The following is a 144,179-nucleotide window of genomic DNA, read 5'->3' as shown; positions in this document are numbered from 1 at the left end:
GCCTGCAAGTCGGAGAGACGCAGGCGAGTCTTCATGATCCGCGCCACTGCCCACTGTGGACGCTAGCCAGGAGAGTTTGGGTTGCCCTACCAACCTCTTGTAAGCAGTATTCACCCACTTGACACGAAACTTTAAATCTGTGACAACATAAGGCATATCCCCTTTGTCTAGACGTTCTTGAACATCCTGGAATGTCTCCGTCAGAGGAACAGAATGCCGGTCGAACGAGACGATAGTTTGCACGGTGATGGTTGACCCGACAGCTCTCACAGGCTGTGGAGCAATTACTTTGGCTTGAACCTCCGAGATACTGGATGACCCGTGAGTACCTCCTTCCGGTAGAATGAATTTCTTTAAAAAGCCCCATAGAATTGCTTTGCACTTGGGAGCTGGAAATGGCGGCTGAAATGTCAGGACAGATAGCTTTGTGGGAATTCCCAATGGGTCTATGTGTGGTCCAATTGCCTGACGCAACAAGAGAAAAATTAGAGAAGCCCTGATGCAAGATCATAGAAAAGAAAATACCATTCACTGAAAGCCTCATTTAATTACCAATGGGTGGAAACACTTTCAACAATAGACTAAACCTCTAAGTTAGGTCAAGAATATGTTCAGACACCAGGAAGTGACATCCAAAGGGACATGGACTCGAGTGGATGAGCACACCTGCGTTCGGCTGCTGCTATTCCTTTCATTGGACAATCTCTTGAACGCCGAGTTCACCCACAAGACCCTCTCCCCTTCGTCAGTGAGCATTACTGCCTCGGAGGATCCGCCGTGCCGCTGCTCCAAGTAATGTGTGTCCACCACTCGCATTCCACCATCTCCTTGAGATGATTCTACCGCCCGGTCCAGAAGCATCCGAGCTACTGGGGAGGCAAATCTCTTGGGAGGGCTCACTCTTAGGCTCGTGTTCGTGTCTTCCTCCGACCACCGTCCTTTGCTCGACATGGTCAGACTAGTGTTCAAATCACTGCTCGTGGTTGCTTCCTTCCCGGAAGACCATCGAATGTCCGAGCGTAGAAGAGAGAGGGTCGAACTCGAAGATGTTGAGCGTGTGTTCACACATGAGGGGGTATCTGGAAGAAGGGATAGGGTTACGATGTTCGATTTCTGGTTTTCCGCAACATGCTCAGCCGAGCATACTTCGCTGTCTGCACCGAAGCTGGTGGAATGGGAAGGACAACGAAAGAAGGGCTCCCTTCCCCCACAAGTGTTGGGAAAATCTGCAGAAAACAGCGATGCTAAGTTGCCCTCGGCATATCCTTCGCGAGCATCCGCCGCCCGCCCCATAAATCTCAAATCCTTCTCAAATGTCACAGGGCGAGAGGTACCGATGTTGAAGCTCAAACCCTCTCTACCATACCTCGAGGTGGTGCAATTTAGGTTGTTGAAGTTCGTAGTCTGTTCGTAATAAGAATCTCGGGGTGGAGATTTCGCAGACAAAGACAACGACACCGAGACTCCGCCCTGAGGATGATCGAAGCTTTCCTTGAAACGTTGCATTCCTCCAGGACCGAACACGGGCGCAACCCGATCACTAAAAATGGGGGTGAGATTGAAGCTCGGAGTCTGGAATTCCACGTTTCCATCTGCACCTCCAAACTTCCTTGTCATTGATCCCGAACTCGTTCCGTGGCTTCGGGCTTTTTTTGCCGTGCGAGGAGACTTCGAGGTGTCCGGTGGGCGCTTGCCTCTCCGCTTGCCAGTCGATTTGCTTTTGTCGGCCGATAGCGAGGATAGCGAATGAGAATCAGCTTGATCAGTACCTTCGGACTTGGGCGTAGGTTTTGGCGCTATGGGTCGATACCTCGACATTATGTGGTTAGTCTTAGAGGGAAACATGGGGATGCCCGGTTGTATTACCAGCGTGCACCCTCCTTGATCTGCCGGTACCAGTCCTCGTGTTTCATCGAAAAACAAACAAACAACTGTCTCCCTTCATGATAACATATGATACAGGAATGATCTTCGCTCGCTAACAAGCGAGCAACGCACAATGTTGAAGTATCGACAGATTTCAAACGCAGAGATCTTGCAGAAAGCTACCACAGCGGCCACTACCCAATTGCTCAGCCTCCTATGCCTACACTTGCGCAATTACTACAGTCCGCATTTGACCCACATCTCAAGAACGCTCATAAGCACATCCCGATGACACTAAACACCAGGAGCACCCGAACTCATCCGCCCACCCCTTAGAGTCCGTGTCGCAACCTCCAACCTTTCCACCACGGCACATCGTGCACGCCCGAAACAGTCATAAAAACACAACCCCGCCCACTGCGTCGCCCGAAGCTTCCACCTCCCGCCTCCCGCACCAGCACCACCTCCCCCCAGGATACTAACCACACCCGTCTACACCATTTGTCCATAAAAAGCCACAAATGTCCACCCCTCTCACCTCTCTAAATATTCACACACAGCTCCCACAGACACTATCCGCAGGCTCACAGAGTGCCTCCACAACAAGCCCACTCGACGAGAGCGCACAGACGAGCAGGTGGCGCAATATGAATACCCTTAGAACTAGGCACTCCTTTCCCTACCACCCCACGAAACCCTTACAAATCCGAAGATTCCATTTCTGTCGATGAGCTCTCTCTACCAGGACGCGCAAAAGCACGGGACATGACGAGACGAGAGGAAATGGGTTAGAGAAAGGACAGCAGCAGCAGGCAAGGAATTAAAACCTAGCCTACTAAACCCAAACCATTCACCATCATCACCATCGTCATGGAAACCCCTACATACGCTCGTCATTCGCGCTCGCAAGTTGAAATTTTCTGGTGTATATCATAGGCGTATTAGGACCGTATGTGGGAGGTACAATGGCGGAGCAAGAGGAGATCTCGTGGGTTACGTGGGCCAATTGCGGCTGCGACGCACAGTTGGAGCCTGGCAGAATGCCGGAAATTAATTCGGTAAATGAACTGGATGGCTGCCGTGGTACACCCACGTTGCCTGCGCCTATCGTTGCCCCTGATGCTACCGAGACTTGTTGCTAATCTAGCGTTGTTTCGAAGCTTTTAATCCTTTCTGCCCGCCCTTTCTGCGTCTCTCTTCCTGTCCTGTCTAGTTCCTACTTACTGTGTTTCCCATCCCCCGCTCACACACACACTCACTCTCTCTCTCTCTCATACAGGAGCGTCTCATGACAATCATATAGAACTCATAGGGTAATGGACTCTGTGTGACCGAGTGAGGAAGCGAGGATTATGGTTTTTGAACTCTGGATTGGCATCTGAGATCGTTTGTGGCGATGCCAGTGGGGCGAGAGAGGCGTGGGATGGATCGAAGCGTTCGATTCATCCACGTAATCTTGGCCCTTGAAGGTGAACTGCGTTGAGGTGGCGTTTATCTAGGGCACTATTTAATCTAAACGCCACTGAGATTTCAAGCGGGTTAGTTTTGGCTTTAATTAGGAATCTGGATGAAGCGGAAGGAGGTCTCAGCGGAAGCTACTTTGCGTTGCGTCATGATTGGAAAATTATACAAGTGTGAGTAACTGTCTGATGAACAGTGCTTCGAAGTCGTGTTGTCCAGTTCGTGGGTTCCAGAGCCGAGGATGCGAGGTTGTCTTTGATTAAGAGGATTAGACAATTAGGTCTTTCACGCGAATTGAACTTAACCTCAGTGAAGACTTTGGTGGAAGTTTTTTTGGAGTTGTGGGCTTCACAGAGGCAGGGTCTTTAGGAAAGTGATTTGAATTTGAAACTAGGGGAGTACATTGAGTTTTGATTGTTTCGTGGGCCCTGGACTTGTCGCTGTTGAATCGTTCAGATTTTTCGTCAATGTAGGAGTGGATTGCGTCATTGATCAGCCTGTTCTTGATAAGCCTAATTTCTGAGGAATGTTTCTTGCAGAGGGGTTTGACGCATTGTTTATCGTGGGTCTCTCATGTTTCAAGCATTCGCAAGCATTTTGGGTCTGGTTGCAAAACTTGGAGGAGTATGGATGGAATGTCTTTGTACATTCAAGGTGAAAGCCACCTCTCTTTTAGCTGGCTTCGTCACATACTGGTTTTAGCTAATCGGGCCTCTGTAGTTTGTCAATTTCCCAAGTTGTCTCAACAATGCCGGTTGTTTAACAGTTTTCATCTCTTCTCGATGATAAGTTTCCGTACTTGGCTGCAGAAAATGTCGCATCACTGAGTCTTTTGGGGAAATATTAAGTGTAAACTAGCCATGTGTGGGCATTGAATGTCAACCGTTTGTTGACTTACCTGTGGACCCCGTATCATGAATGAATAGAGACTTCCGAGCTGTTTCAATTGAAATCATAGGGCTTATAGTGTTGAGCTCAACGTATTTTCTGTCAGGTTAGGATTTTCGTCACAACTGACCTTGCTATTTGAGATCAGTAAGTGTAACCTGAGCACCCATGGAGACTGCAACCAGCGGTGAGGAGATAATGTGCCGAATCTTGCAGCTGGGGAAAGGTACATTATAATATGAAATACATCCAGAAGAATATTATGAGCGAGTTGCAACTGGAATAATTGCATGGCTTGTGTAGCATGTATGTGGGCTTCATTTTCCAGTCCGATTTCAATCTGCGTGTCCAGTACATGTCAAGCTTTGGTGATTGTACCAGTACCCTGTTGAGAAACTCATGCTCATAAGCATTTTTGGTAAATAGGGGGGGAGGGGGAAGCTGATATTTTTTGCTTCTCAATAGGTGGGTCGTTTCCTAAGTTTACAGTCAACATTACCATTATTTTGATACCTTTAGATTCAACACACACTTATATATATATAATTAAATAATAAATCAATTTTTATGTAACATCATTGAATATGGTCTTGCTCTGGTACATGTGATGGAGAGTTGTAGTGATGATATTGGATTAGAAGTGGAGTGTTTTGGTGAGTCTTACCTCACTATTTAGTCTTGTTTATTGAGGGAAACAATTTTATGACAATTACCTACACTTTGCACATATATTGGCACCACAATATTTCTTTTAGAATAGTTAAGATTTGGTTGCTTACTTGTACATTGAGATTTGTCACAATTACAACAATATGCCAAGGTATCTTAATGGCAAAGACATGAATTTCGAAGAAAAAAAATCCTCAATACACTCTTTTATCATTGAAGAGAATTAAAAAGTCACTCAAAAAGTGATGCAATATTAACTAGAATGGCTATTGCCAAAAATAAGAAGACTGGAAAGTCTTGAAACAAGACTAAGACTAGAAAGGCGTTCACAAGAGTGAAGAAGGCTTCACTCTTGCCTCCATATATACTATCTAACTAAAAATTACGTTGCGATGTCTTATAGGACCTCCAACATGTGTTGACTTTGTTAGCCACATGTCTTATCTTGCAAAGCAAGTTATCTATGTATGCGCCATGTAATTGACTTGTTCTACAAGCTACTACACGGAGATAACTTGTTTTCCAAGCTATTAATACATAGTTAGCTTTTTGGCCAAGTTTCTATCCTTTTAATACATCTAAAATCAAAACCGAGTCTATGAAGCTTCTACGAAGCTATTCTAAAAGACTTTATGAAATTATTCTATATTTACTTACTTCTACTTGATCATATAAGTTACTATTGATATAAATGTATATATCTGTGACATTACCCCTTCTTCTATGAACGAGTTCCACGAAGAGCGCTCTTCATATGTTGAGGAAGTCCAAGATGCGGCAAATTGTATTTGCTACATACTCCGATCTTTACTCTCTTCGAAGATGGTTGATAGGTCCTCTCAACCATCTATAGTGTCCCATACCAAGGCGAGAAGACCACCTTGTTATTTGGTAATTGTTGAAGCCTTCATAACTTCCTTCAAATAAAATATTTAGAATACTGTCAATAATTGTTCCTACCTCTAATAAAATCACTAAATATTGGGAGTACCAAACATGTTTTATCTCGCCATCTATTCGAGGAAGGACATGTCATTCTTCAAGATCTTCATCTTGATTCCATCATCTTGAAGGTTGTGACAATCGCAATGTCTCATCTGATAAGTCTGCAAATGAAAGCTCTTGAGTTGAATCTGTTGGTTGTTGGTGTTCCATCTTATCACAAATACACAGAAGCTTTAATGAAAGATAGAAGGTAGAATATTATTTTTCTTTGATCTTGTTTCTTTTATAAGAAAAATTTGCTATTCTTCATCTTAGTTTTAATGGATGTCGTTGATGAAAGACTTCAACTTTCTTTGCTACATTTGCAAGATTCTTTGATGGCTTCCATGTACGTTCACTAATATCATATCTGCACCAATGAAAAAGATATTCCAATCTATTTTGGCTCTACCTTGAGTCTAAGACTTCTTCCACCTCAAACTTTTGGTTATTATCCACTTCTATAGCATGAGGTGGCATTTTTCTTCTTTCCAAGATATTCATTGTCTTATACGACTCCAGAAGAGACATATGAAATATAGGGTGGATCTACATAGACTCCAGTAGATGTAATTGATAAGCAACATGATTGATTTGTTCACAAATAAAAAAAGGTCTCAGCTTATAATAATCTAATTTATCACAAGGACGAGTAGTCTTGATATTATAAGAAAATAACCATACCTTGTCATCTATATTATATTATGGTTGCTCCTTGCAATAGGCATCCGAGTTGGTCTTTTGTCATTCTTGAACTTCCTTTAACTGTATTTTTATTATTGTATGTAGCTATGACAAGCGATTTGTTAAATCTTCCGTTGCATGATGATCAACTTTTGAAGAGTCAAAAGTATCAAGACGTGGATGATAATTATAATTGGCAAAGAAAGGTGTTTATTGAGCGGAAGAATGTACCAAATTATTATATACAAACTCTGCCAATGGTAAAAGAGTTGTCTAATCATCTTGATGATAATTGATGGTAAATCTCAAATATTGCTCCAAAACTTCATTTATCCATTCTATTTGTCCATCAATTTGAAGATAAAAATCTAAAGAAAGCTTTATATCTACCTTTAAAATCTTAAAGAGGATTCTCCAAAATCTTCATACAAATTCAGTCCCTCTATCCGATATAATATCCTTTGGCTATCCATGATAGTGATAAATATTGTCAATGAAAAGCTTAGCTGTTTCTTCACCTATGATAGATTTTGTACATGGTACAAAATATGCCATCTTAGTAAAAAGATCTACTATCACGAATATAGAGTCATAAGAATTTGAGATTAGAAGATCCATGATGGAATCCATAGAAACAGAAGATCATAGTTTTTCTAGAATGGATAACGGTTGAAGAAGTCCGTAAGGTCGATGACAAGGAGTTTTTGATCTTGAGCAAACATCACAAGATTGTACAAAATCTTTGACTGCCTTCCACATTTGCGACCACCCAAAATCCCTGGATATTAATTCCAAAGTTTTATTGTACCCAAAATGTCTTGCTACTGGAAAGTCATGACGAGCTTGAAGAACATATATTTGAGCTTCATCTTTTGGAACATATAGGCATCCTTTGAAATATAATAGATTATTCTTGAATTCAAACTTGGAAGTATTATAGGACTTAGAGGAAGTATCCTTGATATCTTGAACAAGAGAATTAGAGAACATGCTTGATTGAATTTTCTTCACAAATGTTGAATCAATAGTTAATGTTGATTTTATAGCTCGAAGATGAAAATACTTGGGCTTCAAGAGAATTGATCTTTGTTAATCAAAAGATGCATCTCCTTTTTTTGGTACAAAATAAGAACATCTAGAAAGAGCATCTGATAGACCTTGTTGTTTTTAGGATCGATAAGTGATCTTAAAATTGAATCTAGATAAAGACATGCTCCAATGGGCTTGGGGTTGATTCAAGACATATGTTGACATGAAGTACTCGAGGTTTTTATGGTCTATATATATAATAACTGGACTTGAGGTGCTTTCTAGCTAATGATCCCATTCTTGAAATGAATCCACGATTGCAAGGAGCTCTTTGTCATGGATTTCATGATTAATCTCGACTGCTAAAAATTTCCTCAAATGGAAAGCTATTGGATGGAGTTTGTCATTTGTTCCCATTTGTAACAACACGACACCTATAGTAAAATTTGATGCATCTGTTTCTATAAAAAATGCCTTGGAGAAGTCAATGCAATATAAGATTGGTACAAAAATAAATTCCTTCTTTAAAGCATCAAATGATACTTCTGCTTCTTTATTCTACTTAAGTTTGTCTTTATAAGTCAAATGTGTAAGTGGAGCTGCAACTTGAAAAAAACTCTTAATGAAGATTTGATATTAATTAGCAAAGCCTAAAAAGCATTATACATCTCATATTGTTCTTCGAAACTTCTAATCTATGATAGTTTGAACCTTCTTGGGATCCATCATAAGGCCTTCGTTAGAAATGATGTACCCTAAAAAATCAACTTGAATAGTGTCAAATACACACTTCTCTAACTTGGCATATAATCTTGCATCTTTAAGTTTTTGTAATATGCGATAAACATAAAGCTCATGTTTTTCTGTGTTCTTGGAGTAGATTAGAATGTCATCTAAATAGCAAACAATAAAATCATCAAAAAACTCACAAAAAACATTATTCATAAGATATTGAAAAGTGGCCAATGCATTTGTGAGTCCAAAAGGCATGACATTATATTCAAAATGTCCATATCTAGTTTGAAAAACAATCTTCTATTCATCTACTTCTTTGATACAAATTAAGTTGTATGCTCCTCGTAGATCTATTTTGGTATAGATCTTTGTTTGATTGAGTTGATTAAGAAGTCCTGAAATCAAAGGCAAAGGATACCTATTTTTGATGGTGATCTTGTTGAATCCTCGATAATCCACATATATTTGTAGATATTCATCTTTCTTCTTTACAAATAAGATAAGAGTTCCGACTGGAGATTTAGAATGGCATATGAAGTTCTTTGCCAAATTCTCATCAATGTACTCCTTTAATGCAGCTAATATATTCTGTGATAAGCTATAGATTGGTCTGAATGGTGGTTGAGCTCCTTCTTACAAATCAATTGAAATATCATAAGGTCAATGCTCGAGGAGAATATCTACATTCTTCTTTTCAAAAACATCTTGGAATTCTTGATATTGATTAGGAATACCACTTGATGTTGTTTCACCATTAGAAATGGATGTAGTATAAAAAGCAAAAGATGATCCTTCTTTTGTAGCATGCATGAAAGCTTTTGCACCTACAAGTAAAAGTTTGGATGCACTGGACTTACGTAATTCTACTTTAGTAACACGATCTTGGATTATACTATCAATAAAGTTAATATTACGAGAAATCCAATCTATTTGAAGGTTATATTTTTCTAGCCATGATAATCCTAAAATAACTAGATTAGAGAGAGATTTTATTACATTAAATACTACTACACTGTTATAATCTTTAATTGCTACATCTAAAGGAATAGTTTCATGAGTAACATTTTCAGAATACAACAAACAACCATCTATGACTTCTACATGTACGGATTTAATTTTCTTCACTAAAGGTATTTTTTGATTTTTGACAAAATCTTTATCTATAAAACATGCTCAGGCTTCTGAATCTAACAAGGCAAAGACTTTGTGATTATTAGGTCCTAAATATACTTCTATTATAAAACAAGGTGAGGGGTCTGAAGAGAGGACAAGATCTTTACTAGGTATTGCACATGATTCCAGCCGCATGGTCCCTATTGTAGCTGGAGAAACTTGTTTTTCGACACATTATCTTCTTTGGTAATTGTGCTCCTCATTGTGTAATTGTCTTGCTTTTTTGAACAATATTGAGTAGTGTGCTTAGCTTTTGCACAATATAAACACAACCCCTCTTGGCAACGTTGAGTCTTTTTCTGCTTTGTGAGAGGTTAAAAATGTATAATATCAATTTGTATTGGTTCCGACTTTGACAAATACGTTTCAAAAAACTTGGAAGTTGCCGCCATTACTTGACTTGTTCATCTCCAACCAAATCTCTGTTCTTGATGTCTTTCAAATAAATGATTGTCGCATGCAATGGCTTGAGTAATAAATTATTTCAAAGATTCTATTTTTAATATTTTTAAGAAGAAATCTTTGATGCTATCCTTCAACCCATATCAAAATTGGTTGATAAGTGCTTTGTTGTTTAAGTCCACATCGCAAGCGAGGTTTTGGAATATGACAACATATATAGTGGCTGATTGTGATCCTTGCCATAAAGATAAAAGCTTGGTCTTTGCTACTCGTTCTTGATAACTTTGTCCAAATGTGGTCGTAAACACTTGTAGAAATGAATTCAAATCATAAAGGAGTCATGAATCTTTTTCCATTAAAGGTACAAACCAAAAGAGAGCACTTCTTGATAGTAGTGCACCTATGAATACGACTTGGGTAAATCCATCAGGATATTAGAAATGGTGCAATCTTAGATAGAGCTTGACTTGTTACAAAAATCCTCAAAATTTTGATCTTTTTCTATCAAACTTCTTAGGCATACTAATCCTTATCCCTGTCATACTTGTAGAAACAAAACTCTATGGATTTAGTTGTGATGTTGATCTACTTGCTTCTTTCAACTACACAACCTCTTGCCGCACACTCTGAACTTCTTTCATACGCGTAGGCATAGTACTTCCATGATTCATATTAGAAATATATGAGATTTTTACTTTTAGAGTATTGACAAGCTCATGAAGATCTGCCATAGTTGCAAATCTATTCTCACTTCCATTGTGAGTACAATCCATAATCTTTTCTTTCATAGACAACTCAAATAAATTCAAAAGTTAAATTAGAGGAGGATAATCCGCAACATCTAAAAACATATCCCACAAAGAGGGATAATCCACTCTCTTTAAGAAAAAGATCAGTATTAGAAAACAAGATTTTTTGTTTAAAGGTGAATAGTTCGTAAGTTTCAAACACAACAATAGAAGTGGAATAATCCACTCACTTCTAAAACAAGATAGAAACAATATGTTAGCACTCTTGTCAAACTGTCAAGGACATGAATCTCAAAGAAAGAGAATCCTCAATACATTCTTTTATAAATGAAGGGAATTAGAAAGCCACTCAAAAAATGATGTGATATTAAGTAGAATGGCTATTGCCAAAAACAAGAAGGCTCGAAAGTCTTAAAACAAGACTAAGCCTAGAAAGGCATTGACAAGAGTGAAGAAGGCTTCACTCTTGCCTCTATATATACTATCTAACTAAGGGTTACGTGGCAATGTCCTATAGGACCTCCAACATGTGTTGACTTTGCTAGCTACATGTCTTATCTTCTAAGGCAAGTTATCTATGTATGCGCCATGTAATTGGCTTGTTCTACAAGCTATTACATGGAGATAACTTGTTCCATAAGCTACCAATACATGATTATCTTTTTGGCCAAGTTTCTATCCTACAAACACATCTAAAGTCAAAACCACATCTATGCAGTTTCTAAGAAGCTTCTCTAGAAGACTTTATGAAATTATTTTATATTTATCTACTTCTACTTAATCATATAAGTAACTACTGAAGTAAATATATATATCTGTGATACCTAGTTGAGTGTTGGTTACTTGTATTTTGCATCTAAGATTCTGCAAAATGTAATATTATGTATATATATATATATATATATATATATATACATATACACATTTTATACATATATACACATATACACATTTTACATAAAACTATTTTTGGTGAATGATTTGGATTGAAAATTATTTATATATTTGTTGCACAAAAATAAATTTATTACATGTTATCATTAGAATAGATAGAGAAGCAAAGAATTTTAGATAATATACCTTGATTTTTTTTTGTTGACTTTTCTTCATAGTTTGATAATGTAAAATAGAAATTTAATTGAATCAATTAATTTGTGCATTCTTTATATATATATATATATATATATATATATGTTTATATTTACATCAAAAGATTCAAATAGGAATTATTTAATTATTATTATTATTTTTATGTTATAGTATTTATATTAAATATAATGTAGTTAATAAATTTTATTAATTTTAATCAAATAAATTCTATATATATAAATGGTTAAATTTTTATATTAGAATCAATAGTCTTAATAACATATTTGATAATATCTTTATACTTTTTTGTAAAAATAAATTTTAATTACAAATTTAGTTTTTATATTTTATATTAATTAAATATTACATATGTTGTATATATTTATAAATTAACTATAACTTACATATAACAATTCTAACTTAATACTATAGGATGTTATGAGTCCTACAAATTTATCATAATTGGTGGATTAATTAAAAACATAGTTTCAAGTCATTTAATTATATAAATGTTAAGATTAGAAAGTCTTTTTAACTTTCCAAGTATTTATTATAATTTAGAAGTTTTTATAAGTTGAAAAAGTCTTATTAGAAGAAAAGTTATAAAAATGGAGTCTTAGTAAGTCTTGGAGGTAATTATCTTAGTTAATTTAGTATTTTTTTTATTGTTAAGTATTAAGAGTTAATTATTGAGACCAATATCTCCATTGGCTTCCTATCTACATGTATTACTTATAATATCCTATCAATGATTAGTTAATAGTTAGAAGAAGCATAAGAAAGAACTTCATGTCTTTTTAGTTAATTATATAGAAAATAGGATTTTCAGTAGATTTAAATTGATTTTATTACTATAAAAAATCATCAAGATAGACAAATACAGCTTTATATGGATATTAGCATTATAAAAATATTATATGATTTTTTTAGAATTTATTTAGAATTTATTTAGGAATTTTTATGAATTTTTAGAGAAAATTTCAAGATCTTGGTAAAATTGAGTTTTACCACCTTGAGAGCCATTATGAAGAAATGAAGTAAGATTTGAAGACTATATAAGATTTCTAGGCTACTTGGGTATTTTTGAGCCACATAGCAAAGTCAAAAATACAAAAAAATAGTTTTATTAGTAGAAAATAAGAGGACCAGCAGTTAGTATAGTCTTTTTAGGAAGAGAGTGCACAATTCCCATGTGGGTTGTAGTACCTTGGGTATAGGTAGGAAGATAAGACTAAGGCCTCAAGGCCTCTTCAAACAACCAATATACACTACTTGTTAGCCTTGGTGAGGCTTGAACTTTTGATTTCTTAAGCAAGTTATCCTTAAGGTAAAAATTATTCACCTAACTTTTTTATTATTTACATTCTATCTTTAATCTATTATAAGTTATTCATAGTAACTTGAAATTACATGATTTTTATGTCATTGAAAAAATAAAAAAGTTATCTATTTAAAAATATAATTTTTACCTTTTATTTTTATTTTTTTATGGATGAAAATCTAGTGAACAGATTGTGACTTAGTTTTGGGTGTTGTGATTACTTGATTTCATTTCTTTCACTTGTATTGTGATTTTTCTTCTTGGTTTTTATCAATTTCTTACTTCACTTCATACCACCAATTACAAGCAACTCTTAATTGACGCCATCTTGTAATTGGGATTGAGGAGTGAAATTTACACTAATAGATGTACATTCTATAGATAAAGGCCAAACTAAAATTATATATATATATATATATATATATACATAAATTTTATTTTATAAAAAATATGAATAATAAGAAAATAATATTTAATTTTAAAAAATATTTATATAAATTTAATAATATATTCTAAAGATTTATTGTAACTAATTTTAAATATATTACTCATTTAAGATTTCTTTTCATAAAATAAAATATATATGTATAATATAAATATTTATAAAAAAATATTGATTTGTAATCAAATAAATTTATAATTCTTTTTATTTTAAAAAAAGCATATATTAACAAAAAAAAGTTAACAAGTTTATTTGGTTTTTGAATTTATTTTTAAATTTAATAAATATTTTTAAAAATTAATTATCAATATTTGTAGATTAATATACACTTATTAACTATAAAAGAATTATGTCCTTTATTATTAATGTATGAGTTTCTTAATGAATAAAATAAAGGTGAGATTTATACTAAGATAGATCAATAATGAGTATATGATTTAGGATGCATCACAGAAAAAAAAAAAAAAAAAAAAAAAAAAAGGATGTTAAGGACACAATAATGAGAAATAATAAAGTATAAGGACAAAAATAATAATATAAATAAGATAAGATTTGATTTTAAGAATAAGAAGATATTCTTATTACTTCAAAACTTGTTTTTGCTAGATTTGGTTATTGTTTATGTTCCATTTAAATGTTCAATGAAGCAACTAGATTTTCAAAAGTACAATTAGAACAAATTTTTAAAATTACAAAAGTTATAATAAATTTCTATAAAAATTCATAAAGAGTTATTAAAGCTTTTACATAATTATAGAATTTTATGAACGGTTCTTATAAAATCATAAAATAAAAAAAATCCTAAATAAAACCTCAAATTTATCATTTATCTATTTTTAAAAATACAAAAAAATAATAAAAAAACTTAGAAGTTTCTAAATGGATTTACAAAGTTTTTAAATATATTTGAGTTTTTTATTTGCTATATATGAGTAAAAAAAGGAGATTTTATATATGATGTGTATATATATTTAAATATAATTTGATCAATTATTGTACTAATAGCTTTTATATTTTTTTTTAATTATTTTTGGTTATAGAAAAATATTAACATATTCCAAGAGAATAAAAAATTAGTTTTGTGCATTAAAAAAATATGTACATAATATTATGCCAAGTTTAAATTTTTATTCTTTACAAACTTAAGTAGACTTTTTAACATATGGTATTTTAAATACTATTCTTAACAAAAGTTCTGAAAAAATACAAGTTTGAATAAGCATATAAGATATTTGAGTTTTTAAAAACATGTATTAAAAGTGTATTATAAAAGTGTATTAAATTTCTATCCTTCTAAAATATTCATAATAATTTTCAAAAAGATAAAATCAATCACAAAACATTATTTGAAATTTTGAAGGTCAAATAAAGGTTTGTAAAAGAATTTTTTTAATAATTTTTTATAAAAGAAAAAACTTATTTTGTAACAAGTTATAAATCAGGCAAAATTGTTGCTTTCCTACTTGAATATCAATTTTGAAATTATATGGTTGGTGTTTTCACAATATGTCAATATTATTTTTTCCAGATATATCTAAATATTCCTTATATTATTCAAAGATTTTACAATATTTTCTATTGAAATACAAAATTATTTTTTCAAAATAAAATATATATTATTTTATTATATTTTAAATTTATAAATATATTAGTACCAAAAAATAAAGATTAAGATGGTTTTTTGGTTTTTAAACTATTTATAGGAGTGAAATTATACAATTTCCAATAAATATCATGATTATATAATTTAAACTAAAGAGGGCCAAGTAACTCTAAGTTTAAATGATATTAAATAATGTTAAAAATATTGTCTAATATTCAGTTTTCTAATGCAACTTTTAAAGGCTTGGTCTCTTTAACAACATCTTAATATGCATGTAGTTTTTTATGAATAATTTCTAATAGAGAAGTTCAAATTATTTTTGAAAATATTAACTTTTTATAGTTTAAATTGCTAAGTATAAAATTTATTGAGATTTCAATGTCTAAAATAGTTTCAAGTAAGAATTTACAACCAAAAGATTTAATATTCATATCAAGTCTAAAATAAGGTATACAATATGATGATAGCACAAGACTTGTATTTATTAGTTGCAATTTAGAATTGTTCCATTGCAATGTTTTTATAGTAATTTAACAACTTTATTTTTTCAATCATTCATATTTAAATTTTTTATTAAGTCTTAAATATATTTTATTCAATGCAACAATTTTATATCATGTGATAATTTTTTCATAATATTAATATAATTGTTTTATTTATATTTCTATAATTAGATACTTGAACTAAATTTAATTAGATTGTATGAGTTCTAATGTTGATAAAAAGATTCTTGAACTCTTAAAAGTTCTTGATGTTATCTAATTTTTTCCTTATCAAACAAATCTCTATTTTTTAACACTTTTCAAAGAGTTAGTTATTGCATGCAAGTATTTGAATAAATCTATAATATGAAATTCAAAATTTATTAAATTAATTTTAATAAATTTATTTGAGTAATTTTAATAAATATAAATTTAGATTAAATAATAAAATAATTAATATTATCTTTTGGACTATATAAAGATTAATTTATAGAATATTAATTTTTCTGAATCATATTACCAATAATTTATTAGAATTTTTTTTGAAATTGATCTATTTGAACTTGCTTTACTTAATTACATAACTTTTTAACATAGACATTGAATTTAAATGATGATGTTCTTTTATATACATAATAATAAATATTTTACAATTGAGATTTTTAATACGAGATTTTTGCATAAAGAGCACTAAAAAGATCTTTAAGGATTGCAATAATATAAAATTTATTATCAATTTATCCAAATATAGTATTTAAATTTTTATTATTTCATTATTTTTTTTTATTTAAGATGATCTAGACTTAAAACAAATAACACCTCTAAGAAAATAAGTTAGATTAAACAATGATACTATATAACTTTTAATATCAAATAATTATCAAAAATCATACTTTATTATTTTTAAGAAAAGAAATCTAGCTTTAAAAATAATATGTTGATTTTTAGGTGGATAGTAAAAAAATTCTACAATGCAATAATACCTTTTAAGAGATAGGATAATTTTCTAACTTCTTAAATAAAATAAAATATACAAAAAATTAATTATATCAAATTTTTAAAGATATAAATTTTTACAAACAATTTATAAGATAATATAGTCTTGTATTACTAAAATATATAAATTAAATAATACTATATATATCTAATTTTTTAAAAAAATACTTGAATCAAGGTTAGAATATAAGAAAGTTGTTGATAAGACTAAAATTGGCCTCAATTTTACTTTTATTTATATTAGCTTCCACAAAGGTCTTCTAGAATCTTTTTAAAGACCAAGAGACTTTTTGCCTAAGCATGAAGTTATATGTATCTTCTAACATGATTTTCTAAAAGTATAAAATTTATAGGATATGTTTTAATATTCATGTAGCATATCTATAGGAATGTAAAGATCTTAGCTAAGTCTAGAAAACTTTTGTAAAGTTTTATTAGTAAAATTTTATCTACTTAGTATATTTCTACCTACATCTACTAATTTATATATATACTCATAATAAGAAGATTTATTATAGTCTTTTAGATGCAAAAAATTTCTACAAGATATTTGTATTGTGACAATAAACATCTTATGATACCTAACAATCTATTTTATATAAAAAAATATATATATTTTATAAAAATAATATTAAATAATTAATTTTTATCTAATTTTATTAGTATTATTTTATATTTATATAAATATTTAAGTAATCATAATAATATTCTTTTATCTCTTTAAAACAATATAAATTATTTTACAAAATTTGTTTTTAGTTATTTTGCAACTTAATAGAATCTAAGATTTTTCAAATGGTTTTTTTTATAAATTTCGATTTTTTCTTAATACAAAATTAAATACAGATATTACATGAATAATTAAAGTTTCATAATATTTTAATGTAAAAACCACCAGATTGTTTGATTATTTTTTACGTCTTCAACTATCCTTTCAAATAATGTATTTAAAGTACCATCTATTTTATGCTATATAATTTTGAATTAGAAATAATCATATTATATAATATTTTTTTTATTGATAAATATTTGAAAATCAGTTGAAGTAAATAATAAATAAACATACAATTTTTAAATAAAAAAGAATGCATAAAAAATACTACCTTAGAAAAAAATAGATTTTAAATTTTAAATAATTATATTACTTCAAATGAAGTATTTATATCAATAATTATCAGGATATAATATTATAAATAATATAATTAAGAAAAAAATTAATTATGATAATAAAAGATTTAGTAATAGCTATTTTTAAATAGAAAAGATCAAAGAATCATATACCAAGATGGACATATAAAAAAAGTATTTACAACAATAAAGATAGCTTTAGTCTTAGCACTACCCATACTACCTAAAAAAAACAACCACCAATGAATTTTTTAAAATCAAATCTTACAAATAAAGAGCCAAAATTACAGAATGTTTATTTGATAGTTTTTATTTTTAGATATAATTTCTTTTTAAAAAATAGATTTATGTAACAATAAGATACATCTAAAGATGCATTAAGATTTTATCTAATATTAGAGGCTTTTTAGGTAATTTTCAAATATATCATCTATCAAATATATTTTTATTAAGATAAATTATTAAAGATTAAATCATTGAATTTTTCTTAAATGCATGTTGAATCTATAGGTGTATTTTGTACTAATATTTATTTTTTAAAAAACAAATTTTACTTCTAAAATATCTTTATAAAAAGATCTTAGTAGATAAATAGTTATCTTAGAAGTTTGGTGATTCTCTATACTTGGATAATTTATCACCTTTTTAATCATGTTAATTTTAAAAATAAATTTTAGTAACTTTAAATTCTATTGAGTTCTTATGTATTACTAATTTGGTTAAAATAATAATTATGTAATTCTTAAAGAAAAATATCTATGTTAGTCCAAACAAATAGTTCAATATCAAATATTACTATTATTTTTTTAGTTTTTGAATCATACTGATTTATATGTATCAAGCTATTATTTTTTAATGTGTTATTGTTTACTTACAAGCTTCTTCAACCATTCTTCTTATGTTATGTTAAATTTAAAATTAATATGTTATTAAGCTAAAACTATTAAAATGTTATTTAATTTTTTATTTTTGAAATCTTCAAAATTTAATATTAAGAGAACAAATTTTCAATAAGTTCTTATTTTTTATATTATAATTTTAACAAATTTATTCAAAGATGTGATAATTTAAATATATATATATATATATATATATATATACATTTTTGGTATGATCAAGTTATATTCAATACATTGATTAGTAGGGCATTGAATACATGGTATTCAAGTATCAAGGATCCATATGACTTAGCAATAAATGAATCTTTAACACTAGAAAACAACTTCATATAAAAAAATATAGATTGAAACTAATATACACGATAATACTATAGTAGGGATACAATAGATTCTACACAACAAGTTTTTTATGTCTAAATCTTGATAATGTTTTAGCCATTCATGCTCTATCCTAACTATGAAATAAGGCATTACCATTGTTGCCTTATTTATATAGTTTGTCTAATGTAAGTTTCTATAGTCTTTGATTGCACTCTTAAAGATTTAATTATATTTTAGATTGTACTCTCTTGTCACAACAGACTTCATTGTTGAAGAATAAGTTGTTGTATTATTGTATTATGTAAAATCTACCTTAAGAATACATTAGAAATTTGGTTGTCAAGAATTTTTATTTGATACTTGATTTGATTCTTTTATAATTCAAAATTAATATAAAGTATTTAAAAAAACTTGTATTGAAATTATTTATTTTCTTTGAATCTAAAATTCAATCAAAATTAATTATTATTAATTCTAATTAATAAATCAATTTGATAATTACATGATTAAATAAAATCTTAAAAGAATTTTTAAACATCCTAATTATATTCTGTGAAATCTTTGAAAAATCTCAGCTTATTTTATTAATTACTAATTAAATTTTATATAATTCTTAGACAAATCTCAAAAAATCTTTAAAAACTTTAAAAAATTATAAAATTATAAAAAAAATAAAAAAATCCCATTTAATTATGCACATATCTTAATCAAATTCTTACAAATTTTAGTAAAATTGTAACCATATCCTAGTGAATAAATTTTAAATATTATTATTTTTAACATGATTTTAAATTTGTATCTGATTTTTTATTATTTTTAATATTTTAAAAATAAAAAGTTACAAAATTAGAAAAATAAATTATTTAGATTTTGAGAGCAAAGACAAAAAAAGTGCTTGGATGTAGTATATCTTTTTTCAACCTTAATGTTGAACTTTTAGCACTAATATTTTCTTCTATGATGAATTTTATTTTGAAATTTGTGAAATTTTTAATCTTTACATCAACTACTAGTTTACAAAGTTTTATCATAATTTAATTATTGGATCTTGCCAAAAGTATGATATCCATATTGACCTTCAAACTACCAACTATTGATACTTTTATACACTTGAATTTTAATAACTTTACATCTCACCAATCATCTAATCTCAAATACAATTCATATACTCAACACAAGTATATATACAAAATTTAAAATATATAACTTATAAATTTTTTACAAAAATTCACAATATTTTTTATAATACATAATTTATTTTTTAATTTAAAAATAGATCCGTGGAATAAAATCTTAATTTTTTTAATTCTTAAATTTTTTTTAAAAAATCTTCTTTACATGATATTTTTATAAAATTATTGAAGTATCTTCTCTATTATTACTATTTAATCAATAAAAAATTCTAAATTTATAATAAGCACTTACTTTTATATCTTAACATTTGATTTCGACCTTAATTCATAAATAGTCCTCTCTAGTTTTATATATATATATATATATATATATATATATATATATATATATATATATATATTAAAAAACTACTATTTGATTTCACCTAAAGATTTCTATAATTATTTTATATCTAATATATTTTTAACTTATTTATTTATAGCTCCAAAAATTAGAAGAAATCTATTAAAAAAATAAATATTAAAACTTCTATTTTTTTTATTTAATTAAGTAATTCTAAAATAATAATATTTATTTAATATTTTACTCAACACTTGCATTATAATACAATAGTTTCATTTCTATATTATCCAAAGATAAGTTTTAAGCAAGAATGATTAAATATTTTAAAATATTCTATATTTTAGAAACATATCTTTTGCAAAAATATCTTATTCTTTTTAAATAGTTATATACGAGCTAATTCTTTTGGAGCTAATAATCATTTTTTACATAATTGAAGTAACCAAATCTTAGGTCTTTTTGGCTTGAGGATTGTCTAGTATTTCTATAGCATTGTTTTAAAGAGACCAAGGTTGTAAAATCAACAAAGAAGTATGATTTTTTTGCATGCTTGTATTTTTCATATATTATTAGTTAATATTTTTGGTAAATGAGCAAAATTGGTATTGTTGCTTTGTAGGTTTTTAATTCAATTCAGATATTTATTTAATTAAAATGGTATTCTTTAAAAGTTTGTTAGTCTATTTAGATATAATTAAAAACCAAAGTGTCTCCTTCCAAACATGCTTAATTAAAAAGATGAGTATCTTCATTAAACTTATTAGCAACATTTGCTTTGATAATCACTCTTATTACTTCAATATAATCTCTTATTCTATCCAATATTGAAACTTATAAGATATTACATGTAATATTTTACATAAATAAGATAATTTTATATAGATTGATGAATATTAATTACATTATAATCTTAAATATTTCTATTTTATATAATTTATGTATAATAAATCAATTTTTAGAAATTATATTAAAATAAAAGATATAATTAAGTAATAAAGTTTTATTTAAGCTATTTAAATCAATATAGTTTTTAAATTGAAGCATTTGTAAACAAGATCTAAGAATTTATTATTAAAAATCTAAATATTGGTTTGATAAGTATTGCAATAAGTTTATTTTGTTATGTATTAGGTCAAATCTTTAACTAATCTTGCTAAATAATATAAAATAGTTTATTCTGTGGTTGTTGATATCTTTGATTCTTTGCATTCTTTTTGTGTGTAGTTTTATTGCTCTTTTTGAAGATATGTACAAGTATTAAGGACATGAATTTTGAAGAATTAAAAGATTAATAAATTCTTGTATCACTCAAAAAAAAAAAAAAAAAAACATTCAAAGATGGTATAATATTAAATTAAAATGGCTATTGCTAAAGATAAGAAGATTAAAAAGACTTGAAACAAGACTAAGAACTAAAAAGGCATTGATAAGAGTGAAGAGGGATCTATTCTTGCCTCCATATATACTATCTATAACTAGGAGCTATGTAGTGATGTTCTATAGGACCTCCAACATATGTCCAATTTCTAAGACATGTATCTTAATTTGTAAAGTAAGTTTTCTATATAGACGCAACATTATTAGCTTATACCACAAGCCACTTACATGTGCGATACATGACTAACTTGTTGGCAAAGTTTTTAATCTATCAATCCACTATAAACATGTATAAAGTCAAATATGTGTCTATGAAGCTTCTAAGAAGCTTTATCATAAGATAATATTAAATCTACCTATATTTATCTTCTATTTAGTACTTCTTATCTAAATAAATATGTATATCTGTGATAATATGAAATAAGATTAATCTATTTCAAGTGTCCAAGATCCTTTTAATCCACAGCAACATAAAACCTCATCACAAGATAGAATAAATTAGACCATGTCAAAATTCAATAGAACTAAACAAAAAAGGATAAAAAAGACAAAACTAAGTAATTGGAATCAGAAGAAATAAAAACAAAATAGGAAGATACAAAATCCAATTGTATTAAGAAAAAGAGTCTAAAGCCATATTTAATGAGATGCCTCAAAAGGCCTTGGCCAATCTTATTTATACTTTGTTCTATTACCCTGGACTTTCTAGAATGTTTCTAGATGATGGATTCCACTTAGATAACCACCTTAAAATCCTTCTAGAAGATTCTATGATAGGTTCTACCTAGATAATCGTCCCAAGCCTTTTCTAGAAGATTCCATGGTGGACCTTCTTTAAAGAACCGCCCTAAATTCTTTTTAGAATGTTTTACTTTAGATCCTATCCAATCTATTAATTTAACTCCAATTCTAGAAACTTCCATAGCTTCTCAAACATGGTTTTAACTATTTATTCATATGTATCAATAATACAACTATCTTATTTATAACTTATTACAATTAATTCTCTTCCATTAATGCAAAATGTCCTCGTTTGGCTTTTGATGGTATCTCCAAATTATCTCTTGGCAATAGATAAAATTTTGTGCACGTTTCTATATTGCATTGTGGATGGAATAACCTTTCAAAAAAACTTTGTAGTATAATTGTGGATGTCCATTGCCATGACAAAGGTAGCGAAGCTCCAAAATGCTATCCACTTCATACTCTTGTTGATCATCAACTACAATTGGTAGTCGTGGTGATTGGTGTCGATCTGAAAAGTGCTTTGGCTCGATATGAAATTCCTTCAATTACAAAATATAAAAAATTGGATGGACTCAAATATGTAGCAGAAGTTCAAGGAGGTATGCAATATTAGAAATCACTACAAAAATGTGGAAAGGTTGAAGCCAATGAGGTTTTAATTTACAGATTTGGATTGATGTAGCAAGTGGTAAGTTAGAGTTAGAGAATAATATCTGATGATCCTCTTAAAAGATCTTGTATTATCGGAGGTTATATGTATACTACTTTTATTAATTTTGTGCAATAAAGAGGCAATATTATATTTCTTATAAGGCCAATCTAAGCTATTGTATAAATTCTTCTATTATCAGATTGTTGATATTGATGGGATGATAGAAGGTTACTGGCGTAATCGGATGCTGATCAATGTTAAAGAAAAGTAGTGAATGATCAGTATTTTCTTGAATATTATCATTGCAAGCAAACTCTAAGGACGTCAAGTATTCATTTCAATCATTATAATAAACCACCTTAAATGCTTGCATATCTTTTAAGGTCTGATTTGCATGCTCTATTTATTCATCTGTTTGAGGATCGAAGGCTATAAACATTCCAAATCATATATCTAATAGTTTAAACAAGGCTTACCAAAAACTTTTTGTGAAGCATGGATTCCAATTTAAAACTATGACATGAGGTAAGCTATAATGATAAAAGACAGTATCAAAGAAGACTTGTATAAGTGCTATGGCATCAATATCCAAACACACCACATCTAAATAAAGTTGCTTTGAGGGTTGATCCACAAAGACGATAATTGGGATATGATTATAAAGCATCTATGGCAAACATGTAATGAGATCTATAGTCACTTCTTTCCAACTTATCATAAATAGTAAAATTGGTTGTAATAGTCCAAAAAATGTTGTGTTGTATGCTTTAGCACATTGACATGACTTGTAGGAGTATACAAAAGTTTGAATATCACAATCCAAATCTGTCCAAAATCATGTCCTTGAAATCCGTTCTAAAAACTTTTCTCAATCTAGATGTCCATATATTGGAATTTCATGTCTCTCTTGAAGTATGTGTGTCTGTAATATAATATTGTTGGGTATATAATTTGCTTCTTGAAATAAAGTAAGCCATCACTAAGACTATAATTTTGATATTATATATTGTCCATCTTCAGCCGATTGCTAATCATCTTAAAATAAGCATCCCAATGTATAGCTTTGTTCCATTCTACCTCTTAGGTTAGATTTGAAATGACACTACTAATGATAGTGACTTCTACCTTCTTCCATAATTTGTCTTTGAAATTTGGTCTCCGCAATAAGCTGTCTGGCACAATATATGGTTGTTCTAGTTTGTACTTAAGCTTCATATCAAAAACTTACATTTATTCTTTTTAGCAATGATGTTATAATTTCATATTTTTTAGATGCAAATTATATAACAAGGATTGATGGTCAATCCAAACAACCATTGGCTTTTCCAAAAAATAATATTGTCATACTTTTGTGGCATGTATAATCGCTAATTACTCTTGATCACATATAGAATAATTGCGCTTTGCCATTTTGAGCTTGCGTAATTCATATGCCATATGTTGAAGGCTCCCACCAAAGTCTTGTTGAAGAACCACTCCAATAGCAAAGTTGAAAGCATACAAGGAAAGTTGAGATCATATGGTTGCAATATTAGAGCAATAATGAGTGCCTTGTTCAACCTATCAAAGGCACTTTGCTACTCCAATTTTCATTCAAATAGAGTACCCTTTCTAATAGGTTTGTTAATGAGGTAATAATGTATGTAAATTATCAAATAAAATGGTGATAATATCCAATAAGGCCTAAAAATGAGCAGACTTCAGAAGCATCCTTGAAAGTTGGCCAATCTTTCACTACTTTTATCTTATCTTGATCCATACACATGCCTTCAGAGGACACCACATGTCCGAAAAAGATAACTTTTGACTTCCAAAGTTCACATTTTGATTGCTTGCATTAGAAGCAACTATCTTATAGTTGGCACAACACTTCTTGTAGGTGTTGCTTATGTTCTTTAGGGATTTTATTATACATGAGGATATAATTAATGAAAACAACTACATACTTGTTCAAAAAGTTCCAAAAGAATCTATTCATGTGACCTATGAAAGAAGTTGGAGCATTGATGAAACCAAAAGGTAAAATCAACCATTCAAACTATCTATAGCACATACAAAATGTCATCTTTTCTACATCTTTTTTTGCAATAGGTATTTGCCAATAGCTACTCCAAAGATCCAATTTACTAAAGATGGTTGAACCTTGAAGTTGGATAAGAAGATTATCCATGTATAAAAGTGGATATGCATACTTAATAGTCTGCTTATTGAAGCCTCAATAATCAATGCAAAGGCAAAGTCCATCATCCATCTTGGATGCAAATAGTATAAGTACTTTCGATGGTGATGTATTTTTTCAAATGAAGCCTTTTTCCAAGAGTTTGTCCAATGTTTTCCACAGTTTTTTAAGTTCTTTTGGTACTAGGTAGAAAATTGGTCGACTTGCTGGTTTAATTCTAAGCAATAGTTCTATTTGAAAGGAGGCACCTTGATCAGGAGGCATGCTATTAGATACGTTGGTTGTGAAGACATCTCAATATTTTTATATGAATTGATTTATCCATTCTGCTCCTTTGGCTATCTTACCCACCACTAATATAAGATTTGGAATCACCATATATACTAGTTGCTTATGTTATATTTGCTTCTTCATAAAGATCATGTAAATGACTAAGTCTTTGGTTGCAGATTGTCTTTCTTCTTCACTCGATGCAAAGGAGCAAGGAGTCACCTTATGTCTACCATCTTTAAAGGAGATTGTCCTTACTATCCAAAAAACTTGTTTATTTTCCATCTCTAGCCATTGCATACCAAGTATAATATCATATCTTAGCTTTATCACCTTAAACCTCTAACTTAAGATATTAGTGTTAATTAATTAGAAGATTTCTTTTCACATGTCTCACTTAATATGTTCTCTCGGTCATCTATAAGGCATATACTTCTTCTCTTAATTGCTTTAGTTTTAATTCCAAGTTGATCGGCAATTTTAGTTGAGATGAAATTTTTTCTAGAACTACAATCTACAAGCACTCAATATGTTGTTCTCTTAGTAGTCCCATTAGATGCACTAGTCGACTCTTTTATAATTGTCTAAGGCCATGCCATTTATCTGTGAGAGACAATAGCTATTTCTAGTACTTACCCTTAGTACTTTTATTAGAAAGTCTTATTTACTTGCTTTGTCTCATTATCAGCTTGGTGAATTTCAAGACTATGAATCCATCTTGTTTTTCTAGTGCTTGAATTGTGATATTTTGGACAACCTTTGATCTCATAGCCTTGCTCTCGATAATGAAAATATGATCCTTTTTGCACTAATATTTGTCATCTTTGTGGTATCAATGATCTTTGTAGAGCATGAGTCTCCATTGGCATTGGTTGTTGTGCCATAATATTAGATAGCACTATAGAACTTTGTGCTATAGGTCGTGCTCCATGATTTTTGAAATCTATAGCATTGATCTTCTCTGCAATCTGAATTATCTCTTTGAATGTTTGTCAATTCTTTAGTTCTACTTCTTATTAGACCGCAGGTTTTAAACCTCATAGGAATCAATCCAATATCTCTAACTCTAATACATTATCAATTTAGAGACATAAGAACTTGAATCTGGAGACATAATCTTGTACTGACCTAGATTGTATAAGACTTACCAATTCATTGTGTACTTTCTTCTTTACATTGATGGACCAAAATTGATTTCTAAACTCGGTTTCAAATTCCTCTCAATCACAAAATCGACCATCAGCTCCGTAGCTTTGAACTCAATGTCTCCACTAAATGGCTTCTGCATCTTTCACATAACTAATTGCATATATAATTTTTTTAGTGATATTTGCTCTAAATAGTTGGAGGTATTGTTGCATATTGAAGAGCGATTGACATAAATCTTGTCTTGAAGTCCTAGAGTATGTATTAGGTTTATTCAATTTCAGCCTAGTAGATATCAACTATCTTATCCTTGAGGCTTCTATTTGCCCTTGTAAAGTAGCTATCTAACCTAAAAGATATTATATTTGAGCTTCTATTTGGATTTGCTCTGCCATATTTCTTATGTTGTAGTTTCTCTGGTAGACTCTATTATTGTAATATCTTCTTACCTCTCGGTAGATTTTTTAAGAACAGCTCATAGAAGCCTGAACACGATATCCAATGTGACCACAATAACTGATCTTGAAATAGATAATGACTATTGACACACTACTAAAGAATAGTCTAACACTTGCTCTAATACCAATAAAATATGACTAGTCTATTTCAAGTATCTAAGCTCCTTCTAATCTATAATAATATAAAACCTCATTACAACATAGGATAAATTAGATAAGATCAAAATTAAACAAAACTAAACAAAAAGAGATACAAAAGATAAAATTAAGCAACCGAAATTAAAAATAAAAAAATAAAAAAAATAGGAAGATACAAAATCCAATTGTATTAAGAGAAAGGGTTCCAAGACATATCTAATCAGATGCTCCAAAAGGCTTTGGTTAGTCCTATTTATACTTTGTTCTACTACCTTGGACTTTCTAGAATATTCTTAGATGATGGATCCTATGTGGATAATTGCCTCAAATATTTTTTAGAAGGTTCTATGGTAGGCCTCACCTTGATAACCACCTTAAGCCTTTTTTAGAATGATCCACAATGGATTCTATTTGATCCATTAACCTAATTCCAATTCTAAGAACATCTATAACTTCTCAAACATGGTTCTAACTATCTATCTCTATATATCAATAATACAACTATCTTATCTATATTGTATTATATGATAAGTCAAGTAAAAGAAATTTCTTGTCTTATCTTAAAAACTATTTTTTTTCTTTCTATAGAGGATTTTAAAGAATTGATTTGAAAAAGGGCAATTATTAAAGATCAAGCATTACTTTTATATAACCATGCTTAAAAATCTTTGTTTTATTATTAATTTGGAAGGTCAATTGAAGCTTAATTAGAGCTAGTTTAATAAAGGTGTAAGGATTAGCAATGGAATCTTTTATAATTTTTTCCAAATCTCACATAGACATGAATATGCTACACAAAAAATATTTTCTCTATTATAATCAAATTTATGTATTTATTCTCTAATAAATGTAGCTTTAGTTTTTAAAATAAACCAATTCAATTATATGCATCTTTTCTATAGTATTATATATATTTTTTGTATATATATTTGTATAATATTCTAAAAATTTTAAAGGCTCTTTTAAGGTCTATATTTCTTAGACCATCTACCTTAAAGGATTCACAATATAAATTCTATGTGACATTTATGAGATAAAATCATCAATATTATTTTATAGAATTTTTTTAATAATGGGTCTAATTTTTTCCATTATTTATTATGAATCACATTAAATTAAAATGAAGTGTATAAGAGAGAATAATATTTTTTAAAATAATAACTTTTTAATAATAATAAATTTTGCTAAGTACAAATACATAAGTATTTTTTATATTTCAATTATTAAAAATTGACCATTATCTTTTGTAGTTATAGTAAGTCCAAACAAAGAATAAAGAAATATTAAATTTGAATTCTTATTTGCCTACATCTAATCAATTTTTTAATTTAATAAGATTTTATTATAAATTAGTAGTATTAAGATGTGAAGGACTTGGATCAATTGATATCAAGGTCAAAAGAATAGTTGAATTAATAATAAATGTTCACTACATGAGATATTGAATCTTCACTACTTTTTAACAAAAAGGTAGAATCATCAATATTTTGGTTGAAATTTTGTTATGCTTTAGCACTAAAAAAAAAAAACACAATAAATCGTTTTTTTTAAAGTTTTTTTTGAATGATTGATTTTGAATTAAATAAAAAGTTCAAAATATTATTTATAAAGAAAATATCATCTTTTCCTTATTCTTCTTACATATAAAAAGAAATTGATAAGATTTTAATTTATACAAACTATTTTTTTATTTTTTAAATAATAAATAAATAATTTTAATAAATTTAAATTTAAAATTTTCTATTTATAGGAACAAAAAGAACTAAGAAATCTTATTAAATGCCTTTAAAAGATCAATTATAAGAAATAAAAGAAGTTAGTTTCATTTCTTAGCTCAATAGATTATAAAGATGTTGTCTAGAATTCATCTTAGGAAAAAGAAGGTTATTTTATCTAAATATATAATTCCTCTGAAAAAATCTGGAGTTTTTTTATGAAGATCTTTATATAAATATTATAAAATTTATTTGATTGAATTATGGATCTTTACTTGTTAAAGTGCTTTTATTCAATCTTTTTGAAGAGCAAAACAATCATTTTTTTAGCTAGGTTTTAGAAGAAGTGTCTTTAATAATATAATATATTTTTAATTCTATTATAGTCATTTTTAATTTTCTCCCAATATTATTTGAATTTTTTCTATTCATATGCCATCAAAATCTGGTGTTATTTTTCAATGCAATATCTTTCACACCTAGTTTAAGCTAATTTTTGTTATTAGAAGGAAGAGACTTGGATTAATTTGAGGAAATACCATGGATTTGATGTTGGCTAGGATCTTAGTTAAAATATTAGAAGAAGGAAAGAGAGAGGGATTAGAATAAAAATTAGGATAAAAGATATTATAAGTTTTTAAAATTAGCTTTATTTTTGCACTTTGGAATCCTGGTCATTGTTAATTTCAAAAACTTATATCTTAGAAGTTTCTTCTAAACCGTCTTAAAAAAATCTCTACTATATTTTTGTTAATTATTTTTCATCTAGGTCAAGCTTTTATCTTAATGTTTTCTTATTTTTAATTAGTAAATTTATCTAATTTTTTTATTTCTTCTTTCAACAATTATTAGTCTACAGGGTTTTAAAAATAGAATTGTAGCTTGAAATAAGCTTATATTAGATGTTCTTGAAGTTCTTTTGTTAATCTTCTTCTTTGATAGGTCTAGTCTTTGCAACATGGTTTGTAAACTCTTATAAATTGTAAGAGTTTATTTTTGAAAGGAGCCACTATTTTCTAAAAATATTAAAATTTTATTTCTTTAATCTTTCATTCTTCATTATTTAAGATTAAAAACTTTTATTTTATAACAAGAACTTTGAATGTGGATGTAAGAAGTTAATTCTACAAAAAAAATGATTTTATAAGGCCATATCTCTTTTTATTTTATATAGAAGGTTATTGATTTGAAAAAAAGAATTCTTATTTGTATGAAATCTATTATGAGAAGCCAATATTCTACTTCTTTCTTTTTTATTATTCTAATTTATATAAATTCTAATTAAAATCTTATTTTAAATAACTTCAATGCAAAACTAATCATTGCTAATATTCTTTTATAATTTGAAGACTTAGCTTTGATTTACTTTGTTATAATCCAATATTTGCTAAAAAAAACTAAAGAATATTTGTAGAGATTAAGTCAATCATATCAATCTAAAGTTCTTTTTTCTTGTTATTTATTAAAAGCATATATATTTCTAATTCTAAATTTTCTTATTAAAATATCTTTCAAAGTAATCTATATACTATTATTCATAAAAGATACAACATCTTCAATTAGGTATTTAATAGAAGAAAAGATAAGAATACACATACCTCTAGTACTTATAGCATTAAATATATAGAAGTCATTATGTCACCATAGTTGGTGTCTTAAATTTTAAGCTCTTAAGTAATAAAATTTGTATTCTTGAATTAATAGTGTATTTTATTTATATTTAATGTATTAAATATATGCTTTTAATATAAAAATTTTGAATAGATTAATTAAACTACAAAAATTCTAAAAAATAATATTCAAATTTATTTTAAAAAATTAATCAAGAAAGATTAAAAAATCATCTTTTATAAAAGTTAAATTTAATTAGATTAGTTATCATTTGGTTTTACAATACATAAGACTCAACAAATTAATTCATTGTAGAAATTGTAGAAATTTCTATTAAAAAAAAAAAGAAATATACTCAATATTAGAAGATGTTTTTAAATTAAGATAGATCACAGATATACTTGTTAGAAGCTTGAAAAGATATTGGAAAATTTTTGCATCTTTTAAAAAGTTGAGAATTTCACCACATATCTAGAGAGAATTAGCATAACCAATATGATTGGCTTCCACCAAGAAAATCAGAATTAGAAGGCACTAGAATTTTATCAGCTCATTTATATTTTTCTTGGCACACACAAACTAGTTTGATCAGTTTTTTATTGCCAATGGGACTTAGTCAAATAGAATTTAAAATTATGAAATAGATTATTAAATAAAAATCTAAATTAAGAATAATTTAAAAAATTGGTAATAAATTAATAATTTTTTTTATTAATTCAAAACTTATGACTTACAAGAATTGGTATAAATTACTTATGACTTATAAGAATTGGTATAAATTACTTTTGAGGAATTTAGTCTTTTGGTTACAAGCAATCTTTTTTCATAGACTAATTTTTGCCAAATTCTATTCAACTAGTATTATGAATTAGCAACAAAGAATCAAAGACATGAATTATAAAACAACCAAAGAATAAATATACTCTTAAATTAATAAAAAAGAATAAATATTTTTTCAAAAATAAATATACTCTTAAATTAATAAAAAAGAATAAATATTTTTTCAAAAATAAATATATTATTAAAACTAGAATGACTATTGTTAAAGATAAGAAGATAAAAGATCCATAAAATAAGTCTAAAATAAGAAAGGTATTGACAAAAGTGAAGAAGGCTTCTCTCTTGCCTCCATATATACTATCTAACTTAAGAGCTACATTGCAATGTTCTACAAGTCATCTAACACATATCCAACTTGCAAGACAAATTTCCAACATATTCACCACATAGCCAACTTGTACAAAAAGTGATTACAAAGCCAACATATGCAACATGTAGCCATCTTGTAAAGTAAGTGGATCAATATGTATGACATGTGGTAAACTTGTTGTCCAAGTTTTCAACCTATCAATCATTCATCAATACTTAAAAAGTCAAATTTGCATCTATCAAACTTTTGAGAAGCTTTTCTATAAGAAATTATTAAATTTATTTACTTCTAATAAATTCTATTTAATTCTTTTAATCTAAATAATTTTTAATATAAATATATATTTTTGTAGTATTAAGCTAATTGTAAGCCATCACAATTAAATCTAATATCTTGTTCTTAATTTTACATAGTTTTTTCAAGTAATTACTTAAGGCCACTATAATAATATTAATACTTCTTTTGAAGATGGAATTATTTTTATTTTTAGATATTATTCTTTTAATTTATGATAATCAATTACTAAGTTTATATCCAATAAAAATACATATTACATAGCAATCATTCTAGTTTAATTGTAGAATCTGAACTTTTTTGTATGTGGTAAATTTGAGTTGCAACAATACACCAATTAGATCTACATTAATTGTCATCCTAAAGTAGGACTTTATTACTCTTAGAAAAATCAATCCACCAAAAATATGTATCAACTCCAATTGGTAACTTATCCTTAATATAATAATAATATAAAGACAATTCATTCTTGATTAGATGATATTATCTTTTCAAAAATTAATGCAACTATTATCTATCTTAAAGACATAAATAAATTGGTAATAAAGTGCCTTTTAGGACAATAACATGAATTCAAGTTGAAAGACTTAATATTTAAGAAGATATGTTTTATTTTACAACTTTTCAATCATTTTTTATTTACTGCATCTTTTCACTTAGAGTGTATTTTTTTTATTAGAATTTTTTTTATTATATAAGATATTTAACTATAAAACTAAGTAATCCTTAATAATTTATTTGGTCATAGCTAATTTTCTAAAAAATTATTGATAAGATAATTAAAAAATAATTATTTAAATTAAATAATAAAACTTTAATTTTTTTTTAAATTAGCAAAGTTATAGGATGTTTATAGGTCCTTACAACATTTTTTCATAGTATCCATCCTAGTAAAATTTGCCAACTTCTAATGCTACCAAATTACTACAAAGAGGTAGGCTACTATGAGATAATTATTGTACTAACCTAGTAGAGTCTTGCACATTATTGAGGTGTAGACATATTTTACTTGATACTAATCTTTTTAAAGAAACATTTAAAAACATATTATAGTTTGATCCTAAAGATAAATGGTGTAAGGTTAGTTAGGATCCAACCATTTTATGAGCTTTGTTTATATTTATGTTGTTTATAGTCAAGAATGTTGTATTGGCACTAGAAAATTTTACCTTCTATTTAAATTTGTAGAGTTCATGCAAAAAGGTTGTGTAAGAGGAGGCACTCATTAATACTTTCAAACTTACAATGTATTATAGGCAAGCAAACTATCTTTAAGTTGATATTCTCTTGAGGGTAGGAGTTAATTTAAAAAGTTGGTATTAATTTAATAAGTTGGACTGAATTGTGATGGCCTATCATTCAAGAGTATTGTCTTCTATATTAAAAATAAATATTAACTTGTGGTATTAAATTTTTCAAATCATTAGAGGCTCTAAATACAATTAAAACTTACATAGTTATATTGCACAAAAGAAAGAGTTGACTGAATAGAAGCAACTTGCAAAATTGATTAGAGTTGCCAAAAAGGTTGGCAAATACATCATATGTTTGTTGGATTCTTGCCTTAATTACTATAAATATTGATGTGGTCATTTCAATTTTATTTTTAGATTTTTAATTAGATAAACAGTCATATAAGTGAATATAATCAATGATCCTTAATTTTATTTTCTAAAAATTCTTTGATTACAAAAGCTTGACTTTTCAAACTATCTTGTTGTATATTTCTACTAATAATATAGTTGTTGATAGGAAAAAAAAGAAGTTGAAGATTATACCTTTGCATTAGATTAGAGGAGAGAACATATTTCTTATATTGGCAAATCTATGAGGTTACAAGTCATGCGATTTATCTATAAAATATGCTTAATTAAAGATGAATTTATTGAAATAGTAACTTTGCTTATCTAAGAAAATATTTTTGTATTGTAACATAATTTTTAGATAAAATAGTAAATAAGAACATATATTTTAGAAGGAAAAAATTAAAGATTTAGTAAAAAAATTCTTTAGAAATTATAAACAATAGATATAAAAAAGTAAAAAATTTAATGCTTATATTTTTTTTATTGAAGAGACTTAAATCTACTTTATAAGATCATAAATAAGACAAGAGACAATAGATTGGACATAAAAACCACTTTAAATATTCTAAAATAAAATTTAAAGATATTTTATATCAAAAAATACCAAAGAAAAACTTAGATTGATATTAAAGAGAGGATTGTTTGTGAATGAAATTCAAATTATGACTTCAATGCCTTAAAAATAATTTACCATGAAGTCATAATTTGCTTCAAAATATGCAAATTTTGATGCAAATTCAACAATTCATCAAACAATTATAAGATTTTAAATGTCCTACAAAGTCTACTTAGAATTGATTAAGATTTGACATGATTAATTAAAATTTGATTGAAATTTGATTAAAATTTGATTGAGGTTTAATTAAGATTTAATTAAGATTGATTGCAATTTTTTTGATAATTACATAAAAATTTAATTGGTCTTTTAAAACTTTATGCCAAATTTATTTCAGATTTATTAGAACTTATTTAGAATTTGTTAGAATTTTCTTAGATTTTACTTGAGAATTATTCAGATTTTGGAGTTTGATTGGAATTTAATAGAATGTATCTAGGGTTTTTTGAAGTTGATCGGATGTATTTATGATATCTTCAGAATTGCTTAGGATTTCATTTTAAATTATTTTTGATTGCATGGTTGTAATTTAGAATTGGTTGAATTGAAGATTCTAAGATTGCACCTTCTTGGCCTTTTGTAGTGTGGAAGGGTGATCCAAATAATTGTTAATTAGCCAACATTTGACTATTTTCTCCACTAATCTTAACTCTATATATATTTTTTGTTTATTTCTTCTTGCATTATTCTAGTATGATACACTGATTGATTTTATTTTTTTATTTTTTATTTTTTATATCCATGCAAAATCTAGATTATATAGATAAACTGTTGTAGTTAATTAGAATACACTTCTTCTCAATAATTGGATTCAGTACTTGCACCTCTAAATCCTATTCCTATCCAAAGTTTAGAGTCACAAAAACTCTTAATTTATGAGATTTGTTGTTGTTGAGGCTAGCTCCATGTACAATATTGATTGTGAGGTCACTTTTTGTAATTCATTTGGTTACTTCTAAGAATAATCTAAGTAAGAACCTTGACAGCCTCAATGCCATCTAGTATGCTGAGATTCCAAATAGCTTTGGAATCAAAGTTGAGATCTCAGCCTTTAAAGTTCACAGTTCAAATGCAATTTTATATAGATAGTGTAGTAATTCATTTCTAATCGTCATTGTTGAGTCTAATTGCAAGTAAAAATAACCTTTGTCTAAGTTTTTTCCACTTAGCATACCAATCTTGCATATTTTAATCAAACATTCTTACTGACATGGCACTATTCTTCTTCCCTCCCCCCCTCAACAGAAAACAAAACAAAGAACAAAAACAAACCAATGAGTCTAAATTACAAAAGTATACCTCTGTGCTAGTTCAACAATTGACAGTCTTTCCTCTCTATTATTCAATAATACTAGTTTAAGAATCAAATCACAATAAGTTTCAGTACTATATACATACATACGTATCACAGTACTAGATAAAAAGAATTCCTTCACAAAGAAAATCACACTCCACTCTCAAACAAAACAGGTGAAGAGTGAGCACGATGAAAACAAACTAAAAAATTTCTAATAGATATTGAATGCATATGAAAAGCATGCAGAGGCACATTGGGGCGGACTTAGAGAACACAGCACTGAAATACTAGATCTTGGACAAGACCTCAGCAGTTGGACGTTGCTATTCTGAGTCCCCACACTGGCTACTTCACCGACCTGGAGCGCCGAATCACGCTAATCCTATTCCAGGTGCTTCACAATCCTCACTAAAGCCCAGCACCACCGATCAGTTGCAGCAACAGTGGCAGGCTTTGTTGCTGCGTAGCACAACATTTCTGGGACCACCTGCACTGATTCAACCTAAAAACCTCACTACACCAAAGCATGACAGTACCACTGCACTGCATGCTCCCTAGATGTCTAATAATTCTTACTAATAAATGTGCTGCAGTTTCCCTGTTCGATGCATGTGATGGGTAGTCGAGAGGATCGAGAGACGATGAAGCCCAGTTCCATAAAATGGTAGCTGGGTCCCGGGAGATAGTTCGCTAGATTGAACTGTACTCTAGAATCTCGTGTTCGTCTCCCTTCAGTTTGTGTGACCCATCCGTGCAATGCCCAGCTTAAAAGCCTCTGCATCCTGTGTGCTGTCTGGTTTCCCAGGCCGACACTCCGGGATAAGCAGGCGGCACCAACAGTTGCTCCTCCTTTCCAGGCATACGCCTTACTGCAGCACTAGATCCAGCGATTGTGGGAAACTAGCACCGACCACGACTTGCCAAGTCATTGAAACTTGCCTTCACTGGGGCGAGCCCGTGATCAGGCCCACGCCTGGTGGCCTGCAAGACTGTGTCTCGATTTGAGCCGTTGGCACAACTTGCATCTCTCCTCTGCATGAGCCGACACCCTCCCCTACACCAACTCCCTCACCTTCCTAGAGGGTAAAACAAAGCTGTTGAAGGGGAGCTGAGACACATCGCACAATCGAGCTTAATGTTGTTCACGTGATGATTGGACTTCTCACATAATTCATTAATCTACATCATTACATGGCGATTACAAGTTTTAGCGAAAGTTTGAAGATGCTAAGCGAAACAATTTAAAGCATTCATGCGATCAATTCAGGACAGATGGATCAAATCAGGACAGATCGAAGATACATAGATAATCAGTTGTTCAATGAACTTAAAAGATCTGCTCCACGGTAACCAGACACATGAAAAATAAATGGTTGAAAGATATCTATAATTAAGCTAGTTTTCAATTTCTACACACGTTGAAATCAATTTGCGACAATTGCAGTGATACAACACCTTCTAATGGAACAGTTATCATCTGAAAGAAAATATTATTAACAGATTTTGTTCCTCACTGCCCAAACATCTGCACATGCAAAAAGCTTGGCCACAAGTGCTTGGACTGCACAAAACAGAACCTCAATTCGCATGATGATCGAATATCAGCAAACTCCTGAAAATTGTAGCGACGGTTATCGATATTTGGGGCTGTGTCGCCAAAGTTGAGTGCAGATCAGGGTTGCCTCCAAACACACCGCCGTATCAAAACGATGATGTCATGCAAGGTTCCTTCGAGCACGATTGTGATCTCACCTTCCAGACTTGAATATGTCAGACATGGACGTCTGGAAACTGCCTTGAGCGAAGGAACTGGATTGCGACGAGCCCATGCCAGTGAAAGTATTGGATTGCGTCGTGGGGGTGGCTTCACCTGAAGACATGTATTTGCTCCACGAGACCTGATATGGTTCAGGCTTGGTGGATGATAACTTCGGTAGGTTTATTGATCCCTCCTCACTGTCCTGAAACCACTGGTTAACCTGTCGCATTGGGGGACGCTCACTCGGATCCGGAAGACAACACAGGAGTCCTATCTTCAAAATGCTGGCTATCAGGCTCTGCTTATCTTCCGGGTTAAGGTAATTCCTTGCACCATAGTCCTCATACTCGTCAGAGTATTCTATACTCTGCTCGCGCACGTAATCAGGTTTCGACTTAAGAATCCAGGGATCCGCCACACTGAGGATATTCCCCGCTTCGTGTGCTCGCCATACGCTATCCAGGAGGACATAATCTCCCAGATTACAGTCTGGGTTTGTATTTAGCGGCTTCCTCCCGCATACTACTTCCAGCACTAAGATCCCGAACGCAAATAAATCCGTCTCCTTGGTTGCACGCCCCGTGTGCTGCATTTCCGGGGCCATGTACCCCAGCGTTCCAGCCAGCAAGGTCGTCTTCTCCACTTTCTGGTGATCTACCAAGCGAGCCAGCCCAAAGTCGCCCAAGCGGGCCTCGAAATTCTCGTCCAGCATGATATTGCTGGCCTTGATGTCACGATGTAAAACGCATTGCACCCATCCCTCGTGCAAGTACTGAAGTCCCGCTGCAACTCCTGCCAAAATGGAACGTCGAATGGGCCACGATAAGGGCTCAAAGTCGGTCCACTTCGGGCTAGGGTACAACCACATGTCCAAGCTGCCGTTGGACATGTAATCGTACACAAGCACCAGGCCTTCTTTTGATTCGCTCCATGCTCGCAATTGGAGAAGGTTTCGATGGCGAATCTGGCGGAGGCTAGTGGCTTCAGCGAGAAAGCTCTCCTCACCCTGCTCATTGCCCTCCTTGATGCGTTTCACAGCTAAAATTTTTCCTGACGGTAGGGTACCCTTGTACACATCTCCAAAGGCGCCACTCGAAATCCGCTCGCTGGGGCTAAAATTTTTCGTTAACATGCGCACCTCACTGTAAGTCATAGCGCCCGGATTCCCTTCAAACTCCGGGGTTGTCATCTGCGCTAGCCTTCGATGACAAAGGTACCTCTTCCTGCGTTTCATTCCGACGCACACACACAGACAGAACAACCCTATTCCAGCACCTACTGCGCTGACGATACCGGCGATTAGTCCAGCCTGAGATTTGGGTTCAGACGTGTCAAAACCACCCGTAAACTCCCATGCTTTAATGTAATGTTGCTCATAGAATTTACCCTGCCAATCATTTGGACCATTTAGACCCATGCCGAATGTGCTTCCACTGAAGCCAACAAACATATCGTTTTTTAGAAAAGCGTTAGCTAAGTTAACATGAGAGGCTGTCAAATCCGTCAACATTGTCGACGAGCTCTTGTCCTGGATCGATCCCTTCCAGAATTGAACTCGAAGTTTGAGATCTGTGCTATTGTAGTCAATCGAAGCCGAGAAATCCCCCTTGTTTCCGCAGAAAAAATTACAATTCGTTATATTGGCACTGCCTAAACACAGATTCGAAGCATTCAACTTGTTTTTGTTGAGGATGACTGCGATGTTGCCGTCACTTACGTCGAAGTCAGGATTGTACTTGTCATTGCGGTATGAGTCAAACGTCACAGCGAATACGCGGAAGTCCGTCTGATTTTCCTTGGTGTCAAAAGCACACATCCGTCCCCCTGCGAGGTTCCAGTAGGATGCTCTTTCGGTTCCGCTCGTGTCGGCGTTGCTTGGCGTAAAAAAGAAGACCATCCCATCTCCACAATACGTCAAATTACTGCTCTGAAATGCAATCGTAAAATTCGTGCTAAAGCTAGAAGCGGCCCCTTTCGCGTCTTTCATTCGCACTGGATGTTTGTACAACAGTCTACCGCATGAATTGCAAGTTTCTTCTCCACTGCGTCTAACGCACTTTGCCCAATCAGCAAGTCCTTGCAAAGAGTAAGCCTTATTGGTTCTGTTGTACGTCGTGTCTCCGAGAGTATTGACCGTCTCGTGGTTAGCGTCACCATCGAACATAGAATAGGAAAACGATGTGCCCAAAGCGTGGGCCTGATCATGTAAAACAGCCAGCGCTAGGATCACCACCCGAAGACACAGAGATGGAGTCCACATCGAGCCCGCCCTTGTCATCGGAGCTTACGCAGAGATACACAACTACACCCTATCTTCTAATAACCTGATCCACGGCCAGCAGACATCGCAAGTCTGATCAGCCGCTATGCCCTCGCCACCCATACATCAACACCAACCACACTTCATCACACTCCACACTCAGAAAGGTAACACGACGGCCTTAAGCCGCAGCCGCGATACAAAACTTGCAGTCGCAAATGCTCTTCTGTACCCACATACCGAGCGGTACTCTCTGCTGTGTAGCCCCGCGAACCAAGTCCGGCACATGCTAGAGAATAACTGTTGACACAACCCTCAGCCCCAACAGTTGCGGTTGACAATCCGCAGACCTCAGTGGGCGGTGCGCGACGAGTCACCATGGTGTGTAGGATACTATAGAATAATTAGTGTCTCCTATTATCAACCATGTGCGGGAGATTACCAGCACCACTGCCGACAACTCCACAGGCTACAGATCTTAAGCTTCGGAAGCAGATGATTGTGTGTGATACAACGAAGCATATTTGCGGGTTTAGGAAATCTAATCATACTCATTTGCACTCGTTCCCACTACACATGGCACACAGTCATGCAGTCTATGGTTAGGTGTAAAATTGGAGTGTTGACGAAAATTGCTTGATCCGAAGTTACTTGCCACTAGGGGCAGTTTTCAACTTGTTTGACACTGTGGCTTTGAGATTCAACCCACGAGTTTTAGAACAGAAGCTGTGTCGAAAAACCAAACTCTCATGTGGGTGGGGTCCTGAACTGGGTCAACATGCCGTCAACCAGCTTTTTGTTGACATTTTTCATTCAGTGAATTGGTACAGAAATGTAGCTTAGCGGACAAAGGGGGTATATTTCCTACTCCATGTTCACTGGGCCTTTCTGTGGTCTACAGATGTTTGTGTGCTATTGGTCGCAATGTTCCATGTGTTTGGACCATGAGCTACAGTAACATATTAAGTCACGGGCCTGTTGGAGTTGTTGTCTTCAGGGTTGTGGTTTTTGGGGGGTCAAAAAGTTGGGCCATCTTGCTTTGATCAAAGTGTTAGTGCTGTGATAATGTGTTCAGCACAGGTGAGATACGGTGGAATGTCTAATATGACAGTGAAAAGCAGACATTGTTGTGCACATGATTTTGTATCCACCAATTTTCCAGACTGTGTTTATTAGAGAATTGAATGGTGATTATACCCATACACATAAAATAAGAAGAGAATTACCGCTATTTACATGTAATCACTTGTCACATGGAAACTTAAAACACTCATCTGCACTGAAATATCAATTGTGACCTTTAAATAATATGCAATTTTCATCATTTATATATCCAAGATGTCAAAGTTAAATCAAAGTAACTAATAATGACAATGATGATAATTTGTAACAAACTTGAATTCAATTACTCATGAAAGTTTGTATCGAAATTACAAACAACAACTGTAAATTGTGGGCATAATCTTAACTGGCAGCCCTAGGAATGTCTTGTTGACTTAAGTTGTTGTACACTTTGCCATTTTATTAGATTCAAATTTTAATTATTTTTTAAATGCAGAATCAGTGTTTACAATGTATGTAAATATATATATGTATATATATATATATATATATATAAACGTTGTACAAAACCATGACAGCTGGCGAGTATTTCAAACAACATTTGCTCTACCGTTCTGGTTCCTTCTTCTTCTTCTTCTTCTTCTCCATGTCTTCCTCTTGTTATAAATTAATGCCTTCCCATCCCCACATTAGACCTTCGAATAAATCAGCACATCTGCTACTTGTATAGTAGTGCAACTTTTATTTGAAGAATAAAGAAGCCTTGAAAACAGTCAATGCTTACCTCCACTACGTCGGATGGCAGCTACCAAAGCGGACAAAAGTATTGATCTGGTCCACCTCGATTCTCAAATTCCACCCAATATTATTCGAAGAACAAAGAAGCCTTGATAGTTGTATATGCTTTTCTCCACTTGGTGCCATAGCACCCACCAAAGCGGTCAAAAACTATTGATCTAGTCCACCATGATTCTCAAACACCACCACTTCACACACACACACACACACACATATATATATATATATATATATACAGACACAAATCCACTGTTAGATACAAAACGTATAAGTATGGACGGGAATAATACAAGGAAGAACACGAGGAAACAATATCATAAACAACTGTCCGGCCGGAATGGAAAATATCATAATACTATTCATATTAATAGTATTCAATAATGCAGAATCTGAGGCTGATAGAGCAAGTGGCTGCACGCGGAATCGAGCCAATGATCTCTCACTCAGTTGACTCCAGCAATTCTCTTGCACTGCTGAAGCATAGACATCATCCATTTAAATTTCTCACCTTCCTTTGTGCCAAATTTGGTGAAAAAAGGTGGATGTGTTTGTTTTCAATCATGCATCTGATGTCCTTAATTATCTGTTGTTTTGGGGGATTCGAAGTTTACTTGACGAAAAGGAAAGGAAGCAATACTTCATTCGTTTACTAAACATAGAAAGTAGTCCATTTCGTGGATTTTAATTATGAGATTAGGGTGTGAGCATCTGCTGTTTTGGAAAAGAAACGACTAAAACAAAAAAAAAAAAAAAAAAAAAAAAGAAATGGGATTAATATTCGCAAAAATTGAAGAAGGGGGAAAAACAAAAAACTGAAAACAAAAAATCTCTACTGTTTGTGGGTTCAAACAATGTTTTAAAGTGTTAATGTATTCTTTATAGATATAATTTCTGGGCACATGAAATTCGTGACCCAAAAAGTCAATAGCAAGAAAAGTTCTACTTGAGTGTATAGCTTTTGACTTTTTTACAACTACGAATCTCATTGAATATTCCTTAAATAAAAAACAGGAAAAAAAGAAAAAAAAAAAAAAAACAAGAAAATAAAGTAAAAGAAAGCAACGCCTGATCTGCATTGGGATTGTAATGAAAACGTTGAAAACTGTGTGTTTTATTTTACAGAATTATTATACTTTTTCTTTTATTCTAAGGTTTGATATTATTTTGGATTGATGGTGTTGCATTGTAGAATAATACTTCTTTATTCTTAAAACAACCTTTTGATGATCTATGAATGCATCAAACATCTCATGCAATCAACTACTCCTAAAATTTGGTGATTTTAACATTTGCTTATGATCAATAATTTGTAAGAAAATTTCTGTCATGATTGTTTTAGAACAAACATTCTTTCACATCAAACTCTTTTAATAAATGTAATTTTAATTATTATAACAACAAAAGGAAAGGATATTCTTTCTGGCTGTAGTGGAAGCTGTAGAGTTTGTGAGTACAAATAGATCAAATTTTTATGCTTACCCATATATTCTTCCTTCTGAAAAAACAATAATATTGTAATTAGGCATACTTATTGTTTCTTGATGTTATAGGTGTACAATTGTTCAAACCACATTTGTAACTAAGAAAATGTGTTGTTTTCAACATCTGAGATTGCATGATGTGAACTATCTACTTGATTTTTTAAAATTTTAAAATCACATTTACATTACTTCTTATATAAGTATTTTAAAATTATCTTTACTCGTTGGTATTAATAAGTGAATAAATAAACACTTATTGGCTTTATTAAAAATGGATAGAGTAAGTACATAGCGAATGTGTCCATGTTTTAAAATACTTTGGAGTTTATCCAATTTGATTAGAATAAAATAAAACAATTACAAACCAATTCTTTTGTACGATGATATCAGATATAATTAATTTCTTCAATTCCACCTTGTTGTTGGTGAATTAAGAGTAAGACGTTCATGGTTGTACACTTCAAAACGTTAGAGACATTACATGATTTTGATGGGATTGATGTAACAATACTTCTTATTTTTCTTTAAAGAAACATATATAATTCCGGGTTTTTTTGAGACTCAAATATTCAGGTGCCCTCTAATTACAATGAATCATAAACAATCTTCTCTCTTTACATTTATTAGCACTTCCTCTGAAACCCTACTCGATACTTTTTACAATAAATGAGCGTATTATTAGCTACAAAACATGTTTACTAATTTATCATATCATATACATATATATATATATATATATATATGTATTGAAGTTGAACAATTTCATGTGACAATGATCTGAAATAGTAATACTGGATTAAAGGTTTGGATGGTGAACATATTTAGGATACCACCACCACCAAAGCATATTAAAATAACGACAAAAAATGGCTTTTAACGAGATTTCCGTATCTTTTGCATAACAGAAGCTAACATTTTAATGGTATTTGCTAAACAATAAAATATTCTTTTGCAAATTATTCTTGCAATGATGACTGGATTAACGTAGGAGATGTTGGTGTTTTCCGTCCACGTGAAATTGCACTTAGCGCTACCATGAAAATGATTCTTTTCTTCATGTATAGCGGCTACAAGTTGCTAATTAACAAAGTCAACCAATTATATTCGTAAATCAAAATAACACTATCAATGTCAATCATTTGCATGCATAAACAAAAACGTTTTTTTAACAAGGTTCACAGATATTTGTTAACTCTCTTGAATCAAATCCAAGATAGTATTTGAATCAAATCCAAGCAAGTAGCCACTAACTACTCTTTTCATTTACTCGAAAATAAACTTTTCAATGATGAAAAAACATCCATGTCATTCTTGACTGATCAAAATTTTATTTAAACAAAATATCCAACTTATATATGTTTTTGTGAATTTACTTCAAATAAATTTTGTTAAGTTTTTGCTGCCGTAGATCAATCCGATCAATCATGTGATCCATCACTTTTCTTGGTTCCTTGTTGTTGTCAAAGGGCCGAGTTATTCTTATTGTATGTACACCAGTCTTGACCTCAAGGTTGAGGATAGATTGCGGACGCGCACTAATTTAGGCTCATGCTCGGCATGAGCTTCTGACATGGATGATGATTTGCTCCATCAGCTGCTGCTCTCAGTTGTGTGTCGTGTATGAACTGGAGTATTATTGCAGATGGATTGATGGGGAAGAAATGTGCGGCATTTTTTGCTTGAGAACTCGATTCCAAATCAGTCGGCCAATTGTGGAGCCGTTGATTTCCACGTGTTCTCTGAGTTCTGTCGTACTTTGTGCCGGTCAGATGTGTACAGTTGTTTCATGTGGAGGATACAGCACGAAAAATTCAAAATTTAGGAACGCGATTTTTTTTCGCGTAATCTAGATCTGACGTTTGCATGCAACCAATAACTATTTGGAAGTGGGTTTTGTTTTTGTGTCTGCTTTCGTCAATTGAGATGGCTCTTCAGCAGTGGCTGGCGCGTTAACATCTAAAGCGACTGTGGAGGGAAGTTCGAAGCATTTTGTATGATAACAAATAAAGTTCTGGATATAAAAATCTTTACGATGGTGGTGATGCGTTGAATGATATTGTGGGGTGTCAATTACTCAATCTAACCCGTGGTCCAGATTGAAACAGTGTAACCCGAGTTGATTGGCATTTAATCTACTTATCAAACCTTATTAATTCTCGAACAAGAATTCATAACTTCAGGCTGGTGGTGGTTTGGGTAATCTCAGGTGCTCTGCTATGGTCGCTTTCCTGAAACTTCTTCCCAATTTCAAGATTCTAGGTGCCTACTGTTCCTAGAAATCAGCAGGCAATGAATTTTTGTTTATCTCATATCCCAAGAATTCAGCGTGAGCTATTCCTGCACTACACGATCCTTGGGCAACACCATATTCACTGATTGGTCGAATCCTCCTTGAGGATGGCCAAAAGAAATCTGACCTAATCAAATTATTCCTGAAACCATTACCTCTTCGGAGAAGAATTATAATTCAACAGCTACACATAGAGAAATCAAGGCAAGTGTACATGTATGAACGCTATATTACAACAGTTCCATCATTCCGATGTCAGCAGCCGCGCTTCTGAAGAGTTCTTGGTGCCAGTCGTCTCCCCATCCACAGCAAAGAAAAACATCCCTGCAACCCCAACGATTAGATCATTTAGAATTTCACTGTAGAAGGTATAAAATATGTTTAAGGGATGAGTTGACATCACAAATCTAGAAGGGATAAAAAGTGACAGCATGAAATCAAACATATACACCAGGCAATACAAACGTATTGATGTTGTAGTCTGCACAGAAAGCGCAAGAAAATAAGGCATGTATACGTACCAACTGCCCAAATGGCAGCAGCTAGGTAAAATATGGATGTTAAAATGAGGCACGTCAAGCGCCAATTTTGAACCCAATCCTGTGATAGATAATAGAGCACACAACAAGTGAATTACGTGCTTATACTCACCTTTAAACAAGACCCATTTCACAACTTTCGATACAAGTAAGAATATATCCCATTTAAAACGCAAGAGTCGAAAAAAATAAACCCTCGTAACGGTGTCATTTGTAAAAGCAGATACCTGAAAGAAGCCTACAAGAGGAGCTGACGGCACATCTCCAAAAACATGTATGCAAACCGTAGACATGGCCATGGCTAATGCCTGAAGACTAGGATTAACGCTCATGAGGGAGAGGCTATTTACAGGTCCCTGTCAGCACATACACATACAGATGAGTAGTAATCAGTATACCAAATCCAGACATGAGATGGTCTGTATACCATCTGTGAACAGAATTGCTCAATGAAAAGTAATGTGGCCAACCTGAGTTGAAAAGAGGAAAAATTCGCCAACTGCAAAGAGAAGAATGAATGCAGTTAAGCTGTGTGACAGGAAGGCCAAAAAGCAACCAGTGGCTCCCACGGCTGTCGCCACTGCAAGCAACTGCACCAAGAAACAAAAGAAACCCAATTAAAATCCACTCAATTTGTCTTAAAACAACATCAATATTAACCAAATGGTACTCCTTCGTGTGTGTAAAAAACTAGAGAAGAGCATTTCTTTATGTGAAGTAATCTGATATACTTCACTGCTATCATAAACAAGGACTAGACAACATTTTTTTTAATAATTACTGTGATTGCAATAAAAAGAAACCAGTCCCTAGCAGACAACAAGACACCACAAATAAATTCAGCACCTTGAATGAATTCCGAAGAGAGGCTCCTATATAGTCCAAGAAAAGACCGCCACAAATAGTCCCCACAATACCAGATAGTATGGTCACCCCTCCAAATATCTCATCTGCATTTCCCTGCTCATTCACAAATTTTCACAAAATGTTAGAAGAAGTAAAAAGATTTGCTCAAGTCACTCTATTTCCTAAATGAGCAAGAAATAACAAGAAGCACAGAGTACATTCACTGCAGCGGTCCCCATCGTCAATTGCATCCTTAAATTTGAACTGGTTAGGACCATTTACCATTTGGAATATTGCTAGACCTGCTTTGGGACCCCAATATGCATATGCACCGAGAACGAAGTTATACACAATGTAACCTGCAATGCACAATCCATGAACTTAGAACGAATGATCATGCTGTGTGAGAAAGCCCTAAAAACCGCTTTCCGGTTTTTAGGACAGAACTTCATCGTGCTACTAGTACAACTAATTGATCATGAATCTAGTCACACACAAAATCATTCAAACTATAGATTAGCTAAATCAAGAACAGTTATCGAACGCTTGAATTGTCAGTTGACTTCACTCACCTACGACGTTCGTGACGTAGGGCTGACAATACGCCAGCTCCTTGATATCAGTCAGGATACTACCTGACACGAGGGATTCATGCGGATCCGAAGGCACCACGTCTGCACATTTCAGATGTTAGTCAAGCGGAAGATAAATAATCGAAACAAAGAAACATGTTTAAGATACAATTGTAGAAGTGTTTGGTGTCAGAGAGTATCAGATCCCCTACACATACTTTTCTGCATAACTTGTTTCTGTCTATCTTGGTAAGGTTATAGAAAAACGATTGATGAGTGAAAGTTATGTCGCTACTATATCACTAATCCTGTAACACTGATGCACCAACTATCATGCAAAATCACTAAATATTTGCACCAAAGATAAAGTCTCATGCTCTTTGAAGTAGTATTAAAAGTCATAGCTCAAAACGTCATTATTAAACTTCTAATCAGCTTTAAGATGCACTGAAAGAGATCTTTGGACCCAGTGATAGTGTGAAGCAAGATCGTGAAGCCAATATCAACCCATATATAGCTGTGGAAACACACAAAAAAGCGGAAGAGCTTACAAGGTAATTTCCATATACATCAAACAGCATCAAGGCTGGAATACAAACCTTCTGTGTGAGAATGCTGATCTTCTGCGTCAGACTGAGGAATTGCTTGAAGCTTTTCCAGATTTCCTGCTCCCATCGAAAAGGAAATGTTAAATTCTACAACCAAACCTACTTAACAATTCAAATTTGGAGGTTACGATGTAGACACCACAAAGACAACATCCCCAAGAGGGACTACAATTCCATGAAGTAAAGAGAACGACATCTCAGTGTGCACAACACGAACAGAATTTGATCAAAGACACATGTTTGCACTGTCAGGAACCAACATCTTCGTGAAGACAACCAGTAATTAATCGAGTAGTTTGAACTATGAGAGAAGCGTGTAAGACCAACCTTTCAGGTAGACACGGTCGGAAACAAAACCAAAGATTGCAAGGGGGAGCATAAGTAAACTCTCAATCCAAAATGCAGCTCGCCACCCCAATGTTCCTCCTACCTACAAGCATTAAGAAGCTTCAACACTTGAGTCTCCAACAAAAAGAAAAAACAAAAAACAAAAAAAACAAAAAAAACAAAACAAAAAAAAACAAAACAAAACAAAACAAAAAACAAACAAACAAAACAAACAAACAAAAACAACAAAGAAACACGATCGACAAAAAAGGCTAGACCGATTCCACAAACTGAAAAGCCAAAGATCACAGGCAGAAAATGTACTAGGATTTGGCAACCATGAAAAAAATTACTTCAGAATTTCGTGTAATTAGATCATCAAAGAGAATCGCCGAAAAAGAATGATATTCCACGCTACAAACAACTATGTATCAAAACCAGCTAATATCTCCACACAAGTTCGAAGAATTAAGGGCAGGTAACTGGATACATACCACTCCTCCGTAGACGTACCCCAAGGCAACACCCACCGGTATGAACATATAGAAAATTGAGATCCAGGAAGAACTCTGCAAATAGAATTTAACCTTATTTTGTGACCATCAAAAAAGTATAAAGCACATTAATGCAGTCTCATCGACGTTGACCTTGCGGCTAATCGGAAGAACCATGAGATACGAGGAAAACATACGAAACAATGTATAAAGGGTACTTTCGTACACAAATAACATGATTAGGCACTATATTATTCACCCCCTAAAACGAGTTATCCGCAAGTTGCAGCATTAATATACAAACTACAGCTGATAATCCTGTTAGCACCATTTCACCTGTGAAGGTGGAGCAACATCAAGTATGTAGGGAGCAGCCAAGCTGACAAAGGACGCCTCTCCCACTCCTACCAACCTGCCAACAGAAACGTCAGTATTAACTTATAGACGTTTTATTAAATTATAGATTGTATTAACTTATATAATTTAATAGACGTCTTCCGTATGACGCTCCACAAATTGTTTCAAGTTTCATGGAGTATACCGACGTCTATTAAATTATAGATTGTATGCAACTGACCCTGTGATCACGGCAGTCAACCCATGTACGGTGTTCATCAAGTAAAGCTGCGACCAACTGAAGGAACAACTCAAATTAATTATAGAACTACTGAAATTGGAAGTATTTAACATGTTAAAGTTGCATACTCACATGCGGGAAAACGTGATAGACCAAAACCCTACGGAAAAGCCACACCCTGCTGTCGCAAGCACCCATACTGAAAGACCAACTCCAATCAGACGAAAAGGATTTAGCCTGTGAAGGGAAAAGAACATCTGTATTAGACCAATAAAGAAAAGTTACAACAATGAGAACTTCACATAATCTCACTCTTGCGCAATAATTCTACACACTATTGGTTTTAGTACAAAGAGAAGGATTGCATGATCAATCTGCAAAAGCCGATCACATCTTCAGATGGGACATATCATACGATTTGAGATAGTGTACCCTGGCAGACCAAGTTACGGCAGAGAATAATAATCAGTGATAAGCAGAATAATATACTTACTTCTTCGACAGGTGAGCGAAAAAGGGGGACGCTACTAGAAGCCCAACCATAAATGCAGACGATAGAATCCCATCTTGAAAGTAAGTCAACCCAAAATCGCCCCTACCATCCAAAAGGTAAACTGTTAAACCCTATATTAGAAGAAACTGCGTACAAATATTTGGGTTGTGGATGTGAACACATGCATTCAATGTTGGAGCTTCGCCATGTAGACTCCCGAAACAAATTTCACCGATACAAAGCACCTGCAAGTCCAACTTCCAGAACTGTACCAAAAACATCGTCCCTGACTTGAGTTCACAGCCACGAATCCACAATAATCCAAAACATCCAACTTTTAACCCGATCAAGAATCACTTACTGGATCCCAGAGCCATGATAGCAAGTCTCATCTTTCCGACACCCTGCATCTCCGGGCACTCCATTGACTCCATTGCTCGCAATCGTCCCACGGTCCAAATAATTCAGCAGATTAATCCAGCAAAACAGAACCAGGAGTCTACACAACCGTCAACAATAATCGTCATGAGCACCGGCATCATCACCACCCAGCTCAGAATTCCCAACAATCAAAACTATATCTCGAACCTCCAAAAGCACCCAACTAACCACAGCAACCACAAAAACCTTGCAACTCACTCTCCATTCCAGAGAATATCCGATCGGCGACAGGAACAGTAGTCTTCATGAAAATTCCAGATCAGACATCTCAACACAAACAAGTGAAAAGAAGATCTAATACGTATTAACACCCCACAAACGAGACTGCTTCCACACGCTCGGAATTAGACCCAAAAGACTAAGATCACCAACATAAAAAAGCGGTCGATTGAATTGGGAAAAAGGCAGGGGGAAGAATTGGGTACAGGGAGATGGAGACAGGGAGGGGGAGTGTGTGTACCTGCGAGGCGTAAACCAAGAGGGTTGATGGTGGCCCCGGAGGCCACCATCATCGAGCTGAGTCCCTGCCATCCCCCCACTTTCCCCTTGTGCTTTGCTTTGCTTTGCTTGCTTGCTTGCCCTTCGCTCTGCAAAATTCGAGCTCTCGTCTTCACTGGAGCACACTTCGGCACCACGCCCTATTCTTCGCGGCTATGGGCGCGCCTTTTCCCCCCACCATGTCATTGCTTCTGGCCTCAGTGATGTGCCTGTAACCGTGCAGGCGGGCGGGTGGGCGTGGGGCGTAGTCATTTATTTTTTCTTCTTCAAGATGGTTAGGATGGATGGATAAATTTAGTAAATGCCTAGGTCTATTTAACATCCCTCTACATATATTATGTGTTGATGTTTCTAAGAGGTATGATTTACATTGATGTAGTTCTTGAACATAAAATAAATTATAAATTATTGAAGAATAAAAATAAGAAATTTACAGAAAGATTTTACTTCCACAGCCATCTTAACAACAATCTAATTGTAATTTGTGGTGTCATTTAGGTATTAACTTTGTAACTTTTTGATAATCTGTTTAAAAACAATATTTTTAACTTTGAAAAAAATTAATGTATAATTTAATAATAATAAAAAAAAAAAAAAAAAAAAAAAAAAAACCATGTCAAGGTAACAAAAAACATATTGAAAAGTTTGATTGTAATGTATATTAGATTTTGAAAAAAAATCCATTTGATATATGATTTTTAAAACTTCAGTAATGTAAAAACTAACACATAATCTTTTGTAAATGAGACTTAAATTAATACTAACATGTAATATTTGTAGCAGATTTAGAAATAATAATATAGATATATATATATATATATATATATATATATATATAAGTCAATAAATTAATTTATACTTTTCATCAAATAATAGTGATAATTATAGCAATTTCATTATTTTATTTTATATTAATATATTTATTTCATTTTATTATGATGCTAACTTTTATACGTATAAGCATGTCAAATTTTACAAGTACATTTTCAATACTTCTAAAACTTTATATAGTGACAGATTATGAAAATTATACTAAATTTCAAAATCTGTTTCATCTTTACATTTATCGCAAACTCTTGAATCAAGATTAGAATATAAAAAGGATATTAACAAGATTGTAATTAGTCTCAGTATTGGCTCTATTTATACCATCTAACAAGAAGTTCATGTAATTTTTTTGTAAAGACTAAAAGACTTACAAAAAAAGTATTCAAATATTTAGATACTATTGAAGTAATTTCTCAGATTTACAAAACCTAAGAATCTAAATCTAAATAGTACATAAAAAAAACACTTGTAAATCCCACTTCATATTAAGTAACATCTAAATTATTTTACAAAAAGAATATTTTCTATCCAATCCAATTTAACTAACTTTTATTTGTTTTAATTTACTATTAGTGTCTTAAATGTTACAAATGTTTCCAAAATTTGTGATTGTATGTTAATGATTAAGGTTTTACAAAATAACCAATTTTAATAGAATCTGGCTTTGTGCACACATCTGAATATTTTCTTATAATAGAAAGGTAGATTTTTTTGCTTATTTTAACGAGAATAAATTAGATATAAATCTAGAAAGCATTTAATTAATTTTAATTAATATCTCATGAGTTTAATTAACACACATTCACAGGATGGAAAAATTTGACATCAAAAGCCTCCAAATTGACAGCCAACATGATCTTGTGTGCCACCAGGTTAAAAATCCACAAGAAAGATAAGCAGTAATGACAATTTTGCAACGACCATCAAGTTGAAAGAGAGACGTACAAAATTGTGAAACAACCGCACAAAGCAACAAAAAAGATTCTGATCCATTACAAGCCATCCTTGTCTATCGTGTCACATTGTTCGCTTACAATGTTCCTATCTTTTATGTATGTAGTACATATGTTAAGTAGTTACAAGTACAACAGTAATTTACGGATTCAAACAGAAGTCTTGAAACATTCTCGTTAATTTATGTAGTTCCCGACATGTTAAAGTTAATTTCAACAGTCACAAATATTTCAAGTGCTGAAATAGATAAAATTTGGTGCACTCATATGCATTGTGGTTACACTGATGTAGGACAACAAAGACGATTCACAGTTCAAGGCAACCTTTAACACATTCCGAGGATGAAGAGATAACTCTTCCAGGGGGGCTACTTCACAAACATTTCGCACCATTGTCGTTGAGATCATGTCTCCGAAGTACTGCTCACGAAAGCAGGGTGTAGGGAATCAGTCACAGAACGACGGCCAGGGAAGTAGAGCTTCCTCACAGTTTCATAACCTCGTATGCAACACACAGGCAGATGTTACCGCACCGGTTTGTAACAGAAAGCTCCAGTTCTTCAGTCTTGTAGGAGCCTGGATAGATCGTCACCCCAACTTGGAGCCGCTTAGTGTCAGGTCAAGTCATTTCGTAAGTCGCCTGCACTGAATCGCATCTACGTGAATGAGTGTGAGGTAAATTGACGTACTCTCTGAATTGAGTGGGTCGTTCTGGAGTGCGCCTTCCTGGACTACATGTCCTCTCGTAGGAACCGACTTAATAAGGAAGAAGAGTTCACGCTGCCCATGTCAAGCTCCGAACATCCAGAACTAGAAATATGATTCACATCTCACAGATCTCAAACTTCACCAGTTACGGGCTTTTTTTTAATCAAATAATGTAAGAAAAGGTGGGGGTTGAACAGTCATCTGGTTGTGGTACAAGTTAAATATTACACAAGGCATCCTAATGGTTATAGTGATATGATCACAAAGGTATGAAATAGCGTAAGAGGCAAATTTCGTGCCTGAACACCGAGTTAAGCAAAATCTCAAGGTGTCCGTATTCTCTATCAAACTAACAGCCCGAATCATTGGGTCACTAACGTCTATTGTACAAGGACCACGCGAGCATGACGGGCAAGAAGACTCAGACATGAACATCCAGTCTTGACGCGCACGTCATCGCGGCGGAAAACTCAGAAAAGCTGATCCTTCCATCGCCATCTGAGTCGGCCTCCCGAATCATAGTCCTTAGTTCCGTCACAGACAAGGTCTGCCCGAGCTTTGCCATTGAGTGCGCAAGCTCCGCTGCTGTGATAAACCCATTCCCATCTCGATCGAAAGCTCGAAAAACGGTAAGCAACTCCTTATCACTATACACCACCGCCTTCACCAACTCCGGGCCCATCAACGAGACGAACTCTGCGAATTCAATCATTCCGTTTGAGTTCGTGTCAGCCCGTTGCAGTAGTGCCTCCAGTTGGTGCCCCTCAGGCTTCAACCCCAGGCTCCGCAACATCAATCCAAGCTCCAGTTCGGTAATGCTGCCATCCTGGTCTCTATCGAACCGCGCGAAGATTTCCTTCAGCTCCGCCAACTGCTCCTTGCAGAGCGTCACCCCTCCCACCACGTACTCCGCCTCCGGCCTCTCCACAGTCCCCGTCGTCATCACCACCATCACGCCCTCGGCTGCCTCAAACACACAGGAAGCAGCCCTTCCCGATCTGTAATCTCATACAGAAAACAAAACAAAACACGACATTGCACCCCACAGCTCCAATTTATGCCCCTCTGTGCAAACGAATCCAATGCAACTCCTGCGACTGAACACGCCGCCCCGATCTCGCCACAAGCGCAAGCCGTGCATGAGAAGAATGCTTCACGCCGTCGTTGGCGCGCTAATTAGTTCCAAAAGCTAACCTAAGTAAGGAATCCACCCCCTCTTTCGGGCATATACCAATCACCCCATATCCTAATTTAAGCGCTAGTGATAGAATCTACAGGTAGCGACAACCGTCGACACGCAATGGACCGCGAAACAGCGACTCCAGCTATTTACGAGGCGGTACCAGAAGGGGTGCAAAAGCTGGTCCCGATGTTTGCGTCTGGATGACACTGCCATGCCATTGGAGGGGGGCTGGAGACGCATCATGGCGCAGTGTGTCCAGCCATGGGATTACTATTCATACAGCCCTGGGAGTGGAAGAGCCGGGCCGATAGGAATCCGGCGAGGGAGGACCCAACTGTGCACGACGATCAGGCCAACTATGGCATGGGCCACAGCTCGCGCTGCACATGCACTCAGCGCTGCTCCTCGTCGTCGGCTGTCAGTGGTTTCGCGGCTTCATGTTCCCATTTCTTCTCCTCCTCGAGCTTCTAGTGCACTACGAGCTTATGATATTTTCTTAGGAAGAGTGGATTGTATTAGGGCAAGGCTCAGATGAGTGGTAGTTTGATGTGTTTAGGAAAAGGATGGAGGAGGATGGTGTGCCCTCTCAAGATAAGATAATAGTGCAAATGCAAATTCTAACATATGTGTGGGAAATGATTTGAATCAAATTTGTGTTGTGTGTGTAAAGAGTTTGGAAATGGGTGAATTTTGTTGTAGAGGAGCGGCAGTAGAAGTGATACTTTACTAACTTACAAAGTTATAATTGCATAAGTGAAATGCAAGGGGTTAATTAGACACAAAAAAAGTATTCAGTGATCATTGTTGATTAAGACATTCACTTATAATGTAATGCATTTTGAAGAAATTGTCTTTGTGTGTGTTTTTATTTTTATAGCTATATCATTTTATTTTATATTATGTTCATTTTTTCATAGCTATATTATATTTTTTATAAGATTTAAACCTTGTATTATTGAGATTAATAAAAGAATGGTTTAAAGACAAAACTTATAGCCAATTGGTGTAGTTTTAGAGAGTACATTTCCATTAAAAGAATATTAAACTAACAAAAAAATAAATTTTTATAAACCAATTAGAAATCACAAAATATAAGATGTATTCATAATACATATTAGAAGTAAATAAAATGATAAGAAGAAATAATTAAATATTTATTTTTGTTTAAAAAATGTTACATTTTTATATCTTTAAACAAACAAAAAAGACTAATTTTATTATATCTTACAAAATAAAATCTAACAACCATAATTAATTTTGAAGTTTAAATTTTATTGCATTAAGATGCTTGATATTATTCTACCTTCTACAAACAATTGACAACTAATATAAATAGTATAAATAATCGTTCATAGGTATCATTATTAGTTAATATTTATTTTTACTTTATATCTAAGAAAATTAGTAAATAGGTATTTTTCTTCTAATAACTATTTATGGTTAAGAAATATGATATTATTCAAAAACTATGTATTATATATTAAAATTAAAGTACCTTATTTAAAATGTAAGGCTATCATTACTAAAAAATGAAAATATTACTTGAAGTTATTGAATGTAATTTTCATTTTAATTACTATTTGTGCACATTGTAAGTTGTATTATCTTATAGACAAAGAGTTTGATAGTGTGATGATTCAATAAAGGTTTTTAATTATTGATTGATCATAAATTCACTTTAAAATAGATCAAATTTATATTTTGTCATTTTTTTTAATATTAAAATCTCTTTATAATCCTATATTAAAATCTCTCACTAAATCACAACAACCATCACTAACTCTATAATAAAATATGTCAATGACCTACATTAAGGTAGTTTGCAATAATATCTGGAATGTAAGTGATGCTTTATTGTATTAGCAACTATTCATTTAGTTCATTTTCTAATCACCAATATACTTGAAGTACTTTTTTATGCAACCAAAAATTACTTGAAGTACAATATAGAGCCATAGTAGCTAGATATTGTATTGCTTAAGGTTGTGTCAGCCCATTGTTTGTTCTAAATGAAAGTTGAACTAATTAAAAATGAATCTAGATTATGTAAAGATACATACATCAAAAATGTGATTTTTTTTTTTAATACCTTTCCATAAAGAAGTATATGCAAATACATACCAATAACAAATTTATCATAACAAGTCGTTATTATGGATATATTGTCACAAATATACATACTTATTCTAATATTTATGTATATGATTAGATAAAAGTAAGTAAAAGTAGATAAAAGTTGATTAATTTCATAATATCTTCTAAAGAAGTTTTCAAGAAGCTTCATAAATACGGTTTTGACTTTATATGTATTTATAATTGACTTTTGGTTTAGAATTATAGTCAACAAGTTAGCCATGTATCACATATGTGAGTAGCTTGTAGAGTAAGCTAATTATATGGCACACACATAAAAAACTTGCCTTGCAAGATAAAAACATGTGACTTATAAAGTCAACACATGTTGGAGGTCATATAGAATGTCACCATGTAGCTCCTAGGTGGATAATATATATAGAGGCAAGAATGAAACCTTCTTCATTCTTATTAACTCTTTTTTTTGTTCTAGTATAAATTCAAGAGTCTTTAGTTTTCTTATATTTTGGCAAGAGCCATTCTAGTTTCATTTTAATATACATGTTTCCTTACTTCTATTTTGTCAAACTTATTTTAGAAAAGTCTCAATTGGTAATTTTATCATACTTCTTTGAAAAAAGTTCATCAAATTCATAAGATTGAACAATGCTTATATCATATCTTTACAATTAGTTCAATCTTATCAATTTGATGAACTTGACATGTTCTAAGTTCATGAATATGTGTCAAACATCCATCTGATAGCAAAAGATCATGTCAAAAGCATCATGCCCCAAGAGAAGGGTGTTGCACCCCGAGCTTGTAACCTAACTTAGATGGACGCTTGGATAGACTCAAGGGTCTTAGTTCTCTAGTTATGTTTGTTTTGTACAATGCTATTATGTTGAGAGAGTAATGTTGCCTTAATATGGCGTTTTTAGATAAGAGAAGGTGCCTTGTGACAAGATGGCCTTACACTAGGTATCAATGTGGATTCACAAGTTGTTTAAAGTGCATACTTAACTAAGTTTGAAAATGCTTACTTATTTTTCAATTACCTAGGTTTTTTTGATATTGATATATTAACAAATCAACATAATGCCAATTAAATTTAGTGTATTTTGCATTTGATTGTTGATCTTATTGTTAGACTAGTCAATGATACCAATATTATTGTAGTGGTAAAAGGTGATTGCAATGAGACAAAAGACAATAAAGATCTCCAAATTATTCCAATGGTATTAGTCCAATTCTTTTTCATAGCCAACAACATTTTACTTAACTGCTCGAAGGCTTGTGTAATTGCTACTAATTGATGAAAATCAATGATCAAACATATCAAACAAGACCAATATGCCTTAATGACTGCTAAGATAAGGATGTATTCAAGCAATTGGTAATTGTGTACTAATTGGACACAACAAACTTTGCCAAGGAGTAAGCACTTGTAAATGGTTGCTTTCAAAGGCTATACAATTTTTGTAGAGGTCTCATATCTTTATTTTTCAATACTACCACCATTGAATTTGACATTTTTGTGATCATGTGGAAGAAGAATAAATATTATAAAAATCTCATTGATTTATTACTTATGAGGGTCTTATAGTTGAAGTAGTTTCACAAGCCTTGTTCTTTATGATTGAATGATAAACATGTGTTACAATTGTACACTTTTACAAGTCTAAGCCATGTGGTACCTTTCAATATGATACCTTCAATGAATAAAGTGTAGAACCTTTATGGTAGGAATGAAGATAAATATGGCAAGGTTCTATATATGTTTGAGGGCACATCATTAACATGTTTGTTCTCATTTGTAGTAGACATTTAGTGATATTGATTGGGATGGTGTTTGGCTGTATCAGTGATGGTCAGGGATGAGAGATTTGAGTAATATAATTGAACGTGTTAAGAGAATTCAATGGATAAGAAAAACAGGATTTGTTTTATCAGTTGGGCATCATTTTTTAAGGTTATTCATAATATTGTGTAACTTGGTTTTGGGGCGGAACAGAAATTTCATTCAAGACAAACAATCAGGCAAAAAGGTCTCCTGAGTGTTCAGTTACACTCACTCAGTTGTAATTGTCGATTGCAATACGAGGTAAATACAAGAAACCACAACAAATACAAACAGTATACATCCTAAATTATCAGTTCGGAAGAGACACAAGTTTAACGCATGCACAGGTTGCTATGAAGATTTGGATGATGATAATGAGCATAACCAGAACACCCGATGACTGCAAATTTGTAGGTCCGAGCGGAAATTATCCTGATCCAATGGAGGCCATCGCAGCTCCGTGTAATTTCAAAATCCCGAAACTGTACGTCTACTATGTACGAGTCAATGATTCGAATTTCCTAGTGAGGTAATGCGTGATACATCTGTGATTGGTTAACAATCAAGATCGTGAACTGCGTTACAAGAAACTAGTACTCAACGCAAGATCACGTAGATTTGATAGCACATGTGCTCGAGTGGTTCCTATTTGTCGAGCAATTTCGAGTTGCTCGTCAAGAGGCAGCATGTCATAACTGCAACACCGCGACAGCAAGAAGTCAGTTAAGAAGCGCAAGCTCCACAATGAAGGATCACAATGCGAGTGAACAATAATTCAAGAATATAGACACTCAACTGTATGCAGGTTTGATCAAGGTATCAGGGCATCAAGTACTAGCAACAAATAAAAGATGTGGTGCTTGTCTAGATTAGTTCATAACTTACTGACTCAGTAGCTCGCAGTCGACGATATTATCTGGCCCAGGTCTATGGGCTTTTCCATCACACCGAAACTGCCTGAATGCTCGTGGGTTCACTCCTGCAACATGAGATACACAGTCTACTAACTTCCTCTGCAACGTGTGCAGTCTTCGAAATGTCAATTCGTCAAGTGGCGCTAAGTAGTCGATAGCCCCATCAAGAGTGCCGAAGAGAACAGCGTATCTATTTGATCGAGCACTGCCAGGGGTAGGAAGCATCTGTAGGCGGTGGAACTTGTTAACGTGAGCGCCCAGATGGAACTCAGCTCTGGAAAGTAACTTCTGCCCCTTCCAACTCTCCATACTTTTGGGGGCATACGAGAATATCTGTTGGATTTTACATCAGTTCAAGGATATGAGATTTATTTCTTAGTGCCCAGCACATAGTGAGCAGAGATTTGTACACAAACCAAACGGTCTTAACTACTCACGAAGACATAGAAACGAGCATAGTGAGATTGAATGACATGCCAGTAGTTAGTAAATGTAATATATAAGCAAGAGTTAAAGCCCTTTTCTTTTCTATTCTTTTTACTTATTTTACAAACATAGTGACAAAGTAGAATCAATACATACCTGCAAGTTTTTCCGGCTATCTGACACTAGGAGACTGAGCGTGCTTCCATCAATGAGAAACTCTGTTGCGTAGCAATCTAATGAACCGAAATCTTTTGCCAGCAGAGTGAGCTGTGCACCATCCTCTTTCCAACATAAGAAGTAAATGCTCTTATGTATATCTCCAAATAAAATGAAGTTTTTCACCTGGGCAATTAAACAAGACCCATATGTGAGTAAAATATCCAAGATTTTTCACACCTTCCACGTCTGAAAGCCTGTAAAGTATACGTAAAGAAGGGAAACAAGGCTGATAGTTAAACTTCCACGTATACTCTAAAAGGAATATGGAGTGATTTGAGCTGCAGACACTTACTATGTTGAGGCTAACAACATACAAGGGAGCATCAAAGAAGGCAGCACCATTCAGCTCAGACCCGTTCCAAGAGTGCAAAATAATTTTAGGACCGATCGCAATTAACAGATGTCCTTGAAGTGATGCAATTGCAGAGATGGAGCCCTTAAGCTCCTTCGAGTATACCTCCCTGGCCTGAACACATGACATCATGCTATGGAAATTCAGACAAAAAAATCCAGCATTCCTGCAGCTGATTGAAAGAAAACATCGCAAAATATCGTTAAGGGTAAAATCAAGCTACAAAACTTGACATTCAGAAAAGAGAATATGAAAACGAAGCACTACTTTTTATCACAGGAGATTTTACAAACTATGTGATGGAATGTCCACTTAATTACACATGAGAAATGCAAATCTACACATAGCATGGCGAATTTTCAAGATGATAGAAATACATACCCATGAGCCAGGGTCTTGAGGATCCTTCCCAACAGAGACAAGTATAATCCGACCTTTTGCAGCAACATCCTCCCCTTGTACATACGATGTACCAATAGCAAGTAAGGTCTGTGTCTGATCTGTTGTGATGTTCTGCGACATCCCAAACAATTAATAAGACACTGCAAATGATTGATATTAATTCAAACGCCTCAATTAGAGCACCTCAAAAATTATGGAGCTTGAAAGAATCTCCAGATCTTTGTGAATGAAGAGAATGGACGTAATCAAGCGTTATTATATTGGGGGCTCCTCCAGATCGCAGGAACCATGAACAATATGAAGAGTAAGGGCATCAATATCTTTATAATCCATGATTCAAAAAAAATAGATGAAACATACCTTAATACTAACAATGCGAACAGTCAATGCATTCTCAGTCAGATGCATTTTGATGGCGGCCTTAGCTTCCCAATTACCACCTGGTTGGGCTGGTTCGATAATTCGGACCTCATAATCCTCAGATGTCACAAGTCTCTGACCATCCTCTCCTATAGAATTCTCTTGTTGCTGGTCAAAGGGGTGACCATCGCCCATGAGCACTTGAGATGTTGGCCGTGATACCTGTAAAATATGCGAGCCGTTACCAATTCGTGCCTAGTAAAATTTAGAATACTTAGCAAATGATACGTCTAATTTGCACTTGCTTGGAGGGAAAACAATGTCACTTACAGGTGTGGAGATAATAAGGGCATACAAATTGACATCTGAATGATATGTTATCTGGTGAGGAGTACCACGGAGCGGGATCTGCAAACAAACAACTATATCGAATAAGACTAAAGAAGAATAAAAACATCATCAACCATAAGCTGATATCACTACAGTGAGATACGCAACCAGAATTTCCATCCACCGTAACAATTAAATAATCAAACGAAATGAAACCAAATACACTGCCACAACCCACGTGACCAAGGAATGGTTACATATACAGAGGGCATACTCAAGTCAACATAGACAAGTTTCTCGATCAATGATATTTGCACATTGTCATTGTCACGATTCTTGCAGGCTTTTACTATCATCATAATGATGAATGCACACTAGCAGGTTTCCACAAAACTAATCCGTGTAAGACGTATTCAATTTCACATGGTTGATAGAACATACCTTCTGAACTGGCCAATCATTGTCGTAGAAGAGAAGTGACGGTAGTTGGCAAATTTTCAATTGACCCTGTGTAAGCAGGCAACATACTAATATTAGAAATTGATAACGAGAATCTAGTGTCGCAAAATATCCGAATTCATGTGATAATAAGTCTGCCACTGTAGTTATCACTTGCATTTTAGGATGAGCAGGCCGATTAAAATTGAAGGATAGAAATATGTCCGCACTGATATTAAAAAGGGAATTGTTCAGTACACCAGAACTGCCTCATAGAAACTATTACCTTTGTTCGCCAACACAAATAATTACCTGAGCTGTAATGTAAATAAAACCATGAGCACAATTGACGTTGTGCAAAGGCGTAAAACCCAATATTGCTCCGTCACAAAACTGCCGGTACACAATACGCAACAAAATTCAGAATACACTCCAGGAGTGAAGTGAACATACTCACATCAAAGCTACAAAGGAATGTCATTTTCACTCAAGGCCTAAAAATTACAATTCATGCAGAATGTAGTTTCAGTGTACCTGAGGGTGAGGACGTAATCTTCCTCTACAGACCATTAGCCATGTTGGCCTTAGTCCTGTCACAAAGACGCCCGGAAAGGATCCTACATTCTTAAAAGAGCAAAATTTTGTTTCGTACAGCACTTTGGCACCATCCTCTTGCCCACTTACCCAGTCAATCGGTATACGTGCAAACCTCAAGTGTGTAAGCCGTGACAAATCCTTAAGACTTGTGGCGGTCTCTCTGAATTCCAGTGCATCACTAGATTCATTGGCGTCATATGAAAAGGCATGATAGCAAAGCATAGTCCCATCTGAAAGAGTTGCAAGTAGGAAAGGGCGTCCAAACTTTTCCCCCCAACTTTCGAAGCAAATCTGAGAGACGTGTAAACTCAAACCAGCATCTCGTAACAGAGCATCCCCGGGTGCTTTGTCTTCTTCTGCACCTTCTTTCAAAGCTGCGTTACTATTCGCTCGTCTTTCAAGGACTTTCTGATCCCAGAGAACGGACATTCCATGGTTGAAATTATCAACAGCATACACACAAACCATACGAGGCAGCTCATATATTTCAAATCTGCCGCTGATCCGACAGACGATGCAGTATACATATCCCTGCAAAAAAAATCCAAGTGCAGTCATAACTCATAAATTCTTATTCTATAAGTACATGCGAAGAGCGAATTAAACTATTGTTCTAAAATTATTCGAGAGTAAATAACTGGTATTAATTTTAGTGTAAAAGACCATTTGAGAAACCCAAAGCCTCATCCTTACCAACCAAGAACAATACCTGATCAGATGTGGAAGACCACTGACTTCTGTCCGAATTCATCTCGCTGCATGTGCGTCGCAACCATTGGTGCGGGCCTTTATCTTGGTAAAGCGTAAAAGCTGTAATTGCGTCCGTTGTTATACCAAAGCCTTGAGGCTGAGGGATAGAAAGCTTAGTGTTCTCAACATCTATTAATAATCAAAGATGACACAGTAAATTCAGCATATAAGTTTCAAATTCATTTTCATCTCATCAAAAATGAATACAGAACAGTTGAAATATGCACAATGGAGCATGAAAAGTGCATTCATCACTGTCCTAGAGGAGCAATTAGACATGATATAAAAGTAGAAACCCTTGAAGTATAGAGATTTTATTCAAAGGAACAATATACAAACCTCCAACAACCAGTTGTAAACTGCCATCTGTCATCTTAAGTAGCATATATGGATCAGCAATAACCGCCTCAATAACTAAATTATTTGCCACTTCTGAAGAATTATTCTCGAGTTCAGAATTTGTAATCAGCAGCTCCTGCAACATTTTTGCTCCATCAAGAAGCCGCAGACCGTTTTGATACACTTGAACCACAAAACGCCTGCGTGCACGTAACTGATGAGCCATAAATCTTGAGGCCAAATTCATCACTAACATCAAGCTCCTCACATCCAACCAGTACCAGCAGAGTCATAGAAAGGAGATTACTGAAAAAGGAAGCCAAAGAACAGTTTAGTAACAACAAACATATCCATATTGACGATGAACTTCACGAATTCAAACCGTACCTGCCAAACAAGTTGCCAGCAGCAATGGTGTTCCCCTCAGTGTAATATTCCACATTCTCAGTCACTTCTCCTAAAGTATCTCCTGTTTCAAGAACCTGCAACCAGTAAGTCAGTTGCTGCAAAGAAATGGGTACACATAATAAATATTGACAAGCTTGAGAGCTATAATCAATTTCACATGATTCGGAGCGTCAAAGTAGTGCATCGTTACTAAATTGAAAATTTATATAAGTTCAACTTGGTTTGATGGCGTTACCCTGGAAAAACCAAAATAGAAAAAACAAAATCACTGGCATACATTTGAACGCCATCTAGCAAACCGAATTTAGAACACCTAATACCAGGAAAACTGTCTAAATATTTTCCTTGATAGCAGAACACACCATAGTTCGTGATTCCAAGCTGATGATAAGATATGCATGAAATTCATCATCTTCACTGGTACCAAAATCAAACTCATTTGAGTCATCTCTGTCTGTTTTATGATATACAGTCCAGATCCCAGAGCATCCTGGTAGCGCTACCTGGCACACGTCAACAGAGTATTATTACACCAATTTGCAACTTGAATATTAAAACTCTTGACCAAAGTTCCTCTTACGCACTAAGGAGCCTACAAAGCTATGCTTTCGAATGCTGGTAAGTCAAAATACAAAACTCACCTTGTTAATGAGGTCTGGTCGAATTGACTGATGCAAAACAGACAAACTTCCATTCTTTCCGTGGCCAGAGCATGCAACCTAACAAATCATCAAATAAGATTGCATGGCACGATGATTTTCCAAGCAAAATCAAACACTCATTTAACAAGCCTAACTATTTTAACTGGAAGTTCAAATAACATAATGCAAGAATAAAAGTTCGGCCCACACACCAGTTCATAATTACTCTGCTTGCCAAGACCAGTAGCGCTTTGATCTGCGTTTGAGCGCAGCCCATACGCAAAATCTCTCAAGGGACAAATATTTACCAACGAATCTCGGACTGTAAATGTGAATGTTTTCTTCTGTGTTATGAAACAAAAACACAGAAAACATGACATAAGCGCAAACACGAACATAAGTACAAATGTGCCAGAGGACCTTACGATTCCTAAAGAAACTGACTTGTCAAAAACAGCTGCATATTTTTCATTAGAAAAACCTACCAATTTAGTGCAATTCAAACTCACCCATCAAAATCCCAAGCAACAAACGTCAATGATGGTCTAGAAGAGTTACCGACTACAACCCACACAAAGAACCATGTTCCAGAATCATTAGCAAACAAAATGCTAGAAACACATTCTACATGTGTATTCTCTGTCGAGTGTACCTGGGAAATATCAGATGCGGTCGGTGTAGAATAGTATAAAGACATTTCTTCGGCACTTACTCCCTCTTCTTCTTCGGAAGGTTCCCGTTTCAACCGCTTAGCAGCTGGAGCAGAAAGATCTGCCTCGATATCACCCTAACAGATGACAAAGAAACCAGCTAATCATGCAGCATATGTAAAATATAAAGAACACAATATTTGAATTATTAGTGCCATTAAAGCAGGGTTAGCGAGACCTAAATGCCGCCTAGCGGCACACAAGGAACCCCAGCCAAAAGCAAGTATTTTCTGGAATCCACTGAAAACTACTTTAATAACTGGAATGCCAGCTGTAAATTTATAATTAGATACCAGTGACACATGCTTTTACAGCATTCTGTTAATTTACAGAACCCGTCTATGGATGTTGCAACTCTTCGGATTGTAAACAAGCATTTAGATAATCGAACATCGAATCCTATGCAAACCCATCCCATGAAGTGCTTGGGAGAAAGAATACTGCACGGCAATGGAATCAAGACATATCATACGTGTCAGTATTCTAAGTATTTCAAGCAAAAAAGAAACACAAGCTAAGGCAAGCAGAATAATCACCTCCTCTCTCTCTGCTTTCACCATCAAGCTTGAAGTCCGTCCTGATGCACTCCCTAAAGTATGTTGAACAAGAAGACTATCTGCAAGCCGACTTCCAAGAAAAAAAAAGTTCTCTCCAATGGTGCACATGCACTGCAAGCAATGTCAATAAAAAAAACTTCTTAGACCCTCGTCCTTCTTCCAAATTTACATAACTCCGATATGATACTCAATGATCAAACAAGCAGAGAAAGAGGTAGAAACATACTGAAGTCAGAACAGAGGCCTTGGACTTCGTAAGTTCTAGTCTTTGTACAGACCTGCAAGGTGACGAAAATTAGCACCCGTAAAAAATAAATGCAACAAGTGTCAGATAACAATGTACAAAAAAAATTTGGAGGCAAGAGGCTGACCTTCCTTCATAAACGAGATTAAGAAATAGCAACATGCCATTTTTAGTCGATATCAAGGCAACTTCATTGGCTACCCATGTGGCGTGAGCACAATCAAGTTCCACTGACATTTTGGATCTTGGATATTCGGCACTGTAGCGAAAATACGCGAAGTTCAGTATACTGCATATTCAGCTCTAAGAAACAGAACAGGTGCTTGAGAGGACTTTCCACGCCCTCTCTCTTGTAAGACTTCATATAGGCTTGTAATGCTCTCTCTCTGTCTCTCAAAGACGATTACATTCTAAATACTCACCTTCCTTCGGGTGCCACAGCAAATTCATTCAAGCCCAGAGCACAGCTACCTGACTGAATCAGCAAAAAAACAAGGGTAATCCAACTTAGAGATTATTCAATTGTACAGAAGTCATTATGTAGCAAGGTGGCGAATTAATATTCAACACCAACGACAGCTCGTAAAAGATGCATGGTATGCTCAGCAGATGTTCAGTGATAATTCAATGATTCATTACGACATTCATCACTGCTCCTATAAACCTTACATACGTTCAAGTTTAAGAAATAAGAAGGTATTATTACATTCATGAAGCTTTATACGTAAAACACTAACGCAAATTTAATCAATTAGAAAAGCATGTGAGTGATGAAAGAATGGTCATTAAGGATAAAACAACCATACCTGGCTATGGTAGTGCAAGGAGTTGGCGCAAAAAACTAAAACTCCACCAATAGGTGCTGGAACTGCTAGAAGCTTATATGCATCATATGGAAGATTCTGCATGCGATTAGATTGCACATTAGACGAGCCGAATAGTGATATCTCAGGAAGAGTCAGCATCCATATGATGTATCCTAACAATGAAATATCAACATTAATCATAGAAGATATTCTGAAGCACAAAAATATGACATGGCGAACTTGCGACTACGTTATGACTAAACAAAAACAAATAATCGCAATAGTCTCGGGAGGAAATGCAAAACAAATATTATTGGTACTAATCGCAAAATAATCTCTGTATCACCATAGAAAAAGCTTTGAAGTAATCTTCTTTCATCTCTCGCCAGTGAACATTTCGGGAGAAGAAATGGGGGGCGGGGTGATTAAATTATATGAAAAAAAAGAAGTGCAGGGTAGGTTCATACATACAGTGGCAGACCAGATGTGAGGATGCTGCTTTAATGTTGTATTGATGCTGAGAGCAGTAATTGCACAAGTGTGGCGCCTAACTGCCACACGACCAGCCCATGTGGGATCCTTCTCATGTAAAACCACTAAGACTGGTTCAATATAACCTGGAAGACACGACAGAATTTTTAAATTGTCAGAACTTTCTTTCTGATCCACACCAAAGAAATGAACAACATGAATTATTAGATCAAGCTATTACGATACCGACTTACGTAATCCTACATATTTGTCAAAATACATCTTTTACAACTACCTGACTTGAAAATGCAAAAATGTACTGAATAAGGAAAAGTAGCTTGCCATGAAGAAACACGAAGTCTTTGATGTGTTTCATATCCAAGTCCCGCAAGCTCACAATATATGAAGTCGCAACATGGGCACAGAGCTTGCCACCCATGATTAGACTTTCATCCTCATCTCCCAATCCGTAACCTACCTGAAACATGTCGAAAAAATACTAAAGCTTCAACCTCTAGAAACAACATGTCAACACAAATCTACTCCATTTCTCTGGAACAGATTCCGTCTTATAGATCACATTGATACAACACTATATACGGCATCCTGGCAAAAACCACTTTAGAGGTGAGGGTTTTAAAATAATTTAAAAGCTCTAGCCCTATGCAGCTCGAATACATACACGAATGTAATACGTTTCTTAGCACGAAATACGTACAGCGAATTAACCGTCAACAGAAAAGTTCAATACATTCTTGCACATTTCAAAATCAGCTAAGCAGAACAAGCTCAAATTAACAACTTAAGGGAGCGAAAAAAAACCTGTGCAGCTTTCAGAAGGACCAGCTGAGAGTTGTATATCAAGACACCAGCACAACGGCCTACAGGATCAGCTCGAACAGAGGGGCCGCTTGCAAATTGCTCTCGACCCCGTTTCAGATACTGCCACTCTGGGCCCTCGAAGTAATGAAGTGAACTGCCATCATCTTCCAGAGTAAGTCAAAGTGACGCAAAGACGCATCCAGTCAAACTGAAGGTTCTTCGTCAGTTCAATCACGACCAGTGAGAATTATCACCAGGATTGCCATGTATAATCTTACGATAACAAATTCAGAAGTAGTCTACTCGGATCCAATTCGAGAAACGATATTTCAAATCATTTCAATAATTTATAATAATTGTTGCAGGGACGAACTCTACAATTTATGTGTATACTAGCGCTGTTCAAAACTTCAAGAGGGTGGTTGATGCCCACCATAAACGGAGAACTTTCGTGTACTCGTGCATGAAATGCAACTTAGGAACCTCATAACAAAACCTCGGCAACTTGAATGCACATAACACATTTGCCACTAGGAGCTTAATTATTACCCAATGCGAAGTCCATGAGTAGAGTCATCAAACTCCAACACTGAAATCTTTGCATCACGAAAAGTTAAGATGATCGCATCTCGGCCCTTCCGTCCTTCGGCATGTCTGTATGATAGTACCCCCAAGCTCTCCACATTACCATGCAGCCTGTTGACATGAGAAGCATAACATGAATACTGATGGTGGATTTCCATGAGCCTAATTGGAAAAAATGCAGATAAATCAGCACACCTTATGTAATGACAGCCCTTCTTTACTTTGGAATTTTAAAGCAATTAACTAACCAAAGGAACGGGGTAAAAGAGGATCTATTAAAGATATAATTTTACTTAACAAGGTAAAAAGCTTATATCCCAGCATATGTTCGAAACTACAGACCACAGAAAATAGATTCAATCACTTCAAATGATCCAACACCTCTAAAACCTTATTGATTCATACACAAGAGGCAATGGCAACTGCTAAAAACAAGTTCAGATGTTCAACGACATTGATATAACAAATAAATGTGGTAACCCCATGGTAATGACACAAGTGCTAACTACTTCAATGCCTTGCCACGTAAAATATATTTACGTAATAAATCACATAAACCCCGTCCAACACATTGTTTTTGCATTCGCCTAAAACACCGAATCTGTACGGTGTGACCACAAGAGAGCGCTCATATTGTACATTGAACGATTTTAAAGATGGACGAAGCCAAACCTGTAGTGACAGGCGAGTTCAAGCTTGACATAAGACAGGCCAGCCATGAGACCACCCCTCGGCGTCGTTTCTGGATTCCCAACGCCATTGCTACCGTTCGCGGCGCTGTCATCTCCTTCCAACAATCGCACATGAAAAACTTCAAGCACATTTGCCTTGGTAATGACTAAGTTGGGAGGAAAACCGCTCCCACCTGAGGCATCTTTAGGAGTGCTTGCCCAGTAACCACCAGAGGCAATCAAATCAGCGCCGGGGAGGGGAATGGAATCCGAGTCTGTCTCCCCTGCGCTGTGCGTCACGTAAGCTGCAACACAATTATCCACGCCCGTCGGGCAGTGCACCATCTTAAAGGCGGCATAACTCATCTCTGTTGCACACCACGACAGATCATCACCAAATCTAAAACCACATCAATGTCCTTCTTGCAGCAATTCACAATTCTATCCTAGAAGTCCGCCACTTAAAATAAGCAAAATTTACAAGCACCAACCAAGTTTAAAATGTCAAATACCGAAAAAAAAAAAGACACGCACACGCACACAAAAATTTATAACAAAATTCACTAAACCCAAAATAGGAAAAAAATACACATTAAACAGCACCGACATAGCAAATTAATGCATAAATACTTGATTGGCCCGACACATAACAACCACAACTGAAGACTCTGAGGGCTTGAAAGAGACGAAAGCAACAAAAAAACAAAACACTCGACTCAGAACCAAATCGTTATTGTCGCGGCACCAAAAAAGCACCAAAAAAGCGCCAAAAATTTTAAATTCTGAGATAGGAAGGAAAATTGACACACCTTCAATCCACCAAAGCTAAAGGACGTGAATGTGTCGATTGCGCGGGCGATCCGAGTTGAGGCTCCAGAGGCCTCACACACCGAAACCTGGGACTAACAGAGGGGCCTCGTTTTCGAAGACGGAATACAGCACTGGCGGGTCAAGCCCACGCGGTGATAGGTCCCCTCCCTTGTTATACCTAGCACCCCCATCAGCGGGCTCCGGTCTCCGACACCATCCGCGTTCACACATCTTGGGGAATCTAAAACTTTTGTAGTCTCTTTAAACCTGACTTGAGTTTGAAATACACTGAATTCTGAGAATTTCTATCAATATTTACTCATAGGATTTGATGCTCGAAGTTCAAATAATTAACAGTCAATTAATAAGGAAAAATAATTAGCATCATATCTTGTTGATGTAGAATAGTTTGGTGCACTTCGATACTTTACTTCGCTTGTGAATTAAACTAGGATGTCTATGTTTGAATGTTATGTGCTTCCACTCAGATTCTATTGTAGTGAAAATTATAGAGGTGGTGAATGAATGTAAACACTAATACATAGTTGGTGAACAGTGTAATGATATTTCCTCATGTGGGAATAATCTTAATTTCCGAAATCTGAGGCGTAATTTTGTTTTCAGATCAAACTCTTAGTAGGGTTGTTTTTTAAATATTACAGGTTAACATTTTCCCATTAATTTTATTGAATAAAATCATTTTCATAATTTTACATGCCAAGCACATTGGGAGTTTCAAATATGATTGAATAGATGAAAAATAATATTTCTTACATGTTTTTGAAAATATCATTATTGCGTAGAAATGTCATTCTTTAAATTAATCCATTATAATGTATAATGAATTGCACTTTTGTTACATTTATAATCTTGATAGAAATTTGAACCTGTATACCATTATACATTCAATAAAAATCAATACATAACTAATTATAACATTCTGTCATTAGAATGGTGAGTTACTAATCTGTAAATGTTTATCAATGAAATGCTAATGACAATAAAATAGCATTTGTTTATGCTTATACTAAGAAAAGCACACTGGATAAGTTAAATTTATGTTTAGTTCTAATAATAGTTCCATACTTTAATGATATTCGTCTATGTATTCTATATGCATTTGATCATTCAAGTGTACCTCAAGCTAATTATAAAATTTATTTTTTCTAAATACATAAACTGTTTTCTCATATAATTTAACGTATCTACAGCAATCAAAAAATTATAAAATCTCATTTCAATAAAAACAGAAACAAAAATAAAATAAAATAACAATTATAAAATAAATGATTAGAAAAGACAATTCTATGTTATTTTCAAATAAAAATCAGTAACAAACATGTGTATATATATATATATATATATATGATTTCACACACAATTCTTTAAATATAATTTTAGATTTTCTTTAATCATTTAAGATTAAGTAAGGACATTGTAAATGCATAGATAAAAAAATAATACATGATATGGATATGAAAAATTGCACATACATTTCAATAACATATTGCTGGCCTCTTTAAAATTTTGCTCTTACATTATTGTATTCCTCCTACAACAAAATTTTGCAATCTTGAAATAATTATCAAATTCAAATAAAATCCAACCATTTCAACATAATAGAAACACACTAGAAACATGTATTTTTTCATTCTTAAAATTAGATTAATACACGCTGATTATAAATTCATCATGCACATTGCCATTCTTCGAATCTATTATTCAAATCCTTTGTGGCAACACTCTATATGGCATGCAGGATTAATTGATTTGATTTGATTTTATTTTTTCAGTCCATTTTTCTTTTATTATTCAGAAAAGCTGGGTGCAATTTCTTAACGTGCAAATAGTTTAATATTTGAACCTTATTAAGAACATTTGTCTATTTATACTTACTAGCATTAATTTAAATGTTCCAAAAGTTTAAAGCTGTAATATATATATATATATATATATATATACACAATTGGTTACTTGTAGGACATTTGCCCCTGACATTTGATTAAATAAGTTAAATTTCTATGTCTTTTTATCTTTTGTAAATTCTCCAATATTTCAAATAAAATTTGTCATCAGATTCTACTGACCAAAGTGTTGCATGTTGTTTTTCTTGTTGCTAAATAATCTAGTGCATCTCGAGTATTGTTACTGTTAAAGGTCCTTGACTGTATTTCAAGATTATTTTGTTGTTGTGAAATTATTTTTACAGTGACTAAAAACTTAGCACGATTGTAAACTCATTCACAAATTGATAGAGACATGACATTCACTACCAAGCTTGATTCAATATTTTTAAGGAAACAAATTTGGATATATACTTCCTAAGTTTATCCTCTATTGTCCCAACTCAAATGGTGGATACAATAATTTACAATAATAGTATATGGTTGATGCATTTCTATCTTTTTAAGTATTGAAACTGATGCTCCGATACACTGTGATTAAGAATTATTTATTAAGTATTTGTAAACCAAAGCAAATAAGACTTTGAAAAAATTAACTAAATTATATACACATGAATTATGTTATGTTATATAATAAATTTATGAACAAAACATTGTTGTATAATAAACATATAAATTGTATAGAATGTTAGAAGTTTTGGTTGCATATAAATAATGGAATGTATACATTTATTATTAATATTAATATTAATATTATTTTAAAAGCAAACAATAGTTAGATATCAATCTAAAAGTGGATACTGATTTGGATAATATACAACATATTTTTAGTTTTTCTATATTTGCAACTAAGGTAGCAACAGAATGGGGGAAAGAGAGTGATTATATGGCACAAAACAACGTGTGAGACTTGTAGTCATTGACTCATGGTAGTTCTTCAATTGCTAGTTGCATTCTTTGTTCTTCTTTCATGATAAAACCCATAATGTTTTTCCCGTATAAGTCACATAGTTGTATATCATCCTGTCAATCATGTTCATGTTATTTTGTAATGAAGTATTATATTTATTTTGATCACAATCTATGACTTTTGAAGGATTATCTATTTTTCCAACAATTATTGTCCTTATCTTGAGGAATTTACATATCAATGCTTCAGAAATTTCCACTGATTAAAGTATTAATTTTCATTTTTATAATTTAGTAGCAATTTCCTGATATATAGGTATGGAACAAAGAAGAATTTTTTTTAATAAGAGTGTATTAGTAAGAGGGAGATTTTATAGGATTTTATTCTTACATTTATGATTTTTTTTTTATTTTTTATTTTTTGATGGACATGAAAAACAATATCAAATTAAAAAAATAATGTTTTCAAAAAAGAAATGAAGGGTGGGATTCATCATCAAAGCCAAAGGATGTATGAATATGAATATAAATATATATATATATATATATATATTTATCCCAAGTAAAGAACACGTACCACAACAACAAGTAAGAGAGTACCAAGATTGCAATGGAGAAAGAGAGAGAAGGGGGGCCATCATGGAGGGAGGGAGAGTGAGCATGCCAAACCATGCCAAAGCAGATGCTCAACACAAGGACTGTATGAAGAAGGGAGGAGGCAAGGGGAAGCAAAGGACAAAAGGAAAGGCAAGGGGAAGCAAAGGAAAAAGGAAAGGCAAGGGGAAGCAAAGGAAAAAGGAAAGGCAAGGGGAAGCAAAGGACAAAAGGAAAGGCAAGGAAAAGGGAAGGAAAAAGGAAAGGCAAGGAAAAGGGAAGGAAAAAGGAAAGGCAAGGGAGGGAAAGGAAGGGGGAAGGGGAGGGGGGGTATTAAATTTGAAGGCCCCACAGCATCCGGAGCCCGGAAGGAACCCAGCCCGGGAGAGGGAGAGGGAGGGAGCGCGAGCTCAATCGATCGAGGCACTCCGATCGGATCCACGCCATTGGCCACTCCCAGATCACCGTCATCACTGACTCATCATCCGAGAAACAGAGAGAAAGAGAAAGAGAGAAAGGGGGGGGGGGAGGTGAAACCCGGGCTCCTTGCTTCCCTCCAAACCCTAGGCGCGAACAGGACTTCCTTCACCTCCAGCCAACCGGGTTCCCCGCAGGTTGCCAGGGAACCCTAGCCTGGGATCGCGTCACCCGGATTCGCATGACGACGGGCCGGGCAGGGCGGCCCGCGCCCAGCGCGGTGCGTGGATGAGTGGGCAGCTCGTGAATGCGGGGGGAAGGGGGCACATTCCAGGGCTCCAGGAAGGAGAAGAGGGAGCGGAACTGAGTTCATCGCCACGGAGAACGACGATTCGAGAGCAGTGGTATTACCGATGGCGTTGTGTGAATTCTCGTCGCGGCAGTGTAATGGGAACATTTCTAGGATTTTCTTAGAGTGGGGCGGGGAGGTGTGAGGGTGGATTGTGCTGGGGTGGGAGGTCGAGGAACGCGAGCAATTTTGGGAGCGTAGGGTTTTGACTCCTGGCCACTGAGGTGAGTGCGTCGCGCTCTTTGTTACGGTGGTGTGAAGTGTAAGTGCAGGCGTTTGATTTTTATTAGGCAGGTTTGAGGTTTTGGTGAATTCCTCTTGAGAAGTGTGGCTTCTAAGCGAAGCGGATGCCGAAGTTTAGATTTCTCCTGGGTATTGTTGCTTGAATGGACCTCCTCGGCTAAAATCTGAGACCCTGAGGGCATGCTTTTAGGTTTATTATGGCAAATGGTAGCTTAGAGTGCAGTCTCAAGTGATCGGGCGCTGGCTTTAATTGTTGGCATTTAGTTGTCGTGGTTGAATCCGGACAAATTGGGAACTAGTGTTTTGGTGAGCGGGAGATGAGGATGAGTGAACGCTTCGGCACCTTATGTGAAGCGGCTGGAACTGAAGTGAACAGGATAGCTTTTAAGGTTTGTCCTATCAGTTGAGAGAGCGCTGTTGAGAGTTGCAGACAATCAGATTTGGTGGAGGAGATGATTGGTGAGAGAGGATGGTTCGTGGCATGAGAAGAGTCATGGTGTGGGAAATTAGTTGTAGGAGCTTCGGCTTGGGAATTCTATCGGGCCTTGTATTATGTCATTGAGTGACTATGGCCGAGATGGCACCAAACAGCGACGAGGTGTGCGTGTGTTAAAGCGCTATGAAAGATTGGGATTTTCGGTACGATTCGACTCTAGTTTAAGACTTTAGAACCAGTCTAAGACCTAGACAAGCCTCTCAGACCTCAACCTGACAGGACAAAGATTTCGGGAGCTTGCAGTGAAACGAATAGATTTCGCACGGTTTATAACCCTGAAATCTGTTTACTTAATTATTTATTTTGGTTGGTATGTTCATTTGTTTGTTTTTTTGACAAAGGTGGGATATGTTGTAGAAGGTTTTTACAGTTAGATATATACCTGCAACTGGGTGGATGAATTTTGAAGGTTGTGTTATGTTTGCAACGAAGGCGAAAACTTGCTCGAATTTAGTATCTGGTAGAAGAATGCATCGCGAAGATATTTCACAACGTCCTCTCCTCTGAACAGCCGTAGCAAAGATCCCTGGTGAATGCGTGCTTATGATTGACGTCATGCCTGGTGTGGAAGAAAATACTTCAGGATGCGAGACTCTACTTTGTGCAACCCTATTAGTAACCTCAATATTTCATACCTGGTAGGTCCGAATTTGGAGAGGGTGGATTACAATTCGGGCTTCTATATTCATGTTTGCAGCATTTGCTATTAAAGCTTCAGTATGTGAGCATACTCATGGTGATTTAGTGGTCCCATGGGACCTCAAACAGGCAGTATTCACGATTTTTTGTTTTTTGTTTTTCTTTTTTTTGTTTGTTTGTTTGCTCGTTTTTTTTGTTTTTGTTTTTGTTTTTGTTTTTTTTTTTGTTTTCGTGTTTGTTTTTGTTTTTGTTTTTTGACTTCTTTTTGGAAAGCCACGCTGCGATTCTTTTCTCAGGATTGTTACCCGGAATAACAAAACGCATCTTGATTTTAGGCAGGAGCTAGTATGTTGCAAGGAAATGCAGAAGTGAGAAAAGAGATGACTGCAGCAATAGTTTGGATTATAGAAATTTTGTCTGATTCCACCTTTCTTGATTTTAGGTTTACTACCGACACCTTTAAAAAAAAAATATGCTTTTCACGCGCTATTCAAACTTCCGCACAGTTTGGATATGATTAAACTTGCTGGGTCACTTGCCAGGGCCGAGTTGTCTACGAGAGCCTTCCACGAATATCTTACAAAGAAGTTCATAAGGTCCATCTGTCATGCAGTATGACATATTTCAGTGACGGCTAGTGGCAACTTGGTTTTACAGGAACGATGAGATCGACACATCCGAGATATGCTAGGAGGCTTTTGGAGGGTTTTTTAATATTATGTAAGTCAGTTCTGTTCCATGATCACTTCAAGCTTTGTTACTTTCTAAGTAGTAGCATCTATGAGTTGTGGACAATCTTTCATGTTTTATCTTCATAGTTTCTCTTTGAAACTTTTTAGGTTCTTGCGGGTTGAGACTACGATAGAACAAGCAAGTATTACCATTATTCTTGTGTATGATTAAAGGATGTTAAACGATACACTTATGATATGCGTTTGGTTCTGGAATGTGTTCTATTATTTCAAGTGTATGCAATCTGCACAGTCATGCGTAAAAAGCGAGGAACTACGCTCCGTAGTATTTTTTCTATTTTGAAGCTGCGAAGTGCCAAAGCCTATGATGTGTTGTAAACTTTCTCTTGTCGTATAATGTGTGAAGAGTTCTTGAATTGTTCTTTCTGTGTATAATTCCTAATCCAACGTTTGATTCTTCTTAGATTCGATATGACGAAGTTATAGTTCCTAAACTATTGGACTTTGCTATGGATAAAGAAGTCAAGGAGGTCTCACAGCCTCAAGTTTTTCCAGTGAGAGAAGGAAAAATGGAAGCAGGCTTGCATTGTATGTCCCCGTTGGCTCAGCGAGCACTTTGTCATGAGCCTTCGTGTGACAGAATGCAATTGCCTGCTACAATTCATTCTGTCATGGCTGAGGCGACAAATGATGTAAGTATTTTGGAAGCTGTGAAATGCAACGGAATCTTATCGGTGGTTTAGAAACCCTGATTTCTTTACATAGCTTTTTGATCATTAGCTGACTCTACCACTACAACCGTGCGTTTGAAATATTCTGTTTAATTTTCGCGGCTCATTGCGCTATTTTTGTATCGGTTCGAAGTGTTGATGGACGACTGTTGGTTTGCTGTGTTCTTTTCTGTGTCTTTTGGGATTTGTAGACAGGAGAACGGATCAGTAGGGTGAGATCGGGACCTTTTTCAAGTTCAGTGCAGCCCAAGTCTGCAAACTTAATTAGGTGAGTATACGTTGGTCAGTGCGAGAATAAGACTGAGTTATTGTCGTGACTGCAACGTGAATGGTGCAATGTCACGTTCCTTCAAGGCTTTGCTATTATCTCTGTCTACTTTACTTCTTAGTTTAAACATGTGACTAGCTATTTTTGGTCCTGTCAAGTTGCCATCAAGCATAAGCGTGTTATGAAGTTTGTAAGAAGAAGCATACTACTACAATTGTGGAAACTGGGTCACAAAATCTCGGGTGCTTCCATAAGAAGCCTTTAATGCTGATTTAATTTGTTTCTCTGCTGCAGAACTGCACCTCCAATTGGCAAGAAAGTGATCAGGTATATGTAAGAACATGGTTCCGACACCAACTACAGTTCATATTCGTTTTTTCGAGATTTTCTAAGAACTCTTCTAGGTTTAGATGCCGTACTGGTCAAGTCTACGTATCAGTTTCTATTTTGACCTGCCTACTTTGGGATGTATTGATTTAAGAAATGACAAACAATCCCGAGTTAGAAGATTTATGTAAGTACAATGTATCTGATATTAGCACTTAACATAATTTCTATTGTATCGAATTTTTTGACAAATGCGTGAGCGTGGGATGCATGGTAACCAGGTTGTTTTGTTGAATGCAGAGGTCGGCTCGAGGCCTGGAGAGGTAGGTTTGACAATGTTTGGGATGACCATGACAGCGGAAATTCGAGCTGGCATGGTCCTACAAGGGATAACCGAAAATCAGACGAAACACGTAGGGAGAGAGAAGACCGAGAGCTGCGAAGAAATGATGATAGGGATAGAAAGGAAGAAAGAGAGCAACGACGTTCGGATGAACGATCAGAACGGGATGAGCCGCGTCGCGTTAGGAGTGCCACGTTTGGTAGCGAGCGTGTTTTTTCCTCAATTCGTGGGCTCACCGCTATGGATGACCGAGAACGAGACAGGTAAGGGTCAAATTTCTATCATGTCTCAAATCTCGATATCTGTGTCATTTGTGAAGTTCTTATTTTGGCCAACAACTTCATCCTATACCTCAAAATCCTTACCAGATTCTGGCTTCTTTAAATATGTCTTGGTCCTTCAAATGTTTGCCTGTGCATTTTGTAGCAGCGCAGCATTGAGTTTTTCATTGCTGTTTTGTTTTTATTTTTATTTTTATTGTTATTTAATTTTTTAATAGGTAGTTGAGTTATGTTTTGTTTCTCATTTTATGACTTTTGCTATTGTTGCGATTAGGGACAGAGACTATCGTCAAGGTGGGCGTAGTGGTGATGATTCTGGTCGCATGATACAACGTGAGCGGTCGTTTAATGGAGCTATAAGCTCTATCTCTGATCGATCTAGTGTTACACAATTTGGCAGTGGAAAGGATTGGAGTGTAGGTGACAAGAGATCCGATTTGAGTAGGTTTGAAAGGTATGGTACTGGAAACCGTGATGGCTCCCGTGCAGAGTATGAAGGCCATGGTAGAGATTCAAGTTTTACCAACGGATGGCGCCGGGAAAGAAGCCACTCTGGTGTTACTGCGAGGCATTCCAGTTTTGCGTTTGGAAATAAGAACTTCGGAGAGCATGGAAGCAGAGGCTCTCTGTTATTGAGTTCCGGACATGACTCTCATTATGCTACTACATTGTCTTCTAACCACGATTCCGACCATCCATCCCCATCTAAGCGTCCACGCCTTGGTTGGGGTCAGGGGTTGGCAAAGTATGAGAAGAAAGTTGGAGATACTGATGACGTATCTCCTCCTGTCGAAAAACATGATACTAAAAAAGATGCAGAAAGTGAGGCTCATCGGCACGTTGAAGAATTTGAGGAGAACAGGGACATGTTGGACGAAAAGCGTTCAGAAATAGTTCCCAGCGGGGGAAGCTTGGATGCGTCCCTAGACTTACATAAAAAGCGTCCTATGCCAGGGGTGCATTATGAAAACAAACAAGAGGACAAGGAAGGTATAACTGATTGTCTTGAAAAGCAAGAGAAGAGTGAGAATAAGTCTATCCTGTGGAGAGACGGCGGAGGACGGGAGAGAAGTGGCCAAGATAAAAATTCCTGTGCTTTGTATGGAGATGGTATGGGAATAAAAGGGGAGGATGAAAAGAAGGCTGCTCTATCTGAAGAGCTTCTCGGACTTGAGCAAAGTCCTGCACCGCCTCTCTTGTTGGAAGATTGTGCTAATAGTACAAGAGAAGAGATGAGCGACAGTAAACCTGCACTTCCTAATGATACGAAAGTGTCGGAGCCGAATGCTCAGGATCCTGTATCACACGTCTTGGTGAAAGGCAGTCAGAATAGAACAGAGCACGATGACGTGACACTACCAGTGCTGCAAGAACATGAATCACTGGAAGGAAAGGACCAAAGTCTCGTCTCATCTGTTGTGGTGGGAGAGAATGAGGTAAGGGGTGGGGATTTAATGAAAAGTTCTTCACTTGTTGAAATGCGTGAAGAAGTTATAGAGGATAGACCCAAAAATGTTATTTCATTGACAGAGTCCCTCCAGTGTTCTGTTGATGCGAAGATGGTGTGTCTTTCCTCCTCTCAGTCTTCTCCGACTTCAGTGTCGACTAGATTCGAGAAGTCACCAATTCATTCTGAAAGAGATGCTATCACCATACCTGCCCTTTGCGAGCGTAAAGAAACTGAAGAAGGATTGTTCTTATCAAGAGAATCTAGCATGACTTCCGTGCCAGAGGGTTTCGTTGTAGAGTTGATGTCTGAAGGAACACCACCCGTATCAATGGATTTAGATGAGGATAAAAACGTCAAAGACGTGTTGGAATTGGTGCCTGTCGAGGCAATATCCGACTCAACAGATGAGGTCAAGGACGTCAAACTCGTGATGGAATTGGTGCCTGTCGAGGCACTACCCGAATCAATCGGTGAAGACAAAGACGTCAGAAGTTTGCCACATGAATTGATGTCTGCAGGTGTACCTTCGATTGTAGAAAAAGCCAAGGATGTAAGAGGTGTAGCACCTGAAACGGTGTCTGCAAATGTGCCTCCGGAACCAATGATCTTAGACACAGACAAGGGCATCGGAGGTATGTCACTTGAATTGATGCAGTCAGGTGTGCCTCTAGAATCAATGATTGTAGACAATGACGAAGTAATCGGAGGTGAGTTGAGTGGAAGCATGGCACAGAGTCTTGGGTCAGAGGAACCGGATTATTACAAGAATCAGTTTGGCAGTGAAGTAGTTCCAAGGCGCAGTTTACGACTGGAGTGTGATTTATCGATGATAGATTCTTTTCTGATGGAGAATAAAGAGAAAGCTCGCTTGGCTGGAGCTTCCTTTGTACACCTCCTTCCACTCAGTCTTACAGGAGACATTCAACAGCAGTTGTACCACTCCCCCACCGAAGCACCTGTCTGGCAACGTAACATAGAAACTCATAAGAACATACAGGATAGGTTGCTGAGGAAGCTAGCTGAGAGGCACCACTTCTGCAAATTCAAAGAACGTGTCTTAACCTTGAGGTTTAGAGCTCTTAAGGAGGCCTGGAAGCGAGAACAAAAAGGGCTTTTTGAAAGAAAGAATCGTCCTAAAGCAGTTGATAGACGGGACATTGAGAGGCGTAGCAATCATGGACCTCCAAGCCAACGGTCTTCCTTGCGGTTGCGTCCTTTCAGTAAGTGTCGATTTGGACATTTGAAAGCCTTTTCTGACGGAGTTGAACAATGAGGCGTTAATTGTATATCATTTTCACTCCAGCTATTTTGACTTATTGTATCTTTGTTTCAATCTAACAATTCGTGTTTTTGACAGGTTTGAGCAGGCTGGATGTTGAATCGGAGGCTGCGGAGGCTATGAAGAAGTTGATGAAAGATCCTCATGTGGAAGCTTTTTGTCCGGTTTTGAAAATGCCAGCCATGATCTTGGATGAGAAGGAACGCGCTTCTCGTAGGTTTGTGAGTAGAAATGCGCTTGTGGAGGATCCTGTTGCTGTTGAGATGGAGCGTAAGATCCTTAATCCATGGACAACCGAAGAGAAGAAGATCTTTGCTGAAAAGTTCGCACTTCATCGCAAAAGCTTCAAAGAGATTGCTTCTAACTTAAAGTACAAGACTACAGCTGATTGTATTGAATATTACTACCGGAATCATAAGTCCGAAGACTTTGACAAATCTAAGAAGGGTGTGCATTCTAAAGATCGAGGTGACCACACCAAGACAAGTTCTACGTTTCTTACGCCGACTTCGGCAGGGATCAAACGGAATCATGAAGCAAATTGTGCCAGACTTGAGGCTATTAACGTAGTCAACATGAATACGAAACTATCTCAAATTAATAGCCCGGTCTTGGAGCATGCCAAACCTACAACACTTTCAAATGGTCCTTTGCCAGTGCCAGCTGGTGCTGATATTCCAAGGCTAAATCTGAAGGAAAGTGAGGTGCCTGAAGTGGTACTTCCATCTGGAGCTACAGCTGAGATAGCCACTGTTGAGACAGCTACGTCAAGTCTGATGAGCACTCCTTGCAGTGTTAGTTCTACACCTGCTCCGGTAACGGATCAATGGAATGGCAGAAGCTCTGTGAAGGAGAGGGTAGGAAGAGGCCTTTCAACGACTAGGTGTTTTCTCTCTGAACGGCATCCTGCTGGACCAAAGGGTACACGGAGCACACATTTGCGACGCCTGTCATCCAGGGCAGCTGCGCAAGAGGTTGGTGTTTAGAATCTGCATCATATGAATCATATATCTATTTTTGTATTAGATGTTGAATGTAGGGTTGTGGACTTACATCAGCATAATTTTTCTCAAGTTCGTGCTTCTTCAAATTACGTTTTTGTTTGTTTGTTTTTAATTTTGTTTTGTTTTGTTTTTTTGTTTTTTTTTGTTGAGATCTCAATGCTTTGTTCTTATCTTAATCTGACTTGCTATGGCTACCTCACTAAGTGTAGGGAGGCGTCTGTCAGCATTGAAGATAAATGTTATAGAAATGATTATACTTGTGTGATTATTGAAATGTATATTATCTGTGATTTTTGATTTCAGGATTCACAATGGACGGATGAAGAAAGAGAGCTTTTTACCAGTGCAGTGGCAACATATGGGAAGGATTTCCGCCTCATTGCTTCGCATGTCGGTTCAAAAAATCTAAGCCAATGCAAAGCGTTTTTTAGTAAGACCAGGAAGCGTCTTGGGCTTGATGAGTTGGTGGAGCAGTTTGAAGCCAATGAAGCTGCTGCTATGTTGATGCAAAGTTTTAGACATGAAGCAGACCTTGTGCAAGAGGCGAAGCTGATCAGCTCCGCTGAGGTGAGGGTTTTCACTTTGTGCAGTTAAAGTTTTTCTTTTCTTCCTAGTTTTACCACTTGATAAGTTTAAAGGCTTATACTTAAGATTAGAATTTTTTTAATTGAATTATATCTCTTGCTGGTTGAAGTATAAGCTGCAGTATTGTTGCCTGATATGTCCTTCAGATCTTATACCGCAATATGACGTGGAAAATTTGGACTCGGCAGGATATGCAGATGGACTCTTCTGCTGGAGTTTTGGCTCACTCTGTGGAGGAGCTCAGTGATACGGCTGCAGCCGTTAGCACCTTAGAGAGCCTCAAAGTCCAGTCAAAATGTTTAACGAATGACATGTCAGATTTGAGCTTGGTTGCTGATGCAGCAGCAGTGATGGAAGAAATCACGCTAGAGAAGTCGGAGTGCACAGCACAGGACCTATTTTCTAATGAGAAATCATTGACACAAAGTGAAGAGCTTGCACATGAGCTCTTAAAAGTTGATCCTTCCAATTGCACAGTACTTCCTGCAAGGATAAGGCAGGAGGAAGAGAACGACAGTGAAGCTACTAAATCGGATGACAGCTATCAGGTTGGTGCTGAGACTGAAAGCGATATTGTTGTGGATCAAGCAGCAGCCGCCTTACTTGGAATGTCTGAAATGTCAGCAGATGCTCCAGGGTTAAAGAAAAGCAAATCCGAGGCCAAGATTTGTACTAAATCTTCGCCTGTCAGTGTATTCTCGCGATCGCAATCAGCTCGCCTACCGACTTCATCTCCTCCGTCGCATTCTGTAATGGAGGTCAACCTGAGTTTGACATCTGAAAGAAACTCTCGACAATTAAAGGAGAGGGTGAATCCTACAGTATCATGCAAACCAACTACCAGGGAAAGACCTCAAGATATGCTTGATGCCCACACTGGGAGAAAAAGTAGAGAGGTGGTAGGCGGAGAGCCAAAGCCTCGGAGAGAACCTACTTCGTGGACGCAAGAAGAAAAGGAGAAGTTTGCAGTGATTTTGCAAGAACATGGCAAAGACTGGGCATTGCTGCACGAGAGTTTACCTTCGAAATCATTGACTCAGATCAAGACCTACTTTCAGAACTCCAAAGCTAGATCAAGGTTGCCTGCTTCTGACAAGCTTTTGAATGTGGCTCGGAGTGACGTAGGAAATCGTAAGCGCAAAGCTGACGAGTTCGATTCAACAAGGAAAGCTGCAGAGTTGGCACTACCTTTGAAACAGAAGGTCAGAGGCAATGTGGCTCCTCCTGAGTTCGATAATAGTAATCATAAAGAAGATAGTCTACTTGGTTCTTCATCAGTTTCAGGAACCGCTGGTGTTGGGGTTGACATCCTTCCGTATGCAGCTCGTTTTGGTTCTTTTCCTAGTCAACCAGTTGGTCAGGATACCCTAAATATCAATGGGATGCACTCAGTTCGTCAAATGCCTACTTCGAACTACTCCCAGGTACTTCCATCTAGTCGCCTGTTTGGGATTGACTTTCAAGATACACCATCGTAACGGTACCCATAGCAGCTGGGAGTGCATGTGATTATGAATCTCTACCTCTTGATTTTGTGGTAGAGTCCGATTTAGATTAAATTATTTCTTTGGGTTTATCACGTACTAATATGTGAGAAGAACGTATCATAGAATTTGAATTGGTGCAGTAAAGGTAAGCATTACATGTGAATCTATCTTATTTTGCAGGGGACTACACAGGATGGACATCAAGTCTTTCGACCTGGAGAGAGGCCCTCATTACCGAACCCAGTTGCGACTCGTTCTCATCATGGGGATGTTGTATTGCAGCAGTTTTCTGATCCAGGTTTATCAATGACAGGTGATCCTGACCTCCAGGGACTATCTCAAGGCGTGGTACCACAAGCTGGGCCACCAGCAGCCATTCATCAGGTTGCTCAGCAAGTGCAACAGGTAAATTTGGTACATTGCCTGTTTTCTATCTTCTCTGGAACTTTGCCTGAATAAATATTTGTCATTAACTTCACTGCGTCTTGCATTGAGATATCTATAATTTGCATGTAACCTTGGCTGAAATTTCGAAATTTTAGATCCATAATATGGGTTACATTTTGATAACAGAAATTATTTGTATATTGCAGATGCTTGCTCAGCAGCAACATCTTCAGAAGCAGCTGGCACTTCTTTTACAACAACAAGCTGCTCTTCCACAAGCACTTCTACCGCAGCATCAACAAGCAACTCAGCAAACATTGCAGGCTGTGCGGCCTCTTGAAAAGAAGGTAATATCTTTTTAAAATTGGATGCACGTGTATGCCATAGCAAGTTTTGAACGAAAAATGTTCACAATTTTATTGAAGTAAATTCTGACCATCGCACCTTTATTTGGAAACAGCTGCATCAAGTTGTACAACAATTACAGCACCAACAGGCTCTAGCACAGAATCAAGAGATGGGGATTCATAATCACATGCATTTCCAGCAGCAGCAGTTACCGCAAGGACGGGGTATATTGAAAGTGAAGCCTATTCGAGGAGCCATATCTAAGCCTTTGTCAGATTTGGCAGGTTCACCATCTCAAGGTGTTTTTCAGAATCAGTGTAATTCACGGAATCAAGACATCCAATTGCATCAGCAGGGTCACTCTTTGTTACTAGGAATTGGCACCAATCCCGCAGTGACAGCTGGTAGTACAGCTGGACTCTTGAAGAACCATGCGAAGACACTTGATGTTCAGGACAGTGACACTGATTCAGATTGTGAAGGTATGGGAAGCATGCAGATGGTGGCAGATGACTCCCATCAGCGGATGAGTGTAGTGCATTCAACTTCTTCTGGTCAACAGCAAGGTGCTGCGCAGAGCACTACTTCCACATTATCAAGCGATTCGGAGCAAGTGAAATCCTGGGATGTTAAGTTATTTGGCCAATCCCTCCTATCCAAACCACCATCATTGCCCTCAAGTGTACCACGCACTGCAGGAAGCTCAATGCAAGAATTTGTCAAGCCTAGCACATCTTCTCCGGCAACCTCAGTTACATTTCCTACTGGAACCTTATCAAAGGGGTTCAGGTCTTCTGAATCTCTCCCTTCTGCATTTGGACGAGTAGGAGCTTCATCAAGCGTTGCAGACGGGCAGCTTGTTCCGTGGGCGGGTATGACTAACCTGTCAGGAAAGTTGAGCCAGTATGGTGCATGGAGTACAACAAACAGCTTACAGGTATCTGGAGTGACAGAAGCTGCTGGGAAGGAACCGGATTCTGTTAGTACCCAAGAAGCTGCTACATCTGTAGCATCACAATCAGATCGTCAGCATACTGATGCTCAAGTCCTGGTTTCGGCACCCGAGCAAGGTCTACAAGGAAATGACGAACACCGTGATAGTGAGAGTGGATTGAGTGCTGGTCAATCGGAAACACCAGTTTGTGGCACTGCCGTTGCCGAAAGTCCGTTTCTTGATGGAAGTCAAAACCGTTCGATTGAACATGTATCAAGCCCAGACGCAGATCAATGTCGAATTGGTTTGGAGCCTACATCCCATATAAATTCACTGCCTACCATTTCTGCAGGTCCTGGACAGTGGGGGTGAGCTATTTTGACTTTTGGAGATTATGTTAAGGCAGTACTTTTGGGGCTTCTCAAGATCATGGAAGCCGCAATTATTTCCCATTCATTGTCTTCTCCTCCGATAAGAGCTAATGAATGCTCTGCGAAAGGGAGCTGAAGATCAAGTAGCTTGGTTGAGAATTCTCCACTCAAGCGCTCAGAATGGTACGATGCGCATGTTCAAGGAAGACATTTAGAAGGCGCACATGGATATCTACAAGTGATGGGATGAGCTGTTCAGGCTTCGTGGATTACCTCATGACTGCAGTGGCACCCTGGATTCTTGTATAGAAGTTTTTCAAGATGAAAATTGATGCAGTTTCACCTATGCTGTTGATAACTCGATCTGAATTTTTAGGTGATGTCTGATCACCCCCACTCAACATCCTTACTCCAACAGCGAGGGAATTCATGTCCTTCAGACGTCATGGCTGTTGGCTTTGGTATTGATGGCATGGAACGTTTGCGCATTACTTTCCTAGGTACACGAGAACGCTGGTCTCCGAATTGTATAGGGCAACTACTTTATGCCTTTGTATTATACGCATTGTGTTCCAATTTTTTTCAGTACAATGCTATAGTGAAGAAGCTTTTCGCCTTCCGACCAACAAACTCCCCATTGTAGGGCCTGTTAACCTTTATCATGTATTTTCTGTTCTACGTATGACTAACTTTCGTGTATGTTAAATTCGCTTTTACAGGACACCTGGTGCCCTGGAACCGATGGTGTCCTGTTGATGAACATCCGCGGGGACTATCATTCACGAGGGATAGCGGGCGGGGAGCAGGGCCCCGAATTTGTGTAGGATTTTTACTTCACTTCTGCAGTCGAATGTGTCGAATTTGGAACATGGTGTGCATGGTTGACTGCACGTAGCAAGTGCTGGTCGCCGATCCGATCTTCCTCAGTGGCGATCCACATCTGTTTCGTCGTTGGTGTGCTTGTGTATGTAAATTTTGATAGAGTAGTCTTCGTAATCCCCAAGCTCGCCCACAAGCTCGTCACCCGTGGACAGGGCGGAGGGTTTGGGACCCTGCTCAAATTCTTGTATGGGATGGACGGCCTTTGGCGACGTCTATTCGCAGCACACCCTTCCCCGGTACGTGGGCAGGGAGGTGTCTTGTCGCATCCTGCCAAATCCCCCAAATTAAACTCTTACACTGGGTGTTCCCGCAATTTAATGTAGCAGGTTTTCGCAGCTTACCAGATGCAAGTGCCTCTCCCTCAAAATGTCCAACATATGTGATTTTCTTTGGCGTGCAAATGTGATGAAAGCCCGTACTGTCTTTTGTTTAAATTTTTACCGTAATCTGTAAATTATTATCTCAGATTCTGCAACTGTTTGTCGACCCATCAGTCACCTCATCTGTAATCACACTCCACGGCTTCTCTCTTAAGATTCCTCTTGGCTGTAATCTAGTGTCGTCTCTGTGTCTCTTCTGCTTTCATTTTCTAAAATTGCTGTTTCGCTGGTGCCATTGTATTAGCTGTCAAGGATTCTCTCCAGGTCCTTTTTTTGGTGGAAATTCTCATGATCTAATCTCGTTTTAGATTCCGGCCCCAGCTTCTGAAGGCATCCTTACCCCCTCTTGTAGCCACTGTTCCGTCATAACGGAACCTCTGTCTCCGTCACAGCCAATCAACAGATTGAACACACACCCCCGTCGTCCTTTTCATGGTCTTCAGATTATGACGCATCGAGAGGATTTTTAAAATTTCAACTCTTAATGCCTGTCGCTCTGATCATCGAACCTTCAGCTCCGGTTGTATCGAACCTGCACACTTCCCTCAAATTTGATGAAACTGTACCCTACAGAGGAATTTATTAAAGGTGATCGGTACGAGAAGACTTAATTGACGAGGAGCAGATTGGAAAGGTCCTGGAAAGGGACGCGGCAGAGGCTCAAGACAGGCCAGAGAAAGAGGATAAAGATGAGGATGAGTCTTCCACATTGGCAGAGGAGCTGGAAGGTATGGCACCTACTCCCGCAGGCAGACTCTAGTCCGCTCCTGCTACCACAACATCAACTGCCCCTCGTGAATCGCATGTCCCTCTCTATTCTCATGTCAAGCTGCTTTCTATTGTCCCTTGCTCGCTCTATCTGATTACTTTACACTTGCTGAAGGATGGAGTGATTCTGTCGAGTTCGAGATAATGGGTCAGCAGTGAACATAGGAGGATTGAGGAAACTCATCGATGGATTGGTGATGGTGGGGGAGTGGTGGGAAGATCATTGAGCTGGAGCGGCGTTAGGGTTTGAACCTGAGAGACGGGTTTGGGTTGTGAATGGAGGCAGAGAGTGGCGGATGAAGTGGAGAAGGTGCAGCAGACGTTGTTGGAGTAATGGTGAATTGTGGGAGGGGTGATGGTGGTGGTGTGCTGGGCATCTGAATTGCTTGAGTTTGTCATTGAAGGTGGATTAGGAGGTGGGAGGTAGTGTAGTGATGACAAGATTGGTGGTAGTCTTTTCAATCAGTTGAGGGTTGATTGTGGTTTGATAAGTGAGCGAAGTGGTGAAGAGATCTTGTGCTTGGATTGGAGCATTGATAGGATTTGGGAGGAGACATGGAGATGCAGGAGCAGGCTGGAGGGTGGAACCCAATTGTCGTCCTGGCACTCCATTGTCATAACGTTCAAAAGTCATTGGCGGTTTTACAAATGCCTAGACCTCCATCCTTGCCTTGTGTAGCGTCAATTTCGACGAATTTGGGGAACGAGCACCCGCTCAACTCCCTCGTTTCAGCATTCATGTCGGCGAAGAAAGGGGTGCCGCCGGCCGTGTTGACGTTCTTCCGGCAAGGGAGTTATAACGAGAGAGAAAATAATCACTGTACTTGCAGCTGCAGCAATCAGGTGGAGCCATTGGCGAAGCATCATAATCCTTCGAAAACGTTCTTCGGTCTTTCGTTTCCAAGTTCCGGCTTTTCTGGAGGTGTAGATCTTAATGACAGGGCTCAATTATCGACCTGCAGTTCTTGTCAGGCTCGCCAAGATTCTTGGGACGCAGAAAGCAAGTCTGCGGCACAATCGCTTCTAAAATTTAGAATGCAGGATTTCTCAATTGCAGATTTCAATGGCAGTCGAGGCGAGCGATGTGCCACTTGTCGTTGCTGTTGCGCTAAAGGGAAGCTGGAGAGTAAAATTAATAGCCGGGATCCTGGGTTTGAGGGTATCATCAATGTATCCATTATGGTGATGTCTATGATGCTCAGACACAATTCCAAACAGGGGGAGAAACGGAACTCTGCCGTTAATATCCTTCATAGTGATGTGTCGAAGTTGACAAGTTGTTGCACTTCCAAACAGGTTTTGGTTCATTCAGAGAATAAGCATTTACACCATCGTCTGATGCAAATTCCTGTTCTAGGGTTTCTCTCCCAGCACTTAAACAAAAGACTTGCTTCGCAGTATTCTGTAGCTAAATGCGATCGTAAAAGGAATCGCTTGTTAGTGTGCAACTGCGGCCATCTCGAAGAAGAAGGCCATGACTTATCCTCTAGGAAAGCAGCTAAGAGGCCTTTCTTGGACTTTTCCTTGGCCAATTTCATGCAGTTTAGGACGTCCGCAGTGGGCAATCTAGTTGAAAGTGATGTAAAAAGGTTGAGGCCTTCCAGGATAGCGACACTAGGGTTTGCTAGGCTGCAAGGGGAGCCCGATGGTGGCTCAGCTGGCGCTGTTGTTGTGTCTGTTGAAGGAAGAGAAGATGTAGTTGAAATGGGAAATTTGATAGAAAAATCGAAAAATCCGAGTCAACCGAGTGAAAGGGAAAAAAGCTCAGGATTACAGCCTATTCAGGTGAAGCTGCTTAACATAAATGGGTTACGGTCATCCTTGGCTACTCTAGGCGTGAAGGAGGGCGTGCAGGATCTTGTGGATCGAGTGTCTAATATGACTAGAAGCTCAACGGACTACCCGGACAAGAAGAAGTTGACGTCAGTGCAAGACTTTTTTAGATACACGGAAGCCGAGGGTAAGTATTTTAAATCGCTTAGCATAGATGTTGGAGAGTGTGAAGAGGGCACTTATGTCACATAATTGTAGAAAGAGAAGCTCCCTCAAAAAAGAATACATGACTGTTACTTTTATAGTGTTGTTTGCAGCAGGATATTCGAAAGACAGTGTTGCTAGTCAGGTCGGTGATGATTGTATTGTTCTCTCTGCTAACAAGGGTTATCGTATTCTGTAGGTAGAAGGTTGTTCGATGAGTTGGATCGCGATGGTGATGGGCAGGTGACTCTTGAAGATCTTGAAGTAGCTATGAAGAAGCGAAGATTACCTCAGCGTTATGCCAAGGAGTTTTTGCGTAGGACTCGGAGGCACTGGTTTGCGAAATCAATTGGTTGGAGCGAATTTCACGTGTTGATGGAACAAAAGGAGCCGCAGATGCTGCGTGCTTTCACGACACTAAGTTTAAGTAAGTCGGGTACTCTACAGAAGAATCAGGTGCTTGTTTCCTTGAGAAATGCGGGGTTGCCTGCAACAGATGGTAATGCAGCAGCTATGATGAAGTTCTTGAACGTTGATACAGAGGGTTCAATTGCTTATGGTCAATTTCGGAACTTTATGCTTTTGCTTCCACCAGAGCGTCTTGGAGATGACCCACGGTGCGTTTCCCTTTAGTATCAACTTGTGTTCTTTAATTTCCTAATTTCTTCTGTATAGTTCTTAATCGTGTGTATAGTTCTATAAGACTAGGTTTTGATGGTGCTGATGTCTTATCTTTATGTGCGTGTATCTTAATGTTTAGGATGGTGTGGTTCGAAGCAGCGACTGTGGTGCCTATGGCTCCTCCTGTCGACATCGCAGCTGGCTCAGTTCTGAAGTCTGCTTTAGCTGGAGGAATGGCGAGTGCTCTCACGACTTCCATGTTACATCCACTTGATACTGTTAAGGTGAGTTGTTTTAAAAGGAAATCAAGTCATAGTCTAGTGCAGTAGTTTTGATCTTGGCAGCTGAGACATAACGTTCTCTGATCCGACAATATGGAAATGTGAGTATTTAATAGTGGGTTTTGCCGGATTGCAGGTATCGATTAATGAAATTGTTGTTTGTCTTTTGCATTTAATGTTGGTAATAGAGAGTATCCGTTGGAGCAGTTACCATGTTTAAATCGTACTTTAATGAGTCTGCAGGTCTTAAATTATTCGATTTTTCACTTCTGTCTCAAACAGAGATGCCTTGGATACTCAATGAACGTGTTTTGGTTTTGTAGACGAGGGTCCAGGCATCCACCTCGTCCTTTCCAGAGGTAATTGCGAAGCTGCCTCAGATCGGTATTCGAGGCATGTACCGTGGGTCTATTCCAGCAATTCTAGGTCAATTCACCAGGTGAAGGATCATGTTTAATACTTCGGTAGCCGTGCTTATTTTATTTATTTTACTTCCTTATATGGCTATTGCAATTTGAAAAAGTTGGGCTTTAGATGACAATATATTTAAGTGGGAAGCTCACGTAGTTTTCTGGAATGTGCCAGTCATGGAATTCGCACAGGTGTTTTGGAAGCCAGCAAGCTACTCTTAAAAAACATGGGACCAGAACTTTCTGATCTTCAGGTGTGTATCATGTAGTTCAAGCAAGGCGTTTTGTGCATTTCCTTAACATCACTTAGCATAACTACATATGCACAAAATCTTTGAAATGTTTCGGTGTACTAAAACATACGTCAACAGGTGCAATCTTTGTCTTCCTTCACCAGCACTGTAATTGGGACTGCTGTCCGAATTCCGTGCGAGGTATTGAAGCAGCGACTGCAAGCTGGCTTGTACAACAGTGTAGGGGAAGCTATTGTGGGAACGTTTCAAAGAGATGGCTTGAAAGGTTTTTTCAGAGGAACAGGAGTGACTTTGTGTAGAGAAGTTCCATTTTACGTTGCTGGTATGAGCATCTACGAGGAAGCCAAGAAGGTGAGTCATACTCCCCAACCACATGAGTATTTACTAGAGATTTCGTGTCATGAAAATATCTTACTGACGAAAACTTTGGCTGTCCAGGTTGTTCAAAAAGTACTGGACAGGGAGCTGCAACCATGGGAAACAATCGCTATTGGTGGTCTCTCTGGAGGTCTCGCGGCCATTGCCACAACGCCCTTTGATGTAATGAAGACGAGAACTATGACTGCAGGTCCCGGCATGCCATCCACCATGGGTGCTATCATGGTTGCCATAGTGAAGGATGAGGGTCTTTTGGCTCTTTTTAAGGGAGCAATTCCACGTTTCTTTTGGATTGCGCCTCTTGGAGCCATGAACTTTGCCGGTTATGAGTTAGCTAAGCGAGCCATGGAAAATGAGGAGAAAGCAGTTCAAGCTGTAGGAGAAAAGGAGAAGTCCAGATAAGAACCCCAGAGTAACTGCCCTTTCTATGGGAGTCTGTAATGCTCAACAGTTTCATTTCACATCAAATGATTGATGAAATGGTGTACATACGTTTTGAAAGTACATTGGAGTGACAAACAGAAATCAAAGAGGATAATGGGGTAGCAATCCAGTATTAGATTGCAGATTTTCCGGTGGGATTGGCTTTAGACTTTGTTCCATTAGAGCATGTGAAGACTGTGAAAACCGCAGGAAACCAGTAACTTGAACGTGAGGACGAGTATTCTTGGCTGCATCCCACAATGTTGTCATTGTCGAGGAGAAGTACTTTTGGGTCTCTTTTGGCCAGCAAGATCCTCACAATTGGTGCTGCATTGCCTGTTTTGGTTTTAACTTGGGAAGCAATGTGGCATCCGGAGCTGTGCGTTTTTATCCCACTGTGATAGACACCAGGAGGCACTTTTCTGAAATTTGTCGACAATTTGAAGATTTTTCGGGTTTTAATATCGTAAATTATTGTATCTTCTAACATCTCGAGGGCGCAGTTGCTCAGGTTGGCGAAGAATTCCCTTATCAGGGACCTGTTCTTTGACGATTCTGTGAGTCTTCCAGAAGCTTAGGTGCTTAAGCAAGGCAAACTGTCAGGAAGAGGAGGGGCTTCAAGAAGCTTTAATTGCAGCTAACGTTCCGAAATTGATTTTTGTCTTCGTTCATAACTCAGAGCACTTATGTGGAGGGTTTTTATACTGTAATTTTGCTAGTTTGTCAACATTGCACTGCTGTCAGTCACCCTGCCGATGCCAAATGCCTTTCAGAGATTAGGCATTCAAAGCTAGTTTTAGTTCTTGGAAGTGTAGTTGTCTTATTTCACAATCTCCATTTTAAGGATAATGGATTTTATTTTTATTACAATTGTGATGGTTTTTTTTAGTTTTTTATGTCATTTGGACTTTCTTAGAAGATGAAAAGTCAATTACAAAATTGGTCCTTCAATGTCGCCAATTTCCATTCTCTTCTATCGATCAAGTTGATTTGAGCTCAATCTTAGCAAAGTGAAGTTTACATAATTTTCAAATGCTCAATCACGTATTACAGCCACATGCCCACGGATTGAAATTGGCCAAAATATCTTCAAGATTAAACAAGAAGAAAAATTCATGTTGATGAAAGATGTAATTTATTTTCTTATTATATTGACTAATATACTTAGCTTCCTTTGTATTTTTAATTATGTTATTTGTTTTTTTAATTCATGTATAGGCATGAGATATCATTTTATTTGAAAAAAGTTATTTTTTTTATAAATCTTTTTGAATTTTATAAAAAAATTTTGCTTGAAAATATGTTAAATTTAAATTTAAATTTACAATCAATCATACAATAATATCCATCAAAAGACCTTAGATATTTGTTTATTTATTTATTTATTTATATCTATAATCAATAAATATAAAAAATCAATGAACCTATAACTATTGAATTGTATATATTTGGAATTTATTATTTTATTGTTATATACTTATTTATGATTCTCTTCCTTATATATATATATATATATATATATATATCTTTTGTGTCAATCTTTCCAACTATACTATATTTTTTAAAAAATCTTCTATCTAATACTTTTAATTACAAGTTGTTATAAAGTGGTCACTATCCATATTTCTACTTTTAATTTTTGGTATTTATATAATTGTTTCAAAAAATAGTTTAAGAACAAAGTTTTTAAAAAATATTATGTAATAAAAAATTAAACTTAAGATGTTGACATATTTTATATGAATAATAAAAAATATTAAATTTAATTAAATACTTAATACATTATAATACCTTATATTAACTTGTATATAAACCATATGTTGCACTTTTGTCTCTATTTGGAACGTATAATATTAATTTATTATTAAAAAATCTCTAATATTTTATGTAATGGTTATTCCTTTTTTATATCCTATGGTTTTTTTTGCTATCTATATTCTATTCCACTTACCAAGATAACTAACTACACCTTATTAGCTGAATATATCTTATTAAATACCGAATCATTATTTTATACACCTTATTTTATATCTAAAAGAGCTTCAATGATGCAATATTCTTATGATCCTCTCACTGTATTAGATTTATTTTATAAGCCTTGATAGTTCCCATTTTTCCTCAGTAGCTCAAAATGGCATCAAGTTATTAACAACTCCGGGTTGGTATTACGACTCATGCTTATCATAAACTGAAAGTTTATCCAAATCTAAACAATAGAAATTAGTAACAACAACTTTATTTTGTTGGGATCCACCCAATTATTGTATTTTGAGGAATAATGAGAAGAATCAATGGATTCAAAAGGAAACATAAAATAATGCATGCTTAATTTGTTATCATTATGGATGTACAATATATAAGCATACTATTTGAGATTTGTAAGAAAAGAATCTCAACATGTAATCTGACGTATACATCTATCTATGTAAGACTTCATCCATGGATGGATGTGAGGTAATAACAAGGATTATTATTATTCCAACACCCCTTCTTATTGCAAGTATTGCATCAATAATGAATGGAACATAAGTAGTAGAAGTGACAATGGTTGCTTTATGAAGATGAGTGCTCAAAGCATCCAATTTTTTTTCTACTATTGATCAATTTAAAAAGGAGGTTGGATTTATAAAGAGAAAACATGAAGACACCACCTTGTGATTTGTCACTTTGCCAAATTGTTTATTGATGGGTAGCACCACCATTTTGTAAGTGTATAATTGTATTTATCATGAATTATTACTTTAGCAACAAGAAGGCAAGTAAAACTTGTATGCTAGGATGTAAGACATATAAAAGGTGGAGTTGCTTGAGGTGTGTGTTGTCATAGTTCCCTTTGTATTGAGTAGGTTCTTTCCAAACTTTATCAAGTATTTATTACAAACTAGAAGATTTTAAAAACATTCTAAGAATATTTTAGAAGAATTTAGATGGTTTTAAAAATATTCCAATAGATTCTAGAAAATTCTAGGAGGATTAAAGAAGTTTTTTAAGAAGGATCTTAGGATTGCTTTGTTTTTAAGTAACATAGAAACTTCTCAAGAAGATTTTTAATACTTAATACATATTAGAGTAGAGATTGAAGGAATCTTTAGTCTTGATAACATGTCTCTTAGAGTTCTAGCTCATCTCTGTTGGTATTGATCTTGTACTCATCTGATTTAATTAAGTTTATACTAGCTTTCTTATTCAAACTCTTCTATTCAACTTCTTGTTCAATCTTTTATATAATGTATCTTCTACATCAAAATAGGTCTGTATGGAGTATATAATTTTGTATGGATTAAAAAAAGAGATGAATGGAAGATAATATTTTGGATAAGGTACAAACATTTTAAATATAATCTCATGCCTTTTAGATTAACAAATATTCTAGCTATATTCTAGCATTTGATGAATGATATTTTTTGAGAATTCTTAGACAAGTTTGTGATTACATATCAACAAAAGAAGTAGTAAGGATTATCAAATATTTTATCAAGGAGATCATATCTTGCTCTAAAGACCAGAGAAGCAACATTTGATGAATAATATACAACTCTCTTGAAGCCAAAATAATTTTATCTTTGTGCTACTTCTATAATTATACATATTGATTCAAGTTTTTTTAAACAAATGAATGCTCCATGAACTAAAAAATCATTAATTTATAATATCAAGCAATATCCTAATAATGACAAGCTCAAATTTTTCAAAAATCTTTTATATTTTAAGATTATTTGTATATTCCAAAAGAGCCGATACAACTTAGTGTTCTTCAATTTCATCACAATTTTTCAACTACAAGATATTTTGGATTTAATAAAATATTGGAGCTTATTTCTTGAGATTTTTAGTTATTTCAATTATACAAGGTTATAAAGGACTTTGTCTTCTCTTAAGATATTTATTCAAGATCCAAGAATTTCCAATATTGTCCTTATGAACTTCTACAATTACAACTAATTTCAAAGCAACCATGGTCTTTAGTATGAATGGACTTTATCATTGATTTGTTACTATCATCTACATTTGATGCTATCTATGTTGTTGTGAATTGACTTACAAATATCATATATTTTATCTCATCCAAAAAGATAATTTTTAGAAAAGAAACGACAAGGCTCTTTCTTGATAAAATAAATATAAATATCATGACTTATCAAATTACATCATTTTTTTATCAAAGACCTCAATTTATATCTAAATTTTAGAAATCTTTTTTCGAGATATTGAAGGTAGATATAAACTTTTTATTACCTTCTATTCTCAAACTAATGGTCAAACAAAACAAATCAATCAAGTTTTGGAGCAGTATTTGCAATGTACCATCAACTATCAATAAGATGATTAGACTTTGTATTTATCTTTAATTTATTTTGATAAAAATAATAATATTTTTCATTCTTTGAATCAACAAACACCATTTTATGCCAATTATGATTACCATCCAAAGTTTTATTTGTTAAGTACATTAAAAGATGAAAATTCAACAACTAAAGATCTTACAAAAAAATTATCACAACTCTAGACAACTTTGAAGCTCTATTTATAAGTAGCTTATGATTCTTACAAAGCATCTTCAGACAAATTTAAAAAGAAATCTCTTGCTTTTGAGGTTAGAGATAAAATATGTCTTCTTTGATGAAATATCAAGACCAATCGACCTTGCAAAAAATTAGACTACCAAAAATTAGGGCCATTTTGTATTCAAAAGTAAATCAATTTAATGGCTTATCTATTGGAAATATATTCATCTATAAAGATATATCTAATCTTTCATATTATTTTCTTTGAGGCTTACACAAAATCAACTATTTGAAGAAGAATACAACTATTAATACCTTGCATTCAAATAAATAATCATATGGAATAAGAAGTGGAAAAAGTCCTTGATTTTTGGTAAAAAGAAAAAAAAAAATTGGAATATTTTATTCATTAAAGTAGCTACAATATTAATGAATGCATATAAGAATTAACAAAAAATCTAATTAATATGCCACAAAAGATACAAGTATTTCATTGATGCTATTCTCAAAAATCTAAACCTATTTTAAGACGATTTTTATATGAAGCTTCTACTAAGATGTTGTATATAAAGAAAAGAGAAGATATTACTCACAACAATCTTAAAGTTTAGTATATTCAATTTATGATTTAATATGTCAAATTAGAAAAGGCTTAAAGAGTATTTAAATCATGAATCTTAAATAGAGTTAGAGTTGGAGCTTTCATTATCACAATTATTAGATCAATTGTTCCAACTCTTGTAACCTTTGTAAGATCATCTTCAAGATGAGGCTGGATCTTCTTGAAGAAGAAAACATCTATGATATAGTCAACTCAAATAAAAAAAACCTCTAAGATGATATTTAATCTTTGGTTATTCTATTGCAAGTTGGTATAGTAGAACCTAATGGAGCTAAAGTCACTTTTCATGGATATTTTGAAGGCCTTAATGCTAATGAAGTTTAAAGAATATGTCTTTTACGAGTAGATAAAAGTAGCTATTATTACTATTTAAATGGACAAGTTTATCTTTTGAATAGACATCAATATGTAGGATATGTTGCATCTACTATTTAATAAATCCTTATATTCTTGTATATGTAAAATTGATGCTCTTCATGAAACTTACAGTTAGAAAAAAAATATTATTATGGACATCTAATAAGAAGATTTTAAGAATATTTTAAAAGATTCTAAAAGGTTCTTAAAATATCTTAATAGAAGATTCTAAAAAGATTTTTAGAATATTTTAAAAGATTTTAGATGGTTCTCAAAATATTTAAGTAGATTCTAGAAAGTTTTAGGAGGATTAAAGAAGCTATTTAAGAAGGATCCTAGGATTGCTTTGTCTCTAAGCAATATGGAAATTACTTGAAAAGCTTCCTAATATCCAATATATATTAGAGTTGAGGCTGAGGGGATCTTCAATCCTGACAACATGTCTTTTAGAGCTTTAGCTCACTTTTATTAGTATTAATTTTGGACTTATTTGATTTAATCAAGTTCATCTAAGCTTTCTGTCACGGCCATAATCATGTAAGCTAATAATTACATATAGAAATAGGTAGAAGTAAGTAAAACTAGATAAAAGTAAGTTAATTCTATAATATTTAATATGGAAGCTTCCTAGACGCTGCTTTGACTTCATAGGTGTCTTTAATTGACTTTTTGGATTAGAAATGTGGTCAACAAGTTGGCCATGTGCCACATATGTTGTTAGCTTGAAGATCAAGCTAACTATGTGGCCTACACGTAGAAAAACTTGCCTTGTAAGTCAAGGCATGTATCCTACAAAGTCAACACATATTAGAGGTCCTATAGAACGTCGCCACGTAGCCCCTAGTTAGATAGTATATATAGAGACAAGAGTGAAGGCTTCTTCACTCTTGTCAATTCCTTTCTTGCTTCTAGTCTAGTTTCAAGGGTCTCTAGCTTTTTTGTCTTTTGGCAATAGCCATTCCAGTTCTTCTTTTAATATATATACTTGTTTATATATATTTTGTTACCTCTCTTTGAGTGAAGGCTCACTTGTCTGAATTATTTTTTCATCGAGTTCTTGTCCTTGACAGATTGACAAGAGTACACCTACAATATCAGAGCTTTGTCTAATCTTTATTAAGAGTGGATTATCCCTTTTTCTTGATAAGATATAAGCGTATTAGAAGTTGCGGATTACCCTCTTTTAAACTGATATTGTCCTTAGTATTTCCTTTGTCCGCAAGTCCTTTCTTCTATTTGTCTTGAGCGATATTAGACATCTTCTCTCTTCTAAGTGTTATCATGGCAGAACTTCTTGAAATGAAGAGTGCAATGGCACAAATGTAAGAGCAATTGAGGGAGTTAATGCTTGCAATGCATCAACTCAATTTACCACCACAAGGAGCAACAAGATTGGCAGGAAGTGAAGATATAGAAATGGTTGGAGCTGCTTCAACATCTGTACCAAACCATGTCCTTTCTCCTATAGTGGAACGCCCTTCAAATGTTAGAGAACCAAGAATTGCTCTACTTGAGAAGTTTGATGGCACCAGATCCAAGTTTCGAGGATTTATCAATCAAGTGCAACTTCTGATTAAACTTCAACCCCAAAGCAATCCAACTCAAGGATCACAAGTTAGATTCATTGGTACGCTTCTTTCAGGTTCGGTACTATCGTGGTTTTCATCTTTTCTTGAACGACGAGATCCAATATTGGATAATCTAGAGGCTTTTTTGGCGGAGTTTCGATCCATGTATGGAGAACATCATACAATTTGTGTTGCAACCAATAAGATCCGTATTTTATGACAAGGCAATCAATCAGTAACATTATATGCTTCACAATTTCGACAACTTGCAACTGATATTAAGTGGGATGATGCTGCACTTTTTAGCCAATTTCTCTACAGATTACAATATGAGGTAAAAAAATTAATGCTCAACTTACCTGATCCTCAAATATTGAGTCAAGCTATTGAATTTGCTGTGAAGTGCGACAATCAACTTTTTGAATTCCGATCTAAGAACCGTACAAGTGGACCTCAACGTTACTATAATTCAATGGCAACACCAACACCTCTTCAACACATACATTTGGAAGTAGAGGATATGCAAATTGATGCAGTACGTTTCAAACCTCTTACTAAGCAAGAAAAGACTCGTCGTCGTCAAGAAGGATTATGTTTATATTGTGGAGAACCAAAGCACACTGCTCAACATTGTCCAAAGAAACGACGCAATCACAAAATGAGGAGTATGGCTCTGAAAGAAGATAATATGTCGGAAAACGAGTTTGTCCAGCTACAATAGGGAAAGTGCGGTTGGAACCTTGCACAACATCTAGTAAAGGTCCTATTCTCTCTTCAGAGCCCTCTCCTTGTTTTACATTAAATATTATTTTAGGACCTAAATATTACAAAGTCTTTGCCTTGTTAGATTCAAGAGCCTCAGCGTATTTTTTAGATGAAGAATTTTCTAAAAGACATAGCATATCTTTAGTAAAGAAAACTAAACTTGTTCATGTAGAAGTCATAGATGGTCGTCCATTGTCTTCTGGAGATATTACTCACGAAACCCTTCCTATAGAAGTAATAATCAATGGTCATAATAGTTTTGTAGTATTTAATATCATTAGATCTCCCTCTAATCCAGTCATTTTAGGTTTATCGTGGTTAGAAAAATACAACCCTCAAATAGATTGGATTTCTCGAACTCTTACTTTCTCTAAAAGTATAACTAATAGTGTAGTTAAGCAAGTAGAGAGTCATAAGTCCAGTTCAATTAAACCCGTATTTATAAGTGCAAAAGCTTTCTTGCATGCTGCTATTAAAGAATCACCATACATTATTTATGCCCCACCCGTTTCTACTGGTGAAAAGACTTCAAGTGGCATTCCAAGCCAATATCAAGAATTTCAAGATGTATTTGAAAAAAAGAATGCGGATTCACTCCCGGAACATCGTCCCTATGATTGCTCAATTGACCTTCAAGAAGGAGCACAACCGCCATTCGGACCAATCTATAGTTTATCACAAAATGAGTTGGCTGAATTCAAGGAGTATATTGAAGAAAATCTAGCCAAGAATTTCATACGCCATTCTAAATCTCCGGCAGGAGCTCCAATTCTATTTGTGAAGAAAAAAGATGGATCATTGCAGATGTGTGTTGATTATCGAGGACTCAACAAGATTACCATCAAAAACAGGTATCCACTACCTTTAATATCCGGACTTCTTGATCAGCTGAATCAAGCTAAGATCTATACAAAAATAGATCTTCGGAGAGCATACAATCTAGTACGCATCAAAGAAGGAGATGAATGGAAGACTGCGTTTCGAACTAGGTATGGACATTTTGAATACAATGTCATGCCTTTTGGACTTACAAATGCACCAGCAGCTTTTCAACATCTAATGAATAATGTTTTTCGAGAGTTTTTTGACGATTTTGTGGTATGTTATCTAGACGACATCTTGATCTATTCTAAGAATCCAAAAGAACATGAACTTCATGTTTGTTGTGTGTTACAAAAATTAAGAGATGCAGGACTCTATGCCAACATAGAAAAGTATGTATTCCACACTACTCAAGTCAATTTCTTAGGTTACATTATTTCAAATGATGGACTTATGATGGATCCTAAAAAAGTTCAAACTATTATAGACTGCAAGATCCCAAAAATGGTAAAAGATGTCCAATGTTTTTTGGGATTTGCCAACTACTATCGGATCTTCATCAAAGACTTCTCTAGAGTTGCAGCTCCACTTACACGTTTGACTTGTAAAGACAAACTCCAATGGAATCAAGAAGCGGAAGTTGCTTTTGAATCTTTGAAGACAACGTTTATTTCTGCACCAATCTTGTATCGTGTTGATTTTTTCAAAGCATTCTTTATGGAAACAGATGCATCGGACTTTGCTCTGGGTGTAGTTTTATCACAAATGGGAACAAATGACAAACTTCATCGAGTAGCCTTTCATTCAAGAAATATCTCAACAGCAGAAATCAATTATGAGTTCCACGACAAAGAACTTCTTGCAATTGTCGATTCTTTTCAAGAATGGCATCATTATCTAGAAGGTGCTTCTAGTCTAGTCACCGTGTATACGGATCACAAGAACCTTGAATATTTTATGTCAGCATGCGTATTAAATCGTCGCCAAGCTCGTTGGAGCATGTCTTTATCAAGATTCGAATTCATCATCACTTATTGGCCAGGAAAACAACAAGGTTTATCCGATGCCTTGTCTAGACATTCTTATCTTGCACCAAAAGAAGGAGATGCAACTTTTGAGGAACACAAAACGGTTCTCTTGAAGCCGGAATAATTTTATCTTTGAGCAATAAAATCAATATTGACTATTGATTTAACTTTCCTTAAGCAAGTCCAGTTAAGTATGTCTTCAAACCCTCTTGTTCATGATATGAAGAATAATTCTTCTAAATCTCATGATCCATCTAAATTTGAATTCAAGAACAACCTACTCTATTTCGAAGGATGCCTATATGTTCCAGAAGGAGAAGCACGTTTATGTGTTCTTCAAGCTCGTCACGACTTCCCAGCAGCAGGACATTTTAGATATAATAAGACTTTGGAGCTGATATCTAGGGATTTTTGGTGGCCTCAAATGTGGAAGGCAGTTAAAGATTTTGTACAATCATGTGATGTTTGCTCAAGATTGAAAACTCCTCGTCATCGACCTTTTGGACTTCTTCAGTCATTACCCATTTCAGAACAACCATGGTCTTCTGTTTCTATGGACTTCATCACGGATCTTCCAATCTCAAATTCTTATGACTCTATATTCGTGATAGTAGATCATTTTACCAAGATGGCACATTTTGTACCATGTACAAAATCTATCACAGGTGAAGAAACAGCTAAGCTCTTTCTTGACAATATCTATTGCTATCATGGATTACCCAAGGATATTATATCAGATAGAGGAACTCAATTTGTATCAAGATTTTGGCGGACTCTTTTCAAGATTCTTAAAGTGGATATAAAACTATCTTTGACATTCCATCCTCAAACTAATGGACAAACGGAGCGTGTTAATCAAGTTTTGGAGCAATATTTAAGATGTACTATTAATTACCAACAAGATGATTGGACAACTCTTTTGCCATTGGCAGAGTTTGCTTACAATAACATGGTACACTCTTCTACAAAACAAACACCTTTCTTTGCTAATTATGGTTATCATCCACGACTTGATACTTTTGACTTTTCAAAAGTTGATAATCCTGCTACGAAAGATTTGGTAATTCATTTATTAGAGCTACATGCAACGATGAAGGTGCAGTTAAAAGAGGCTCAAGAACAACAAAAGGCCAATGTGGATGTCTATCGAAAGGAACAACCATCATTCGTCTTGGGTGATAAGGTATGGCTACTTCATCACAATATCAAGACCACTCGTCTTTGTGACAAGTTGGACTATTGAACGCTGGGACCATTTTCTATTTCTGCACAAATCAATCCAGTTGCATATCGTTTAGATCTACCAGAGTCAATGAAAATCCATCCAGTATTCCACGTGTCTCTTCTTGAACCATACAAGACAATGGACATACCAAGAAGATGACAAGCTCCACCTCATCCTATAGAAGAGGACAATAATGAAGAGTTTGAAATAGAAGAAATCTTAGATTCAAGGCGGCGCCAAAATAAATTAGAATATCTTGTCCATTGACGCGGATATGATATTAGTGAACGCACATGGGAGCCAATAAAAAATCTTGCAAATGCAGCAAAGGCGGTGGAAGCTTTTCATCGACGACATCCATCAAAATCAAGATGAAAACCTTCTTTACAAAAGAAACAATATCTAGGCAAGATAACATTCTACTTTCAATTCTTGTTCGTAGCTTCGTTGTAGTAGTGGCGCTCAGGAGATGGAGAACCAACAATCAGCGGATTCAAGTCAAGACCCTTCATTTGCTGACCTGCCGAACGAGACATTACGATTGTCACAACCTTCAAGACGACGCAATCGAGATGAAGATCTTCAAGAACGACATATTCTTCCTCGAATAGATGGTGAGATACAACGCATTTGGTATCATGATTTGAGAAGGGACTCTCGATGTTTGGTGATTTTGCTAGAGGTAGGAACAACTCCTGATGGTGTTCCAAATATTCTATTCAAAAGAAGTTACGAAGGCCTCAACAATGATCAAATAACTGGGTGGTCTTCCCGCCCTGGTATGGGACACTACCGATGGTTGAGAGGCCCTATCAATCATCTTCGAAGAGAACACAGATCAGAGTATGTGGCGAATACAATTCGTCGCATCATAGATCTCCTCAACATATGATGACCGCTCCTTGTGGAACTCGTGCCTAGAAGAGGGGGTAATGTCACGGCCATAATCATGTAAGCTAATAATTACATATAGAAATAGGTAGAAGTAAGTAAAACTAGATAAAAGTAAGTTAATTCTATAATATTTAATATAAAAGCTTCCTAAAAACTTCCTAGACGCTGCTTTGACTTCATAGGTGTCTTTAATTGACTTTTTGGATTAGAAATGTGGTCAACAAGTTGGCCATGTGCCACACATGTTGTTAGCTTGAAGATCAAGCTAACTATGTGGCCTATACGTAGAAAAACTTGCCTTGTAAGTCAAGGCATGTGTCCTACAAAGTCAACACATATTGGAGGTCCTATAGAATGTCGCCACGTAGCCCCTAGTTAGATAGTATATATAGAGACAAGAGTGAAGGCTTCTTCACTCTTGTCAATTCCTTTCTTGCTTCTAGTCTAGTTTCAAGGATCTCTAGCTTTTTTGTCTTTTGGCAATAGCCATTCCAGTTCTTCTTTTAATATATATACTTGTTTATATATATTTTGTTACCTCTCTTTGAGTGAAGGCTCACTTGTCTGAATTGTTTTTTCATCGAGTTCTTGTCCTTGACACTTTCTTATTGAAATTTTTCTATTCAACTTCTTGTTTGATCTTCTATATAGTGTATCTATGATAATATTTTGGCTATGAGCTCTTTTTTTTGGATGCTTTTTTCTTGATTAAGAAATATAATCTTTATTATTGAGGAGCAAAAATTTGACATAGTAAAAAAAATCTTATATATCAAGATAGATCATTTAATGGTTGTGAAGAAGAGGTCGTTGTTGTTAATTCTTGTAATATTGCTTTATTCAAGTTATATTTGATTGCTAGTCTTTGTGACAATGATTAGGATATTGATGAAGAGTTCTTTGAATCAATAGGATATTTCTATTAGAATGATGTAGTTAGACAATTTGAGTTTGAATATAGAAAGAGAGCCATCACAATTGGTCCATGAATTTTATGAGCTTCTATGAGTGATAAGGTGGTCTAGTTATTTTGATACGAATAAATTCTCGAATATTCCAAATATTAGCAACATTTTGAGCATATGTTGTAAAAAATTTCTACATAATCAATTACAAAGCAAAAGAAAGAAAAAAAGTCAAGACAATAAAAGAAGAAATTGAAAAGGATGTAAAAGTATTTATAGTAGAGGAGTTGATATTATTAGAGGTAATTAAAGAGTCAAGAGAGGCATTTCAATTTTTGTTTTGAATGCTAGAGATACTGATAACAAGATTGGTGATTTTTAATTTGATAAAACAATCTAATGCTAGTGATGAAGTCTTAAGGTTGATGCACTTATTGTAAGCAATGTGTAAGAATTAGAAAAAATAGTTAGCAAACAAAGATGATGATAGGATAGCCGAGGAAAAAAAAACAAACAAAAAATATTTTTATATAGTACAATAGTAGTTGCTTACAAATAAAATAAGTTTATTAAAGCTTTTTGATTTCAATAGCAAATAGATGCAAATTATTTGGCAAAAAGTAAGGATTTTAGTTACTTTTTAAAAGACCAGGAATGATAAGTGAAACAATACAAACTATGAAGTTTGAAGTATAAAACTTCAATGTAAGGCATAAGATTTAGGATTGCTTTGTATTTTTTAAAATGTCATTTTTCTAAAGACTTTATAAAAATATTTATAACTTAATCTAATGAAAGAATATATTTTAACATAATTTCTTTATTTTTTATTTTTTCTTATATAAATTGGTGATGTATATTTTTTCTTATATAAAGTAGTGATGTATATTTTTTCTTATATAAAGTGGTGATGTATATAAATGTGTTTTATCTTAGAGTTGATGTTGAGATTTACTACAATACAGATATTATCTTTATTGATGCAAAAAATTGAAACAAGATGCATAATTTGAAAACCAAAGTTTTTAATGAGCTTAGTTACCTAAGCAATTTCTTTGGACTTAGTAGAAAATTCCATATATTTAGCTTATGAGAAATTCATAGCTATTGTTACTTATTTCTTAGAAAGCTAAGTAATAAGGCTAGAGCCAAGAATGAATATAATAGGGTATAGATAAGATAATTGTATAGATAGTTAGAGCCATGGAAGTTTCTAGAATTGGACTTAGATTAGTAGATCAAATAGGACCTACAGTGGAATATTTTAGAAAGACTTTAGGGTGGTTATTTAAGTGAAACCTATCATAGAACCTTCTAAAAAAGATTTAGGGTAATTATTTAGATGGGGCATACCATGGAACCTTCTAGAAAGTCCAAGGTGGTAGGACAAGGTATAAATAGGGCTGGCCAAGGCCTTTTGGAGCATCTAATCAGGTATGGCTTCGGACCCTTTTTCTTAATAAAATTTGTTTTGCATCTTTTTATTCAGTTCAATTCAATTTTTTTTCTATTTGTTCAAATTTTTTTTTATATCTTATTTTATTTAATTTCCTTCAGTTTTGTTTTGATTTTTTTTATCTTATTTTGTGATGAGGCCTTATATTATTGTGGATTAGAAGGAACTTAGGTTTTTGAGATAGTTTGGTCCTGTTTCATTGATATAAGAGCAAGTGTTAGATTATTTACTTTTGGCAGTATGTCAATAGTCATCATCTAGTCCAAGGTCAATTGTTGTGGTCACACTAGATATTGTGTTGAGGCTACCATGAGCTACCCTTAAAAAATCAATCAAGAGATGAAAAGGCATTACAATAGTAGAATTTAGTAGAGAAATTATAATATGAGAGATATGGCAAAGTCATTCTAGATGGAAGCTCAAATACAACACCTCTTAGGCCAAATAGCTACTTTGGAAGGACAAATAGAAGCCTCAAGGACAAGAGAGTCAGCATCAGCTAGGTTGAAATTAAGTAAGCCTAATACATACTTTAAGACTTCAAGACAAGAAGGTATATGTCAATGGTTCTTTAATATGTGATAATATTTCCAACTATCCAAGACAAATACCACTGAAGGAATTATATATGCTACCAATTATATGACAGATGCTACAATCATTTGGTGGTGATATCAAGTTCAAAGCTATGGAGCTCAAGGTGGATTTTGTGATTGGAAGGAGTTTAAAACCAAATTTAAGAATCAATTTTGGCCTATCAATGAAGAGAAGATAGCATGCGATTAGTTGGCATATCTTACACAAGCTAGATCAATGCAAGTTTATATCTCCTGATTCAAGTTCCTATATTTTTAAATTAGCAATGTTTTAGAGGTAGAGATGATGGATCGAATCCTACGAGGTTAGAAATATAGGATTTGGCAAGAGATGGAGCTAAGGGATCCACAAACATTCAAAGAGGTAATTCAGATTGCAGAGAGGGTTGATGCTATAGATTTCAAAAATCGTGGAACACAACCTATAATACAAAGTCATATGCTACTATCTAATACCATAGCAAAACAACTAACGTCAATGGAGATTGATGCCTTACAAGGAACATTGATACCACAAAGATGACAAATAATGGTGTAAAAAGAATTCTGTTTCTATTGTCGAGAGCCACGCCAACAGATCAGACATTGTTCAAAACGTCAAAATTCAAGAACCAGCAAGACAAGGTAGATTCACAATCTTAAAACTCACCAAGTCAACAATGAGTCAGAGTAGAAAAACGAGGCTCCTCAATAAAGATACTGAAGGCCAATACTAGAAATAGCTATTGTTTTTCAAAGAAAAATAGCATGGCCTTGGACAACTATAAAAGAATCAATCGGTGCATCTAATGGGACTATTAAAAGGACAATTATGTTGAGTACTCGTAAATTGTGGCTCTACAAAAAATTATATCTTAGTTAAAATTATTAACCAACTTAGAATTAAAAATAAGATAATCAAAGGAGGAAGTATATACCTTACAGATGATTGAAAAAACGTATCAAGTGAGACATATGAAAAAAAAAAATCTTAAGATTGATAAATACCTATGTCTTAAGAAAAAAATTCAATGTGGTAAAATTAAGATACGATGTTATTGTTGATATGCCATGGCTATAGATAGAAAATAAGCAAGTTGATTGGATATCATAGATAATCTCTTTTAAAGATAGAGGATGCAAAGTAATTCTTTGCACCTTCGCATCAAGTAAAGAGGAAAGACAATCTATAATCAAAGACTTACTCCTAGGGACAAACTTTATGAAGAAACAAATACAGCATGAGCAATCAATGTATATGGTGGTTCCAAAATTTGCATCAATGGTGGAAAATAAAGCTAAAGAAGTAGAATGGGCAGAGCAACTCATACATAAATATTATGATGTCTTTCCAACTGATCTACCTAATAGCATACCTCTTGATCGAGGTGCCTTCTTTCAAATAGAACTATTACCTAAAGTCAAATCAATAAGTCAACTAATTTGTCGCCTACTACCAAAAGAACTTAAAGAGCTACGAAAGACATTAGATGAATTTTTTTAAAAATGTCTCATTCAAGAAAGTACATCACTATAAGAAGCACCTGTATTCTTTACATGTAAGAAAGATGGTAGACTTCACCTTTGTATCGACTATCAATGCCTCAATAAGTAGACTGTTAAAAATACATATTCACTTTCATGCATGGATGATCTTTTTTTACCATCTTTAGTAAATTGGATCTTTGAAAGAACTATTGGCAAACACTTATTACAAAAGAAGATGTAAAAAAGATAACATTTTGTAGACGCTATGGACATTTTAAATGGTTGGTTTTCTCCTTTGGCCTCACCAATGCTCCACTCTCTTTTATAGATCAGATGAACAGATTGTTTCAAGTCCTTTTGGACAAATATGTAGTTTTTTTTATTGATGATATCTTCATATATAGTAAAATCTTTAAAGAGCATGAGCAACACTTACGAGAAATATTACATTAGTTAAAAAATAATTGCTTCTATTATAAACAATCAAAATGTGAACTTTGAAAGTTGGAAGTCATCTTTTGGGGCATGTGGTGTCCTCCAAAGGTATGCATATGGAGCAAAATAAGATGGAAGTAGTAGAGGATTGAGCAACCCTCAAGGATGCTTTTGAAGTTTGCTCATTTTTAGGCCTTACTTAATAATATTATCATTTTGTTTGACGATTTGCTCACATTTTTGCCTCGTTGATAAACCTATTAGAGAAGGGTGTCCCATTTGAATAAAAATTGGAGCAGCAAAATGCCTTTAACAAGTTGAAGGAGGCACTCATTAGTGCTCCAATATTACAATTGTATGATCATAATCTTTCTTATATGCTTGATATTAATGCTTCCAACTTTGCTATTAGATCAATTCTTCAATAAGATTTTGATAGAAACCTTCAACCTAAGGCATATGAATCACAGAAGCTCAAAAGGACAAAGCGCAATTACTCTGTAAGTGATCAAGAATAATTAGCAATTGTATATACCACAAAAGTGTGGTGGCACTATCTATTGGAGAAGTCAATGGTTGTTTGGACTGACCATCGACCATTGCTACACGATTTGTATCTAAAAAATATGAAATCATGGCATCATCATTGGAAAGAACAGATGCAAATTTTTTATATCTAGCTTGAGTATAAGCAAGAATGACAACATATTGTACTAGATAGCTTATCGCAAAGACCAGACTTGAGGGATGAATTGGAAGACAAGGCAGAAGTTGCTACCATTAGTAGTTTCATTTTAGATCTAATCAAAGAGGCAAAATGAAAAGAAGCTACGCATTGAGATGTTTATTTCAAGATGGTTGATAATCAGCTGAAAGTGGATAATATACAATATCAGGATTACACTCTTAATAATAGTTTGCTTTATTTCAAGAAGCAAATTTATGTACCGAACATACATACTTTAGGAAGGACATGATATTCCAATATTTAGACATTTGAAATAAGAGAAGACTTTAGAACAGATCTCAAGGACATGATTTTGGGCAGGTTTGGATTGTGATGTTTGAACCTTTATATGTTCTTACGAGTCATATCAATATAATAAAGCATGTAATGTAGTATCTTCTAGACTATTATAGCCAATTCCACTACCTACAACAAGTTGAGAGCAAATGACTATGGATCTCATTACGTATTTACCGCAGATGCCTGATAATTATATTGCGGTTGATGTCTTTCTAGATCAATTCTTGAAACAACTTAACTTTGTTATAGTGCGCTTGGATATTAATGCCTCAATGCTTGCACGAGTCTTCTTTGATATTATCTTTTGTCACCATGGATTATCTTATGTCATCATTTTAAATCGAGGTCTATGCTTCATGAAAAGTTTTTGACAAGCCTTGTTCAAGCTACTAAGTACATGACTTACCATCTCTACAACCTTCCATCCTAAAACAAATGGACAAATAGAGCATACAAATCGGACCTTAGAGGATATGTTGCAAGCATATGTGGCAGTTCATCATAATGATTGGGATGAATATTTGATGTCCTTAGAGTTTTCTTACAATGATAATATTCAAGCAAGTATCAATTATTCACCATTTTTCTTTAATACTAGTCAATATTCAATTACGACAAAAACTCTCTATCATCTCATCAACACCAATAATCCAACAACAAAAGAATTTATACAATGGCTTATAATAGCCTTACAAGAAGCATGACATTACCTCTTTATAGTATATAATTGACAAAAGTAGTATGTAGATAACCATTGATAATACAAGACCTTTTAGGAGGGTGATTAGGTGTTATTCTTCAATGCCAACTTACTACTTGCTATATGTATCCAAATCTATAAACTAACACCTCAGTAACTTGGATCTTTCTATATTTCTACAGTGATTTCTGACGTCACATACCACCTCGAGCTTTTACCAAATATTTGGTCTAATCTTCCATATTTTGCAATTGAAGGAATTACATACTGAGCCAAAGCACTTTTTGGGTCAACACTAACCACCACTACTACCAGTTGTAGTTGATGACTAATAAGAATATGAAGTAGATAGCATTTTAGAGCATTGCTACCTTCGTCATGGCAGTGGACATCCACAACTTCAATACAAAGGTTATCCCATTCACGATGCAACATAAGAAGGTGCACAAAATCTCACATATTGCTAATAAACAATTGAGAGATACCATTGAAATCAAAACAAGGACATTCCACAATAGTGGAGGGAGATTGATTGTAACAAGGTATAGATAAGATAATTATATAAATAGTTAAAGCCATAGAAGTTTTTAGAATTGGAGTTAGGTTAGTTGACCAAATAGGATCCACAATAGAAAATTCTAGAAAGAATTTAGGGCAGTTATTTATGTGGAGTGTATTATAAAACCTTCTAGAAAAGAAATTTAAGGAAGTTATTTAAGTGGGACCTATCACTTAGGAACATTCTAGAAAGTCCAAGATGATAGAATAAGGTATAAATAGGATTGGCTCGGGTCTTTTGGGGCATCTAGTTAAGTATGGCTTTGAATCCTTTCTCTTAGTAAAATTTGATTTTGTATCATTCTATTCAATTCTGTTCTATTTTATTTTTATTTGCTTAGTTTTTCTTTCATGTCTTACTTTGTTTAGTTCCATTTAGTTTTGTTCCGGTGTGTTTTGTCCTATTTTGTGATGACGCTTTATGTTGCTATGAATTAGAAGGATCTTGGATTTTTGAGATAGTTTGGTCATGTTTCTATGAAGATAATTTTTTTTGTAGGATACTATGGGATTTTAACTTGGCTTTAAATATCCATTTTATAGAAATAGTTTATTTACAAGATAAGAGTGAAATAAGAATCCAAGTTTTATTGTTATAGATAGAGTGTATTTCATTTTCTTTTAAAACAAAAACATCTAAAGATTTTGATTGAATTAAAATCTAATTTTTTTTTGTAAAAAATGTAGTCAAGAAACATTTAATTGTTTGCTTTGATAGAATTATAATTAGTGAGTTGAATAGAGATGTATACAACTTTAATCTAGAGAAATAAAGATATGTTCTCACTTATCAACATTGTTTGCACCTTATTAAAGATAGTTTTGTTCTTTCTTTCTAATACTTTATTCTGTTGGCATGTGCAAGCAACAATTAATTGACTCATGATTCCATAGTCTTACATGTAGTTTGTGAACTCTTACTATATGTACTCTCTTCTTTTGTCAAAATGGAGTGACAAGATTTGATTAGAGGTTTATTTCTCAACTATCATGTGAAATTTTTTAAACATTTCAAGAAATTGGTCCTTTGTGATTATAAAACAAATCCAAGATTTTCTAAAAAAGTCATTAATGAACACAATAAAATAACAAAAGTGAGCTATGAATTTAACCAATAGAAGCTTACATAAATTATTATGTATAATTTGCAAAGGTTTTATGGCTCTACTTGATGTTACCTTAAGAATTTAATTTCTAATCTATTAATCTTGATAATAATGATTGCATGTTTAAATTTTTATAAAAAAAAGAAGGAAGTATTATGACAAGGTTATTATTTTCAAGATGTTTGAGGCTCTTATATTTTTAGTTTCTTTATTATAAAGGCTAGAAGGAGGTAAGGGAATCAGTAGAATTGTTTGTTAGAAATGTTGCTAAACTAAAAAAAAATGTAGCTTGCTTAGGTGAAACTATTTTTTAAATTCTAATGTTAGTATCAAAATTATATATAATAAGTTGTAATGATTCATACAATCCATTATCAAGATCTTATCTTTCCTTGCCTATGATTCTATGTGGCTTATTGACAAAGATAACAATACATTATTTAGGTCCAAAAATGTAGAAGTTTTCAATATCTATGATTTTTCTAATAGATAGCATGTTCTTTTATAGATCAAAGCCATAGCAAATCTCTAATAGGCATAGAAAAGTTTATTGAATATAGTCTTATAATTACATACATATTACTTCTAATTAAGATTATTGAATTACTAAAAGACAGATCTATTTTATCAAAGACAAATTAATCTTCAATAAAGTGCTTTGAGGCATTAGAATTTAAGATCCATTCATTGTCATCCTTATTATTGAATCCTAGTGGTTCAAGACCTTTTAAGATGTTTTCATCATTTAGTAGAACAAATGTGGTAGTATCTCCATAATATTTTTTTGTAATACTAACACTATAGTTTTTTAGTGTTGTTGATGTAGAAGAAAAAGTACTAGAATCTCCAAAATTATAGCAAGTATTTGTATATTTGTATAGAAGGATCATATTGGCAAGTACTTGATGGACATTTGAAATATGCCCTTCTTTGCCACATTGAGGATAGATTATGGATCCTTGTAATTTCTTTTGTTGGTGATAGCAAGGTTTTTGAAGGCGACCTATTCCACCTTGATTTTAGCCTTAGTGATGCATGTATTATTATTGAAGTTTGTTGTCATATATATTCTAGTTTTGCATGATAAGGGCTTTATCAATGGATTCTTGTGACTTTTTGAGAGTCTCATTAATTTCTTCCATATGCAAATAACTCCACAATTCTTTTATTTTTGGTAAAAACTTTTTATTTTGTATATGAATTATTAGCTTTTTAAAGCATTTTCCTAATTAATTTAGAATTTTGTGAACTATGACTACTAAAGGTTGCATCAAATTTATGGCTTTCAGATTCCTAATAACATGTTACATAAAAGAGTAAACATCTTATTATTTGATCATTCTTAGGTATTCCTATCAATTCAATACAACCATAATGTCAAAATTGGTGTTAGTTAGAAATATGTTCTTGAAGTGATTCTATGTTGTTTTGGAATCTTGAATGTTGAGGATGATGTGGCATAGATTTGGAAGAAGGGAGAGTCATAAAAATACCATTATTCTTCTCTTTTGTTTGGGGCAACATCAAATGCTCTTGATATAACAAAGATGTCTTTTCCTTCTTCTCTCGTCTATTTGTTTTTATTGAGGTTGTTTATAGGAGAGTTATTTTTGGATTCAATAAGATATTAAAGATTTTTCTTTTCAAAAACACTTTGTATTTTTATGGTCCAATGTTTGTAGTTCTTAGGTCCAACATGGTTTATTTGGAAGTGGATAGATGCTATTGTATCATAGGCAATAAATAACATCTATCAAAGAGAAGAAGTTGAGGGAAGCAGATAGATGCTATTGTATCATAGGCAATAAATAACTTGATCAAAAGCAAGAAAGGACAATGTTTATAGATGCTAATGTAAAATAAAACATGTAGTCTGACGTGTACATCTATCTATGTGAGACTTCATCCATGGATGGATGTGAGGTGACAACAAAGGTTATTTTTGTTCCATGTTCTTCAAAAAGAAATACACAGGGGTGTAGTGACTCCTTCCCTCTAACCCTTGAACCCCTAAATGGCTGCTACCACAGATGAATTGTGCACCCAAAAAAAACCTGATTCAGCGGGCATTAATTAGACAGGTTCCTTGCATCTCGCCAATTGAATATGACTCATCTGGGCAAGAATTCACCACCTCCGGAATCTCGTCCTCACAAGTTCTAAGATTTAGTGGTTCAGCACTAAAGACTTTCTACATCTCTGAAGAAAGTTTGAACTTCCGTCCAAACAAAGAATTTAGTTCAAAAATTGTATTCGCTCCCTATGCTAACATCTTCGATGTACATTTTGTCTCCAAAACATCTCTGTGGTTCAAATTTGAACTATTCAAAAAACGTATATATATTTTGTATGTTGGAGATGAAAGCAATAAGTCGTCTCTGCAAATTACACCTGGTGAAGCATGCCATCCCGAATTCTCGACCTCCTCTCGTACGACAGCCACAACGCAAATCTCAGCAGTCGCTCTGCATTCGTGCTCAGATCCGAGCAAGGCTCCAACTTCCCCGTCTCCAGGTTGCGTGTTGTTGCTGGCTTCATCAACAAGCCCTTGGCAATCGCCACCAGCTCTTGCATGTTTGTCTCCGAGGCGTTGTCCAGAGAGCTTATCTCCCCGTCCAAGGCATCGGTTTGAATCCGGAGATAGTTCTGAGAGGATTCATCCCTGCCGAACACTAGACCCAAGTTGTAGTCCACCATATCACCACTCCCATTGGAGAAAATCTCGATCAGTGGAACGGATCCATCCCCGCGGTTGCGAAACCATCTTATTAGGCCCCAGTGTGCAGCTTCCATGGCGTCGTAACTCACTGGCATTTCCCCAGTCCCGAGCGAGAGCACCAGAAAGTCCTTGAAGCCAGTCCAGATAGCTCTCCCAGAGTTTGCTGTATTTCCAGGTTCCAAATCCTTGATTGCTTGCGTGATGGCCACAGTGGTGGGATTGTTGCAGACCACGCCACCGTCCACCAAATGAAAGTGGCGAGTTTCCCCAGTCGCGTCATTGGAGGTTGTGAATTTCACTGCAGGGAGATACGTCGGCGCCGCGGATGAGCCCTGACACACCTGAGCTAGAGTTGGATCCCCCAAGGAGTCCCTCTTCGCGCGTGCGCTAGAGAAGAAGACCGGCTGCTGATTGCAGATGTCGAAGGCTGGAATGACCACGTTCGTAACCGTATCCTTGAGGCGCACGTCGCCTAAGAGGCGGGTCACTATGTCAACCAGTCCAACCCCGCTGTAGCGTGGCCCCATGATCATGCGCCACGCTTCGCAAAGCCCACAGAAATCATATTTCAAGGGGGAGAATATGATGGGAGCCTCTTGCAGGTAGATTTGCGTGACTTGCTTGGCAAAAAACTAGTGATTGGATCGTTTAGGGCCCTAAACGATCGGTCGACGGAATCACTCCTCGCACACCTCCACCATCAATACTCAAAATGGTGATCCTCTTCCCCGCGCGACCTCGTGGGAAGGGTGGGAAGGATGCAGCTCGCGCTAGCAGAGCCATCTCGAACTTCAATCCAATCCCACAAACCCTTTACGGGAGTATTAGCCGATTCCTATATGCCTCAAAAAACTAGTGATTGGATCGTTTCTAAAAATCTCACAGCAATCAGTCAATTGCAAACTTGATTCTGCTTCGTCACTGATCAGAGATCAGCTCACGACAGGACAAAACCTAAAATATAACCGACATAGGAGATTTCGATGGAGTCCTGGTCCGCGAGCCTCACCCATTTATCAACACTCCACAAGGGGACGTGCAGAGCCATCGCAGGTAAATTCCTTCCGGCAGTATCACAACTCAGGAATGCTTCAAACTCTACATTCCGGCGACAACATTCCACTGATGTCTTCCCAGACAAGACATCACGTAGCGAGTCACAGCCGACTTCTAGCTTGATTTCCACATTACGGCCTAAGACTTTCCCAACTAATAAATGCGACTGAAGCAAATCTCCGGCGCCTTCGCAGCGTACGAAGTTCTAAACAGCGATAGGCACCCTCTGCAACGAAACACGATGGAGGAGGTGTTGTCCGCTACACCTCAGATGTTGCTGCATGGCCGCTGTTGGGGCCGGACAGGTAGTGTCATGCGTTCCGTGGGTTGACGTAATTGTACATGGCGTCTAGAAAAATAACAAGCGCTTTTGTGTAGAACCCAGTGCTGGATCAAGTTCTCACGACGTCGATCAGCATGCGAAGGCATCTAGTACTGGTGGGGCATTGTGACAAAGAAATCGTTTCATTGTATCATTTCTTTGACGGCAAACAAAAGGAGCTGACGAAATGAACTGCCTCAAAACAAAAAATTGGTTGATGCCATGTGTTGAATAACTAGGTTTCATAAATACTTTCAACGCCATTGCAAATAAGATTTCTTTTTTATATGGCTGAATTTCAATGAATGAATGAATAAATTTACTCGTTTTTATTTATTTACATACATGTATGTGATTAAAAAAATTCAAATGAACACAAAATATTTAGATTGAATCATTAGATGATATTTGTTTTGAAATAAATAAAATAAATATCTTTATAAAGATAAAATATTGCAATTTATTTATCATCTAAATCATGAGGTTACTTTTGGAATTTGATTAATTTGTATATATTTTCACTAGCATTAAATTAAGTTTTTTTGATCAACTTCAAAATAAACTTTAATACTTGTTACTTTATCTTATTTGGATTGGTCTATACTATTTACTAACACTCAAGTAAAAATTAATACCAACTTTACAATATGTGATGGTGAAATTTATAAAGATAAAGTTCATCAAAAGACTTCGTATTTTTTGTAATTCAAATTTCAAAAAAACAGTTTTGTTTGATTGAATATGTAAAGTAGCATTAGTGTTAGTTATAACCTCAAAATATTTTTAATTAATTTATACATATATATATATATATATATATATATATAGACGTATTTGGGGTTTTCAAATAAATAAAACATTATCAATAAACTCTTACACTTTGTTTGTGGAATTTTCAAAACCAAGAATCTATTTCTGATTTTGCAATTCCAAAAAAATGGTTTTTCACTACATTTATATAATTTCAAGAACAAGATGCTTGGATGTATAATTATATTTAATGATGTAACATCTTCATCCAAAAGAAATTCTCCATTTTTAGTATGGTAGATAGTTTTATTTCAGCCCTTAATTTAATCTTGTTCTTAAAAATGACCTTTACTGTACGTGAATGAGAGTATGTATGATTAATTTTTTCTAAATGTTTTGTGCAAAATTGTAATTTTTACAGGTAACAAACGTGTTCTGTTGGAAGTGAACATCACACAACATAACTTCAATTTAAGTAGTTATTAAGTAGAATCCAATTAATTGGTTGCATGTGAAGAAATTAAAGCTCCATATTGTGACTAAATATAAAATTTACTCAAAAACTATCATTTCAAAATCAGGTTTCTGTTCAAATCTATCCTTCAAAAACTTTGTGAGATGAAGTAAATTTGTTCAAATGAAATCAATGTCTTCACAGTTTTTGTTAGTGTCACCACAACCCACCATCCATTTGACATATTTATTTGGTTTTATTATTATTATTATTATTTCAATCAAACACAATATGGATAAATTACACAATGTGAGTACTATTCAAATCAAAAAAATGATTGAAATTTATAAAATATTAAAAAAAAACCAAAAAAAAACAAAACAATCTAGAGTGGATGAGGGGTTGTGGTGGCATTAGCAATATACATAATAATAATAATAATAATAATATGTATATATATATATATATATATATATATGTATATAATGCCCAAAATTGTGTGTATCTTGAACAATCTGAATTATTTTTTTGTGTTGTAAGAAATTTTTGGCTGGTTTTTGAAATAAATGAAAAAACTATGATAAATTGGTATTTATTCAACTAATAAACAATCATATCAAACATCATGTTTAAATTATATATATATATATATATATATATAAAATAAAATAACTTTAAACCTTGAATGGTTTTGTGAATATATACACACATATATATATATATATATATAACAATAAAATCACCCAGTGCCTCAGTATTTCACATACATTGATACCGTGTTCAACGCCCTGTTTTGTTCAAGCTTTCAATAATGAAGTGTTCGTCCTGCACAACACACATGAGCAAAATGGCTGTGCTGGTCATCTTATAAAGAGAGAGTACATATTCCTAGCACCTCTTGATATTAATGAGAGTCGAGTCGAGTCGAGTCTCGTAGCTCTGACAACTCGCACTCTGTTGAGGGCCTTTCCACATGCGAACAAACAAACAAAACAAACATCAGCTTCTTCACAGCAGATAATGATAATGACGGCAATGATGCAGGAGTACTCACGTCGAGATCCTCACCCTCTCTATCCAATGCAGAACTGGTGCCTCGGCATAGCAAAACTGGTGTGTTGGTGCCTCCACCTTTTCTTTGTAGACACATGCAAATTGATGCACACGCAGTATGCATTAGCTGCAGCTAGTAAAAGACTCACGAGGGAAGCACTGAATAGATAATTCTCCAGTTCGGCACGGTTCAGCGCTTCGTGAGAAACTGAAACAATCTCTGGATGTGCTAGTTTGATTGGACCGCATTGGAGAGGTGATGATTTTACGGACTCTGGAACAGTGTCGACGGGTATTTCTTCCTAGGATAAGTATCGGAAGCATGGAGCTTGGGGCTAAATAATGTCGGGCTTGGTTGGTTCAGTCGGATGGCACTTTAAACCGATTTCAACCCTGTGTTTTAAGAACCGGGTATGACATAGTTGTGCGAAAGAGAAGACAGTTTATATGTATTCTAGGTTTGGTGCGGTAGGGTTGCACGAATTGGAAGTGAAACACGGGCCCTTGAAACTTGATTACGAGAGTCAAGATGAGATCAATGTGGAAAATGTTTTTATTTCAGCCACAGCCAGTCAAGTGGATTCAGTATGTGACTCCATTACATCAACTGCAGGTTTTATCACCGCCGCCTGTGGCCGGCTAAGACAACAAAACTACCTCTAGTCTTGACGCCTATTCCCAAAAGACATGGGAATTGCACACCCGTAGCTCAGGAGTGATATACAACCGATACAGGAGACACGCAGACACGCGCGGCCCATATCACAAGGGTAGGTGGGCAAGGCAGTAGAAGAGCACCGGATGAAGCACTCATCACACCCTATGGAGCCATAGCTAGGGTCTTGCGTAGGAGTGTTGCATTCAAATGCTTAACACCCCGCTAACAAGGTGACCCCAGCTCACCTATTTTCGCCCCCTAGGAGGGAGCCCTTGTCTTCTCAGCTCAAGAGGGATAACGCCCAGTGGAAATCTAAGTGCAACAAGAATTGGCTACAACCGTAACATCGCAAAGCTGTCCGCCAGTCTCCACCCAGGCCTCCAGTGAAGCAGCTACGCAAAGGTAGCGGGCCGGATGAAGACTTGGGAAGGGCTTCCTTGAAGTGACGCACTGATAGGAACGCACCATTGCCATAAGTTTACGTAGCACCGATGCTGATGACTAGGTGACTAGCGTAGCACCACGCTGGGATGATTTTTCTCGCACCGTCGCATAGATCAGGTCAGTGCTCCTGTGAATCGATGCACGGATTGATTCAATCTACTTTGGTCACTGCACACGTACACAGCCATTCGGTCGGTAAAATAGGTAGTTGCTGGGCATGATAACCACTCGCTCTTCAATAAACAGAAACCGAAAGTAACACACCCAAGATAAACATAGATAGGTTGGATCAACAATTCGATGGGGGAAAATACTAGATTTGGAGCGTCGTGGAACAAGTCACATCGCCCAAGATTTTCACAAATTGAACATGCAAACAGTATTATGATCCTGAGACTATTGGGTGAGGGAGAAGTTGACTCACGTGAAGTCTAAATTGGAGCGAACGGGTTTGTGGATGTAACTTCGTGCTCCTGAGATCCGGACACCACCCTCCAACAGGAAAAGAGTAGGGGCAAGTATCGACAGGTCCAAGTCAGCGGATTGACAGAAGAGAGTGATCACGAGTGAGGGTGCAGTGCCCCTGTCGACAGCAGCTTAATGAAGCTTTTGATGGGTACAAGAAGCGACCGCGTTAGAGATGTTCTCCTCGGCCTTCAAGCAGTCTGACATGCAGCTGACCGAAAGCGAGGTCTTGACAGTGAAGAGAGAGAGCACATATGAAGAGTTGATGAGTGAGCACAGCTGCGTAGACAAAAGGCTACAAATCAGCCACAGATGTATGTAGAGTTGAAGAGTCAATGCAGCATCGACTCTAAGTCTGGTGAATCCGGATGCTGACGGGAGTTGAGGGCATCGCAATGTGAGTGATGCGCCGCTGCAGCAAATCGTCTGAAGGGCTAGGACCCTGCACACGGCGATCGGGATATCCTACAAGTCGGTGTGTGGTCTAGCCACCGCGAAAAGATCCAACTGGGAAGGAAGAACACAACTACCCTATTCCAGAACTCTTAATGTCGTCCCTGGCAAACTCCTACAACGCCTGTCTATCAGAAGAGGTAAAACCCGCTATTCAGCTATCGGCCTAGACTACAACAGAACGATTCACGGACAATTCAATCTATTCACACCACACTGTACACAGGGAACAGAGTCCTCGACACATAAAATAGATGTATATATACCGACGAATTAGATGTACACTCAACCAGCATGTTACCAACCAATACACTCAGGGGAATGGAATCCTAAAGAGGAACAATTAGAGCAGCAGCAGCCGGCTACATCGAACTGAAAATCCATCTCCTTCGGCACTGAGAAGGGCCCCAACTAATTGTGAGCGATGTCACGGGGGAAAGCTGTGGGACAGACCGAAACTGGCTGAGGAAGGGGAGGGAGAGCTCAGTTTAATAGCGCTGAGCAAGTGACGCCTCAGTGATGCGCCTCTTTGGCGTTTTCCCTCCCAGTTTCTATGCACAACTTTTTCCCTTCCCCACTTTGACTTCCAAGCTACCCATGTTTGCCCTTCGCTGCGAAGTTCACAGTGTGCTCGGCAGTTATTTTCTCATACTGGGTATCACTAAGGTTCATCATTCAGTGGCGCAAGTACTAGATTATTACTAGGACTACTTTACCTACCGCCACTCTCATCATCCTGCCTATGTCTTGATGGCTACGCCAGCTTATATTAAACCTGCAGTCCTGCTGTAAACAAACCCTTGAAGTGGGAGCCCGCCAACGGCTCAACACATGATTGATCTTTGACAATTCCCAGGGACCCTCGGGGCCCCCCGAGGCGGCATCTTGCTCGACAACTAGACTCATTAGTGACCGCAGTCATTCTCCAGAATTTCGCATTTACATTCTGCTCCGCAGTAACTGTAAAACCTCTCCAAACAATTCCTTTTTCTTGTAGCCGGTAGCCCGAAACTCTCCGAGATCGAAAAAGAAAAGGGAAAAAAATCATCTTTCTGCAAATTCGCAGATCGAATTGCTGAAAATAGTTAACATTTTCTCCTTCGATCAAATGAGACAATCTGGCTAGATGATGCCTGGAACTGGTTTAACTCTGGAGATGTCACGTCTGGATTGCGCCAAGTTTTCTAGTGGTCACACCCAACAATCAGGATCCCAGTCGCCTCCCTTCACCGCCCTTGATCAGCGAAGCTGTGAAACCTTCATATGCCACAGAATGCATCAGCCAATGCCACTCGGTAACGTTCTCCAAACCTTCGATTGACCTGTCACGTGTAAGTCATTCAATTACTTGGGGGATGGCTTATCCATTCCTCCCCAACGAACTATATTCTTGCCGTATTTTTTTATAAATGTTATAAACAGTTTTAGAAGTTTAGTCATTTGGGAACACAAGCACAGCACGACTTACTTCGCGAAACAGTTGATCATAACTGTGTGGAAAATCGGCAACGGTGATGCAGTCTGTACTGGTACCCAAAGCCCTTGTGAACCAGTACCCACATCCATAACAACTCACAACTATTATGTTTACATTATTTCTATTATTTTTACAGCTTCCTGGCTTCCAGGGAAACAGTAAAATCAAGTGGAGAAGGAGGAGATATATAGAAAAAGGTAGACGGAAAGAGAGAGACAAAGAAAGAAAGATAGAGTATGGCTACGCCTGATCCATGTGGTACGAACGTGGAGACTATTCGGCAAGTGCCTTTACAAGACAGAATCAGTGCACAAGATCCCTGGACAATTTAAGATGATTTATCTTGCCAAAATTAACTGTCATGAACGCTGGACTGTGATGGGGGGGAGGGGGGGGACCTGATTTGGAAATAGGAATTGTGTGCATGTCAGTGATGGCCCGAGCTTGTTGCCCTAAATGCCTGCATCAGGAGCTAGGTGCAAAGCCAGCATGGCACACTGCCTCCACATGACTCTCATGGAACCCACCCCCACAGCTCCTTTTTCGCCCTACTACTCCCCCACCTAGTTTTCACCATGGCTGCTGCAGACTGTCTGCACCCTGCTGCTATTGCTGCTGGTTCCCCTTTGCTTTGCTTTGATTGCTTACTTGCTTCAGTGTTTTCCACCCCATCTCTGCTTTTTGAATGCTATACTAGAAGATGCAGGAAACAGATGAGATTAGTACCTCATCAGTGCTAGAAGATCTTTTATTGCTTTTTTGGTGGTAATCATGAAAATGGTGATACTTCCCTTCTACTCCTTGTTTCCATTTTTTGGCCAAAAGTGGAGTATACTGGATGCATTAACTAAATGAGAATTTAGGTTCCATGTGCATTTGCTCTTTATTTCTCGAGTTCAAGGCAGAGCAAGTAGTAGAGGAAAGAAATATATACATGCATTGTGTTTCATTGTTGCAAAGTGTGACATGCTTTGTTTGGATCTACAAGACTTTCATGAAATTTTAATAGTTGACAAAAAAATTGTGGCTTGTTTATTCCTCAAATCTTATAAATCTTATAAAAATTTCTTCAATGCAATATATACATTTATTTTATTGCCTTCGTCTCTAAGTGGATGCAAAAAACATTGTTTTCCAAATTTTGACATGGTTGTGATTTTACCTCTCTTAAAACAGTGTTTCAACCCATCAGTATGTTCCACACCCTCCTAAAAGCTCAAAACAAGAAAATAAGAAAAAAAAAAAAAAAAAAAAAAAAAATCTTAAAATAATGTTATAATTATTATTATATACTGGGGGTTTTTTTTTAATACAAATATCCAATAAGTTGAGTCTATTAATTGGATAATATTCAAAACGCAGTCTTTTTTTTTAATACTGCAAAGGCTTTATAACATGCAAGTCTTCTTTTTGGGAAAATTGCAATTGGCATAAATAATTGACTAAGTGCCATGGTTTGGATTTTGCATTACACACTCCTTGCACTGTTCTCTAAATAACCAAATTAATTTCAGAGGACCCCATTGGTACTTAGGAGTAGTAGATATGGAGAATTCCAAGGACTAGACATTGTATCAAAAACTAATCAAGCTTGATGCAAATAGGATAATCTTTGTAAAATATTTAACATTGCCACTCATCTTTTTCTTTATGACTTTGGGATATCTTTTACCAGTGTATGATAAAAGTGATACACTAAAAACACTTCTTTTTTTTCTTTTCTTTTTTTTTTTGTAACAATTCCATACCCAAAGAGCCAGATATACTTATTATTACCTATGAGTTTTGATGGAGTTAGAATTTTTCCTCAAACAAAAGGTTGATAATTGATTATTAGTTCAAACATATATATATATATATATATATATATGTATATATTAAGGCAGTAAGAAATTTGGCAAAGAACAGTTGAAACATAGAAAACCACTACCTGAAACATTATGCTTGTTAAGGTTAGCAATACCACCCATTTTTACAAAACCTCACTTTTTAAAAAAATAAAAAACCATGTCTATCAAAGAAAAAATATTGTACATGCAATCACATCATTAATTGATCTTTCAATTAAAAATTCAAGGCAACAAATGATAAGATGAGAGATAATGGGAGAGAGAGGGAGGGGGAAGACAAATCAACCCACTTGATACTGAAATGAGCACTGCACCACAACATTATTGCATGATATTGGTAGTGAGATTGTGCAAGCAGGATTGTCACTCACTCACACACACACACACACACAGTCACATAGATAAGTAGGTAGATAGATAGATAGATAGATACCCACTGTGATGCTGCTGGAGCAAGGGTTCAGAAGATCTGGTATGCCCACAGTTCATGGGTGTTTCCAAGATTTCAGCAAAGCCCCTTTTATTTACTGACAAGTTGAGCACCCCAAAGAACCCCTCTCTACTATGACTTTCTGCCCCCTCCCACCTTTGATTCAGTTTTATTATTGCCCTTTTTGTTTATTTGTTTATCTTGAGGACCCCTGTTTGTGAGTGAGTGAGTGTGGATGTAACTTAAAGGTCTCCCAGGCAGTGTAGAGCTGATGCTGCCCCTCTTGCTCAAACATGTGGCCTTGCTTTATGCTACTATTATACTCCTTGGTTTTTTTAATTTTAATTCTTCTACTTCTAGTTCTTAGTATTATGTAGACTGCTACTGCTGCCCTGTTCATGAGATGCTTTGCTGCCAGCCTGAGTTTACCTACACTCACCCACTCACTCTCTGTTTTGTTTTTGTTTTTGTTGTGGGTTTTTCTGAGCAATGCCAAAGCCAGTAGTGCCAGTGTTGCTTTGCTTCCTCCCACTTTCTCCCCCACTCTGCCTCTGCCTCTGCTTCTTCTTCTGCTGCATATCCATCCCCTCCTTTGTGGGCTCAGCTCCTGCACCCACTCCCTTTGGGATATGAGACCAACACAGAAAAAAGGATCAATAAAATATCCATCCAGAATTGAACTGGGTTTGTCTGACAAAGCAGAGCAGAGCTATGTGGGGGGTGGGGGTTCCCCTCTTTCTTTTACTAGTAACTCCACTGGTGGGATATTGCCCATTGGGTCGTGAGCAGTGGCTGATCCTTTGTCGCTGTGTATGGCTGTACTCATCATAGAGAAATTAATTAAAAATTTAAACTAGGGACTAACTGGGGTGGATAGGTGGATGAATGGCAGACACAGCACATGTGACACATGCATAATGTCATTTTAACTGTCATTCATTCTGAACAACTCAATCATAAAATTCAATGCACCTCCATGAAAGGAATGGTTTCTCAATTTCACATGGTGTTAAGCACGTCTCAATAATAAAAATAAAATCTCAATATCAAAATAATTTCTTGGGTTTTCTTTTTAGTTTTTTCTTTTTAGTTTTTTTTTTTTTTTTTTTTTTCTTTTTTGGTCTACTGCTGTAAATTTTATTATTGTAACGTTGTGGATATTTGTATATAATATAATTGTTTTTTTTTTTTTTTTTTTTTTGTAACAATTCTATGTTCATATACATGGTCAATTGATTGAATTAATTAATTAGGTTTTTGGAAACAATGGACCCAGTTGGATTGTTGCCACACTTTGTGTGTATGTATACATATATAGACACAGTCATACATGAAAATCGAGGCTGTAGAATCCATGACAATCTTATGCAAGTTTAGAATGTATGTAGTATGTGTGTATCCATGTATAGATACGCCAATTTGAGCAAGTGAAAATATAGATATATATATATATATATATATAAGAGAAATCAGATGTGTTTAAATTATGAAGAATGCACGAGAATGCCTCCTGCTATGGCACTGGAAGCTCTGCTCTTGCATTAAAGTTTAACTTTTGAGGAGTGGCTGAGTTTTGTCGATTCTACTACTCAGCATGTAGGAAGAATCTAGAAGTCGCCGAGCCACTGTTCAAGTATAACAGTTAAAAAATTCCTGTTTAAATTCTTCCTACTTCACCTCGACATGAAGGATATTCAGTGACAACAGTGTCCAAATCCAGTGACGCCAGCTCCTGGGACGGAATGGAATGGAAGGGAATCATGCTCTCTGCAGCCCCCTTTCTTTCAACGGCACCACAGTACTACTCAGCCATTACGTCGTCAGGCCCGGCAGATACTCCACCACTGACTGCCCACTTGCTGGAACAGGGAAGGATTCTACACTGGAGATGCCCACGATCCAACGTGACTCCATCGCCCCACCTCCAGTCGTCTTTTTTGGAAACCTGAGTCTAATATCAGTGCTAGAGCTGCTGCACTCTTTTTAATGGCAGTTGCCGCAGGAACAGGAGGAAGAGGAAGAGGAGTTGCTGCAGGAACAGGAGGAAGAGGAAGAGGAAGAGGGGTAGGAGCAGTAGTAACAGCTGCAGCAGCAGGATCGATCATTTTTTCCCGCCAGGAGCAAACAATCCACATGATTCCGCTGAAGAGTATATGCCGCACATCTGTCCAGGTTTGAACCCACAGCAAAATGCTTCCATAGCAGCCAGTGGCGGAAGCTCACGCAGCCGCGTCGTTTACTCCCCCTGGTTTTAATGGCTACCTCATGTTCCCAGCGTCGACTGCATACGCTCTCTCTCTCTCTCTCTCTCTCTCTCTCTCTCGATTGAGAATCCCGTTGATTCCGAAGCATCGTTTACGATCAGCCCAAAAGGACAGAGGGAGAGGAGAATATTTCCTTGAATCTAAGTGCATGAAGTACGGAGGGGGGTAAAGGAGCCGCCGACCTGGAGAGAGGGGGAAAGAGCGAGAGAGACTGGTGCGTAACGAAGCAGTGAGATCATGAACCTAGTCCTCCTCCTCCCACCAGCGCCACTGGAGTAGTAATAGTAATAGTAGTACACAGCAAGCAAGCAATGTGCCGAAATAGGCAACAACACTCGCATGAGGGTAGGGGAGGGGAGTGAATAATGAGATTCTTCTTCTCATCCACTCGGCGACGACGAGACAACCCCATTGATTCCGCCAGCCAGCCAGCCAGCCACCACAGCAGAATGCGAGGGAGAGAGAGAGAGAGAGAGAGAGCGAGAGACCCTTCCCCCAACGCCCATGCTTGCTTGCTTGCTTTGCTTGCTCAATGGAATTCTGAGCACGATCTCGGGGCCAACCGGACATTCCTCCACGGAATGCCACCTCAGCTCCATTCCTTCCAGTGCTGACGTATTCGGATTCATTCGTATGTCCGTTCATCTCAGAATGGAAAACATCCATCCATCCATCCATCCATCCATCCATCCATCATAGGGAGCGGAATCCAGTGGTGGTGGCGCGCTCAATGATATGAGATGGACGGTGGGCTGGGCTGGGCTGGACTGGACCAGAGCGAGGGAGGGGGAGGATTCCAGTGCAAAATGGTTTGTGCGGAAAGGAAGGAAGGAAGGAAGGAGGGAAGTCTGCTCCCCCCCCCCCCCCAACCCAACCCAATCCTCCCCCTGGCACCAAGCAAGCAAGGGTTGGAATTATACCATTCATTCTCTGTCTCTGTCTGTCTCTCCATGCTTTCTGTTGTCCGGGTGTTACTCCCCCCCCTACTTACCTTCCTTACATGGGCTGCTACTGCTGCTATTGTCCTCACATACTGCTACACTACTCATCCATCCCTTCACACGTCACTCACTGGTGCACATCACTGGTTTATTTATTCAAAATCTTCCTCCACCCTGAGCTACTACTACTACCACCACTACAAGCAGCAGAAGCTATTTGTCAAGTGCATTTGCAGTCATTTGGGACTCTCCTGTGCTATCTGAGAGAGTTGCAGCCTAATTCTAATTTTTGCAAGTTCCAATCTTATTTCAAAACTGCCATGCTAGACAGAAAAAAGACAAAAAGAAAAACTGAATATAATGAAATTAACAAATGAAAACAATGGCTAAAACGCATCAAAGGAACTACTAACATAGTTCTTGATTAAGAATAAAGCTTGTTATCGAGTTCACAATATGAGAAAAAAAATTACAGTATTTGTGTACAACCTTAACAACATCAGGTTTTACATTAGAGTAGTGATCAAATAGATTAAAAAAACACACACCATCATAATATGAAATGTAGTATTTTAAATATGATTGGTAGTAAGGACGTATATATATATATATATATATATATATCATAAAGTTAATTTACTGTAAATATCTTAAATTAATACTTTCTACAAGCAATGACTATGTGAAGGTCGCATGCAGCATTGATATATACACAAACAGTTATACCTACTATTTCTTGTATTATGTATCAAATTACATTAAAACCACCTCTTAGATTTTTTAAAAATATTCACAGGAAATCTCCATCATTTATAATGCAAATCTCACTCTCCATTACTTCTTCCAAATATAAATATACCAAAAAAAATAGATACGAATATTTTGTTCCTGAAGTGCGGGATTCACAATCACATTCTGGGATAATGGCATCTCTCTTTAGGTTTCTAAATATAGGTGACAATCAAATACACCCCTCTAATGTGGCGTGAAAATTTTCAAAATCTTTAACCAATGAACGTAAATAAATATAGACTGGAGTATCTAGATGCCTCTTTTTAAAAATACACAATGTTGATACTTTATTGGGAAAGGAAAGGCTCTCACACTTGATGGCCCCAGCAATAACCAATAACCAGCACCCATCTCTTAATTGCAACATATCTTCTGGATTTTGTCAGCTGGAAGCACATCCTTTGCACTTCCTTCATCTTTCACTTTTTAGGGAGTGATTTTTCATTTGGGTTAGTGAGTTTTAAATATAAAAATTGAATAATTCTTGCATCCTTCGAATGAATGTAATTTAACAAAGAAAATTGAATGAAAGGAGATGTAACAATAGTTGAGATTGAACCTCCCCAAAAATAAATCTGTCCTCATTAAGAGGTGGGTGAGCATGGTGCTGAGTATTGCTGGGTTATTGTGAGGGGCAACTAAAAAATACATATTGTAATCAAGGTTGCAAATATAGTAGTCAAGTGTAGGATGGGTCCCAAATGATTGAATGGCCCATGTTGAATTCTCCTACACTACGGATGAAGTTTCCAAGTTTGTTGATTGTGTCACTGCCCAAGGGGTCAGAACGTTTACACTTGAATTAGTAGTTCCTTGTATGAAAGTGGAATGAGAATGAACTGAAATCTTGCGGCTTGAATGATTACATTCCTTGATTTTGAGGATGGAATCAGGTCATCTTGGACTGTACACAAATCCAATGTCCACTTCATTCTGTATTATCTGCATTTGGAGGGCTGTTTGTAAAGTTAAAAAACCTTTCAGTGAAGCCCAAATCATTTCATAAAATAAAAAATGTGTAAATTTGGAATGTGTTTGTTTTGAATCTGGCTTAAAGAGTATACTCCAGTAAAAATGTGTTGTAAAAAAGATTTGAAGGGCAAGTCATCATGCATGTTAAACTGCAAGCATGAAAGTGGAATTTTGTTGCTTTTTGATGGAACACAGACTTAGGAACTTGTAAAGTAACATTCAGTTTATCTCTTACTTAAAAAAAAAAACTAAAAAACTAAAAAACTAAAAATACACAAGAATTCTAAACTAACCTTCAGTTACACCCTCCTGTTCTATTTCTTACAGTTTGAACCAACTACCTATCCAGTTCTCAGAAAGACACCCATCCCCAAAATTGGCAGGCAAGAGATACAAAGCAAGAGACTGGATTGGATTTCCCAAGTCACAGGTCGCCAGATCAGCCCTAGTCTAAGGGCAGTGCTACACTCAAATAGCAGACCAAGGAATCATCCCATACCCTTCTGAGCATGAGAAGAAGCAGAAGAAGGAGAAGAAATGCATTTGTCCACTTCCCCCCTTCCTTCCCCCCTTCTTCCATTCCTCTTCCCCCCCCCCCCCCGTTTTATATATTTATTATTAGATAAAGTATTGCTTTATTTGTTTTTGTCTTCAGTGTTGGACTTGGCATTTGGGAAGGGTGTCAGTGTCTTCCTCTTTCCTTCCAAGAGTGCGTGAGGTTGAGTGGACCCCTTCTGAGCCTGAGTTGTAGTCATTGGTCTTGGCAGCACATGACACACTAACAAATGCATTGTAATATCTCTCACCTCTCATCACATCTTGTCTCATCCATCCAGTCCACCATTTGCCTTGGAACCTGCACTTCCACTTTTGTTTGTTTGTTTGTTTGCATGTATCTGTGCTTGTTTGTGTGCATGTTCTCTAATGATAGGAGTGGAGGGAGTGTGGGGGGTAGAGTGAGTGAGTGAACAAGATTGAGGGCAAGATTTGAGGTTGATTTCCACACACATTGTGGGTACATGTGTGATCTTTTTGGGGGTGCTTCTATTTTAGGAATTAGGGGAAATCATAATAAATGCATGGGTGAATGTATGAATACATCTTCATGCATCCATTTGTGTGCATCCACTGGGTTATGATGATGCAATCTGTGGTGAAGCAAGTGGGTTCAGTTTCATCATCCATGTGGCCATTTGACTAACTTCTTAAGTAACCTAACTATCTATTCATATTTATATATTTATATATGAACTTGTCTGGATGTGTGTGGACCTGCAGTGCAATAATGAAGTTCAGTTGATGGAGGTGCTTTTTGGGTTTTCAAGCACTATCTTTGTGAAGCTCCACCAGTTCATTTTGGATTCTTTTTCTTTCTTTTTTCTTTGTGAAATAGTGTCACTTCAGTTCCAGATGATTAAATTCTGATTGATCCATTTCTTTGTAGGATAAAACTCTTTTAAAGAGTGAAATACCATCAATAGATCTAAAGGTGAGAGTCGTTATGAATATAGCTATATTCTGAAGAAAACATCTGGATCAGTGATCCACTATCAGTAAATCAAAACTTTGTATTCAAATCAAAATTGAACTGATTGTTTTTGTGTTAAAGCATTATCTCTTAAGACTACCTTCCACATGAACTATGACCTAGAATGGTAAGAAACACTGAGGAGAAGCTGGGTTGCCATTAGAGACTCATATAGACCATTTAGAACTGTAGAATTTCATTAAATTGTTCTATAATCATGTATGTTAATACCACACTAAAACTAACAACCTGCAAATTTGTTTATTTTTTAAATGAAATAAAATAATAATCCTTACAGATTCATCAAGATATATCTAAAAACTATATATATATGTATATATATATCAACAGCTACTGAGATGTTGATTGACAATAATTAAAATGCAGATATTAGTTAAATGGTGATAATAATAATAAGAAGATGAATATTAAAAATATAATCTTGGTGAATATATAATCTTTTTAAAAAAAATTATTGAATAATCTTTATACATTCACTAAGATAATCATGCAATCATAATAATCGGATGAGTATTGAAAATACAAAAAAACTGCAAACATAAATATAAAAAAATAAAAAAAATAAAAATCCATAAACTTTTCATGTATTTATCTATGCTTTGAGTCTGATTGGCAGATTTTAAGACATTTTTACAATTGTAATAGTTTTGAGAAGCCACAATTGCACTCAAATCACCACAAAAGTTATTACCTGAGTAATACATGAATTCACAAGTTTCAACTGTAAAGTATCTTATCAAAATCCCTGTTTTCTAATTTCACAAGTAATGAGAAAATTGGTTTCAATAAAAAAATAAAGAGTCATGAGATAAAATCTACAAAATGAAATACCAAAATACTAGTACTAATACCAATAATAACACACCAACAAAAAGTTGAGAATATGGATAGCATTGCCTCCTTTCTCAAGATGCATCTTTTGCTTGGGAAGCTAAGATGCCGCTAATAAATAGGACAAAACAACTGTTACCCCCCCCCATAACTTGATATCCATTCAACCCAGTCACTAGAGCTGAACCCTCTCCCCCCGTTGAATTATTTCCCTCATTGGATGAATAACACGGAGGGATGACAGTATATCCCCCTCTCCCTATTTGCGTGGAAACGGATGAATGGTGGAACATCGCTACGAGGGGCCACAGCCTGTGTGTACGAATGGAGCGTGCCAGCAACGCTCCCACTATTCACACGATGGGGACGTGGCGGTCACAGCGTGGCAGACAGGCCACTTCGTAACGCGGGCCTACAAAGTAAATAGGAGAGGAAGGGGGCCCGTCCCCTCCAGGTGGGAACGCGGCTTCAAGAACAAGGTGCGCAACATGGCGAAGTGCCAGGAGGGCAGAGGCGGCATCATCATCACCATCATTAGCCATCCATCTGGGGTGATACGAGGGAGGTGGGGGGATCGAGTACAGGGTGACATGGCGAGAGGGGAGTGGTCCAGAGTGGAATGTATCCCCAGTGAATGATCTGATCTGGCACCTGGGGTGTGGGGTGTGGGTGTGGGAGGTGCCAGTTCTCACCCCCAGTCCCCTAGTTGTGAGGGTGCTCTGTGATTGGCAGCATGAGCGGGAGATCGTGGTGCATCTATTGAATGGCTGGAATGATGGACCAGGAAGGCCAGGACGAGGAATAGGAGGAGGGCCTACGTGGCCTACCTCCCCCTACCCTCCCTCCCCCCCGCCCGCTTCCTACCGACCTAGGGGTGTAGATTAGGGAAGGGGGTACTGCGGGGGGTATGGGTCAGGTGCTTCCATCGAATCCAAACCCGGTGACCGAGACTACCCCTACTTCCGCGTGGTGATTGGCACGTGCCAATTTAACCTCTAGCGTAGAGCCAGATATGGCTCATTTCTTCATGTGGTGGTGGGTGTTGTTATGACCCCCATTCCGGAGCCAGTTTGTTGACTTCTCCCTTTCGTTCCTGGAAACAAAATTATAAACAAATATATATATATATATATATATATATATATAATACCATGAAATAAACAGCACCGCCATGGCAAGTGGGTCGATTGACTGACTGCAAGTCATATTAAAATAGTATTTTTTTTTCTTATCATTCATCAAGAGCTTAGTCAGCTGCAGTGCAGTGAAGGGAGCTTAAAAGCCAAAGGCCCAAATGAGAAAGCTCTTAATGAGAAAAGACCAGGAGGGCTGGCACTTACCTCATTCTTCATATGGACTGGAAGTGATATATGAAATCTGGGGAGCAAAAAACCATTGTTTAGTTTATCTGGGTAAATACATGAAGTCCTCACTCACAAAACTCTTGGGTGGAATGCGTTTGTTTTAAGCAAACAAACCCGTAGTGTTGAGAGAGTTAGTATGTGTGTATTTTGTCAAAAATATTTTTCTGAAGCAAAAAAGAGTTTGGAAACAAATATATTTTGAATAACTAACAGGGTCTTCTGCACCCGTATGACAAGGGAACCCAGTCAGGTTTTTATTCAGGTCAGGACTTGAATAACTTTCCAAACCTTCACCATGGACTTAGAGGCACTTTACGTGTGTAAACATTTCAATTCAATCATTGTGTGTGTATATATATATATATATATATTTATTTAGATAGATAGATATATTTGAAGCCCTTATGGACTACTGGATTTAGTTTGGGCTTGTGTACTCGTCATAGTTTTGGAAAAGGCAAGGATGACAGAATCTTTGAGTTGAACCCTAGGACAATGAACACATGGAGTCCTGATTAATAACCCATTCAGAACCCTACACAAGTCTGGAAGGTCCGCAGGCTCCAATTAACAGAATCTGGCCACAACCAAAGCTCCCTGTGTACCTTCATAGTCAGAACTCTTTGGATATACCTCTCACTCACTTTATTTGTTTGTTTTTTTTTGTTTTGTTTTGTTTTTGTTTATTGTTTTTTTTTTTTCTTTCTTTTGTTTGTTTGGAAGATATGGAAATGAACGCTTTGCTAGTTTATTTATTTAATTATTAAATTTAAATGTGAAGAATTACAATACAAATATGAAACTATTGTTTCATTCATGGTTGTGGATTGTGATAAGAGATACAGACCTTGGGGGAGGGAGGGAGGGTGGAGAGTGGGAGAGAGTGAGAGAGAGAGAGAGAAAGAGAGCATAACATCTAATAGAGTTTCCTAAATTTCTCTGAAGGATCCTAAATTTTCATTTCTAATCTTGCTAATCTCTTACGATAATAGTGCTCTTTGGTAGTATTGTTTTTTTTGTTTTGTTTTTTTTTAAATATATTATTTATGATACTATTTCAAATTATATATTTGTTATTATATATTTATTTACATCTTAGTTCTTCATTTTAAGGTAGTGCATTTACAGGCTTCTTTTTATTAGTGTCAACAGTTTTTTCATGTCTATATTGTGGATGAGAATATCACCAAAAACAATGTATATTGTCTCTAATGTTAACAAATAGTCTATTTGAGCCCACTTGTTCCCAAATGTACATTTTTCTTTATTCCTACGCTCTTTAGACACATGGGGTGCTTTTGAAATTTGTGTAATACTGTTTGTTCTATGAATAAAATACAAAAGTCACACCTACATGTAATTTTGTTACTATTTATTTTTTCAAATATTAAGTACCATCTATTGCTACTAAATTGGTCAAATAAATAATTAAATAAATAAAAACTTATATATATATATATATATATGTATATATATATATATATATTAGTTTGAAATTTTGATTTTTATAAATATATTTTTTTATTTAAATAAAAGTAAAATTTCAAAATATCATCTTATATGGTTATACAAATTAGAGTAGCCAAAATGTGTTTATTTAGTACTGTCATATTTTTCTTTAAATTACATTCATGTAGTGTATAAAATTGTGTCTTTGAGCAAAGAATTAGGTTAAATCTAAGTCATTTAATTAGTCTAAAGAAGATTAAAGAATTTTTGAATGGTTTGTAGTCTTTACTATTCAAGTACTTTATAATAATGCTAAATATAATATTTTCTTGTCATTTTCTTAAAATCAATTAAAATTTTAATATGATCTTTATTTATTTATTATGTAATTTCATTAATATAAATACTAAAGTAATAATTATTTTTTGTTGCTAGATAAGTTGTTTGATTTAATTTTACTCCAATACATTTTATCAGGATAAACATAAATATAAGCTACCAAATAATATTTTTTTTATATACTTTTATCCATTTATTAGTACAAAGGAATTGTAATCTTTGCCAAAAAAATCCTACACCCAATAATTAAGAATTCAAAGCATAATAGTTTCTCAACATGTTTTTCATCTTTGATTTTTAAATCTTACATGACACATAATTCTCATGTTTTAAATTTTGGTATGACTATAAGTCTTTAGTGAATTTGATACTATTTATGTACTCTTTGACAATATAATGCTTAAAAATCTCTTCTTGAATTAGCTTTAATACTAATCATACCATAAAAAACAATCAAGGTATCTATATATATATATATATATATATATATATATTTGAGTTTTTAATATTTTCTTGTTTTCTAAAATTATCATATTCTCATCTATATTTGAAAATATTTTGCAAAGCCAAAAATATATTTAGTCATTTAATTTTCATTAAGATATCATCTATGTGTATTTCTTACTAATTAAATTAGGCTGCTTTTAAATTATAAAAGAGTGAATATACTAATTCTTTTCGGCTTAAGAACTTTCAGCATTTATCTAGTTGATGACATACATGAGAAAATAAGGTTTAAGCATTCATTAAATAATCATTATCTTGTCATATTTCAAAACTTACTTATTCTAAAGTAGTATTACTCAAACAGAGCTGCATATGAATTTATTGATTTATCCATAATACGCTTAATTCTACTAATACTTGTCAATCTATTGTAATGTACTCAGTCTTTATATTTAAATGTCAATTGATTTGTGCCAATCACTATAGAAGTTATATTCAAGATAACTAGTGTTTTTAAAAAAATTAAAGATTTGTTATTACTTTACAAAATAAGTTGATTGATGTTTTTGTACTGGCTTGTAAATAACCATTCATTTTTAAAAGTAGTATGTGCTCCTAAATGTATCCAAAGGCCATAGAAAATTTGATATTGGATTTGAGAATTTATTAAATAATATAAAACAAGTTAGAAATGAAGGGGCATCCTTGTCTTATTTGTCTTTTAATTTAAAAACAAAAAAATAATATTTTATTTATGTTTATATAGTTTTAAAACTATATATATATATATATATATTATTAAATGGGTTGATTGTATTCTAAAACCTGGAATTTTTATGGCCATGAAGGAAAAATGTCAAAACTTGTTGTCATGATTTTTCTTATGAAATTGAGCTTAAAGATGAGCAAATCTAGGAGTACCTAAATGCATCCCTATCTTCCTTGCCAAATCTTTACTAACAATCTTAAGTTTGTTTGCTACTTTCCTTACAATAATCTAAGTCTTGGCATGACTTGGTTTTAGGAATCCATTGAAAAAATTGAAATTTAAAACTCATTCTTAATAAGTACAAATATCTATGGTTGCCTTGTAAGGATGTAAGATTTGGATTTTTAATGACACTTCAGTTGAAGTTATACTATTCATAACAACAACTTCTATTGAATAATAAAAATAAATAAAATATAATTATTTTTTTTCTGCAAATTAGAAAATTATTACATTTTTAGTAAAAAGTAGATGGTATATTCTTTACAAAACCAACAAGCACTATAAACTTTTCCAAGATATAACATTTATATCTCTATACGGTAGCAAGGCATGTAGATATTACAAAGTGAGATGCCTTTTGCTAGAGTGTCGAGATTCCCTTCTACCACGCATGTTTATATACAACAATCTCTATTGTTTCATGATTTAGTTAAAATGAAGCCTTTTGGTGGCAAAAATCAAATTGTAACCTTAAATCTCATCAGGTTTCCATTCTACTCATAATCCCCTTGGTTTTTGTGTGAAGTACAACTGGCCAAAATACAATTATCTTGCAGAGATGGTGTTAAAATATCAAGTGTTGGAGACAATAAACCAATAGTTTCATTTCTGTGGAGAACTGGCCAAGTATTTTATTTTATTTTTCCGGTAAGTGAATAGGATAAGGAAGATCCATTCTAAACTTCTAACAAAGCATTGTATGCATTGGACTAGAAAGTCATACACAATCACCATTATTGCTAGAAGTGTCATATTTCCATTGATCATATTCTTCCTTCTTAAGAAAAGCTGAATCAACTAATGTAGAGTAACAAAAACTTCAAATAATGGCAACAAACATACATCACAATAATACTAATAAAATAAAAACAGTCCCTTAAAAAATAATTAAAGGAAATTGGGAGCATGTATAAGAAGGAATGAGTTTATTCTACAGTTTCGATGACCTCAGCATTGTGGCCACCAAACCCAAAAACTGACGTCACCGAGAGCTGCCAAAGGATCTCTTCTTCATTTCACTTTATTAACTATAAAAGTGATCACGTAAAACGTTACAGTTTTTTTTAGAAAAAGCAAAAGGCTAGAGGGAGTAGAGAGCGAAGGGCTAGCATTCTAATATAGAAGGGGGGGGTGGGAGGCCCCATGCACTTTAATTTCCTTTTATTATTATTATCATTAATATTATTTCCCTTTGAGCAGTGGCATATATGCCCTCGGGATTTTGTTTCCATTTTTAGCCTTGCCCCCTCCCCCCCATCACACTAACACACCCTTCTTTGTCTCTTGATCCCCATCTCCAGCCTCATTTTTCATCTATGGATGGATGGACGTAGTTGGAAGAATGATACCTCGTGCAAGCCGTGAGCCAGGTTTGGTGCCAAGCCACGGAGGTGTGGTAGGTTCCGAGGCTCCATCCCAAACCGCACCAGAGCCCGAAGCCAACACCATAGCTGCTGTGCCAAACCAACAGACATCATCAATTACATGTTTCATCCAATGATATCTGGATGGGGCGCGGCAGTCGTGATGTGCCTTTTCTGCTTCCCGTTTACTCTTGACTTTACCTTTTTTTTCGCTGAATAGAGTTACTTTATTGTTCAGTTTCTTAAAATCGCACGTTATTCGAAGTCTATAGAGTTTATGAAAGCTCTTCAATGCAGAATTGAACGTATGAAATAGAGTTCTGGTTGCAAATGTCATAGTTCTTCAACTGCAATTGGAAAGTACTTCAATTTATTAAGATTTATGTTGATGATGAACTTAAGATTTATTTTTAATTTTTAAAAATTTATTGCAGGCATAAATGATTTTCTTATCATATCTTATCATATATATATATACATATATATATATATATATATTCTTCTTTGAGGTTTTTATTATGAAAATTCTTCAATTACAAACACCTCCAGTTGTGTGATAAATATAAATTCTTATATGGTTTTGTTAAGTCTATGCTTGTGAACTTTCATGCAAACTGGCTTATTTTCTTAACAGTAATGAATTTCTAAGCCTCTGTAGTTTGAACGAATTGCAAATTTTTAAAATATAAACATGTATGTACACACACACACACACACACACACACATATATATATATATATATATATACAGAGAGAGAGAGAGAGAGAGAGAGAGAGAGAATGAAAATTGGTGCAGCAGCTAACCATTTTGATGATTATAGTTATGACACATTCATTTCTAATGAGTTATTTTAATTTATGAAGCGATCATTAAATTTCACTGATTGATTTTTAGAAAATAAAAAAGCTGGATAATCATTTTAAAATCCTTTTTGTAATTCAGAAATTTTTTATTTCTTTTGTAAACAAAGCATCATGTATAGAAAACCAATCTTATACCTTCATTTTATTAACAATTAATTTGGCTTTGAGTGTTTTGTTTTTAACATGATTTTACAGATGTTATATCTTCAATATTTTGGCTTCAAACTATATCTCTATAATATGAGAGGTATATGAGAGGTATCACCACTTTTAGTTTTTGTACTTGTTTTATTTGATAATTTAAGCTATTTTGTAGAAGGGACATTTTTCCTGTAATTTCAATTTGAAGTTTACGTTTTTACACAAATAAAGAGAATTATTTCAGAAAGACATTTAAATGTTGATATTTCAAAATGTTTAAATGTTTGCATGTATGTTTAGAGATCTACTTGTTGATAAAAATTATTACTGTCCATTGAAAATGGCTATTGAAAGAAATACTATTGTAAATGACCTGAGGTGTTTGTTTATAAAATCCACAGAATAAGAGAACGTGTATTATTTTTTTATTTAGTGAAATTTAGAGGTAAATTGCATGCATGGATGAAATAGAACATTTAATTAGTTGCAGCTCAGATTGACATACATACATACATACATACATACATACATACATACATACGCACATATATATAATAAAAATAAAAATAAGTATGTACGTTAATATAATGCATGAGCTATTACTTTTGTAATAAATTGAATTGTGATTTTGGGACAGAATTGAAATTTTGTATTTGCTGTAGTATTCTATGATACTATTCTATTTTGCAACGCATAATCATCATTTTCAACTTTTTTATCAAAGAAATTTTTGCTATAATTTAATTTTAATTTTATTTTTTATAAAAGCATTCATACATTGTTTTTTTTGAAGTTATGGTTACTTTTGTAGCAAACCTTTATTGTGCATGAAACATTGAGAATTGTGTGATGGTATTAATGTTGTACACTTGTATGCTTCTCCATAGCAATGATCAACATGGTTTACTTATTTACTTCCATAAAAAATTATCAAAACTGACATGTACACCACAAAATTAAACGAGCTATATTCATGTAATAATTTCATCTATTTTTCAGAAACGAAAAAATAAAACTCTCGAGAAGCAACCCACCCAATTTTCCACCCATATTCAAATGTGTGTAAATAAATAAATAAATAAATAAATAAATAACTAAATGAATGAATGAATTGTCAGTATCGATTCTACTTGAACTCTAAAAAGGAATGTGTTCTGTGTTGTCACAATGGACACACCTTCAAACTATTGGTTTGAAGTACGGGTTTTATTTTATTTATTTTTAATCACATCAAAGAACATGAACAAAAGAAGGAGAAACTGGTGACACTAGATGTCCACTACATGTACTCAAAACATGAATATTAAAGACAAATGAGTGAGTCCAACAGTATTGACAATGCCCCTTCAAAGCTCATATTTCATGACCTTGTTGCAGACAGTTCACGAGAAGCAACACTGTTGAGCTTCAATGCAAGTCCCATCTGAAACATCCCATATAGTTGATATCCTTCGAGTCAAATACGTTGTGCTTTAACGAGTCATTTGATAGATAGCCCTTATCTAGAGCATAAACATAGCTCATGTCCAAGTAAAGCTCAACATTAAGAAGGAATTGTTCTTCAGGTAAAAGTAAAGTGGAGAGACGAAGTGTCGATGATTCTGCTCATTCAATTTAGTAGGTGTGAGTAGTGTCAAGTTCGACAATGCTTGCATTTCATGTTCTGGGTGGGCGTGCTTCAAAATCAGACGCTGGTGGTGTAACATTTCTGCCACTCGTCAAGTGTGTGTAATTAAACCCCCGTGTGAGTAGTCACACCAGAAACGTTTGAAAGGCACGTCAATTAAGACCCAACTGTGTTTGATCAGCGGTGAAAGATATCCCAGAATGAAGTCAAGGGAGAGGTTGAATTAGTGCCTGCATGACGAACTATTCTTAATCTATTCCATATACAACTGAACTGTTACTGTTACCGGCATGGGGATCAGTTCCATTAGAACTTCTTACCACGCAAGGCTCCTACTCACTGCAGTGTTTGGTGGAACTCCATCGAACACGCGGCTAGAAATCTTATTCACAATCGAGCTTGGGCTGCTTCTGGATTGAGATTGCGGTGACCTAGCGTGATCTACAACTGGGTAAGATCTGACATTCTGCTAGGGTGTGGATGGAGTCGATGCGGCTGTGAATGGGGGAGTTGTGACTTGGGTGGTGGATTCCATGGATTCTGTGGATTCTGAGGATGTTGTGAATGCGCTGCTTGACCCACCTCCGCCACCTCCGCCTCCTATACCACCACCAGGGCAGTAGCCTATGCAGATTCCATCGCCTCCATCGCCTCCATCGCCTCCTGCAGATGACAGCAGAAGTGAGTCTCTGGTTTACTTTAAGTACAATCGTGTATAAATGAGCCGATTAGCATATTGTATGAAAGGAGATTGTCACAACGTTGCTGGTCCTTGGAAGGAAGAAGAGTTAGATGATCGCTCACCACCTCCGCCTCCACCACCTCCACCACCTTCTTCGCCGCCTTCACCAGGAACTTCCCCCCCTCTGCCTCCACCCCAACCTCCTCGCTCGCCACCACGACCTGGACCCGGTCTAAAGCGTCCTCCTCCCCCACCGCCGAATCCCCCACCCCCTCTTCCAAATCCGTTTAGGCTTCGCCCCTGCAGAAATAAAATGTGCTCTCGACGGTTCAAATTACAGAGAACAGATTCTTCACAATTCCGTGACCAAACAACTCATAGACAAGGTTGAGCTCCACACAGCGCGGGGTATGTATCAACCGAGATACAGGGCATGTTCGGGATCAGCAATCGGACTGTGGGGTGAGAATTCAAACGTCAAGTAACACTCCCCAATCAACAGCAATCACAGAGAAAACATGCACTAGCTGAATTTACCCGAACTCCGCGTCGATCAGAGACAACGCCATGATCCACTCCCAGCAAACGCCCAGCTCTCCCGTGAGGCTTCTGCTCCAGCGCCGGCAAAGCCTCGACCTCATCACCGAAACGGTTTGGAAACGGTTCCTGCAGGGAACTCGCAGTCACAGCAACAAAGAGCCACAGCACAGAAAAGATGTGAAGGGGCAGCATTCTGGGCAGCATTCTGGGAAGCATGATTGTGGATCCCTGAAAACAGGCCAAGCTTGAGCAAAATTGCATAAAGAGCTCAACTGCAGCACCGAGTCTGTGTGTGGGGGGGATGTGTGTGTGTATGTGTGGCAGATGTGTGTGTATGTCATGCACAGCCAGTGCCAGGAATGGTGCGATGACGAGGCTCTCCCTCAGCATGGAAACCATCAATCGTCTTGCTCCACTTGTCTGGAATCCCCTTGTGAGCTCCGAAGCATGATGCAAAGACGCGGTATTTAGTAACAATTTTGGTGCTTGTTTCACTGCCACTGTGTCTCGCATTAGGCAAGTTTTTCTTCCTTCTATTCATCTGATTCAGTCGATTCGTGTTACACAAGCGCACACACATTTCTATCTATATAGAAACAGAAGATAAGGAGACGGATGTACACACACGTAAGCATTGTAGAAATGCTAACAGTTAGTTCATGATGATAATGGTGTTCTACTGAGAATATTTGAGAGTTCGTGTTGTGTTTTGAATGGTTTTTATAGAACGTTGGAAACGAGAGATGTTGATTTATTTTTCACTCTGATGTAATAGAAGCGTTGTCATCGTTTTAGAATTGGACTGTGTATTTAAAATATTTAAATAAATGTAAAAAATTAAGAATCACACCATAAAAATTATTTAAAATTATTATTATATATATAAAAGAAAAAAGAAAAAAGAATATATATATATATATATATATATATATTTATAAAAAATTCCACCTCAACTACTTTAAAATAGCCATAATTCTTTATCTCCAAATTTATCATCACAAATATTGTCACATTACAAATTATCTTTTAAATTTCATTTATGCATGTTTTAGATATATCTATGGTATAATAGAGTCCGTCTGATAAAAACACTTCAGGATAAGAAGGCGGTTATAATTGTATTTTAATTGATTCTACAAACTCAATTGCAATTTTATACTTGTAACATACTTCAAATTTTTTTAAGAAAATTAAGAGTGAGAAGGAGGCTAGAATTGTCTTTTGAATGACCTGTGGAATTCTCTCTTGGTTTCAATGACTCCATTGGTGAAACACTTGATATTTAGGTGAGTTCCAAAGTAAAGCTTATGAGATCAAGTTGAAATTTAAAGGCACAATAATGCAAAAGTTCACCCTATGTTGGTAAATATATATAAACACATATATTTATGAGATTGTTAGCAATCATGTTCTTTTAGCATAATTTTCTATAAATATATTATAACTTTTTTCTTTAAAAAATAATCTTGAGATTTCTTGATTGATTTGTTTTTGAGGAGATAAAAAATAAACATTCATTTTTGGTTTTATTAAAGTAATTCTTTGAACTCTAAAATTTTGTGTGAGTATTTGTAACTTTTTTAAAAAAAATTGGATTGCATAAAAGTAAACCATAAAAATTAAAAAAAAAAAAAAAAAATCAACAAAAAGTCACTACTTAGGAAGTTCTTTTTAAATATTCATTGATTTTGTTTTAGACTTATTGGTTCAAGTGAGTGTGTGTATGTATGTATATATATATATATATATATATAAATGCAATATCTTCAAAGGTTTTTTTCTTAATCCAGAAAAATATATGTTACTGACCTTATATCATTGAAAAACCAATATTGGTGTGATCATTGCTCTAAAACATTTTGCTTAGTCATAAAGTATTAGGTCAATACATGAATATGCAAGTCATTTTATTTATTTATTTATTTATTTTTAACCACATGTTCAATGCCTAAAGCCATGATTACAAAGCTATAGAAGCAAAATCCCCCATACTGGTCAAATTTTATTCTTTCCCATTAAGGAGAAAACATTTTTCTAGCTTTAGTATAAAAAAACAGCAAACTCCGAATGCCCTGAGGAGCACCTTATAAATGTACCCAATTATTTATTACATGTATTTTCATCAAACTGTCTTGTATACAAAAAATGTCTCATTCATATATATATATATATATATATAGATCTAAATATGTAAACACATTTTTTGGTATCATCCACATTTCAAATTTTACTTCAAATATTTTATTGTCATGTGGGACTTTATATATTTACAAAATGAAATCCTTCGACACTATCTTGGATTTTATTATTAATGACAGCTACTTA

The 144,179-nt window shown here is 35.4% G+C and overlaps 9 protein-coding genes and 2 long non-coding RNA genes across 16 annotated transcripts in view; 3 read left to right on the top strand and 8 right to left on the bottom strand.

Moving 5' to 3' along the window:
• The window catches only part of LOC112288745 (uncharacterized), a 4,049-nt gene extending 564 nt beyond the window's left edge, over positions 1-3,485 (bottom strand). Inside the window, exons 1-2 of the mRNA XM_024533272.3 lie at positions 667-3,485; positions 1-465 (exon numbers count right to left, since the gene is read on the bottom strand). The exon at positions 1-465 is cut by the window's left edge and continues 564 nt beyond it. Of these exons, the coding sequence (XP_024389040.1) occupies positions 1-465; positions 667-1,845 (1,644 nt within the window). The 5' untranslated portion in view covers positions 1,846-3,485. The remainder of the gene's footprint in view (positions 466-666) is intronic.
• A 33,447-nt stretch (positions 3,486-36,932) lies between these two features.
• LOC112288172 (L-type lectin-domain containing receptor kinase S.4) lies at positions 36,933-40,168 on the bottom strand. The gene has a single exon (XM_024532081.3). It carries the CDS (start codon positions 39,668-39,670, stop codon positions 37,382-37,384), a length of 2,289 nt encoding a protein of 762 aa, XP_024387849.1. The 5' UTR covers positions 39,671-40,168; the 3' UTR covers positions 36,933-37,381.
• A 4,945-nt stretch (positions 40,169-45,113) lies between these two features.
• On the bottom strand, positions 45,114-50,809 carry LOC112288257 (putative sphingolipid transporter spinster homolog 2). Of its 2 annotated transcripts, none has more exons than XM_024532272.3 (15): positions 50,641-50,809; positions 50,101-50,238; positions 49,740-49,841; positions 49,379-49,483; positions 49,006-49,081; positions 48,670-48,744; positions 48,176-48,278; positions 47,840-47,905; positions 47,241-47,342; positions 46,951-47,027; positions 46,669-46,782; positions 46,293-46,412; positions 46,050-46,178; positions 45,805-45,883; positions 45,114-45,607 (listed from the first exon to the last, which is right to left on the bottom strand). In XM_024532272.3, the coding sequence occupies exons 1-15, from the start codon at positions 50,709-50,711 to the stop codon at positions 45,528-45,530; spliced, it is 1,437 nt and encodes a 478-aa protein (XP_024388040.1). In that variant the 5' UTR covers positions 50,712-50,809; the 3' UTR covers positions 45,114-45,527. The 2 variants fall into 2 exon arrangements, with proteins under 2 accessions (XP_024388040.1, XP_024388041.1); XM_024532273.3 differs by lacking the exon at positions 50,641-50,809 and adding an exon at positions 50,379-50,624.
• A 2,543-nt stretch (positions 50,810-53,352) lies between these two features.
• On the bottom strand, positions 53,353-54,660 carry LOC112288258 (putative calcium-binding protein CML11). Its single transcript, XM_024532274.3, has one exon. The coding sequence runs from the start codon at positions 54,117-54,119 to the stop codon at positions 53,589-53,591; it is 531 nt and encodes a 176-aa protein (XP_024388042.1). The 5' UTR covers positions 54,120-54,660; the 3' UTR covers positions 53,353-53,588.
• Positions 54,661-58,614: 3,954 nt separating this feature from the next.
• On the bottom strand, positions 58,615-70,256 carry LOC112288256 (cleavage and polyadenylation specificity factor subunit 1). Of its 2 annotated transcripts, none has more exons than XM_024532270.3 (28): positions 70,118-70,256; positions 69,310-69,676; positions 68,602-68,748; positions 68,053-68,206; positions 67,573-67,708; positions 67,231-67,376; positions 66,760-66,855; positions 66,376-66,428; positions 66,081-66,212; positions 65,936-65,987; positions 65,689-65,820; positions 65,095-65,229; positions 64,655-64,786; positions 64,443-64,520; positions 64,164-64,304; positions 63,781-63,875; positions 63,394-63,593; positions 63,014-63,183; positions 62,242-62,835; positions 62,020-62,100; positions 61,711-61,776; positions 61,270-61,347; positions 60,940-61,161; positions 60,559-60,690; positions 60,118-60,291; positions 59,763-59,948; positions 59,152-59,513; positions 58,615-58,961 (listed from the first exon to the last, which is right to left on the bottom strand). In XM_024532270.3, exons 2-28 carry the CDS (start codon positions 69,672-69,674, stop codon positions 58,847-58,849), a joined length of 4,374 nt encoding a protein of 1,457 aa, XP_024388038.1. In that variant the 5' UTR covers positions 69,675-69,676; positions 70,118-70,256; the 3' UTR covers positions 58,615-58,846. The 2 variants fall into 2 exon arrangements, with proteins under 2 accessions (XP_024388038.1, XP_090110322.1); XM_090254196.1 differs by having other exon boundaries at positions 69,310-69,613; positions 70,118-70,239.
• A 4,074-nt stretch (positions 70,257-74,330) lies between these two features.
• Positions 74,331-86,786, top strand: LOC112288212 (uncharacterized). Of its 4 annotated transcripts, none has more exons than XM_024532184.3 (13): positions 74,331-74,515; positions 76,327-76,389; positions 76,826-77,053; positions 77,284-77,360; positions 77,655-77,687; positions 77,988-78,293; positions 78,586-80,981; positions 81,119-82,014; positions 82,348-82,611; positions 82,818-84,053; positions 84,297-84,521; positions 84,710-84,850; positions 84,964-86,786. In XM_024532184.3, the coding sequence occupies exons 3-13, from the start codon at positions 76,871-76,873 to the stop codon at positions 86,155-86,157; spliced, it is 6,951 nt and encodes a 2,316-aa protein (XP_024387952.1). In that variant the 5' UTR covers positions 74,331-74,515; positions 76,327-76,389; positions 76,826-76,870; the 3' UTR covers positions 86,158-86,786. The 4 variants fall into 4 exon arrangements, with proteins under 4 accessions (XP_024387952.1, XP_024387953.1, XP_024387949.1 ...); XM_024532185.3 differs by having other exon boundaries at positions 77,655-77,693; positions 78,592-80,981; XM_024532181.3 differs by having other exon boundaries at positions 77,655-77,693.
• LOC149988123 (uncharacterized) lies at positions 86,515-87,384 on the top strand. The gene is made up of 2 exons (XR_016505422.1): positions 86,515-86,656; positions 86,876-87,384. It is a non-coding gene; the product is annotated as an uncharacterized LOC149988123 (long non-coding RNA).
• A 760-nt stretch (positions 87,385-88,144) lies between these two features.
• LOC112288214 (uncharacterized) lies at positions 88,145-93,400 on the top strand. The gene is made up of 7 exons (XM_024532186.3): positions 88,145-90,146; positions 90,363-90,780; positions 90,924-91,068; positions 91,389-91,504; positions 91,651-91,729; positions 91,847-92,080; positions 92,168-93,400. The coding sequence occupies exons 1-7, from the start codon at positions 88,742-88,744 to the stop codon at positions 92,507-92,509; spliced, it is 2,739 nt and encodes a 912-aa protein (XP_024387954.1). The 5' UTR covers positions 88,145-88,741; the 3' UTR covers positions 92,510-93,400.
• A 20,382-nt stretch (positions 93,401-113,782) lies between these two features.
• Positions 113,783-116,578, bottom strand: LOC112289075 (patatin-like protein 5). Its single transcript, XM_073537397.2, has one exon. It carries the CDS (start codon positions 115,816-115,818, stop codon positions 114,952-114,954), a length of 867 nt encoding a protein of 288 aa, XP_073393498.1. The 5' UTR covers positions 115,819-116,578; the 3' UTR covers positions 113,783-114,951.
• Positions 116,579-119,450: 2,872 nt separating this feature from the next.
• On the bottom strand, positions 119,451-121,393 carry LOC112289121 (uncharacterized). The gene is made up of 2 exons (XR_002971765.3): positions 120,447-121,393; positions 119,451-120,190 (listed from the first exon to the last, which is right to left on the bottom strand). It is a non-coding gene; the product is annotated as an uncharacterized LOC112289121 (long non-coding RNA).
• Positions 121,394-140,633: 19,240 nt separating this feature from the next.
• Positions 140,634-142,636, bottom strand: LOC112288375 (uncharacterized). Its single transcript, XM_024532485.3, has 3 exons — positions 141,852-142,636; positions 141,437-141,614; positions 140,634-141,295 (listed from the first exon to the last, which is right to left on the bottom strand). The coding sequence occupies exons 1-3, from the start codon at positions 142,365-142,367 to the stop codon at positions 141,102-141,104; spliced, it is 888 nt and encodes a 295-aa protein (XP_024388253.1). The 5' UTR covers positions 142,368-142,636; the 3' UTR covers positions 140,634-141,101.
• Between the last annotated feature and the right edge of the window lie 1,543 nt (positions 142,637-144,179).

This window comes from Physcomitrium patens, chromosome 11, assembly GCF_059467195.1.
Source record: "Physcomitrium patens ecotype Gransden chromosome 11, ASM5946719v1, whole genome shotgun sequence".
Lineage (NCBI taxonomy): Eukaryota > Viridiplantae > Streptophyta > Bryopsida > Funariales > Funariaceae > Physcomitrium > Physcomitrium patens.
The sequence above is the reverse complement of the archived record's forward strand: the minus strand, read 5'-3'. Positions and strand labels throughout refer to the sequence as shown.

Excerpts from the sequence above, each read along its gene's own strand:
- LOC112288212 (XM_024532181.3), top strand. The coding sequence starts at position 76,871 with ATGGATAAAGAAGTCAAGGAGGTCTCACAGCCTCAAGTTTTTCCAGTG. Across the intron at positions 78,294-78,585 it reads GATGACCGAGAACGAGACAG|GGACAGAGACTATCGTCAAG; the intron begins GTAAGGGTCAAA and ends TGTTGCGATTAG. Across the intron at positions 84,522-84,709 it reads TTGCTCAGCAAGTGCAACAG|ATGCTTGCTCAGCAGCAACA; the intron begins GTAAATTTGGTA and ends TGTATATTGCAG.
- LOC112288214 (XM_024532186.3), top strand. The coding sequence starts at position 88,742 with ATGGAGATGCAGGAGCAGGCTGGAGGGTGGAACCCAATTGTCGTCCTG. Across the intron at positions 90,147-90,362 it reads TAGATACACGGAAGCCGAGG|GTAGAAGGTTGTTCGATGAG; the intron begins GTAAGTATTTTA and ends CGTATTCTGTAG. Across the intron at positions 91,505-91,650 it reads ATTCTAGGTCAATTCACCAG|TCATGGAATTCGCACAGGTG; the intron begins GTGAAGGATCAT and ends GGAATGTGCCAG.
- LOC112288172 (XM_024532081.3), bottom strand. The coding sequence starts at position 39,670 with ATGACAAGGGCGGGCTCGATGTGGACTCCATCTCTGTGTCTTCGGGTG.
- LOC112288258 (XM_024532274.3), bottom strand. The coding sequence starts at position 54,119 with ATGGTGGTGATGACGACGGGGACTGTGGAGAGGCCGGAGGCGGAGTAC.
- LOC112288257 (XM_024532272.3), bottom strand. The coding sequence starts at position 50,711 with ATGGCAGGGACTCAGCTCGATGATGGTGGCCTCCGGGGCCACCATCAA. Across the intron at positions 49,082-49,378 it reads TCTATCACGTTTTCCCGCAT|GTTGGTAGGAGTGGGAGAGG; the intron begins GTGAGTATGCAA and ends TTCTGTTGGCAG. Across the intron at positions 48,745-49,005 it reads ATGTTGCTCCACCTTCACAG|AGTTCTTCCTGGATCTCAAT; the intron begins GTGAAATGGTGC and ends TTCTATTTGCAG.
- LOC112288375 (XM_024532485.3), bottom strand. The coding sequence starts at position 142,367 with ATGCGAGACACAGTGGCAGTGAAACAAGCACCAAAATTGTTACTAAAT. Across the intron at positions 141,615-141,851 it reads CTGATCGACGCGGAGTTCGG|GGGCGAAGCCTAAACGGATT; the intron begins GTAAATTCAGCT and ends TTATTTCTGCAG. Across the intron at positions 141,296-141,436 it reads AGGTGGTGGAGGCGGAGGTG|GAGGCGATGGAGGCGATGGA; the intron begins GTGAGCGATCAT and ends TGTCATCTGCAG.
- LOC112289075 (XM_073537397.2), bottom strand. The coding sequence starts at position 115,818 with ATGATCATGGGGCCACGCTACAGCGGGGTTGGACTGGTTGACATAGTG.
- LOC112288256 (XM_024532270.3), bottom strand. The coding sequence starts at position 69,674 with ATGAGTTATGCCGCCTTTAAGATGGTGCACTGCCCGACGGGCGTGGAT. Across the intron at positions 64,787-65,094 it reads CCGCATCTGATATTTCCCAG|AAGAAAACATTCACATTTAC; the intron begins GTACACTCGACA and ends TTCATAACACAG. Across the intron at positions 64,305-64,442 it reads GACCAGACCTCATTAACAAG|GTAGCGCTACCAGGATGCTC; the intron begins GTGAGTTTTGTA and ends GACGTGTGCCAG.